The sequence below is a fragment of the Trachurus trachurus genome, assembly GCF_905171665.1.
Source record: "Trachurus trachurus genome assembly, chromosome: 21".
In the NCBI taxonomy this organism is placed as follows: Eukaryota; Metazoa; Chordata; class Actinopteri; order Carangiformes; family Carangidae; genus Trachurus; species Trachurus trachurus.
The window spans coordinates 2,096,817-2,240,995 of NC_139899.1; the positions used below are offsets into that span (position 1 = coordinate 2,096,817).

The 144,179-nt window shown below is 42.9% G+C and overlaps 8 protein-coding genes across 24 annotated transcripts in view; 2 read left to right on the forward strand and 6 right to left on the reverse strand.

Annotated features, from left to right (window-relative positions):
• Positions 1 to 4,017: 4,017 nt before the first annotated feature.
• On the reverse strand, positions 4,018 to 11,661 carry ftcdnl1 (formiminotransferase cyclodeaminase N-terminal like 1). Of its 4 annotated transcripts, none has more exons than XM_083997214.1 (6): positions 11,565 to 11,661; positions 9,577 to 9,701; positions 8,349 to 8,444; positions 7,720 to 7,875; positions 6,925 to 7,113; positions 4,018 to 4,489 (listed from the first exon to the last, which is right to left on the reverse strand). In XM_083997214.1, exons 1-6 carry the CDS (start codon positions 11,573 to 11,575, stop codon positions 4,053 to 4,055), a joined length of 1,014 nt encoding a protein of 337 aa, XP_083853340.1. In that variant the 5' UTR covers positions 11,576 to 11,661; the 3' UTR covers positions 4,018 to 4,052. The 4 variants fall into 4 exon arrangements, with proteins under 4 accessions (XP_083853340.1, XP_083853339.1, XP_083853341.1 ...); XM_083997213.1 differs by lacking the exon at positions 11,565 to 11,661 and adding an exon at positions 10,665 to 10,834; XM_083997215.1 differs by lacking the exon at positions 11,565 to 11,661 and adding an exon at positions 10,590 to 10,628.
• cUnh2orf69 (chromosome Un C2orf69 homolog) lies at positions 10,997 to 20,270 on the forward strand. The gene is made up of 3 exons (XM_083997217.1): positions 10,997 to 11,784; positions 15,874 to 16,112; positions 17,880 to 20,270. Exons 1-3 carry the CDS (start codon positions 11,560 to 11,562, stop codon positions 18,355 to 18,357), a joined length of 942 nt encoding a protein of 313 aa, XP_083853343.1. The 5' UTR covers positions 10,997 to 11,559; the 3' UTR covers positions 18,358 to 20,270.
• Positions 20,067 to 38,043, reverse strand: stk17b (serine/threonine kinase 17b (apoptosis-inducing)). Its single transcript, XM_083997212.1, has 7 exons — positions 37,480 to 38,043; positions 32,459 to 32,671; positions 30,943 to 31,081; positions 28,618 to 28,744; positions 28,068 to 28,116; positions 25,946 to 26,125; positions 20,067 to 23,566 (listed from the first exon to the last, which is right to left on the reverse strand). Exons 1-7 carry the CDS (start codon positions 37,599 to 37,601, stop codon positions 23,335 to 23,337), a joined length of 1,062 nt encoding a protein of 353 aa, XP_083853338.1. The 5' UTR covers positions 37,602 to 38,043; the 3' UTR covers positions 20,067 to 23,334.
• Positions 38,044 to 42,022: 3,979 nt separating this feature from the next.
• hecw2a (HECT, C2 and WW domain containing E3 ubiquitin protein ligase 2a) lies at positions 42,023 to 78,119 on the reverse strand (the record flags this gene model as incomplete). Its single annotated transcript, XM_083996617.1, has 29 exons — positions 42,023 to 42,134; positions 44,322 to 44,434; positions 44,744 to 44,829; positions 46,653 to 46,767; positions 48,217 to 48,363; positions 48,446 to 48,575; positions 52,398 to 52,496; positions 53,460 to 53,612; positions 54,566 to 54,679; positions 55,605 to 55,725; positions 57,246 to 57,328; positions 57,454 to 57,546; positions 57,821 to 57,917; positions 58,010 to 58,112; positions 59,671 to 59,805; positions 60,448 to 60,633; positions 61,946 to 62,070; positions 62,385 to 62,491; positions 64,003 to 64,153; positions 65,637 to 65,729; positions 65,869 to 66,196; positions 67,709 to 68,547; positions 68,637 to 68,737; positions 68,859 to 68,998; positions 69,671 to 69,840; positions 70,370 to 70,436; positions 72,105 to 72,199; positions 73,267 to 73,374; positions 77,741 to 78,119. 29 exons carry the CDS (start codon positions 78,117 to 78,119, stop codon positions 42,023 to 42,025), a joined length of 4,590 nt encoding a protein of 1,529 aa, XP_083852743.1.
• Positions 78,120 to 101,162: 23,043 nt separating this feature from the next.
• pgap1 (post-GPI attachment to proteins inositol deacylase 1) lies at positions 101,163 to 125,663 on the reverse strand. The gene is made up of 26 exons (XM_083996619.1): positions 125,519 to 125,663; positions 123,044 to 123,197; positions 118,741 to 118,916; positions 117,714 to 117,885; positions 116,816 to 116,976; positions 116,006 to 116,058; positions 115,832 to 115,898; positions 115,486 to 115,591; positions 115,221 to 115,279; positions 114,979 to 115,062; positions 114,178 to 114,227; positions 113,968 to 114,019; positions 113,810 to 113,887; positions 106,752 to 106,827; positions 106,587 to 106,660; positions 106,445 to 106,496; positions 106,288 to 106,354; positions 105,483 to 105,588; positions 105,333 to 105,371; positions 104,995 to 105,179; positions 104,620 to 104,850; positions 103,205 to 103,340; positions 102,994 to 103,044; positions 102,650 to 102,861; positions 101,465 to 101,569; positions 101,163 to 101,379 (listed from the first exon to the last, which is right to left on the reverse strand). The coding sequence occupies exons 1-26, from the start codon at positions 125,648 to 125,650 to the stop codon at positions 101,241 to 101,243; spliced, it is 2,817 nt and encodes a 938-aa protein (XP_083852745.1). The 5' UTR covers positions 125,651 to 125,663; the 3' UTR covers positions 101,163 to 101,240.
• A 1,143-nt stretch (positions 125,664 to 126,806) lies between these two features.
• On the reverse strand, positions 126,807 to 132,273 carry maip1 (matrix AAA peptidase interacting protein 1; the record flags this gene model as incomplete). The annotated part of the gene is made up of 5 exons (XM_083997483.1): positions 126,807 to 127,709; positions 129,007 to 129,157; positions 129,293 to 129,419; positions 131,783 to 131,854; positions 131,965 to 132,273. The coding sequence occupies 5 exons, from the start codon at positions 132,271 to 132,273 to the stop codon at positions 127,631 to 127,633; spliced, it is 738 nt and encodes a 245-aa protein (XP_083853609.1). The 3' UTR covers positions 126,807 to 127,630.
• A 235-nt stretch (positions 132,274 to 132,508) lies between these two features.
• On the forward strand, positions 132,509 to 136,545 carry tyw5 (tRNA-yW synthesizing protein 5). The gene is made up of 8 exons (XM_083996312.1): positions 132,509 to 132,642; positions 133,826 to 133,980; positions 134,060 to 134,129; positions 134,218 to 134,262; positions 134,372 to 134,509; positions 134,646 to 134,733; positions 135,477 to 135,593; positions 136,207 to 136,545. Exons 1-8 carry the CDS (start codon positions 132,562 to 132,564, stop codon positions 136,524 to 136,526), a joined length of 1,014 nt encoding a protein of 337 aa, XP_083852438.1. The 5' UTR covers positions 132,509 to 132,561; the 3' UTR covers positions 136,527 to 136,545.
• Positions 136,546 to 137,850: 1,305 nt separating this feature from the next.
• The window catches only part of lrrfip1a (leucine rich repeat (in FLII) interacting protein 1a), a 52,706-nt gene continuing 46,377 nt past the window's right edge, over positions 137,851 to 144,179 (reverse strand). For 12 of the 14 annotated variants that reach the window (XM_083996606.1, XM_083996605.1, XM_083996604.1 and 9 more), the window contains one exon: positions 141,165 to 144,179. This exon is cut by the window's right edge. In XM_083996606.1, the coding sequence (XP_083852732.1) occupies positions 142,225 to 144,179 (1,955 nt within the window). In that variant the 3' untranslated portion in view covers positions 141,165 to 142,224. Of the gene's footprint in view, positions 139,056 to 140,110; positions 140,216 to 140,302; positions 140,383 to 140,467; positions 140,589 to 141,047; positions 141,098 to 141,164 lie in introns of those variants that run through there. The other 2 variants (XM_083996608.1, XM_083996607.1) reach the window with 1 other exon arrangement.

The following is a 144,179-nucleotide window of genomic DNA, read 5'->3' on the forward strand; positions in this document are numbered from 1 at the left end:
AAATCTGCTTGGCCTCTTTTTTTTCTCCTTGTAAATGTTCCTATTTTTGATTCAAACATCGTGAATGAGATTAATGGCTGTGATTAACTGTCACACTGCATTCAATTGGTGGAAATCTCTGGTGTAGTAGAGTGAGGAAGGAACGGAGGTTTTTTTTTTTTTTCTATGCGTGATGCGATAAAATCACTGTCGTCTCACTAAATAGCCCCGCAGGACCGACGGCAAGGGCAAAAAACAAACGCCACGGGCGCAGAAATGAAGAAGTGTGTTTGTCTTTGCTCAGATTTAACGCCACCGCCTCTTTCTAGACAGAAAGGGACGCATTTCTCCACATTGTACGACGGGGAGCAGAGGGAAAAAGGGAAAGATGTGGGAGGCAGAGTGTGTGTGTAGGGAGAAAGGAGGGGGGGAGGGAGAAAGGGAAAGGGAAAGGGAGGGGAGAGAACAGAGAAAGCAGCAAGAAAGGCAGAAAGAAAGGAGTGGGAGAGGGAAAGAGAGAAAGAGAGAGAGAACAGAGAGCTTTGGAATATTTATAGAAGGCTGGAGACTGATGTAAAGAAATAAGCTCCTCTATTTCTGTGCTGTGACACACGGTCGCATCGCGGATGATACGCTGTCAGGCTAAGTCATATCAAAGGGATCCTATGGTGATGCTGCTGCTGCAAGGATGCACACAAACTGCAGCAGCAGCGTGCACAAGGATACGTCTTTATTTCAAGCAGATTACACACCAACACACACACACACGCTCACAAAGAAAAATAGATTTAGATTAGGCTTCAGTGGGAAAGTGTCTTCTAAATGGATGTTGCACCACTGAAGGATCCCAAAGAGCTCTTAATGAAGGAAATGATGGCCTTGTGACAATCACAAGAGCCATTAGACTGGAGTCACATAACCAATAAGGTTATTAGGGAGTGAGAGGAAGGAGATGGACATGGGGAAGGGGATTTTTTAGGGGAAAATATGAAATTCAGTGGATTTATTTATAGTCCTTTTTTTTGGCCGGGATGGGAAGTGTGTCTGTTCTCTCAAAAAAAAAAAATCCTTTCACTGTTTGCTGAGAAGAAATTAGTCGAGTCAAAATGGATTTGCAAGACATGCGATCTTTTACATTTAAAAACGTGAGCACAGACGAGTGTGTGTGTGTGTGTGTGGGAGTGTGGAGACCGGGATACCTCTGGGCTTATGCTGTGACCTAGATTAGGCCTTGATGCTCCCAAGCCTGGCAGGCTGAGTGTGTGCATGTGTGTGTGTGCATGTGTGTACCATCCATAGTGTAAACGCATGAGCATGTATGTGTGTGTAGATGCAGAAGAGAGGAGAGAGAAAGGATGTGTCTGTGTGTGAGAAATGGGAAGTCATGTATGTACGCATGAGATGCAGCTCCAGTGGAGCTTGCTGCGTTGCTTGTGTGACTAAGAGCCTCAGCTGGATGGCACACAAAGAGGTGAATGTTCACGCAGTGAGGGAGCTTATCTAAAGAAGTGTGCACACATTGATGAAAATTACACAGCTTCTGCCTCAAAGGGCAAAACTTACGTAACTTCAAACGCAGAGAAATGAGAAATCGCACAACATAACCAAAGTGGAGTAAATTCAGACACCGACAGTGGAAGATTTTCATGATTCACACGACTACGATTTGTCTGAAGCTTAACAGATTAGCGCTCACTTTGTATGCAGATTATTGGCCATGGAATTACTAATTTCCTTTACATATGACATGAAGTTAAACAACATCTTATGATGCATTTAATGGGGCCGACCCTATTTTTGTGCTGCATCAGTATAGTCCAAGTTATTCTTACCAAATTACTCAAATCCATACCTCACTCCATCAATGTGCTGCTATTTAATGCATTATATGAGCCTTATATAAGAAATGACTGGAATCATCTCGCCCCAGTTAATTCCTGACCTGTCCTCTGGCCAAATTTGCGTCCATGTTATTAAACGGTTAATCCTGTGCGTCATGTAGTTGCACTAAGTATAGGTTTTACAAGAAAATATTAGTTTTTATGTATGTTGGTGGTAAATGGCCATAAAAACGATGGATTGGCCGTGCGGGTTGGTAAGTTTCTCTGGGACATGTTCGGCCAAAACGCTGCCAAAGTGCTGGACGATTCTGTCCATGACTTGTGATAAAAATAGCTGTTTCACAGACACATATGGTTTCTCTCACACAGTGTCATGCGTGGTGAGGCCGACGGCGGAAAATGATGGGAAGATACTCATCAGCAGAAACTCATCAGTAAACACAAGTGTCCAATTTGCTCAAAACAGGAAATGACACACGCACTGAAACATTTTGAAATCCACTGTGGAGGAGGATGTGCTTGGGTGTGTGGTGTTGGTGTTGGTTTGGTAGAGGAAACATTTAGAAAGAAAAGAAATATGCTAATCTTTTTTCACACAAGTGACAGATTGGGAAAGTACTGAGCGGAGAATGTGGAAATGTTATATTATTTGATATATCTGACCTCTCTCAAGGAAAGAAAACAAGAAAAGGGATATTTATCTTTTTATGTATTTATTGACTTATAGGCTAAGTCAATTGCTCATTAAAAATGTCGGTAACACTTTACAATAAGGGTCCCTTAATTAACGTTAGTTAGTACATTATTAAGCATTAATTAACTGTTTACAGATATATTAACAATCATTACTATGTATTACTTAACATTAGGAAACACATTAATTAATGTAGCCTATTAGTAAGCAGTTAATTAATGTTTACTACTCAAAGTTAGTTCATAAATTATTAAGCATAATAATGTAATTGGTTATCATTATGTATGCATTACTCAGCATTAATTATACATTAGTTAATATATTAATGCTTAATAATGTGCTAACTAACGTTAATTAAGGGACCCTTATTGTAAAGTGTTACCAAAATGTCTTTATCATTACACATAATCAGTGAGTTTGCTGTTACAGCTGTATTAATTACATGAAATAAATTATAGGTTTTATGTCAAACTGAACAATTAGTACACATATTGATGTAAACAATTAAAAGAGCATTAGTAGGCTAACTATTAAATAGACCATTTGGCAACAGTTTTGGATTCATGCTTCAGTTGTGTGTATGGACTTGCAGTACAGTAAGAGTGACTTTGCTCTAGAGGTCGATGAGTTTTAAAAAAAAATTTCTCCAAAACCAAAAAATACAAGAGCACATCATAAAGCATGTGTGTTTGTCTGCTCTAATGTATGCTATTATGTTAGCATGCTTCACTAACTAGCCGCAGCACTATGCTAGCGTGGCTTTAAAGACCCCCTCCCATGAAAATCGTGTTTTTTGTGCTTTTCACATGTTCCTGTGGTATTTTTCTTGTGTTAGAGCACATATCAGCAGAAAAGGAAGTGCAAAATTGCATTTCTGAGTTTTTCTGCCTTCAAACTGCTGTGAACCAATGGCAGACGCAAACTGGCAGTTTCAGGGAGACTGGAGCTGACATGTCACAACCCCAGGGGAGGGCACTAGTGCTACAAGCTCCCGCCCCGCTCTGCATCTGGCTCAGAGGTGAAAGGCTTGGCAGCTCGGTGTAGCTGTCAAGGTATAACAGGTATAGCTCACCTGGTAGAGCAGCTTGCACCGTGAGCAAGGACTATATTCCAGTCTGGGATTGAATCCCAGTTTTACGCTAAACGCGCTAGTAGGTAATTGTACAATGTCCAGCTGTCAGCGAGGGGGTGGCTGGGCGGGGCAGCGCAGTCTCCGCCCACCCTCTAGAGGTGCATTGCTAATGAGCTGCTGGTTTTAAAATAACCAAAAAGGGTCGCGGGAGGGGGACTTTAAAAGCCACAGAGCATATCTTTAGTAGTTTGTGGGATTAAAGGTTAAATTTTAGTGTTATGGTAAAACATTTGTATCTATTCCTTCCTACTGTACATCACTATACGCTGCTGGTAACTGTTGTTGCCAACTGTGAATATGCAGCCGTTTGAGAGCATGACAGACAAATGGTCAGTTGTCATGATAATTAAAGTGACAATAAACAAAAAAAATTTGAGGTTTTTCTGGTTTAGGTGACGATTACTTTTCACATACGGATCCTGTTCCGCTCTTTCCAGAACTCTGCAATCCCTTGAGTAAGCGCCAACTCTGCTAAGCCCCTGCACTCGCGGGGAGTGAACCCCACTAACGCTGTGCCCTTTGTGCCAACCCCCTGCCTCCCCGCCAGCTCCGCAACCCTGGCTGTGATGAGGGAAGCCGGAGCGTGACAGTACGGCTGCCCTTCGATGCTGAAAGACGGCCAGGGTTCGGCCTCAGTCAGGTGACTGGGTGGGCTCCCCTTCACACTCTCCACATTACAGGCGATTTCCACAGCGCCCTCATGTGGCAAAGCCAGCACCTGCACCCCTGGTAGGCCCCCGGGGGTCGACTCTCTGATGGCCGTGGCGATGCTGCGCCCCATGGCCATGTCCTGCGTGTCGATGGTGACGTTGCAGTTCATGACGTATGGACTGGCCCCAACACCTGCAGCGCATTACAAAGTGCAAAGAAACTGTTCAACATCATGAGTCTTGATTTCCTTAGGGAGAAATGACACAATTTACATCTTTGTTGAACTCACTGTCCCTCACACTGTCTATTCTGCTTCTATTTTGGTAAATTATACTGCTCTGTATTTCCCAGAATTACTTTCATCAGATCCAGGAAATGAGCAATTTACTTTGGAGCTTTCACCTATTGTTCAAACACACGGGTGCAGAAAGCAACAACGCTGTAATTAGTGCTTGTAAAAGCGAGACGGTAAGACCTGCTCGGGTCAAGGATTTTCAGCCTTTCTTTAAAACACAATGTGTGATAGCTGTATTGCATTATTATTCATCCTAGAGTTGGTGGAGATATTGAAATATCTGCCATACAATATACTTCTCCCTGCAAACATGTCAAAAGAGGATTTTCCAATCTGTCTATGAAACACCATTGAAAAGGCATTAGAAATGCATTGGCAATGACTTGAAGGGGTTTTTGTAAGAATAACAAATTTTCCATGACCAAACAATAGTAATCCATGATAAATATAACACCAGCAGCTGTTTTGGAGGAGGTCTGTCTTCATACAGTCCTAACATGCCCCACGTACGATGAAAGATGTTTGGTTGCCGTCCATAATGGCCATGAAATGATCTCTCTCCCTAGAGTGCTAATGTGGCTACACTGTGAGAAATTGGAGAACAAACATTCAGCCAAAGCTAATTTTAGACTTAAAGGGATAGTTCAACATTTTGGCAAATTTGCCCATTGCCATGATCCCTATAGTTTTAGGAGTAGGTTCGTCACCTTTAATTGTCGGTGCAAGCTATTTTTAGAATGGCGGAGCAGAGCCGTGAGCTGCTCAGAGGTACACTGTATAGAGGCTGATGAGATTTCTAACCTCTAACCCTCATCAAACTCATCAAATACACAATCCAACAACGGGAACGCGCATCAGTGGTTTTGCATGAATTTACCTTGAAAACTCTATCTCGTAACGTTAGGTTATTATCTCATAGCGTGGTGAATGTGCAGGTTTTGGAGTTGTTGGATTGTGTATTTGATGAGTTTGATGAGGGAAACCAAAAAATCCCATGAGCCTCCATAGTGTAGCTCTGAGCAGCTCGCGGCTCTGCTCCGCCATTCTAAAAACAGCTTGCACTGACAATTAAAGGTAACGAACCTACTCATAAGACTATAGGGATTATGGCAATAGGCAAATTTGCCAAGATGTTGAACTATCCCTTTAAGCACGATGACTTAGCCAGAGTTATCTTTGGTGGTTATCTTTGCCCTGGTTGGTTCACTGCCAGTGTCTCATTCGACTTCCAGGAAGTCTGAACGCCGTCTCCGTGGCCACATATCTAATTGTCATGCTGATTCACTGGATCTTTGTTGTTTAAAGTTTAAATAGCCGTGTAGCATTCAACTTCCTGGACTAAAGCTCAAATGGACGGGTGGATGGATGGATGTTTGGAATTTCAACCACACAGACTTGATTGGGTTCATAACAATTTGTCTGGTGTTGCTACAGTATGATAGTGCTTTGCGCAACACAACAGAACAATGAGAACAGAAGACTCTGTTCTCCGTTTCTCATAATGATGTTGGGCAACAAAGGAAATTCACTGTCAGTGTGTAGAGGAGAATCAAAGGCTTGAAAAGACTTTTAAGTCTTTGAACATACACATAATGGGGTCGAATGGGAAAGTAGTCTCAGACGTTGCAACCCCACTGTACATGCAGGCGTAACTTAAATTAGCCTAACATAGAGGTCAGCAGTCTTCTACATGATAATGGAGCTACTGAACCAGACTCAAGAAACCTTTGTAGGTGTTTACAGTTAATTATCATTAGGTTGCAATAATGACATTTTCACCATATTCTAATTATTTGAGATAGTGAATTTGGGGTTTTCATTAAATGTAAGCCATGATCATTACAATTCAAAGAAATAGAGACAGGAAATATTTCAGTTGAATGAATCTATATGAGTTTCACTATTTGAATTGAACTAATGAAATAAATTAACTTTTCCATGATATACTAATTTATTGAGATGTCCCTGTGAATCATGTGAGTATTATATTAAAGAAGGTATAATCAAAGCTGCAGTGAATGAAATAGTTTAGATTTTGCCTTTGCTGGAGCCTCTTGGCCAGGTCATGTTTGTAAATGAGAATTTGTTCTCAAACATTTTACCTGAATAAATAAAGTTTAAATGAATAAATACAAATGAAAAAAAGAAAAAGAAAAGGTTTGAAATAAAGCATGGCAGGCCTTTGGCCAAACTGTAACAACAACAGCCAGATGAAGTCACCAGTATTGTATAATCCTGCCAGAAACGATGTAACCTTGCTCTCAGGCTCCAACCTTTACCTACAGCTGCACGCCTGGGATAACATTTCTGTGTCTCTGCAGCTCTGGCTCACCTGTGAGGCCGAAGCGTCTCTGAGGCTGAGGCCCCAGGTCGGCCCTGATCGCCTGCAAGTCTGGCATTTTCTTGAACCAGCCCATCTCCTTCCTCCTCTGTGCCAGGCCCCGCTGGCGGGGGGAGTCTGCCCAGCCAAACAGGAAGGCACTGGTGCCCTGGACCCTGTCTGTAAGTCCCTGAGCCACAGCTGGAGCCGGGGCAGGAACACAGACATGTCAGTTAACCAGCAAATGGAGCGCACGTCATCACATGAGCTTTGAGAAACACAAGAGCCATGAAAGCATGACAGACTAAACACACCTGAGGGGATACAATACAGACAGAGGGAGAAGAATACGCACAGGCGGGCCACTTATTACATGCATGCACATTGCACACATAAATACAGTGATTGTTAGTGAGGGTGTCAGTAATTACTTGGCAATCCCTCCACACGCATTATTAGCATGCTGAGTGTTCACTTCAGGCATGCAGGTCACATGCTGAGCTCATGCTCATTATTAGCAACACACATGGCTAATAACTCAGCTGGCAAACCATGAAACTAATCAACACAAAGATGTCACATGATCAGCCACCAGCAAATATACATTTATATCAGGCAGGTAAAAGTCAGTTTTTTCGCTGTTTCATATGAAAACAAGAAAATATACGTAGAGTCAAAACATCCTCCTCTCAGTCGTATGCAGGACAGAATACAAAAGAGACTGTTTCCTGGAAGCTAATGAGCAGATACACACTCCTACAGTAAGTGCACACAAACAGGGTTACACACACACAAATGGCATCTCACCCTGAGCCTCTTTAGCACAGTCCTCCACTCGCACTTCCTCCCCCAGGGGGTAGATGGGCACGAGGTCGACGGCACCCATACATGGATGGACCCCCGCGTGAGCCGACATGTCAATCAGCCCGCAGGCTTTCTCACAGGCCGACAGAACCGCCTCTCCTGTCGCACATCACAAGTTACATCAAACAATACTGTACTGCACGTCAAATATCCTGGCAGAGTGGAGGAAGACCTGGTGTGATGTGTGGGACAGGAAACATCATGTGAAGCAGGTGGTCTCTGTGTATGAAAATAAGCTGATCTATTTGATCTGTTCGTCTTGAGCTATAATTGACAGCTTTGTCTGCACTGACAGACGGTTGAGTTTTGCATTAATCAACGTTTTTTTCTATGATCTTTGACTGAAAATGTTCATCCTGAATTTTTTTTGTGTTTAAATCCCTGACAAAGCTTATTAAAGGATTTTTTTTGCTCTCAGCGGATTGGAACGCAGGGAACAGGGACTGAATCCCTACTGTAGCAGGCGCAGCATCGCTACAACAAGCAGATGACAAGTAGTGTGCTAAGATTAATGTAGAAATCATACACACCAATGAGGCTTCAACAAGAAAACATAAAGATTAAATACTTACTGATGGAGTCGATGCTGGCCACGATGGTGATGACGGAGCGGTTGTAGTCATGATCATTAAAGATGTTCAACACTGTGGTTCCCTCTCGTCTGACACCTTATGAATGACAAAAATACCTAATTTAGATTATTCTTTTTTATTATTATCTTATTTTTTATTCATTTTATTCAGATCATCTTTGTTCTTACTGTAATTATACTATCACTGTGTTCTATGGCAATGGTTCTCAAAGTGGGGTCCAGGGACCCCCAAGAAGTCCTTGAGAGGATTCAAGGGGGTCCCCAACTTTGAGAAATTATTTTTATTTATTCATTTTATAAATTTTGCCACATTTTCTAGATTTTTTTTAAAAGTTTTTTTTTAAAGAAATTCTACCACATTTTTCCAGACATATCTCTACAATATTTCCAAAAATGAATTCATCCATTGGCCCTAATTTGAACAAACATTGACTAAAAAAGTAACGTTATTCAGTCTCAGAACAAATACTTGTGTTCTGGTGTTTGCTTCAAAATGTTGTTCAATGGGGGTCCATGGTCTAATTTGTGTCAATTTAGGATTCCTTCATGTAAAAAAGTTTGAGAACCACTGTTCTATAGTATCCCATGACACATTCTTATGTCTTGGGCCCACTGTTGGTCTTGGAGCCGGCCCTAGGGTTTTGGTGGCCCTAAAAAAGATTTTGTTTGTGGCCCCCAAAACACTCCAAGTGCAAACACCCCCCAGTGATTGTGGCCCTAAACAACCGCATAGAGTATTTATGCCAGCGGCCGGCCCTGGAACTTGGTCTATAATTAACTGTTGTTGCAAACTGGAGAGCGTGACAGACAAATGGTCAGTTGTCATGATAATTAAAGAGACAATAAACAAAAATCTTTTGAGGTTTTTCTGGTTTACGCAGGCGACGATTACTTTTCACATAGGGATCCTGTGCTGCTCTTTCCAGAATTCTGCAATCCCCTAAGCGCCAACTCAGAGCCCCTGCATATAATCAAATTGGTTGATTATATGAATGAAAAATAATAGTATTATAGTCTACATTGTGTCACTGTGGTCAGAAAACCTCCAGGAACCACATCTGGTGTTATCGTAGAGGACGTGAGGAGAACTTGCTGAGGACTCATAAGGTAATGTGTGGAGGAAAATTAAATATAAAAAACAACAACAGTTCATCAATATTCAGACTCATTCAAAACCTAAAACAAATGCTAAATATTTAATAACTTGCCCTCAGTGCTGTATAAAGCTGCCTTCGCCACTGTCTCCACCAGATCTTTCCTGCGAGCCTCAGAGACGTTGAGGAGACAAGCCACCAGTCGTCTGCCCAGGGAGCTGGACGCCATGTTACTGCAACTGTAAAGACACTGAGTGACTTAAAGCTGGACAGACTTAAGAAGAAACAAATGCTGTAAAAAGAGAGACCATGTAATTTCTTCAATGACGTGGGCTGAAGTCATAAATACTAAAGCACATTTTCTCAGTTCAATACACTGAAAGGTCCATCCTCTATGTGACGTGGTCTGGCTTTATCAGTGGCTTATGGTGGCTCAGGTTGGCTGTGTGCTTCTGTCATTTTAGTATCATTAGCAAAGTTATTACCCTGACAATTTGGCATAGCTATCTGTTGTAGTTTTTTAGCTGCCATAGAGTTCATGGTTAAACTGTTTAATAACAACAGCCCATTCAAAATAAGTAGCCTATTTGCCATCTACAGATGCTCTGCAGAGCTGTCCTTAACACAGTGTAAGTTACTGCATAATTTAAATGCAAAACTAACAAGCAAACAAATAAAACATTCAGTGAGTGCACCCTAAATCTGCCAACAGTAACGTTAGTTCTTTAAATCTCCAGTGAACATACACTGGTGCAATATTAGGTTTGCTCTAGGTTACCTACAGCAACAAGGAGAGTCTCCCTATGACTCATCTGAAAGTTTAATCATTGAAGTGTTTAATAGTTGATGAGGTCTATGGGGTTTCTTCAACCAAGTGTTGTTGCTCCATATCAACGTCCCTACTGAAAACATGTTCAAAGTCCAACCTGGTGACCACTCACTCACTCACTCGGTCTGTGGCATGCAAGTCACAAACATGGCAAAGAACCTGACATATCTGTGCATAAAGTGTGCCATACTTGCGTTAAATTGACCTGGCATGTGCAGAGCAATGTTTTGTGGTGATTACTCTGCGTGCACACCAGAGCACTAACTTCAATACCTGTACTGCAAACTTATTCACGTACCAGATCCAACGTAGCCTACCACAAGAAGATTTTTTAGCATGTGTGGCTAGGTACCGGTTTTAGCAAGATAGTTACCTCCTGTTTTGCCCATCAAGAAACATCCGTCTTCTGCAAGACGTTCTTTTTTTTTTTTGCACTGCATAGTTATGTAAACCTTCTTTACTGAGCGTTGTTTTGTTTTGATGATTGAATTATTTTTAAATTTCTAATTCGATGTTTTTCCATAAATGCATAGGGCACTATATGAATATTGTATTTCATGAATGGTTGAGTTTTAGTGTGTGTGTTTTTTTTTGTTTTTTTTTGCATGTTTATGATGTATACATGATTCATACTGATCATTTTTCAAGTTGATTTATTTATCTATCGCCTATCTATCGTGGTTTTTCCCCCACACTCCTCGGTCCGTGTTCTTGGATAATGTTCGGTCGACCGACTCAACAAACACGGAAGTACTATGCAGCGTGTCATCTCTACTTCGGTGTCTTTGTAAAACAACGCACATGCGCACTAGTGCAAACGGTTTGGCTCCCCGACAGCTACGCAGCTACGTCACTCATTATCTACCGTCGACAGTTTGTTTGTGATGAACAGCGCCTCTTTGTGGCCGGACACGACCAAAACTGTCAGAATATAATAAATGCTGGACGCTTTTCGTTTAAAACAGCCTCGACGCGAGAAAGATAACAGCAGAGAGACGGTATGTAATGCTAAGTCGTCTATTCGGAGCCACATAACAAGTTTACCGGTGCTCGCCTTGACGGTAGCTGCGGATAACGTGATGCTGTGTTGCTAACAAACCCAGCAGCTCCGGTTTGTTGTGCAGGCAGTGCAGCTAGCTGACAGCAGCAGCAGCAGCAGCAGCAGCAGCATGGAGTGACTGCGCAGGGAGAGAAAACGCCAAATCATTTTCTTATTTTAGAGTCCATGCTATCCGCTCAAGCAGTTGCGGTGGGTTTCACACAAAGCAATGACCTCTGTAGCATCTACGGCTGAGTCCCGGGGGCTGCACGCGGCAGCCAGCAGCCGGGATGCGTGCAACGGGAACCCGCGGCAGAGGCTGCAGAGGCTGGCCGCGGTGCCCGGGTCCGCCCCGAACCGAGTCAACGACCTGCTGCTGCTGCGGCCGGATGCCAACAACCAGAAGGAGAGGAGCGCTAACAGGCATGTGGTGTTCTTCCACGGGGATATTCAGGTGAGTGGGGCGGAGGGTGGGAACCATAGACTGTAAAAAGAACATAATCAGGGAGGAATCAGGTGGGAACATAATCAGGGAGGGGATTATTCACGTTATCTATAGGGTCCACGAACCAGTTTAATCACTTTGTGGCAGTAGTACAGTCACAGTATTAGTGACTATTTCTGCACAGGTCTGGTGTTTTTGTAAACAGCACAACCTGTGGGATGATGATGATAGAAGATGAGGGCATTGAGTTCATGATGGCCTCCTCCTGCATCCCCAAACCTCCAGACAGCCAGTTTAAAACCTCTAGGTTGTAGAAATGTTAAGATCACACTAACTAAACTGCGACTGTATGTTCACACTAACAATAGCCCGATTAACAGAGACTGTGTGACTGTATTAACAATTTTCCTGAAGGTCAGGTTGGTTTGTTGCTGGTGGTCATAAAGTCACTGTATGCTTCTTTCACGTGCAGCCACATGACTCACTTAAATTACCCTCAAATGCCATAAGATATTTACAGGGTAACTGTAATGTATTCCTCAGATGTAAGAGGCTTTTATAGATTTAAACATCATGTGACACCTTATGGGTGTCACCAAAGGTTATCAGTGCGGTAAGGGACTTTTTCATTTTACTGCTTCATAAAAAAAATAGAACAGCTCAATGACCTGTGTGTGGGAAAGCACATAAAGCATAGGCTTACTTGCATTAGAATGATTGTTTCCCACATGAGTGTCAAGTGTAAATGCACATCACTGTAAACTGTCACTTTCTAACACAGATTTGGTAGGGTATCACACAATAGCTGCTGTCAGCTACATTGACATCAAGTCAGATTTATTAATATGAAGTCATAAGTGTCTAGAGTTCAGTAAGATAATCACAACATTCAACTAAAAGCAGCACCAAGTTCCACGTATTCTCCATCACAATGTGATGTGATAAAATTCAACATGTTCATCTGAGTGGGAGGGAGCTGACAGTAGCCAGACTACAACACCCAGAATTCCACTGTGTAAAAAGTTTATCGTATGTTATTACAAAATAATTGAGACAACAACAATGCAGGATAAACTTGTTCATCCAAATATCAGTGTACAGTAAATAGAGACCCACAAACACACACAGTGACGTTGATGTGAGTCAGCAGCTTTTTAGTCTGTAACATTTTTAATATACCAATATCACTAGAAAACAAAAAAAAAAAAGAGAGAGAGAGAGAGAACTTCCTAAATGCTAACAAGGGGCTACACCAGACCAGGTTTGGTGTTGGTACGTTCAATGTATTAACACCATTGACACCAACAGAATATTTAGCCAAGTATAGATATATCTGTAAACCAGCATTTCCTATTCATTTAACTGAGTAGAGCAAGACACAAGGATATATGTTGTTGTTTTTTTTTTTTAGTATTTTTTGGGCTTTATGCCTTTAATTAACAGGATAGTCGGAGAGTAAATGGGGGGAGAGAGAGGCGGATGACATGCAGCAAAGGGCCATCGGGGGATTTGGCTGCTGCGAGGACTAGAGCCTGGCCGGGACAGATGCTCAACCCAGTGAGCTGAACCAGTGGTCCTCAAAGTGGGGTCCGGGGACCCCCATGGGTCCTTGAAGAGGGTTCAAGGGGGTCCCCAACTTTTTCTAGAAATCTTACCACTTTTTTCTAGAATTTTAAAAGTTTTTTGAGAATTTTTTTTTACCACTTATACACTTTACCATTATTTTTTTTTCACTTTTCTTTTTTAATTTTACCACTTTACTGCTTCATTTCTTTTCTTACCAGTTTCTTCTAGAATTTTTTAAAAAACCTTTTTTTTTTTTGAGAAATGTTACCTCTTTTTTGAGAAATGTTTGAACGTTTTCTGAGAAATTTTACCAGTTTTTTTTCTTCAGAAATTTCTCTACAATATTCCCAAAGATTCACGCCATTGGCCCTGATTTGAACGTACATTGACTAAAAAAGTAACGTTCTTCTGTCTCAAAACAAAATAAATATTTGTGTATTTCTGGTGTTTCCTTCAAAATTTTGTCCAGTGGGGGTCTGTGGTGTAATTAGCCTGGTGTCAGTTTAGGGGTCCTTGATGTAAATGAGTTTGAGAACCACTGAGCTAAACGACACCACTTCTTTCACTTTTTATACCTACATCTGCTGATGCCTATCTGGATACATCATCAGTGATGTTCCTGGAACCAGCAGTGTTTCCGGTGTTCCAACATCGTACACCCTCCTCCAGGAGAACCCAGCTGGGCTGATCCCAGCCCAGCTTGTGTCCAGATGGCTAGCTACTGCAGACTCATTGGCTCTCCTCTTCTCAGCCACAGACATCTAGAGGCTCTTTCTGCTGCAGCTGACTCTCCTCACTCTTTTTTAGTGCATTTGCCAAGTGGGAGGGATATAGTCGAATAACTAGCCTAACTATAAATTCACAACACTTGTTCTTCGATATGACTATACCGTATATACAGACTTACATAAGGTTCGGATTGAGTCACAAGCATGAAATAGGTGCTGTTGGTGGTTGGTTGCTACATTTACAGGAGTCTGAAATGTTTTTCTGCTGCTACTCATAGTTTCCTATCAGATATTTGGCATAAATATGAAGATATTAGATTTTGACTGTTCTTTGGCTTTAAATGTCCCTGCTACAAAGAAACAAAGAAACGTGGGATTACGTTATGTCCTCTCCCTCTTTTCAACGAATGAACTGCACCACAGCCTTTGTCTTGACCATAAGACACTTGTGTAAAAACAACAAAACAAGTGTAAGGAAAGAACTGAGCTGATGAAAGAAGAGGAGAGTTGCTGAACAACAGTGCAGCTCAGATTTTTTTCTTTATTTTTTTTACATTTACAGCGGGTATCAAACCTGCAGCTGTCAGATTATGCGAAGCTGTCTCACAGACAGTTTCCTTTTGTAGTCAGTTGAGGAGACACTTACTAATCAAGTGACAAAAAATAGAGGAGGCAAAGAAGATAAATGTCACACGTTTGTTTTTCTTTACTAATTCTTCTCAAGAATTAAAAGACCTGCCCTCATTTATTATGAAGTGTCTGCGTCCTCATCTGCAATTCATTAGGCCACTTTCTTAGCAAGTGTTAATATTCCCACAGTGTGCTGCTATTTCCCAGGAAACGTTCGTATGCACAGGACGCTGTCACAGGGACGTATCCATATAAATAAAATGAATGAAGTCATTGTGTCCGGGACCACACACTGACAGTCTGACAGCAAAGTGAGAGGAAGCTGCTGATGGAACTAATTAAGTGGGCCAAAGATACACTGAAGTGTGTTTGACGTCTTTAGTCAGACTCACCATGGCTGTTACCAGCCGCTCCAACCAGTGTTCTCAGAGAAACACAACAATATATTCTGAAAACATCTCTGACTTTCAGGTTGTTCTAATGAAGCAATTTCAGACTAGGTTCGTGTTTTTGGTTTATATTTGACATATTGTTTACAGGCTCAGTAACATGGTCAAAACAAAGCTCAGTCCTCTACAGACACATGAGTTTATACTGCAACATGGTCTTCATCTTGTTTATCTGGGCTAACTATCTAGTAAAAAACTAAGACAAACTGGAAAATTATTAAGGACACAAGTGGTGTTTATCAATCTAGTTATGATATCAGTGTTATGTGATGCTCACAAGGCCACCAACATTGTGAGGGACCCCTCCCACCCCTTAAACAGCTTCTTCAGCTTCCTCCCATCAGGGAGAAGTGTGTTGAATGTGCAGGTCACAACTTGTCCACCAGAGCATTTTGGAGTTGTTGGATTGTGTATTTGATGAGTTTGACGAGAGAAACCAAGAAATCCCATGAGCCTCCGTAGCGTAGCTCTGAGCAACTCACGGCTCTGCTCCGCCGTTCTAAAAATAGCTTGCATTGACAATTAAAGGTAACGAACCTACTGCTAAAACTATAGGGATTATTGACTTTGTCTTCACGTCCTTTAATAACTTATCTGATTTTAATATTGTTATTGTTTCCCCTCATGTTTTGCACGTGCTGTGGTAGTGACAGTAAAAGCTCCTTGAACAGATCAGCTGTGTACTGCGGCTCTCAGCAGCCTCTGTCTGTGTGCTGTCTGTGCAGAACTTCCAGGAGGAGATGGCTCTGCAGCCCGAGGGAGCCCAGTGGCTGTCCTGGAGTCTGGAGCAGGTGGCCTTCACCCTGGGCCGACGTTTCCCCGAGCGACACATCTGGGTGATCAGAGCCTCGCGCATGTATCTACACAAGTTCAGCTGCTACCACAACTTTGTGGAGAGCAACATGTTCGGGGCACCAGAGCACTCACCTTACTCTCCTGACTACGGAGCCTTCCACCATCTCAGGTTGGTGTTCTATGTTGGGATGGAGGGAGGGAGGATGGATGGATGGAGGGACAATGGATGGATAGATGGAGGGAGGGAGGGAGGGAGGGAGGATGGATGGATGGATGGATAGATGGATGGAGGATGTGAGGTAGGCTTGGGCGATAGGTTAAAAATTTCCAATCGGCCACCGTACCCCTTTAAATCGGCGATTGACGATATATTCGGCAGTTATGACACGTGTGCGGAGCGCAGGTGTGTATGTATAAAGCGGATCAATCACAACCAGAGCACCGACGCGTCAGAGAGAAGCGAGGTGAGCGCAACGCACACCTTATTCTCCTGTGAGGAAGAAAAAAAAAAAAGCCCGTGGTCCAACCTGACCCGAGTTATTAAATGTTTACGTTTATTTAGAAGTTTAATTGGTGCTGATTAAACTTGTAAATGAATGCTGCTCTGGATCCAAACAACAGAACCATTTTATTATAATAGACTATATATTTTCCATCTTTGCTGAGCATAAGGTTTGTTCTAAATTAAATAAAAGCCTGTCCCATAGACGCGTGTCCGCTCGGCGCACACACACACACCCTCAAAAAAAAAAAAAAAAAAACTATTGGCAGAAGTCTGGGCCGTGAGAACCGGCGGCCTACCTTTCGTATGGATAATCAGCTTGATAATCTAACGGATTTGATCTGTCCCGGAAAATCCGTTGTTGTGATAGACACATGTGTTTTCATAACGCAACTCTGTCCGGAGCTTCGCTACTTTTATTTCCGTATCCTTCGTAACAGTAACAGTAACCCCCGGTACAAGGATTTCAAAATAAGGGCACACTGAATATCATAAAACATAACGCTCTTCTAAAAATAATTCAGACTCGTCGGAAATCAGTGTGAATAACATAGAACAACATACATATTACATAACTATAGCTGCCAGATCCAATTTACGCACGCTTTGAATTGTGCTCCATGTAAATTAGAGTTGAATTCTGTGGAGGCAGACCATTAATTTGGCGAAATAAAATGCAAAAAAAATCGCCCAGACAATCGCCAAAAATTAAATCAACCGTGACGGACTCAGCCGGTGGTCGATTGGCGATACATTCGTCCTATCGCCCAAGCCTAATGTGAGGATGGATAGATGGAGGGAGGGAGGATGGATGGATGGAGAGGGAGGAGGGATGGAGGGAGGATGGATGGAGGGATGGGGTGGAGGATAGATGGATGTAGGGAGGGAGGGTGGATGGATGGAAAGATGAATGGAGGGAGGGAGGGTGGATAGATGGATGGATGGAGGATGGATGCATAGATGGATGGAGGGAGGGAGGATGGATGGATAGGTGGAGGGAGGGAGGATGGATGGAGCGAGGGAGAGAGGATGGGAGGATGGATGGAGGGAGGGAGGATGGAGGGAGGGAGGGAGGATGGATGGATGGATAGGTGGAGGGAGGATGGATGGATGGAGAGAGGATGGGAGGATGGATGGAGGGAGGGAGGATGGATGGATGGATGGAGCGAGGGAGAGAGGATGGGAGGGAGGGAGGATGGATGGAGGGAGGGAGGGAGGGAGGGAGGGAGGGAGGGAGGGAGGATAGATGGTTGTAGGGAGGGAGGATGGATAGATGGATGGATGTAGGGAGGGAGGGAGGGAGGATGGGTGGAACCTCTCAGCACATCTTCATCATGTGTAACAGCAGTGCTATAAAGCAGCTGCTGTGTGTACCAGGTGTTGTATCAGGTGTGTGTTGTCAGTCCAGTGTGTGTGACCAGCGTGTCCCTGCAGGTCTCTGCTGAGCCACGGGATGCAGCGAGCCGACCTGCCCAACCCCCTGCAGCCACCAGGAGGCGGCGGCGGCGTCCCCTCTGGCTTCTCTCTGGCGCTGGTGGGCTTCAGCAAAGGCTGCGTGGTGCTGAACCAGATGGTGTACGAGCTGGGCGGGGCCCGCGCCGACCCGCTCACGGCCCCTTTCGTCAAGTGCGTGTCGGCCATGTACTGGCTGGACGGGGGACACCCGGGGGGCAGCGAGACCTGGGTGACGGACAAGCTGGTGCTGAAGGAGCTGGCGGCCAGCGGGGTGTCGGTCCACGCCCACGTCACCCCGTACGAGGTGTGCGACCCCATGCGGGCCTGGGTGGGCCGCGAACACGGACACTTCATCAAGACCCTGGAGGAGCTGGGGGCCTGTCCCAGCAAGAAGCTGCACTTCCAGGATGAGCCCCCCTCCATCGAGAACCACTTCAGGGTCATTCAGGAGTTCTGAGTTTGGCCCACACACACACACACACACACACACAGAAACCTGAGCTGATCACTGAGCGCTTTAGATGAGCCATTAGAGTGCAGGTTGTGTCTTATTTGCTGGTCTTACCTCAACTTTAGGTGATTTAAGGGCTCAGAGTTTAGAGTGTGTGACAGATGTGGGTGTGTTAGACTTTGTACTTTCTTTCTACGGCTAATTGCACTTAATTTGAGGTGGAATGATCATGGCGCCTTCCCCCTTTTCCCCTTTGGCCCAGAGTAGAATATGCAGGTATGAATCTTTATGGTTCAGTGTCTTCCTGCTCTAATATTTTACTCTTAAATGTAAGCTTTTCCATTTGATTTTGGCTCAGACTGTAAGTTGCTGCAGAGCCTGGCTTTGAATGATTCATGTTGTTTCTGATCAGTTTTGCTCATAAGGGAATTTCTGTAATTTAAGGTGTAAATGTTAGTGTAACATTGTGACTTATTTAAATAGTTTGGTTGAGGACGAGCAGCTTATTACATTCTAATACTAATGTTGAGCTATTTTAGACAGGTGAATGTCTGAACGTCTGAACCTGACTCTCAGGTTCAGGCTTCAGTTGGTCTCAGCGGTGATTCTTGATTGTACTTTTAACTGTGGCTGACTAATTAAGCCGAGTGCCAGGTCATTCCTCCAGCTTGACCCTGAGGTCGCTTTTCCACCACTAATTTGTTGTTTTACATGTCTGCTCTTAAGCTGCAGACAAAACCAAAAACTGGCGCTTTATTTTAGTAGCATTCCTTTTTTCCTTAACGTTAGCCAGTATGTTATGCTGCCATCATGACAAATATAACTGCTTTTCAAGGTGGAGACTAGTGAACTTTCAAATTCAATATTACAATAACAATCTTCTTTGACACATATTTACAGATTTATCAGCCGGTATAATAAGAAACTGTACACATCATGTTGTTTTCCAAATATTAACTGATGATATTAATTAGTTTTCTGCTTTAATCAATTAGATCTGTTCCTCACATCTGTTTATTTTGGAAATATACCAAATTACCTTAGTTATCTTAGTTGTAACTAGACAAGATGTAATGATGTTTACAATGTTAACTTTTTTGATAAAATGAGACGAGAAGATAATTTTTCTTAATTAATTTGTTTATTCGTTTTCTTGTTCTCATTGTTGTAAGGGTATGTTCTATCTTTATCTATGTTCTGTACTGTTTTTATCTGACTGCAGCAATGTGCATTGCAGAATGTCAAAATACACACACTTGCTTGTCTTGTTGGAGCTGTGTGGTGAAGTGAAGTGTAGTGGCTTGCTCAGGTTGGACAGCTGACTCCCAGTCAGCGCTGGCAGCATGCATATGAATCTGTGTCAGCTTTTTGCACTGCGCCGACGGCTGCAGCTCTGTTTTGCTGAATGTAACTTCAGACCATTCCATTCTGTTTACTACCTGCTGTTAAACCCCCCCCGCTGGAGTTCCAGCGGGGCGGATATGAACTTTAAAAAAACAATAACTATTTATCTAGCGTGCAAGAAACGTAACACAAGAGTGTTTGAAATCATCACATACATTAACACAGCATCACTTTGCTCTGTTGACGGTTAATGATGGAGGCTGTTACAGTAGCACAGGTGGTGGAGCAGAGTCTCAGCAGGTGGCAGCACTGTGGAGGAAGAGCAAAGTAAAACCGACTCTACTAAAGACACAGACAAACGCCCCATCAGATATTTTCTACTATTTTTATTGAGCTTTTTCAGTTTGCTTTGTGATGCCTACATATTAGCCTGCAGTTGATCAGCATACATACAATGTACAATACAGATTATGTCTCTCTCTTTTTTTTTTAAAGTCATTTCAGATGCAATCATAAGTCTCATACATTAAAAAAAATATATAAAATGCAAAATAAACAAACATCTCTTCAACATGTATTTGCTTGTGCTTGTGGCTGGTTTGACTGGAGTCTACAGTGACCTTCAGGCTCGCTGCAGCCGGGAGAAGAGAGAAAGGAGTGTTGGGTGACATCAGTGGCGCTCCGGTTCTAGAGGAGGAGGATGATGAGCCAACCTCCTGTTCACACAATGAGCGCTCACACACTCACTCACACACACACTGACTGAGGCCACCGAGTGACTAGCTGCTGAAAATAACACAGTACAATAGCTGTACAAAACACAACACCACAGCATAGGTCACGTTCAAGTGACAGGATAAACAATGCCAGCAAACACGAGACGCTTGGTCCAAAAAAGCGTTTCGTCATCCCCGCAAAGTGAGATCCCTGACATCACCGCTCAACTCGTCAAGTCTTGAATCTTGTTTTTAAAACAGGCTGCTGCTGCTGCTGCTGCTGCTGCGGCGGCAGGAAAAGGCTTGTTTCTGTTTCTGTACAGCTGAGCTCGGAAAAAAACTCAGGACTTCCTTTGTTAAGGCACCTCAGCCTGAACGGAGATTACTTTTTTTTTTAAGACAGTCGCCCGTTTGAAGAGGTATTAGAATCCAGAAGTTTTAACTCTTGAGATGAATTAAGCTTATTTTTCCTTATCCAGTAGTAAAATAGACAATAATCTAATAAGCTCCTGACAGCATCACGCCGACCGACGTACCTGTCGGCTTAACCTCAAATCTGCTAACTTCCGTGAGATGAGAATCTTTTATTTTATTTTTTTTACAGTGTGGTGCTCCAGTTTTTTTTCCAGGGATGACAGCATACAGATGAGAGCACGGCCGTGGCCGTAGACGCCCATCTCCCACACACAAAGGCCATTGTGGCAGCTGGCGACAACAACAAACAAACACAATGTGGTCTTATTCAGTTTGGCACCTCGCGACAAAAAGAGGAATGTTTCACTGGAGGTTAAGAGCTATCAGAGTTGCCAGCTTTTTAAGAGAGCCGAGTGTTTTTTTTTTCTGTTTTTTTCCCCCTTATTCAAGTCTTACTTGAACAAAAGATGGTAAATCCTGTGAGTCAATAGCGTTGCATTACATTACATGAACTCATTTGGCAATTACAAGTGAGCACCTCGTATTTCACATTGTACCGGCGGTTCTTGTCACGCCACGTTCCGTCTCTTTCTAAAAAAACCCTTTACCATCGTTTCCCACTTTTCTTTTTTTATCATCATTACCCAGAATGCCTTTCACGCCAACGTATCTTTAACAGCCAACTTCAGAATGTAAACCAACAGGTCCACATCTTGGGAAATAACCCACATTTCATTTGAATGCTTCACTCAAACACATCAAAGTGTGTCATCTTCCTCTTGACTAAAACCCTCTGACTCATCTGAACCATTTCACTTTATTTCATTTATTTTTTTCTCTTTACTTCCTGGTACCACCTTCTATAACGAATCCTCACTTCCATCCTTTTCAAACCTTTATCACTCATCCTCTTTTAAATAAACACCTTGATTACACAGGATCACCGGCCTCCCACCGTTAGACTACAGGACATGTGAGCACATTATTTGCATAAAAATATATAAAGTATAAGTTCAGCACATAAATAATAATAATAAGCCTATAAGAATAACATTAAGAATACAAAACAAAAGGGAGAAAGGGAGAGAGAGAGAGAGAGAGAGCAGCGTGTCCTGAGATGTTAAACAACAGGAGCAGGTTGACTCGGGGCCGGCGGGGGCCCAGGAGCAGCCCAGCAGCTTTTAATGCTGACACTGTGGGAACAGTGAGGTGAATGGCTTTGGTGAGGGACTCAGAGACACAATGAACCTCTCGAGGACACACAAAACTTTCAGAAATAGCTCCTGCTTATCAGCTCAAAACGTGTGCTCATGAAGTAAGCGCTACAGTCGGCCAACAAAGAGGAACGGGGGGGGATGGGGGTGAGGAAATCATTTGAGTAATAAGTGCGGGTGTGGCGTACGAAGCGCGGCGTGACTCATTAGCTCTCTGAGCCGTTACGGGTCGACATTCCTGTCTCACTGTGGAAGGATGAACAGGAATTCAATGAGTACCGTGATCTGTTGCTCACTTTAAACCCTCCTTTTATATATATATATACTGTACAATAACAATAACCCAAGTACAAGACTGTACACACAGAGCCTGTCAGGTCTGAGGACGGGGACCACGCTGTGGTTCCTCTTATTAAAAAGGAGCTTCATCTAAAAAAAAAAAACCCTGAGCTAAATTTAAACCCTCGATCTATAGCTGACATGGAGAAAATGAAAGTGTGACACCGTGGGACTCGAGGCGAAGTGTAAGGAATGTGATAGCGAGCGATCGTGTCCGTCTGCTGGTTGGTTTTTCAAGTACAAGTGCAGTCGTGTTGCAGGTAGGAAGAGACGGAGCTCGGGCAGAGAGCGGCAGGTCTCACTAAAAACGCTACAGTGGTGAGATGAAACATTCCCAGACACACAGCTGCAAAAAAAAAGACTGTTTTCCCATGATGCCGCTGTCCAGCTGTGCCCGGCTCTCATCCACATGCAAATAAGGACACAAACACACTTCCTCATTGCAGCGGCGCTTATCAAGACATCAGGTTTCTGCTGAAGCGCGGTGACAATGGACACTTCACTTCTCGTCTTAAGGCAGAGTGTGATGCGTGTGTAGGCTTCTTTTGACAGATAAGACATAAGATATTGCATAGAGTTCCCTAGAAACAGTCGGCTAGCCTTCATCAGCACAGGGACAGCTGCACACAGCCCCTGAAAACACCAAGGATTTCATACATCCAACGGAATTAAATACTTTAGGTTAAACACGCAGCATTAATTAGACATTTTTTCACACCTTTTTTTAAACAGAGATGGATCAGTGGTGGATCTCCAAACGTAGCTGGTTATCTTTGGTCTGACTGGTCGCTCTTCGCAGATTAGTGGAACAGAAACACAAGCTAAGTGCTCTGAGTGGTGGCAGCAGACAGCTGGTTTTGTGGAGGCTTTAGAAAAAAGACATTAAAAAGCTCAGAGGAAGAAGCGAAGAGCCGCGGCCTTCAGTTCCTCCCCAACCCCCCGTCCATTTTACACTCTCAAAAGTCACCGTCTCCGGGGGCGGAGGTCTCCTCGCCGAATCGAAACCTTTTGGCGTGAGAGTGCGGGGACTCGTGGATGTTCTCCTTGTCCTCGGGGTCTTCGGGCGGGGCCGCCCACTTGCTGCCGCAGCTCCTTTCGCGGCCGGTGCGTGCGGTGGTGGGGTCGGGGCTCAGACACAGCTGCCACAGCCAGGGATGGCTCATGCACTCTGCAGCACTGGGCCGGTCCCTGTGGTCACAACAGAGAACATTAGAAGAGGAGCTGGTGACTGTTTATGTTCATCAATAAATGGGTTTATGTAATTGACTGATAGATCCCAAGGTGATGTATGCATTGTATACTAAAAGATTCATATCAATTTTAATTTAAAAGATCCAACATTGATTCATAAAATCCATTGATCCATCTTTTAATGTCTGTTTAATGTCTTCTTGTCTGTTAGAGATCTGTGTGAATATGTATGTTTCCATTCACTTCTTAAAGGGATAGTTCAACATTTTGGCAAATTGGTCCATTGCCACAATCCCTATAGTCATAGCAGTAGGTTCGTTACCTTTATTTGTCAGTGCAAGCTATTTTTAGAACGGCGGAGCAGAGCCGCGAGCTGCTCAGAGCTACGCTACGGAGGCTAATGGGATTTCTTGGTTTCCCTCATCAAACTCATCAAATACACAATCCAACAACTCCAAAACGCTCTGGTGGACAAATTGTGACCTGCACATTCACCACGCTATGAGATAATAGTGTAACATTACAAAGACAGAGTTGTTTTTGAGGCAAACGCTAAGCCGGAACTACATTCCAGACACGGCTGCTGGGCGGAGTGATTTAGTGTATTTGCTTCATATTATACATCATTATTTCATAGTGTGGTGAATGTGCAGGTCTTACTCCTCCATAGAGCCTTTTGGCGCTGTTGGATTGTGCATTTGAAAAATGTTGAACTATCCCTTTAAATCTACACATAGATTGCCGTATTTGAATTACTGTATCACCCACGACTATACTGAAGAGTTGCACCGTTTACTTCTATAGTGTGTCATGTTAAATAGATGTGCAACTGCTTTAGGGTTTTTCATGTAAATATTAATATTTTCAATAATTCATCAGGTCAGAGAGTTTCATCTTTGTACAATCTGCAGTACAGCATTAGTTCTGTGAAAATCTCTTTCATAACCAAGCAAAATTGGTGTTAAAACAAATATCTCTAAATGAATCAATACTGAATCGAATCCTTGTGAATCTTGATCGAGTTGACTCCTGTGTGACACAGAAGAAAAGCTAATCCTAATGTCTGAGAGGCTGCAGCCAGACTGTGATGCTTTCCAGTGATTATATTAAAAAATCCAATATCGCTACAGTCTAGAAAAAAATGTTGTGATATACAATATTATCCCTGGAGGAGGGGGTGTAATATAATTATATTGTTATTATATGTGTGTTCTCAGCAGAATGGTGCTGCTACTCAACAGAAGTGAGGGTTGGAGTCTGCAGCAGAGTCTGAAAAACTCCAGTTATTGCTCAGTCTACCACTGACTAATTAAAGGGATAGTTCAACATTTTGGCAAATTGGCCCATTGCCATAATCCCTATAGTCATAGCAGTAGGTTTGTTACCTTTAATTGTCGGTGCAAGCTGTTTTTAGAACGGCGGAGCAGAGCCGCAAGCTGCTCAGAGCTACGCTATGGAGGTTAATCGGATTTCTTGGTTTCCCCCATCAAACTCATCAAATACACAATCCAACAACTCCAAAACGCTCTGGTGGACAAGTTGTGACCTGCACATTCACCACGCTATGAGATAATAACAGAACGTTATGAGACAGAGTTGTTTTTGAGGTAAATTCATGCAAAACCGCTGATGTGCGTTGCCTTCAGTGACAGTTGTTTGGCAAGCAGTCTCTGCATTTGCCTCGAAAACAACTCTGTCTTGTAACGTTCTGTTATTATCTCATAGCGTGGTGAATGTGCAGGTCACAACTTGTCCACCAGAGTGTTTTAGAGTTGTTGGATTGTGTATTTGAGGAGTTTGATGAGGGAAACCAAGAAATCCCATTAGCCTCCGTAGCGTAGCTCTGAGCAGCTCGCAGCTCTGCTCCGCCGTTCTAAAAATAGCTTGCACCAGCAATTAAAGGTAACGAACCTACTGCTATGACTATAGGGATTATGGCAATGGGCCAATTTGCCAACATTTTGAACTATCCTTTTAATAGATTAATTAACAAGTTATTTGAGAGGCAATTTTATCTAATCTCATCTCCCATCTCAAATAAAGCTCCTCACTGGTTGTTGTACAACTTCTAGAAAATCACAAGAATGACTGTTGTGCTGGTTCCCTGTTGTTCATCAGGAGAGAGTTTCCTCTTCCACACAGGGACACGAGAAAATCATTATCATCAACAGAGGTGATTACTTGCTAATGACTGAATTCTCAGTGTGTATTCATGTGTTATGATTTTTTTTAAAAAGACTAGTGCTTCATTTGCTCTGGGTGCTGCACATGCTGATGTGTGAGGATCCTTCACGCTCCAGTGCAACGTGTCTAAAATAAAACACTGCGTGTCGGTCGTCGCTCATCTGTGTGTTCACAGTCTCCGTGTCTACTCACTCTGGAGCTTTGACCAGCAGCTTGCGGATGAAGTCCACGGCCAGCTCCGACACCCTGGAGAAGGTGTCCCTGCTGTAGTCCACGTTGACCTGCGACACGTTCAGGTACGTCTCCTGCTTGTCGTCCCCGGCGAACGGAGACTCGCCCGTCACCAGCATGTAGGCTATTACGCCCACGCTCCTGAGGGACGGAAACACGCATGAAGGACAGAGTCAAAACACGGGGGCTGGAGCGGCTGTGGGCCGAGAGGCTCATGGAAATTTAAAACATCCAAATACACAAAAGGAGAAAATTGAAGCTTCTATTTTAATAACTTTAGCCACCAGGGAAGTGAGAAGCAGAAAGAAGAGAAGAAATATGAAGTGTTGCAGAGCCGCTGCGGTCGGTGGATTTACACTGCAGCTTAAAGGGACAGTTCAACATTTTGGCAAATTGGCCCATTTCCATAATCCCTATAGTCATCGTTACCTTTAATTGTCGGTGCAAGCTATTTTTAGAACAGCGGAGCAGAGCCGCGAGCTGCTCAGAGCTACGCTACGGAGGTTAAGGAATTTCTTGGTTTCCCTCATCAAACTCATCAAATACACAATCCAACAACTCCAAAACGCTCTGGTGGACGCGTCGCGCATCAGCGGTTTTGCATGAATTTACCTCTAAATCAACTCTGTCTCGTAATGTTCCATTATTCTCTCATAGTGTGGTGAATGTGCAGGTCACAACTTGTCTACCAGAGTGTTCTAGAGTTGTTGGATTGTGTATTCAGGGCTTAAAGTTAAAAAAAATCCTGAGCCTGAACTTTTTTCCAAGGAGCGGGGTGCAGTGGATCCGACGCATAGCCTACACATTATAGGCAATTTAGAAAACAACTTTTTGGCATTGTGCTTGGTGATGTACACAGGGTTCATACACATTTTAACCAACACATTTCCATGACTTTCCCATGACTTGGCAACAAGTTACCATGACATTACAAGACCTCTAAAACATCAATATATGCATGAAATGTATGAAAACTATGTGTAAAAAAAATAAATAAATAAAATAAAAAATGGAAATGTCAAAATAGATCTAATGACAATGGGCTTTATCCTTTTTCCACTACTTCCTGAGCTCAAGCCAGCTTCATTATTACATAGGCTACAGACAAACTGATAAATCCAGGTGTGTCTGACCTCACAACAATGGTCATTCCCCCCCAGAAAATTTTTTTAATGTGATTTTAACACATTGAAGCATTCTGGTGTACACTGAGAAGAACATGAAGGGAAAATTGGTTTCAGATTAAAAAAAAAAAAAAAAAGAAGCACATTGAGTATTGACTGAGGGTCCTATAGCTTTGTTGCCTTACAATTGTAATCTAGGGGTCTGGACCAGCCATTCAAGGGCCCGTTTCCTCTGTTATGGGGCGTGGGGGGCGGGGGGGGCACGTCCGTGCAGCGTTGCGCTGCGGACATGCACGGAGAAAAAAAAAAAAAACGAAATCGAATGCGCGCCGTTACGTCCGCTCGTACCACCAGGTTCGTTTGTGCCGACGTCAACAGCGGCAAGAGACCCGACGCTAACTGGCGTATCACTGCCTCCAGCGAGTGACTGAGTCACGTCACCAGGCTCATACAGTACGCGCAGGCAGGCCAGGGTTGTCTTGCATACGACTCATTTAGCTTTGTCTTTGTCCTCCGTCTTCTCCGGCCATGAACTTCTCTGTGTGCAGCCAAATATTGTGTGTGTGTGTGTGTGTGTGTGTGTGTTTTTTTTTTTTTTTCTGAAATTTTCAAACGCCGGAGATCCGGCACGGGGCCGGAATACTTTAAGCCCTGTGTATTTGATGAGTTTGATGAGGGAAACCAAGAAATTCTAGAGCAGTCTGCGGCTCTGCTCCGCCGTTCTAAAAATAGCCTGCACCGACAATTAAAGTTAACGAACCTACTCATAAAACTATAGGGATTAGGGCAATGGGCCAATTTGCCAAAATGTTGAACTATCCCTTTAAAAACAAGCTGCGTGAGCCTCTCACACTTTGTGGTGCAGCTGGACTGACGTTGCGTCTTAAGGAACAAATCGCCCACGATACACATTTCTCCTCCAATCGGTGAACAGCTGCTCATCACACACACTAACTCACCACAGGTCGGTGGCTGTCGTGATTGGTTCATAATTCAGGATCTCTGGAGCTGAAGGAAAGGAAAAAAAAAAAAAATCACATCATTAAAATTCCAGTAAAGTCTTTTTTGTCCAGGATCATTTCTGTTCCTGTCCTGTGTTGTTTGGCTTTTCATGATTCACCACTAGTAAAGTTACATATTTGTGTGGTGTCCTCACAAACTGGTTTCTGTTTCACAGTTCTAATGGAAAAACAAATGAAACTCTTGACGGTGCAGGCAGAGAAAAGAGTTCCTTGAGATTTATGTAACTGGATCAAAGCGAGTTTTTCTTGCATGACAGGACCACAGGAGCTGTAAGGAGGGAAAAACTAAAAACACACAACCCCTCTGCACCTGTACTGGAATTCATGCTAATTGAAGAAAATGATTTCTAAATAAGCCTGAACCACTTCATTTGTAAACTTAATGTGCTGAGACTCTATTATCTAAGACAGGTTTCTACTCTGGCGGTTTTCTCCGCCGTACATGTCTTTGAGCGATCAAAGCGTGTTTTTACAAACTTCACCTTACCCACATACTCAGGTGTGCCAAGAATTTCCCGCAGCTCCCCAACCGCACCCAGTCTACGTGCCAGGCCAAAGTCTACGATCTTTATGTCTCCTGGAGGAGTCAGGTTGGTTAGGAGGATATTCTGTGGCTGAGGGGAGAAAAAAAAACACACATAGAGGAAACACGGTGAACGTCGCTTGAAAAGCAGAAATGGTGCTGAGATAAGAAGTGCTTGGGAACAAACCTATTACTCAAATCAGAACTGTTTCTCAACTTCTCTTTGAATGTAACTCCGAGAGAGGGAGGGAGGGAGGGAGGGAGGGAGGGGTGTTGACCTTCCTGTCAGGGCTTCTAACAGCTTTATTTGTTCAAGAACTGAAAATATATGGACCGTGTGACACCGTATAAACACTGGTATTAAACGTTTGCATCGTTCTCTATGAGAGGTGGAGAACATACAGTACTCTCAGTGTATGTTTGTTTTGTAGAGTCGGGGTTGTCTGTATCTACATACGACTCCGTCCATACACAGCTCTGTATCACACACACTATGTGCATACTGAAAACACCTGAAAACATAAAACCTTTCACAACAACACTGGGTGTGCACATGCTGGTGTAAACAGGAAGTAGATGGTCTACGGCTGATGACTTGCAGAAAACGCTACAAACAAGGAACAGTTGTGGTGACAAGAGGCAGAATGAAGTGATGTGAGAGGAGGCTTCATGACCGCCTCGCACAACCTCACCACAAATAACACAAACTGTCCTTTTAAAAGGCACAACAACAGCTGTGACGAGGTCAGTCACACTTGTAATGCACTGTCCGTGTAGCTGTCGCCGCCTTTGGCCCAGGCTGACGGGAACCAATCGGGGAGCGGCCACGGGCGTCTACTGTACTGTACATCTGTGGCTGCAGTTTGGGGTACTTCCATGTTCGCACTAGTCGCGCCGAGCGCATCGGGCGTGTTGACACAGACGAGTACAGCGGCGTGCAGAGCGCTACGCTACAAGCACAGAGGCTGCACTTCAAACTGAAACAAAGCACACTCCTCAGCCTTTACAGTTACAGTACAACTCAGTGATGTCATGGAGCACAACATCACACAATGTGATACACTGAGGGAAGTATCTGACACGCAGGGTTTCCTAAACTCACTGTTACTGTACACAGGCTTAAAGGCTGGATTTAAATGTAGCATCTAAAAAGTGGTGTATGTGGTAAAAACTGGGATCCAGGATGTAGTAGTATGTATGTTTGCCGGTATGCACTTATATAGATATATGTATATACACAGGTGCATCTTAAAAGGTACATTGTGTAGGAATTCCTCCCATCTAGCGTTGCGGTTGTATATCACCAGCAACTCAATCATATTTTTCATGCTGCATTCACGTGAAATTGGGCAGACGGCAGACGGACGACAGCCGCTGCACGTAACGGCATAAACAAGCCTCTATGTAAACAAGTGGTCCGTCAGCACGAGGCAAAACAATACACGTGATGATATGTTGTCATGGTGATGTCATATTGTTTACCTGACCCACGTTTTACCGGCTTTCTCTGGACTTCTGTGACTAAAATGACATCTGGTTTGTTACCGACGGCCGTCTGCCCGACTGCAGGTGAATGCAGCATCAGTGTAAAGGGGCGTTCACACCAAACGCGTTAGACGCGAATTGAGCGGCAACTCTACTTTGAAAATCAATGTATCATGCACGTCTCAAGTGTCTGGAGCGACGCGAATAAAGTTGAAAATATCGAACTTTTCAGGCGGCATCGTGAACGTAAAAACATGGAGACACCACATGGCAGCAGCACCGAGCTTACCCGCTCCATGGAGATATGAATGATATGAACGGCTCATTCGGAGCTGAAAGGAACACTTCAGTTTGTTGATGGGGGGGATTACTGATTCATGAAAAACAGACTTTTGATAATCGGTTTTTCATGAATAGATAACAGGAGAAGTTACACAATGTCCCTTTAAAAAAAAAAAAAAAAACAGGGAGCCAGCAGCTCTTGAGGGAGTGCGAGGCCTCTGTATCTCAGTCTGGTGTCAGCGATGCAGTGTGTGCTGTTGAGCTCCCTCTCTTCGCCCCGGGCTAACGCGCCATTCCCACCTATAATCCTGGTTCTGGTCTTAACTGTGTCATGGAAATAGGAAACTGGGGTTTTGAGAGCAACGGAGCTAAAAAAAAAGAAGAAATAAACACAGCCGAGCACTTCAATGTGTAAACACGTAAAAATAGATTCTTGAGTCTCCGGCTACAGCCATGCATGTGATTCTCTCACTCTCTCTTGTGTGTGTGTGTGTGTGTGTGTGTGTGTGTGCATATATGAACCTTCAGGTCTAAGTGCACCAGGTTGCTCTGGTGGAGGTAGTGGACTCCCTCCAGCGTCTGCCTGATCAGACGGGTGATCTGGGCCTCTGGCAGCAGCTCATCCTGCACACAGTGGTCAAATATCTCTCCACCCGCCGCGCTGGGCAAAGAGAGAAAACACAAGCACATTGTAAGTACACTGACACAAACACACACACACACACACTAACACACAGGGCAGGTTCAAAAAAAGGTCACCGACACACCAGGCAATTTACTGACATCTGATGCCGTGCGGACGCGGTGGACTTTGGACGTAGAAATAGAAAGCGGAGGGCGGCTTCGGTGGTTCAAGTGGCCAAACCTAGAGCTGCAGGGAGATCAGTTTGATCCTGCATGTCCTGGCAACATGTTGATGAGCAACGGTGAAGGTAGTTAGGAGGTGGGAGTGCCGACCGACACAGAGAAAGGCAATCCCTAAAAACTGAGCCTGGATCAGATTTAATTACACTTCAAGTTATTCAAGTTTATAATTTGATATTTCTCTGCAAGCCTGCGTCTGCAGCGTCTTGGCTCTCAGGATTAAACTGAAATCGCAGCAGCAATTCACCTCAGGACGAACGCGGTGTTTACTTTACTTTGTAATCTATGTCTCACATCTACTTTCTGTTCTGATGACACAGAGATGCAAGATGAACGATATGTCAGACAAGGAAAAACATGATATAACACAAATGGCCCAGAGGTCAGGATGTGATGATGATGATGATGATGATGATGATGATGATGCTTTAGAGAGAATACGTCCAGCCACATCATCTGCAGGGTGTCACCTCAGGGTGTTCAGTGAATTCATACAACACACTGGGCCTTTGAGTCAGTGAACAAATATTAGGGAGAAAGAGCTGCTGGTTTTATATTTTAAAAAAGCAGATAATGTGGCAGCGCCGGCTGGATCAACAGGACTTTGCCTGTAAAAAAGGCATTTTACTGGACTGTGCTGCTTGTTTGTGGTTGTGTTAAAGGGATAGTTCAACATTTTGGCATTTGGCACGGAACGTAACGAGACTGAGTTGTTTTCGAGGTAAATACAGAGACTGCTTGCTGAAAAACTGCCCCAGATGGAAACACGCATCAGCGGTTTTGCGTGAATTTACCTCGAAAACAACTCCATCTCGTAACGTTGTGTTATTATCTCATAGTGTGGTGAATGTGCCGGTCACAACTTGTCCACCAGAGCGTTTTGGAGTTGTTGGATTGTGTACTTGATGAGTTTGATGAAGAAAACCAAGAAATCCCATTAGCATCCGTAGCGTAGCTCTGAGCAGCTCACAGCTCTGCTCTGCCGTTCGAAAAATAGCTTGCACCGACAATTAAAGGTAACGAACCTACTGCTATGACTATAGGGATTATGGCAATGGGCCAATTTGCCAAAATGCAGAACTATCCCTTTAACAGTGTTAGAGCGCTCAGACAAACTCATATTAAAACAGAAATAATTAGAAAGACACATTGATGGTTGTTGCCGTTTACTCACTATTCCAGCATTAAGCAGATGTCGTGATCCGTCTCGTAGGCGGCGTGCAGGTTGACCACTCGGGCGTTGTTCCGAGCCGCCTCCAGGACAGCCATCTCGTGGATGACCTCGGCCCGGCAGTCCCGGCCCCTCCTCCGTTTCCGTAGGAACTTAGCAGCAAACACTTTTCCTGAGACCTTCTCCACACAGCGCTTCACCACCGCAAACTTCCCCCTGAGAGACACAAAGTGGTGCCGCAAGGCAATATGTTAAAGCATTTTACATCATCTGCTGTTGTCTGGTTAGCACTGTTCATTTCTGTCCTTAAAGGGTTAGTTCAACATTTTGTAGTTGTTGGATTGTGTATTTGACGAGTTTTTAGGGACAGGGGATCTGTACCATTCACCTCAATTGTGTTCACTGAGCAGCTCACGTCGCTGCCCCGCTGATCTCAAAACAGCATGCACCGATGGTAGGTAATGAACCTACCACTATGACAATAGGGATTATGGCAATTGGCAAATTTGCCAAAATGTTGAACTATCCCTTTAATATTCTAACCTCCCTGACCATAAGGAAATGAACTCTGCATGGGGACAACGGTGCCATACAAAACTGGTACTTGATAACAGGCTTCTGCAGGTTATCTGATGCCAGCGTGCTGCTCTACAGCCTGGTGTTCACATTTCTAGGTCACAGGGTAATTGTTCATGATGATCAAGACTGAGAGGAGATATGTGTCCACTGCCTGTGCCTGCTGGGTTTCAGGATCATAGTTCATCATGATGATGAACCTGAGTAGGAATATAGCAGCTACACAGAAACACAGATTATTTTTACCCATGTTGCATGTCTTTTATTTTATCTATATGTATAATTTTATGTATGTGAGCTGTTTTGTCTTTTATTTCTTTTATGCTTTTTATACATTCATTATTCTGTGCAGCACTTAGGTCCACTGTGGATGCTACAAATAAAGTTGGATTGGATTGGACACAGTGTTCATGGCACATTTGAGTGCATGTTCTCTTACTGTAGGTTAGCATAGAAAACATGTGCCACAAAATGTTAAACTGGTGAGAAGCGGATCTACACTCCCCTTATTACAAAACTTTGGCCATCAGCTGGTACTTATGTAATTTCCCTACAAAGCCTTGCAATGAAAGAAGAAAAAAAACCTAATCCAAAAATAACTGCTTTACAAGCACCAAGAGCAGTGACTGTCAAGGTCGGAGACCCAGAAGGACTTTTCTGGAAGAATAGAACAATGGTGCTGATGATCTGACTCCTGCAGCACCACCTAGTCACATGTTCACCCACTTGGAACATTCAATATGAAAAAAAAAAAGGTGTCTGACGTGTTGAATGTTTGAAAGCTGATTAAAGTGTGGGGAGGAATCTGCTGTTACATGTTAATACCATGTGACTTGTTTCTAAGTTTCTGTTTTGGGCTCCTTATCACTTTAGAATCTTAAGCATTTGGTGACATCATGTGATTTCACTTTTCATTATTCTTGACTTTTTTGTTTTATATTTATTAAAGTAGTAAAATCCAATGATTGAAATCCTCCAATAAGAGAGCAGAGACAAAACCAATCCACAGAGGCCAGAATATTCTGATGCACAGTCTCTGACATGAGCCAAACTCCAAAAACTGCTGCTGGATCTTTTAAATCCCATAATGAAACTTACACCGCATTGCCAGAAAATGTTCAAAACCCGTCCAGCTTCACGTCTCCTGTTGATAACTTCTGCTTTCTGTAGAAGATTTACAGACTGCAGCCACGGCGCTGCCCAGACCGACTGAGCTGAGCTGTTTAGAACTGGGTTTAAAGTTTATTAAGTTTTAAAACGACCTCAAACTTCCTGATATCAGATTGACTTTTAGCATTACTTTACTGCTTTATTGTTGTAAATTTTTAATCTTCATATCTTGTTTTGTGCATGCGAGTGTAGAAAGGTGCTATATAAAGTGGAGTTGAGATAACGGATGACATCATCTGGGTTATTTCCTCTGGACAAAGCTCTTCCACAGCAACAGAAACCACTGTTTGTTTAGACTGAATCGGACTCCTGTTTACATGTAAACACGTCTTCATGTTGTAGAACTGGTTGTCGGCCTGTCCGCGTGAACCCACACTGATCTAACTCTCAACATCTGTCCAGGAACACATAGAAATAAGGTGACAGATAAACATGCTCCATAAATAATTAGAGATAACGTTTTATCTAACAGAGTCCACACGTAGAGGTCACAATTGATTATGATGTTGTTGTACCTCAGCTGTGAATCACATCCTTATCCTTCTATTAATTAACCCTTTGATGCACAACATGGGTCTAAATAAAGTGACCCGGGAAAATATTATTTCATCACATGGTATTCCAGGTATTCCTCAATCAACTTGTTTTTGTACATCCTTATTTTATTTTTAACTTTTTGAATACACACATTTTGTACCACTACCCCTCTAATGCACAACATGGGTCTAAAATGACCCGCATCCATTTTCAATGTGATTTCATGCTGAGTGAGTGTTTCTTTGCTGTAACTTTTGAAATCTATCTATTTATTACTTTAATATCTTGTATCTCATTTTTCTTGTCTTATTTTGTGAACCAAAATATTAGCTAGCTAACTGTTAACAACAACAGTAGAACATGTCAACTGCTACCTAGCTAGCTAGCTGTTGACATGTTCTACTGTAGTTAACTAATACAGCAGAATGTAGAAATGTCAACAGCTAGCTAGCTAGCTAACTGGTTCACCCTGAGACTTTTTGCTTGTTTGTTAATAAAATAAGAAAGTAAAAATGGAAACACTACCCTGTACTAATTAAAAACAAGATATTCAAATAATACTTGGAAGATTCAATCATAAAATAAACCGATTTTAAAAGATACAGCAAATAAACAGTCACACAGCGGGAATTCACATGGAAAATGAATGCGGTTCATTTGACCCATGTTGTGCATTAGAAGGGGCGTGCATATGTTGTGCATCAAAGGGTTAAGTGGCAGCAGAAGTGGATAGAGTACCAGTTTTTGTTTTTTTTCAGTGTACCAGAGTTGCCCTTATCACGTTCTTAAAAATATTCCACCCCAGAACTTCCCTTTTCACACACACACAGAAGTGGTCTGTGTCATTTCTTCTTTCTAAAGTCTGGTTTGCACATGTGCTCGTTTCCTTCCTTCGGGGTTTTGAAAGCAGTACGCGCTTGTATGACGCATTACTTCAAACACACCTCAGGGATCTTTGTCAATGTGATCATCGACCATCGGCGGTTGCCATGGGTCGCACACACGGTGCCAAACACGCGACAAAGGTCTACTGTACTGTAAGCACCGGCAGGGTCGGGTCCCTGGCACAGCATTGCCCTCACACACGTTTACACCGGCTCAAGCTTTACGGGGCTAGAATCCAAAATGCACAACGGCGGCGCAGTTAGGGAAATAGAGAAAACGATACACAATAAGACTCAAATACATTCACATAAAGGACACATGAGTCTTTTATAAACAAGGTGATTCCCTGGACTTCCTCTAAATGTTTCTGTTCTGTCCTGTGATGTCCTCTGGTTCTGCGGTGATGGTGTCATGTAGTTCAGCCACTCTCTATATTTGCTCTTGGTAAAGCAACAGAAACTGACCCTCATTTGTAAATATGTAACGACACATTGCATGCTAACGTTCAGTCCATGTCTGTACAGTCAATAACTGCACGTTTTAACACAGTCTCTGCTGTGGTTAATGAGCTATAAGCTGGTTGTTTTGTTTTTTTAATCATGACTTCTAGTAGCTTTTGTGACGTTTGTTACAAGCTGATAAGACGATATAAGACGCTTTAAAATGCTTGTTCTGTACAACCTAAACTTATTAAAACACACCTTTTATACCCAGTCTTTTGGGTGTCTAATTGTTATATCCTAGTCTGTTGTTCTTATTTAAACTTATTTGGCTCGTCTACTTTATCCCTTATTTTAACATATTATTTTTTAAAGTGTATTATTGAGACCATGTTGCCACCATGGTGATTTTACACTCTAAATAACCTCAACTGAACCAACAATTTCATGTATCTAATCTATTCATTATATTTATGCATTTTACATTCAGCACTTCAAAAAGAAGAGCCTGTCCTCACATTTGTAAGGAAGCAGGGAGCAGCTGCCTGTTTTGAATGACTCATACTTTATGATAGCACCGTTAGTATACTCTGTACTTTCATTAAGTTGCATGTCATAACAAAGTGAACATGGAGAGGCACGAGACACACACACACACACACACACGCACACGCACACACTCCTTGATGCACATCAGTTTTTCCTATGAGCTGTCAGGTTGGGTTCATGACAGTGTTGGTGAACATTCAGAAGAGACATGCTGGTGATGCACTGGTTCCTACACTGTACTGTTTACACCACAACTAATAAAAGTTCATATTAACATTACAAATGTGTATACTTATCTACACTATTCTCTACACTGCACTGTTTACACTACTGTATAACTAATAAAAGTTAATATTAACATTACAAATGTATATACTTATCTACACTATTTCCCACACTGCACTGTTAACACTATAACAAAAAAAAGTTCATAGATAGTAACAACTGACACTATTTTCTACACTGCACTGTTTACACTATAAAAGTTCATATTAACATTACAAATGTATACTTATCTACACTATTTCCTACACTGCACTATTTACACTATAACAAAAAAAAAGTTCATAGATAGTAACAACTGACACTATTTTCTACACTGCACTGTCTATAAAAATTCATATTAACATTACAAATGTATATCTACACTATTTCCTACACTGCACTGTTTACACTATAACAAAAAAAGTTCATAGTAACATATCTACTGACACTATTCTCTACACTGCACTGTTTACACTATAACTAAAAAAAGGTTCATATTGACATGTATGTGACAATGTATATCTACTGAGTGAACACAGTGATCTTCCAGCAGACAGATAGGAGACCCTCACCATCCCAGTGTGTCTCTTGAACAGCCCTCACCTGCCCAGCTCTCCGGTGATGTCATACACAGCCTCCATGGGCTCCGTGCTGATCGGGGTCTGGCTCTCCCCGAGCAGCCCCGCGGAGAGTCCGCTGCGACTGTCCAGCCGCCTCCGAGACATCTTCCTCTGCGGTCGGTATGACTCCTGCTGCCAGAGCCCGGCCCGGGCACCCAGGCGAACACCGAGTAAAAACAAAAAGAAAAGAAAAGAAAAGAAACGAGAGACCGACGGTAAAACTAAGCTAGGTGTCCTGCTAACAGCTGCCCGCCTCACATCAGTTACATGTCACGGTGAGCTCCGCCGGGCGACCGAGCTATTGTTTGGGTTAGTTTTACCGACTCCCGGTTAGCTCAACTGTCGCTAATTAAGTTAGCTCGACGGTCAATGTCGCGGATTCAAAAGTGTAGCCGGATCGATTTTTCCTCAACCGAGCCGACGAGGAGCGAGCCGGGGCTGTGAGTCAAGTCCTGTTGGTGTGTGGTCCGGTCTGCCGCAGCGGGGACACCGTTCAACAGCTCGGCAGCTAAGTTTATCCACAGTTTCCGATCATTTTCACATCCCTCTGTTTGACACTTTGTCGACACGTCACAGCTCGGCGCATGCGCAGCCGCGGCTCCGTTTGAAAACGCGTGGCCAGCGTTCATTTGAAATGAGAGAGGACGTCCTGTATGGAGCTGGAGGACAGTTGTTCCAGCTGTGTGCTCTGTTTGACCCGCAGCCGTCCACTCCCTCACTACAGAGGGTTGTTTCCAGTTCAGGAATGGCAACCATCAAAAGAAATATTTGTATAAAATAAATGAGAATTTACCTAGATTAAAGTTACATTAATGAGATGATAAAAAATTTGACTTTCAAAATGTCATAACTATGAGATCAAGTGGCCTATGTTTGTGAGCTGTGAGCTGACTCTAAGTCAAGATCTCTATTAGTCTTTTTTGAACATATAAATATCAGACAGATGATCATTTTGACTAAATATTAATTTATGGATCAAAATTAGGGGTTTATTAATCATATGTGAGGCATAATAAGAATCAAAACAATATCTTTAAAATATATTTTTTACCCATGTTATCATTAAGATTTTTATTTACTGTAGTTTGTTTTTCACTTTTATATGTATATTTTAATCATCTTTTATTTGGCTGTTCACTTTAGTACGAATATTTTCTCCTTATTTTGACGCATCTGAGTGGAACAATTTAGAACTGGTATTGGTTACTTGAAGATGAATCATTTACTTTTTTCCAAATTACATTAGTTTTTAGAAAGGCAATATCTATAATAGTTCCAATAAAACATAATGTTGTTAACGGATTAAATTAGTATAAAATGATAAATAAGGGTCTTGTGTCATTAATCAAAATTTGCCATTTGTTTTCTTTTATTACAATCATCGGGGTGAAATGGAGACACACATACAGGAGCTTTGCATAGAGTGGAAATCTGAAAAGTGGAGCCGGGTCCTGTCAGAAATGCACTAGGAAAGAAGAGAGGTGCGACTGTCTTCGTTTGGATGTGAAGCAAGTAATCAGTCTTATCAGTGTTCTGCAGCAGAAAAGCCTCATTGTGGAAAATATCAAACTGACCAAGTGATGTAAATCCTAACGTGAAGCGTTGCCCATGCCGGAAATCTGCCCTTCAAGCAAACATGAGGTGATGTTCTGTAAGGTGTTTTTTTTTTTTTTTTTTTTTTTGGCAGAAGCCAGGAGTGGAGATGTGTTTGTTAGACTGAAATAGAGAGCAGGCCTAATGGTTGACTTTGCAAGCCCCAAACCTTTGGTACATTCGGTGCAAAATATATATTTATACACACAACAGGACAGACATACATATACAGTTATATACAAAGAGACGAACAGGACCGCACACATGGTACACGTAACATGTGCTCTCACGTTTCACAAACTCAAAACAGCCCTATTGATTCATCACCAGGTCATGAGCGATGAAACATAACCATCGACCTATTACTAAGATAGGCGGACGCACACATGTGAAAGTAACAACATCTGGAAACATGCTGCCAAGATACTCGCTGTCACACTGTCATCCAGGAAAACAAACTGTTGCATTCACACATCGTCTGATCCCAGAGCTAACACTAAGTGACTGAAACACCGTCCCCCCCCCCAACCCCCTAACCCCAACACCACCACACCTTGTTCCCATGAGCTTCACGCTCACAGTATGACAGTGCCAGGTAAAGCATTAAGGCCGCATGCCTCGAGTTAAAGCGCCACGACCAAAAAGTGACACGACTTAACCGGCTCCCTCACCCCCCCTTTGTTTTCTGAATGGACAGCAATATCCTCATGCAAAAAAGCTAGTAAGGACAGTGTGTTTTTGCACTATTTCAGCATGCAATATCGAGCTATTACACAACGCCACCTAGGGGTTTCTGCCCTGGCACGGCTCACAGAGCTGACCGAGAAGATCCCGCATGCAGTATTGGGCTGGGAGGAGGAGGAGGAGGAGGGTGTAGGTTGGAAGAGGGGGAGGGGGGGGCCGGGCTGGGATACGGAAGTCTGCCTCCACATCTCATCGCATCACATGTGGGGCTCTTTACCACTATTCCAGTCCCTGTGGTCTAGCTCCAACAGGACTCTGTACAGTTAGGTGTAATCTTGCATGCACCCCATAGAAAATGAGTATGTTTGTGTGTCTGTGTGTATGTGTTTGTGTGTGAGAGACAGGAGGGAGGAGGGGGAGGGGGGTCCTCAGGCTTATGGGTGTGTGCACTTAAGAGTTAACAGAAATGTTTTTATCACATGCCAAAGGTTCTTAAGTACAATATCCATACAGCCCTAAAACTCAGTGCTTCTTCCTGACGACATCATTATCATCATCATCATCATCTTCATCATCATCATCATCATCACACCTGGTCAGGTCATTCAGTGTGAACAAAGCACCGCTTCCTTTGCTCTGGTAGTAGCGACAGCACACCTTACTGCCCCCTGGTGGTGATAATCTGCTGAGGGGGAATTTGAAACTGCAGCTCCTGCTGTTGTTGAGAGACACGTGGATCTGGTCACATATTTTTTTTTCACAAGGAAATAAAACAGCTTTCCTTATGAAATTTCACTTAAGGTCAGGAAAACCCAAGAGGCACTAAAAAATAAATAAATAAATAAATAAAAAATCCCGCCACTGCACCCTCCTTCGTCCCTCAAGCAACCCTGCGTCACATCTGATTTCCTTCCCCCTTCTTTCACCTCCGCCTCTTGTGATTCTTTCCTCTTTAAGGGGGGAGGGGGGTTTCTGAGCAGAGTTGCTTGAGGTTCATTCATACATTCAGTCACTGATTTGGTACATTCATCACTTTCATTGGGTGGGAGGCGATTCCATCAGTGAGGGGACTTTGCGTGTCATCCTTATGAACAGGTGTCATCTGTCTGTGTGAGAAAGTGCAATCTATTGCTCATGATTAATGTGTGGAGGGGTTTGAGAGAGAGACAGGAGCCCCGTGTTTGTGTCGGTAAACGTATACCTGTTCACTGGACTGGGGTCAGTGTGCACCTGTAAAAGAAAGAATACACCCGACGGCGCGAGGCTGATAATAATGCTGTAACATCGTATGCGTTGTGTTTGTCCAAAGTTGAAGGTGTTGCAGGCTGCATTCCTCTGGTGTGTCTGAACCTTTCACGCTCGTGTCAGAGCTCCGATGTCACATTATTGAAGGTAACAGTCCTGACTGGAACCCGCTGTCATTATTACAATGGTTCTATAACTATGTCACTGATGATTTCTGACTGGCTGTCCAACTTCTTCAGGAGTCAAAACTAGGAAAACATGTGTATTGTTTGTCTTAGATCAACTGCTTTGTGTTGTGTGTTTGTGTGTAAGTGTATGTGTGCACACCAGTGTATCTCCTGTTTCAGACAGGCAGGGAGGACTAGCCAGTATCCAGTTAAAAGTCTAAAATGTCATATACTGTATTTCCATGCTGATAAAAAAACCTCGGGGTGGGGGGGGGGAAACACTGGTTTGCACCTGTAATAAATAAAAAAAACATCATGTCCCATGTTTGTGTGTGTTTTGTGCAAAGGTGAAGAGTGTGTGTCTGTGTTTTACAGTTTATAAGACTGCAGCCCCAGTGCAGGATGGACACAGTTTAGAGGTCCAGGGAGGGAGAGGGGAGCGTTGTGGTGTTTGAGCAGCTGTCTCTGAGGTGCAGGTTGGAGGAGGAGGAGGACCAGGTGAGATGCTAGAAATCCAGTAACCAAGGCCATTAACTGAAGAGATAAAGCACACATGTGGCTCGATGAACAAAGAAAAAAAAAGACACTGTACTGTACAGCTTTACTGAACTATTCTCCAGTTCTCCGCCTTTCTGTCAGAAGGTGTCCTCCTGCGTGCTGAGTGTCAAAAAGCTAGTTGAAAAAACAACAACAACAAAAAAAACAGCAGAGTTCTCCAAGTGTGGGTAGTTGCCATTTGAGGATATAAGTTTTGTTTTCCATGCCCCTTTCCCGAAGCGGGAAAAGATGGATTTCCAGATGATTCTCCTGGAACCTTGGGCGTGAGCTGCTTTGAGGTTATTCCAAACCGAACGTGCTCGTTTCCTCGACGGCGGTGACCAGCTTCTCATAGAGCATGGAGAAGGAGGGGTAAGGTGGAAGGTCCAGACGGTTAAAGCAAGTGTGAGCCCTGTGGAGACACATGGACACACGTCAGGAGGTTATGTGAAAGGTGTCAGGATGACTCATCTGTGGAGCTCAGTCAACAGAAACAGAGCTGCACCCTAGAATCTGCCCAGCGTCATTAAAAGCTCCTGTATTTTTCCTACAGTATGTTGTATTTGAAGTCTTGATCCTGAAGAATTCATACTATACATATATATATATATATATATATATATATATATATATATATATATATATATATATATATATATATATATATATATATATACAGTTGTTTTAAGAGCCAAAAACCATCCACTGTTTAGTTTTACATCTCCTCTGTCAGGCTTCTCTCTGGCATCCTAGCAACAACAGGTCAGTAAACCAATCAGAAGAGAGTAGGCTCTCAGCCTTTCTTGTCATTCAATGGATGTTTTCTGAGTGAGTTAGTAAAAGTATAGCAGATTTCAGGTAAAACACTTAAATCCTGCAAGGTTAGATGATGGATCCAGTTGGATGGGGCATGGGATGTAGCTGAGGGTGGTGACTGCATAGTTGTGACATCATAAAGTTACAGGAAGTCTTGACAGCTTGTTTTAAGGCTGAGTTTCTGAATATGGTGTGCATTTCTCTGTGGACTGAAGCTTTGATATAGAACCTGGACCTGTTTTATAATCACACTACACATGGACATTTACCTTTATACTACAGAGAGAGATTTTATATTTATAGCATGCTAACCAGCTAGCCTCTGTGCTTGTCTCATCGCATACTGATGGTGAGTCTCTGTAGCCTCCAGTTTGTCATGAAGACACAGCACTGTGTCTAGTGAAAAGTGCAATAAGCTTTAAGTAACTGAGACTGGAATATCTTTGATTTAAAGTTGAACTCGGCAGGTCAAGCCGCTTTTCCTCTGTTTTGCTAACCCTCCACCTGGCCATGTGCATTTGTTTACAAGGAAGCCGGCGAGAAATCAATCAATAGAGCGGTACATAACGTTATAGTATATCATATATAATGTTATGACGTGTATAGTCTTATCTGTCATAAACAAGAGATTACAGGTTAAAGGGCACGTTTGTGTTGTGGTGCTGCAGAGACGAGCTGGGACACCAGGGTGGTGGCTCTGATCTTACAAGGTTGGTTTTCAGCCAAGATACGCTAGGCGGAAGCAAGGGGGCAGTTGTGGGTCTGAGAAGTGAAGCTCACTTCCGCGTTCAAAAAACTGCAATCCCCTCGGCTTCCTGTGGGGGCTGGTGTCAGAAGGGAGCATTCCCCATAGACCCCCATGTTAAAATCGCCGATTTTACATCCTCAATAAACATGTTAAAAGCCTGGTGTCAGAACGTTTTTTTTTCTCAATCGATAGTTTCTACCCCCGCACACACTCTGAGGGGGGTGAATTTTTTTTTAACTCTACCGTTTTACTGTTATTAGGTTAAAACTCTGGCCAATTAGGGCGCGAAAACGTTGAGTGACAGGTCCGAGCAACTCCGTGGACAGCTGCTTCGAGGCCAGTGGGCGGGTTCTCGGCCGGCCAATCCAACATGGCGCTGTTCAGGCCGCCATATTTGAGTCACAAAAACGACTCCCCAAAACCAATGGGTGACGTCACGGACGCTACGTCCATTCTTTTTACAGTCTATGGGCGGAAGGCAGAGAGCCTCCATTCTCCCTCGTAACAAATTACATGTCATTTATCATGTCATCACAATTACTACAAAGCTGTTTAATCAAAGTACAAATGTAGCATAGTAAAGGTAAAAATCCTGCATAGTTCCTCTTTAAGTCATCCCTAAAATATCAGTTGAGGTGGTACATGTTATATCACCATCACCACATTTTAAACCCAACTGAAAGTCAAAATATGTTTAAAATGGTGACTGAACCCACTGAATTAACACATCAACCTGATGTGGCAGCTCTGTGGGTGCTGAGGAGGTTTAGAGAACCATAATATTTCCATGCCACCTTCATATTCTAAATAACATAAAAAGAATAGAAATGAGATCAGATGGTGGCTTATTTTTATGAGGTCAGCTGTCTGAAATAGATACCAGGCTTATTATGAGCAATTTGTGGTTGACTGGCAGAGTTATATTTGGTCCCTTATACATTTTTTTTGATATGATGTGTTTTCTGTGTTTGTTAAGCTTGGCATTATTCATCCTGTTACTTATGTGATGGTTATCCTATGGGACAGGGATCCTACCTGGGTAAGGAAGTGATTTTCCCCCACTTCTCCACACAGAATCGGCGGGGTCCGTTACTGCCCCGCAGAGAGGCAAAGCCCTCATAGGGAATACTGGAGGTGCCTGTCACAAACTAGAGACAGAGAGGCAATGAGCTCACAAGAAGAATGGAAACAGCACCCTGATAAAATATCATCATTCATCACTAGGTATAAATGAGTCATCAATATGAATTTAAACAAGCAAATGTACAAGAGAATAGACATTTGCTAATTCTGAAATCTATACAAATATCAAACTTACATCATCTAAGCTAAGCTATACTTAGCACATTTCCCAGAAGCTAGTGCACTGTCATACAGTGTCTCTGCGGTGGCTGCAGTTCCCCCGGGCCGCCACACGGGGGCAGCCTGTGTGCATGTGGTCACCCACGTGCCCCTACCTGCAGCAGCCTCAGCCTCTGCTCGTTGTTGAATCTCTCCACAGCCGCCCAGAACCAGCGAATCACTATGTGGTTGTCATGGTAACCTGAAGGAAAGAGAGAGGGGTTGGGGGGGGGGGTTAGATGATGGTGCATGAGTCAGATGCATAACAAACATGATCTCCGTCCCCCTGTCTCCCACCTCCGACCCCCCACCACCACCTCTCCAGGTTGCTGTTGGAACGGGTGAACTGCTGTTTAATGTTTAATGGCCGGAGCTGTTTTGTCCGTCTCAGTCGATCCCTCTATTAAAAGAGCCTCACACTGAGTCGTGGCTGATTGTCAGTTTGAGTTCTCTTGAGTCCCTGCTGCTGGCGGCTTTTCAACTGTATTGGCCAGACCCTTAAAAGGCCCTTTAATGTGATCTCTTTTAAACGCTTTGGACACTAGTGCTTGCATCTGAATGCTGCGCACAACATGTATTACAGTAATTAAATAGCAGTAACTCCCTAAAGTTTCCAGTGCTCCTTGTACAGTCTATCACAGTGAAGCCTGATACGGGGATTTAACAGGAAATGGAATTATTTCTCAAAAGAACAGGTAAAGAACAGCGATAATATCAGGGATCATACTTTTCTACACATCAGAGACAACAATTTGACTGCAAGGACAAAGGATCAGTTATGCCAATGTTTCAAAATAAAGAAAGGCTAAATAACTAAATGACATACAAACACACATCCCTCATTTCTTGAATATAGAGTTTTGTTAATAATCCTAATAACAATTCCACAGTCAGTTGTCCTGTCTGTGCAGAGAGCAGCTGCACAGACCTCTTGAATCAGGCTGCCGGTTGCCAGGCTGTGGTAACAGATGGGTTGAAAGTGTAGATAAGGGGCCGAGCAAATTACAGGAGTTTCCCAGGAGAAACAAACAAATCACACCAGGAGTTGGCAGGTCGGCAGTCCAACAGCTGCATCCAGGGAGCCACGGCGGCTGGACTCAGCACCAGGCTGCTTATCTACGTTTGTCATAGAATTTCTCTTCCATCTTACGGGAGGTGAGGAAAACTGTTAACTGGTTAAGTTAAATGAGAGAGGAATACTTTAACAGCTCAGTGGTTACTTACTCACTGCCATTATTCTCTACAGCAACACAACTAAGCCCTCGCTGCTTACAAACACAGACACACTTGATGCATCATCATGTGAGCAACTGTGTTTATACATGTGTGCAAGGCCGGTCGGGACCAGATTGGACCTTGATCCCCCCACTCTCTGCCTCCCATTTCCTGTCTCTCTCTCAACTGTCCTGTCATTAAAAGAAAAAGCCCCAAAAAATATACTTAAAAATAAGGAGGACGCTGCCCCCAACCAAAGATTTTCTTGGTCGGCCAATAGTTGTCATTTATAGCGATGAGTCGACTAATCGAAAATCGGAATCAGGAAAAGTCGCTTTTGACAAAAAAAAACAAACAAACAAAAAGAAAACAGACAGCGAGTGAGTGTCACGTCTTCCTGTATCTGGCCCTTCAAATTAAAAGCCCTCTAGCCTGATTTAGACTTAATTTTGACAAGACACGGCTCCAAATGTTTGTTTGCCTTTTCCGGCTGCGACCAATCAACCAAAGAAATTTTGGTCTCGGTCGACTGTTTGGGGGCAGTCCAAGTGTATGGCGATTGAAAACTTGTCCCATCGTTGTGTGGGTATGACATGTGCATCAGTGTTTGTAGCTGGTTCAGGGGTCGAGTGTCACAGCACCATGGACAGCGCTGGTTTTGTGTGTGTAGTGGGTGTACAGTGTGTGTGTGTGTGTGTGTGTGTGTGTGTGTGTGTGTGTGTGTGTGTGTGTGTGTTTAATCTTGAGATCTTGAGACAGCCCCCCACCCCCCCACCCCACACACACACTTTCACCTCCAGCTCTACACACCTCCTCTGTACTCTGTGTTGTTCCTCCAGTCCGCCAGGTCGATCTCTGCAGTGCCTGCTATCACCAGCTCCAGCTCCCTGGCATCAAACACAGACACCAGCCGCACATCCACCACCTGATGCACACACACACACACACACACACACAGACACACACACACACACACACACACACACACACACAGACAGACAAACACATGGGTAAACATGCGGTACACTTATCACAGTCCTCCCACATACGTCGGGATGTTTGAGGCATTTCAGAGCTTTGAGACAACACAGTTACAGTCAGACAGATGGCGCAGAGGGATAAACATTGTTGGGGAAAAAAAGTTTCCATCAGTTTGTTGACGGTAAATTTGTGATTTTGATTTGTTTGGCAAACCAGAGCCTATAAACTAACACAGACACACATGTCGCCCACAAAGACCCAGTAATCTGTCATCCTGCCAGGCTGGGGATTTCATCTGGGGTGGAGTTTATACTAGTTATTAAAAACAAAGCACCAGTGACCAGATTATAATCCACTCTGGGTTTTACAGTATGTAAGACTGTGGACTGTGGACTATCAAGTGTCCAAATCCATTTTCTTACACTTATGAATTGTAAATTGCTTTACACACACACACAAGCTGAGCTGTCATTGTTCAGAGTTGGAACAGACCACCTGCCTTGACATTCACGTCCAAACTGAGCAGCACACAAGGTCTAAACACTCAGTCAGCTATGTAAATATCTATATACTGTAGATTCAATGGAATCACAACAGATTCTACGCAGCGGTCTAATGCCAGCTACTTTAATTCATCTATCCTGGTAACAGGTGAGCTGACGGACAAAAAGGGAACAACAGCATAAGAATATTGCTATATGACAAAAGTTGCGCCGCAAATGCATCCGTCATAATCACATCTAGTGCATGCACTGCAAGGCAACACAATGGCAGTCTTTCCAGGAGACACAAAGAAGCGGTGAAGCCGACAATGAGCAGCTCTTCCACCCCGGCTGGGTTCATGGCTTCCCTGATTCCCCTGTAAACACTCTTCTGTGTTTGCCTGTGTCGTGTGTGTTTGCAGTGCACGTGTTGTCAAATTGATGAAGATACTTTCTGAATTTGTTTGTGTCTTGGCGTTTGTGTGGTTTGTGTGTGGAGCTTGTTGAGCTCTCCAGGCCACCGTACCTCCGAGACACGATTCTGCTTTGTCATTTGCTCTTTTGGCTTGGTTGTAAGTGTTTTTATCCTTTTCTAGCTGAAATGGATTGTGACACTGGTCGCTTTGCTCAAAGCCTCATCATCCACCACTGAAAATACCAGATGTCAGGAGTGTGTGTGTGTGTGTGTGTGTGTGTGTGTGTGTGTGTGTGGATGCTCCTGGGTTTGTACTGGTCAAAAAGCCGGAGTTCTCAGGATCTGAGGCGGTGATGTAACCACACTGCGTCACTGTTATTGATCATCAGTGCTGCCACGGTAACGTTTGGAGCCATAAATCCTCACTCGCTTTCTACCGGAGAGAAGCTTGTGACCTCGGCCACGTCCCTAAACACACATAAAAACGGCGTCGTACCTCGTAAAAGCCTCGGACCAGGCTCTCCGTCTGCTGCGCCACTCCTCTTTCGATGCGCCACTTGACCATCCGCTCGATGTACTCCTTCTTGTTCTTCTCCGACACGGGGATACCAGCCCCGCCCGGCTTCAGCTCTCTCTCTGTGATCTGAGGAATGACATGATAAAGTGCTGTCAACCAATTTTCATGCATGCAAGATTAATTTTATTTAAATCGGTCGCTCCTCTACCTGTCCAAACACCTCCTCGTTGACAGTGAAGGTGAGGTCCAGCATGTCTTCGATGTCGTTATCCTTCATCCACTGAAGGCTCTGGTGGAACTCCTCGTCCAGGAACTCCAGGTCGCTCAGGTCGCATGGGCTGCATGAGCACAGGCAGAGGTCACACGGAGCTGACAGAGGGGTCAGGGAGCTATCGACAGGTTGTTCTACTCATAAACCATGGCTCATTGTAAGGAAGGAAGGTTGGAAGTCAATTAACTGATGTAGAACAGTGTAAGGCAGCTTTCCCCCACTGCTGATGCATGGCAAGAAATCACACTTAAATTGATTACTCATCAAGATAAAGATGCACCATGTTGGTTTTGAGGGAGGTCAGAGACACACTTATGATAAATAAATGTTGATTTGGTTAAAGGTACATTGTGTAGGAATGACTCCCATCTAGCGTTGCGGTTGTATATCGCAAGCAACTCAATCGTATTTTTCATGTTGCATTCACGTGAAATTGGGCAGACGGCAGACGGACAACAGCTGCTGCATGTAACGGCATAAACAAGCCTCTATGTAAACAAGTGGTCGTCAGCACGAGGCAAAACAATACACGTGACAATATGTTGTCATGGCGATGTGGTATTGTTTACCTGACCCACGTTTTACCGGCTTTCTCTGGACTTCTGTGACTAAAATGACATCTGGTTTGTTACCGACGGCCGTCTGCCCGACTGCAGGTGAATGCAGCATCAGTGTAACGCTCCATTCCTCCTCACTGCGTTACCGCGGTGACTTTTCACAGACGCCACCTCCACCTGAGCCGACAGCTCCGGTGTCTCCGCTGAGTTTCCGTGGTTTCCTACCGTCACGCTGCCACTGAACGTAAAATCATGGAGACACCACATGGCAGCAGCACCGAGCTTACCCGCTCCATGGAGATATGAATGATATGAACGGCTCATTCAGAGCTGAAAGGAACTCTTCAGTTGATTTTCGTGAATAGATAACAGGAGAAGTTACACAATGTCCCTTTAATGATGGACTCTGCACACTTTGTGTGTTATGTCCGGTTAACTCATTGAGTGCCAACCACGTAATTTCTCGTTTTTAGTTCCCATGCGTTGAGTGCCAAAAACAAGATTTTTCGTTTTTTGCTTTTTTTTTAAATTATGAAAATAGACACTTTAATACACATTATATGTAAATTTGGGGACTCTACGACGAGGAGAACTGAAATAGATGACGATCAAAGTCACATGACAGCTCATGATCTGGAAGTTTTTATCATAACTCGGCTTTTGCAAACGGAGTTCTGCATGCAGATGCGAGGCTGCAGCAGCTGGGAGCTGAACCAGGAAGCTCTCAGCCGACTGTCCCGCCCGGTCTTCACCTCGAGCAACACCGTGTCCTCCCCAAAGTCCCCCCGCGGTAAAATCTGATGGTCTCTGGGCCAAAGCAGACCGGCATCACCGACCCGTACCACAGACGGACCGCGACCACCGGCGGGACCGGTCTTCCGGAGCCGTTGTGGCCGACTGACCCTCACGTTCCGCGGCGAGAAGCTGTGACACGGCACGGTGCGTCTGTGTTATTGTTGTTTAGTGGCGCCCCCCCCGCCCCCGCTGGTGGTTTTGTTAATAGAACAACCATTGTTGTATATATTTATCTTATACGAGCCCTTTGATCCAGAAATGCGAGTGTCAGAAGAGCGACAGACACAAACAGCGCACCTTTCATTAAAGACGCTCTATCTCCTTTTCTAGAAAAAAAGGAGGGATTTTGGTGAAACCCAGCCATGTTTAGCTTGACTTTTCTCAGCAACGGAGGCACGTAGAAACAAACGGTTTGTGGTCATTTGAAGCATAAAGTTAAACCTTTCAATTGAGCTACAGTATGTGTTGGTGGCAATAATATAGAATACAGTATGGCTCTACATAAAAAGTCAAAAATGGTCTAAATTGCCGGTACACTTGACTAAAACTTTGGAAAAGAGCGCGGCACTCAATGAGTTAAGTTTGTTTCCTGTTTTATTTTGATAGTCTCCTCTCCCCTTGTGGTCCCACCATGTTTACTTCTTCCCTTTATTCTTTCCCCACCTCTACAGTATGATTACTCCCATAGATATATGTATTAGGGCTGGGACTTTAACGCGTTAATTACGATTAATTAATTACACGAAAATTAACGCGTTAAAAAATGTACGCATTTTAATCGCACTTATTTTTTTTTATTTTTTTTTTTCAAATTCTTTTTTTTTAATTTTTTTTCTCACGTGTGTCTACGTGCGGTGCGCCCGCACACGAGAGAGGCGGCAGTTTGAGAGGCTGACTGGCAGAGATGAGAGCTGGTGAAACGCTAGCATGATTATTTAAAACACCATCTCTGATCTCTGCCTGCACATAGATACACAGACACGGGCACACGCTAAATGCTGTTTACCAATTTTCAAACGGTTTGTTATGTTATCATCACGTGACTCACTTCACCACAAACGCACAATAACAAGAGCACAAAAGATCATTTCTGATCCATCACACCCAGCTAACTACCTATTCCAACTGTTACTACGCTATAGGTCCACCAAAACAACCCGGTTCAAAAAGAAATTCATTACCACTCTTGTCTGTGTTGAATGTCCTGTTATCTGTGTGGATACTGTACTGTAATATGTTTGTACCGAAAGCAAATTCTGACGACTTTGTTGTGCAGTCCTTAATAAATTAATCTGAATCTGAATCTTAATCTATGAACGTCAGAAATGCAGTTATGATACTGCATGCTTAAATTTACGAATAATTTTCATCATGTACTTTTCTATGAGAATAACTTTATAGTAACATTATGCAAATAGTTGAAGTAATAGCTAGCCTATTCCACGTCCCTTCCTTGTGAGTGTTTTCCTAGTGAAGTTTTTTGTGTTTGACCAATTTGCCCAGCGTTTCTGGATACTTCTGCCCTGTCTGATTGCCTTACTGTATACCGACCTCTGTTATAAACGACCTGAACTTTCCGCCCTGTGTGAGTCTGCTCAGTTGAGTCCTCACTGCCTGAACTCTTACTTTGACCAACAGTATTCACAACATTTCCTCAAATGTTCAAATTCCTTTAAAGAGGAACTATGCAACATTTTTGCCATTATTAAGTTTAAATTATTAATTTATTAAATTAAGCTTGGGAGTCACTGTGATGGTTATATGACTTGTTATGGAGAGAATGGAGGCTCTCTCTTCCCCCTAGCATCTATTGGCTGAAAACCAACCTTGCAAGATCAGTGCCTCCACCCTGGTGCCCCACTTTTTGTCCCGGTGGCACCGCAGCATGTAACCCATAATTTCTTGTTTATGACAGATACGACTACACATAAAAACATGTATATGATATATACACGATATTTAACATTATCCACCACTCCATGGATCGCTTTCTCGCTGGCTTTGTTGAAAACAAATGCACATGGCCGGGAGGAGGGTTAGCAGAACTTACATAGTTCCCCTTTAAATCAAAGATATTTCATTCTCAGTTATTTAAGCTTATTGCACTTTTCACTAGACACAGTGCTGTGTCTTCAGGACAAACTGGAGGCTACAGAGACTCATCATCAGTATGCGATGAGACAAGCACAGGGGCTAGCTGGTTAGCATGCTAACTTCAGTGGAAGAAAAGAGGTGATAACTAGATTTTGGTGAACAGCTCTTTATCTTAACATTAGCTGTATATGTGACAGGGGATCTTATAAATAGCTCCTTTCACAACCTGTATAATTACTACATAAACATCTGCCATGTAACCTCAACCTTTAATACAGACATTTGGCAGGATTTTAAATGGTTTGGACAAAGCCATTAATAAGGACGCTGCTCCTGCTGAGAGGAAAGTGAGCCAGCTGCTGGCTGAGAGAACCTGATATTCTCAGGTCTAACACTGATGATGTGGGAGAGCTAAGTGGATGAAGAGAGACCGGGGGACTCACATGCGAAGAAGCCCCTTGTAGAAGGGCCGGGTGAAGAAGGCATCCAGCAGGTACTGATGGACGAGGGCCAGCCCCAGGATCCGCCCGCTGAACCGAAACCTGGACCCAGCACAGGAAGCACAGATGAGTACAGACACCAGCACCACAGCTGGACTCACTGATACCTTCAAATCATTTCTGATGAGTGCTGCGTTGAGTACCAGATGTAGGTGTTTACTCTTTTTAACCCTTTGTAGGGCAAGTGACTGTTTTGATCACTTCCGCACGTTACAGTATATTTCCGCCCCGTGTTCCCCATCAGTAAGAGCAAAAAACATGTGGCCTTCACCAAGCCAATCAGCAAAGACCACCCTACGACACGGTATACGTCATCGTAGCCTTTGATCATATGCCCTATTTTGACATACGTATGCCCTATTCGGGTAACAAACCGTATAAGCGCATTTCCTTCACAAATAAGGCAATAAATATGTTTTAATGTTGCCTAAAGTTTTTAACACGTCTTGGATTTTTTTTTTTTTTTACTACAAAAGGGCAAGAAACCAAAAATGGTCACTTCGTTGACCTATATTTTCTACATGAAAAAGAAAAATTTTGTTATAATAAAGTCTTGTTATGTCCTAGAATAACAATGTAAGGTTGAAATTTTGAATTTCAAAGTATTTCAAGCTGTCTCATGTGGACATGTTTGTGTATTGTATTGAGCCCTAAATCAATCACGTGTTATCTTGCTCCTCCAGAATATGACATTATGAATATCCAGTCTGGCTGTCCCATTCATCAGTCTCATCATCCATCCATCCATCCTCTCATCCATCCAGTCACTGTCACTATGACACAATTGACTGGTGAGCCTCAGACAGCTGATCCAAATTTCTGCGCAGCACCCGGCAAATTGCTTCTATTTTGGGAGCGGCACACAACGGCAGTCGGAGCGGGCAGACTGAACTCTTTACAGTCAGCACAGCATCAAGTGTGGCTTCAACAAACAGAGGACGCGCAGACGGACGGTCTGACCGACTCTGTACAACACGGGACGTAGAAACCTAAGTGGGACCTCACCACTCGTGGTGGTTGTCTACGAACGCAGACATGGGGCTGATCTGGACGGTGTACGTGTCATTGGCTGAATATTCAAACAGGCCGTAGTACGGGTTGAACAGCTCTCTGGACACCAGGAAGAAGAACTCTCTGGAGGGCCCACTGTAGTCCAGTCTGCAAAACAAACAGCACAACACACATACAGTATATATGTATCAGTAGGAACAAATTAAACAGTTAGCTAACTGTGCAGTCACACCAACAGCTTAAAGGAACATTGTGGAGATGTGGTGGTTATTCCAGCAGAGACAATCATCAGCTCTTGTGCATTCGCAACAAGAGAGAGACACAAGATAATACAATTAGCTGACAGTAAAGGGTTTATTATCAGTCATTCTATACAAAAACAACACAAAGCACAGTGTAGATGCTGTCAATCATCTTTGTGAAGAGCTTATTGACATTAAAATGTTTTGTGTGTGTGATTTTTTTCCCCCACCCACTCCCCCCAGCTGCTCATTCATTCAAACACTGGAGGAAACTACTGGGATGGGATGTTATCAGTCATGAGTGTGATTACAAGTTGCGGAGCTTAAAGGGACAATGAGGAGTTTCTATTTGGTTATAAAAAAGTCTCACGTTAATGTGGATGAATCTACGTTACCACTTGTTAATAGGCCCATTTTCGAAAAATATATTGTTTTGTCTCTATGGTTATTTTGTTATAATTAGTGGTGGTGGAAATGCTGGTCGAGCCGACCAGCGTTTCTTTACTTTCGGTTTCGTGGCGAGTCATGAGAATAACGCCGCCGAATCACCATTTATGGTGGGAACTACGACGGTATGTGATCGTCTTTGAACCTCTGACTTTAATTCTTGATGAATGAAAACATGAGTCTGTCTTGCGCCGGTCAAAGAATTTCACGGTGCGCAGAGGCTCATAAATGTAGTGTGAAAACACTTTGCTTTTCCAAAACTCCTCGTTGTCCCTTTAAGATAAGAATGAGTGCTGAGTAAAGCTCACCTGGACTGGATACACTCAGCAAACACACACATTTCACACTGTCTTTTTCTCTCTCTCTCTCTCTCTCTCTCTCTCTCTCTCTCTCTCTGTCTCTCTCTCTCACCCGTCCTCGCCCACGAAGCTGACGTAGAGTTTACTCCTCTGAAGGTCTTTACGGGAATAACACATGATCTGGTTGAAGGCGTCCTCCAGAAGGTGGTCTCTCCGTATGATCAGCCTGGAGGCACACACACACACACACACACACACACACACACACACACACACGTAAACAATAGTGGCAATGTTGACATTTTACTTTGTATAAACTGACACAATGTCCGTGTGTTGTTGACCTAATAGAGTATCTTTAAGATGTTCTACTTAATACTTGAGCTGATGACAGGAAGTAGATGCAGCGTGGAGGAGCTGCTGCTCTGTTATGGATTAACAGTAAAACACTAGTTGTCAGATGAAGCATAAACAAGGCAGCTGGCAGGATTGGACATTCCTTCTTAATGTCAACAAATCCCATGAAAAAAACATGAAAAGTCAATACAGCGTGGTAGGTTCCCGACATGTGACATGAATCTCTAAAAAAAACAAGTCAAAAATATACTGTTTAATTTCTCTAAGGGTCGGTAATTTCCTAAAACAGCCGGGAGTCAAACAGGATTAGACGCCACGTTTGTTGGGGACTATTTTTAGCAGCGGATTTATCCACATTTGATGCACTAATGAGTGTTTACAGCGGCAGGGCTGTGTGTGTGTGTAGGACTGAATCAAAATAAACTACAGTGTGTTTTTCCATGGTGATGAAGCAACATCAGCCGTTACCCAGCGCTACAGCCTGCTTCCCTGATGTGCTCTTGATATTTTCTGGAAACAATGGAGCTCTGTGGCACAGAGGAATAAGATGTATGAGGCTTTGGTAAACACAAAATAACCGTCTGAGAGGGGAATTAGCACTCTGCCCTCCTGCCCCCCCAACCCACCACAGGAAACACTTCCTTCACTTCCTTCCTGTTTCCTTTTACTTGAAACTAACTGAGGAAACTTTAATGAAGCAGCCAATCCAATTATTGCAACTTTCTTCTATAAATCAGGGCTATAAAAAGGCACAGCCTGCAATAATCTCTTCAAATGACAACATTTACACATACTTGACTTTCCCTGGTCCTTGGCCGTAACCCTTGGTCTCCAGCTTTCGATAGAAGTTCCTCAGTTTAGCCTCAAAATCTCGCTTATAGGGGGCAGGAGCACGGGCGTTGGCTCGCTGAGTGCCTGTGGTAACAGTGAGCGAGAGACAAAGAGAGAGGAAGAAGAGAGAGAGAAGGATGCAGGAAAAGAGAGAAAGAGGCAGCAGGCACAACAGAGAAGTTAACAGACAGTAAAGATGGGTGAAGACATGCAGATACAGGCAGACCGAGATAAACTGAAATTTTAATGAGACATTAGATAAAGCCTGAATGCGTGAGGAGCCCTACACTGTACTGTATGCAGGTTAATCCTGGATTGTTATTTTCTATCAGACTGTTATTCTTTCATTCAGTACTTGGTTTTCCCGTTCAGAGATTTTTTCTCATTCACTGTAAATGTCTGTAAATATCTGTCTGTGGTTTGGTTTAACAGTTTGCTTCAATGAGGTGAGCTGAAGAAAATAAGTCGACATCAGTGTGTGTGTGTGTGTATTTGGATTTGAAATAGACAGGAACAAGTCCACTACAGTTCATTTCACTAATGGTTCATCTGGAGGGGCTGCAGGCTCCATAGGGGGGCTTGTTGGTAACTCACTTCCCTCCCACATTTCATAACTCTGACAATTAGTTTTCAGGTTCTGTTATTTTGATAATACAAGAGGTTATCATTTTAAACATAAATTTGTACAAACAACTCTACTCTAAAATTATAAGTTCATATGGAATGTGCAGGTAGTTGCTCTTTTCTTTTCTTTTCTTTTCTGTCGGTGTTATTTACAAGTAATTTGGCAGACCATCTAGTCTAATTTCAAAGGAATTGGTTCCGTTAAGGGGCATGGAAAATAAGTTTTCTTCATCCTGCTCCTTTCCAGTCATGGAATGTGTAAATTATAAACTCATTTTGTCAGTAATGTATGAATTGAAAATGTTCATGCTCGGAACAAATTAAAATGAAAAATGACAAAATAATACAGGTGCAGCTTTAGGCTACAGTTAGCTGCTATTGGTAAGTGAGATGGTGCTAGCTGGTTAGCATGCTAACCTCAGTGGAAGAAAGTGAAATAGACACTCTGCTCTTATCCTCTGGAGACAGATGTTAGTGAGATAAGGGATTAAGTAAACAGCTGGTCACGTTAAAGCTTATTTACAAGCACGCACAGCGACTCACCAGGTGACCAACAGATAGAGGGATCTGATCTATCTGTGATCATCCAGACACCCCGGAGCAAAAAGTAGTAGACTTGAAGTTCATTTTATTAAGTATTTTAAGTTTTCAAAAGTACATTGTCAAGTATACTGCCTCAGTTTTAGTATAAAATGAGTATACCTGTAGTACACTTTAATAAACTACTTTTTGCTAAGGGACCATGTATAAAAACATATGCATCATTACCCCTGTATTTAAATGATTCTGTGACTTTCCCATCTCCAGTGTGATTGCGTCACACTATGTTATATATGAGGGTTCTATTAAATTGCTTTTTTAAAATTTTGTCAGACAATGTAAAGGAAATCTCATGGTGAAGGACATGGAATTTCATAACAGGTAGGAACCTAATAAAGGCTTAATAAAGCTGCTGCAGACACAGTGAGACAGAGACTTACCAGGGGAGCTCTGAGGAGAGGAGATGCAGTAACCTGGGTGGAGTAACGGTGGCACGTATGACATCACCTCCTCCTCAAATAAGCTGCAGACGACAGTAGAGCATTAGCGCCGGTGATAAAAGAGGAATTAAGACTTGTACAGGGAGTGGTGGAGCCCACTTGTTATCACTTTGAACAACCACACACATAAACACAAACACATATGCACAGGACTCGCCTCAGCAGCATGACGAGGTCAGCGTCGCTAGAGAGACGAGCCAGGCCACTGACGCCTTCACTGCGAATGAACTGCACCTTCTCCCTGCACACACACACACACACACACACACACACACACACACACACACACACACACACACACACATACGTCAGGGGGTAAACTGGCACAATCCATCAGGATTAAAGGTTAACTGTGCGTTGAGGTTGACTGATGATGATGATAATGGAGGTGCTGGAGGTGAGCGAGGCTGGAGGCGAGGAGGGAGGAGGGGTGGGTGAGAAGGAAGCGATGACAAACAACAAGAAGAGCAGTGAGAGAGAAAGAGACAGAGAGAGAGAGACTTAAAGAAACATACTTGAGCGGGTGGTTCCTGGCTAACTCGGGCTGCCTTTCCTGCAGTATCTCAAGGATGTTAGGTTGCCGTAGAAACGCCACAATTTTGTCGTTGTAGGCTGAGGGAGTGAGATGAGAGAATTACTGCTCATGTTACTGAGCTACTGTTCCGTATTATGCACCTGTAACGCTGCGGCTCCGGCCAACTCACCCACGGGCACCACGTCGTGGTACTGACTCCGACTGGAGCCGCTGAAGGTGCTGGAGGGGCGGGGCATGACGGGCGGGTTCGTTTGGCGAGAGTCGTCCACGACCTGTGTCGGAAGCAAGCACTACAGTTCAGGTCGCATCCTAGTTCTGAGGCCGATCCACCTGCCAGTCATCACCCAAACCTGGCCACGCCTCTACCACCTCCACACCTGCTGCATGTATACCTGTTAGTTTTATATTCATGTTATAGCTCTTATCTCATCACTTCACAACCTGTAACATGGAGGCTGCCAAATGTTACATCACTTAAATAGAGTATCACTAAGACTACAGATGTAAACAAATGCACTTTCTCCTTCCTTCTTAAATGCGTTAAAGTGATAGTTCACCCAAAATTCAAATTTCACTCATTGTCTACTCACCCTCATGTCTACATTGTCTACTCACCCTCAAGAGCTGTGAGAATTCCTCCGTGCCTTCTCTGAGTTACGGGGGGGTCCGTGCAGCAGTATTTGTCCATATAATGGTGTAAAGACACACCAAAAAACATCCAACTACCTCCATAGTGCTCGTCTGTAATGTCCCTCTTGTATTGAAGCACCAACATGAGAAATTGTTCCGAAAAAAATTAAATAAGTCTATATTTTAAGCTTGTTTGTAGCGGAAGCTCCCAGTGTCTCAGTTCACTGCTCTTCCTGTGTCAGTGCAAATCCGGTGGAACAATTTCTCATGTTGGGGCTTCAATACAAGAGGGACATTACAGACGAGCAGTATGGAGGTATTTGGATGTTTTTTGGTGTCTTTTTGGACAAAGAAAGTTGGTATCCATTGACAACCATTATATGAACAAATACTGCTGCGCGGACCCCCCCGTAACTCAGAGAAGGAACAGAGGAAAATTCTCACAGCTCTTAGTCGACATGAGGGTGAGTAGATAATGAGTGAAATTTGAATTTTGGGTGAACTATCCCTTTAAAGTACAGACAGTGTGTTTGTCCAACAAGTGTTTGACAGGATTTAAGATGCATCATCCAATAGTTCACAGTGATACATCTGTGCTCTGATTCAGAATTTTATTTCTGTCAATAAGTACTTCCTTTTTTTTATTCTATTTATTTATTTTTCGTTTTCTTCAATGTAATGAAGGGCAATTAAGGAAGTGGGACAAGTGATCGATTGATTTATGATTTGTGGAAAAGAGGCGGGACTCAATTATCACAGCTTCTTCTCACTCCTTTTCGAATATATTTGATGATTATGCTTTTGTGTTTTTGTTCTTCAACTTGTTTATGTTATTTTTATGTGAAGGAACAAACTGAAAATGTGCCTTATTTTGTTTTACATGTTCGAAATAAATATAAAAAAAAAGAAGGAAGGACCAAGTCACAGGAAACTGGATCTGCTTTAAACTCTGTTATGTTTGACTGTAGTTGAGGCTTGAGCAAACACTTGTGGTGGTTGAGTGGTAAGAAAAGGAAGTAGGAAGAACAACTGAGTTACATTTGTACTGCTGACTTGAATTCCTGTTTGTGCCTACAATGCAGAAAGTCGCTAACATTTTATTTTTTTGCCTTCAAAGTGGCCTCTGTAAACATTGCAGTGTTGCGAGAGCCTTAAGTTGACTCCAGGTGACGAGTGGTGCAGTGACAGGCGGTCTCTCACCTCCCCGGCACTGTGGCTGCGCTGGCGGCTCAGATGCTGGCGGTGGGCCAGCAGCCCGGTGGAGCGAGAGCTCTGGAGGGGCAGCCGCGGGTCAATGAAGGTCGTGGAGCGACAGTTGTGATCCACAAAGAAAGGCTGGAGATGGAGATGCACATAGCAACGGTCACGCACAGATTAACTCCACAGTGTGGGTGTGCACAGAAACATAAATACAGATGCGGTAAAGCAGCACTGCAGAGCTGAGCGCAGGTTACAGTCATTGGATGTGCGTGGCCTTTAAAGGGATAGTTCAACATTTTGGCAAATTGGCCCATTGCCATAATCCCTATAGTGTTAGGAGTAGGTTCGTTACCTTTAATTGTCAGTGCAAGCTGTTTTTAGAATGGCGGAGCAGAGCCATGAGCTGAACGGAACGTTACGAGACATGAATTTTGAATAAATTTACCTCTAAAACAACTCTGTCTTGTAACATTACGTTATTATCTCATAGCGTGGTGAATGTGCAGGTCACAACTTGTCCACCAGAGCGTTTTGGAGTTGTTGGACTGTGTATTTGAGAGTTTGATGAGGGAAACCAAGAAATTCCATTAGCCTCCGTAGCGTAGCTCTGAGCAGCTCGCGGCTCTGCTCCGTCGTTCTAAAAATAGCTTGCATTGTCAATTAAAGGTGAACCTACTCCTAAAACTATAGGGATTATGGCAATGGGCCAATTTGCCAAAATGTTGAAGTATCCCTTTAAGGTAATCCCAGGACAGGGGGTCACAAACACTCACACACCTTCCCAGTATGGTCGTGCTTCATCTCCCAGCCTCGGGGAAGCTCCAGCTGCTTGTTGGAGAACATGTTGAGGAAGGTGACGAGGTCGCGGTTGTGCTGGTAGCGCTCGAAGTAATGAGCATCCCGGCGCACCTTACTGATCATGTGCTTCAGGCAGGTGTTGCTCGTAAACATGCGGTAGGCACTCTGGACAGAGAGGGACACAGCGGTGAGACAGGAGACAGACTGAAACAACAGCTCTAGAGTCAATATGGAAGGAAACATGGACACAAGGATATATATCAAGACAATAATTTCATGATTTCAGCTTCTAACTTTGAATATAAAGATCCTGTCTGTAAGGCCAATAGGACAATATTAGTCTTTATATTATAATAACAATCACCCTGTTTCCACCTGGCAGTGACCAGATTAGATAGTGCTTGACTACATGAGACGCACCCAAGACACATTGAGGATGGATTGTGATCCGATTGGCCAAACCAGGGACGCATTGTGACCACATTAACACAAGTGTAAACGATAGTGCATCCTGTATCCGCATACAACTACGGAAGCAGAAATAAAACAATAAAAATTCCACAATTTATTTTCTTTTTTCTTTTGTAATTTACCGCACAAATATGTGATCAGATCTCAATCGGATCTCAATGTGGACACTGGAGACGCATATTAATGCCAGGTGTAAACGCTATCTGGTCAAATTGTATCTACAGTAGATTGTATATGGATAAAATCTGGATATGAGACGCATGTGAATGCCAGGTGTAAACAGGGTGAATAATACGTCTCTGAGAGTGTAATATTATTTAAATGTAGCTTTTTCAGTCTTTCTATAATATGACACTTCATTTTAGTGCTGCTCTTATTGATCTCAGCAATAATTTGTAGATTGATGGTGAATACTGAAATACTGAAAAAAAATCAGTGAATCTTTCTCAAATTATTTAATTATTACTAGCTCATTGATGTATACGTTTTAAGGTAAATTCAGCTCATTAAGCTCTATTGGTGTTGAGATATTTTGTTTATCTGCATTCTCCAGCACTGCAGAAAGAAAGTGAGGAAATACAGTATGTTTTATGCTTTTTCATTTCGAAGCAGTGAGCTGGGACGGTGGTGTTGTTCTCTGCACAACAGCAAAACAGCCTCAAAGTATGCAAAGATGGAGGCAAACACTCTGTTTATGTGTGATTACTAACTCAAAAAGAATGATTGCATTGACTGACCATCAGTCAGGTCTGGCCCATTAACTGCAGCGGGTCACACACTCAGTGTAGCGCTGCTGCATTACAGTATTGGATTTACGCGCTACAGTGTGAACCCAGTGGCTCCTTCTGTTACTACGTCCGAGGTCAATAACTGCTACGAGTGCTCAAAAATTCAATCATCCACCTACAAGTGGTGTGTTTACTGTACATGCAGACAGCTATAGATCTATGTAAAGCGAGAGCACGGGGTCAGAGGTGACGGAGGAGATGAGGCGTGTTGAACTGACGGGGTTTGAATGCAGCACGGTGAAGAAGTCGGGGCTGCACAGGAACTTGGCGCTGGGCGACTGGAGCAGCAGGGAGAGGCGCGAGCGGCTGCTGCCGTGAGCCACCGCACCTTCTCTTCGGTATTCTGCAACACACACAAGTCGAACAAGGACACACTGATGAATGCAGCTTCCACGGTGCTTTGATACAGTATGATGTGACTTCAGCAACTACAGCTTGTGTAACATCTATAAAAACCATCTACTGCTGCTCTCAGACCTTTGTGTGTATAAAATAACGACTTATTCACAGTATTTCAAGACATCAAGTGTTTTTCAGAGGTGAATCATTCAACTGGAGAATTACTGTTTCTCAGAAGGGATGCACAGCTCCGAGGTACAGAACCTCTGTTTGTGTGTGTGTGTAAATTTGTTTGTAATGCGTCTTGTTGAGACTAACCAGCGATGGACTGAGGCATCAGATCACTTTCTGGTTCAGGTATCAGGTCAACCGAGGCCTCCTCCGACCGGTCACTGTTGGTGATTGTCCTCCTGATGCTCTGGTATCTGTGATGGAGAGTAAAGGGGAAGTTTAGGGTTTCATGAGCTCAGCAAAAACAACAAAAACTTTTTCCATTAACTATAGAATAGAATAGAATAATACAAGAAGCACTCTCCTATTCAAAGTCTTTGTGTACCTGTGTTGTCAGCAAAACCTCAAGATGAAGAGAAACAAAGCCAAACCCACAGGCGATGTCCCATTAAAGGAGTACACATGACAAACTGAGTCTCTGAGTGGACATGTTTGTGAGCACGCACGTTTTGTTTTTGCTTCTCTAGTCTGTTAAAGGTAGGTGGAGTTTTGTTTTCTGCAATCCCCTCGGCTGTCGCTGGGGGCTGGCTCCAGAAGGGAGCAACTCCAATCGAGCCCCATGTTAAAATAGCCGACTTTACAGCTTAAAAAAACATATTTACAGCCTGGTACATTTTATTTTTTTGGTCTCAATCGATAGTTTCTACCCCCGCACACACTCTGAGGGGGGTGAATTTTTTTTAAACTCTACAGTTTTACTATTATTAGGTTTAAAGTTCTGGCCAATTAGGGCGCAGAACCGTTGAGTGACAGGTCCGGCGACCGCTGTTACGAGGCCAGTGGGCGGGCTCTCGGCCGGCCAACGGCCGCACCGCTCCAAATATGGCAAGTAGAATCCAACATGGCGCAGCTCAAACCCCCGTAGTAGCGGCACAAAACAGACTCCCCAAAACCAATGGGTGACGTCACGGACGCTACGTCCATTCTTTTTACAGTCTATGGTAGCCTCCTGCCCCAGCGGTTGTCAGGGCCGCAAAGGAAAGGAAATACAGTCCGAGTGAAGCGCTGGAGTCGTGAGCCGGTACTCGACCATCACCAACACCGGGAGCCTCCGTGTTATGTAGTTATGCCGTTGTGGTGAGCTGGGAAGCGGGTGTTAGCGGTGAATGCTAACCGCTACCGCTAGCCGAAGTTAGCATCGAGCTAGCTCACTACAACAGCACTAATACTTGTTACCAGTCGAGGCTTTAGTTGTCAGTGACGGTTGGGAATCGGTCCGTGGCTCCAGCGCTTCACTCAGACTGTATTTATTTTTCTTTGTGGTTCTGACTGCTGCTGCTGAGAGAGAGAGATTCAGTAGCATCAGACAGCTAGTGCGTCTAGCTGCCCTGAGCCCTCCTACTCTGCTGCACGTAGCTTCACCTGAGCTCCGTCATTGGCTGGAGAGAAAACACCGACTCTCTCGCTCTCCACCCAGAAACGTCCCCGTCCGTGCACAACAAAACAAAGAAAAAGACCAAAATACAGGCAGGGGGAGGGGGCGCTGCAGACACAGTCACCACAGGACTAGAAGCCCATAGGTGATGATTAAGACAGATTTAATTTGTATAAGTCTAATGTTTATTTTTGGGCACAAAAATCCAGACCCAACCTTTAAAAGCCACCGCAGAAAAACTAAACCCCCCATTGAGTCAGTATATCTCTAATTTCACTATTGAGAACACCATGGTGGATATCACAGTTCATTTCTCTCTGCAAATCCTACCTGCGGTTGAGCTGCTCCATCTGCTGAATGGAGTTGGAGCGGGTCAGGCCCTGCGGGGCCGGAGGTCCGGTGGGACGCTGCCATGTGGTGGTTCTGTTCACGTGGTCCACGAAGAAGATCCTCCCGTGGCTGTCGATACGAGCCTCCCAGTCTGAGGAGCAATGAGCAGCGGATACAGAGAAGACGTTTAAAGCGTTGAGGGAACAACCCCAAGAGTCAATGACAACAATTAACACATCTCTCATCTCAGACATTTGAAACTCCACTTTATAGTCAGGTCTTCTGACCAAGAAATCTGTTACTGCACATTTTCTCCTAATTCTACAGAAACACATTCCGGAAATTAGCTTTAAAGGGGACAATATCACTTTTTGAAGGCTCTTTAACATATATTTGGGTGTTTGTCCTGCCTTCCGGCCCCCAAAATGTGAGAATTGACAAAATAATCTGTAATGTTCAGGCTCCCTAGGTTGAAATCCATGTGGTTTTATGAGCTGTTATGAGCCCTCAGTTGTCTTCCAGTGATGTAACTAGGATTCAAATTTGCATAGTACCACCACTACCTGGTACCAGTAGAAGGGGCGGGGCAAGCAGTGGTTCATTTGCATTTAAAGGGACAGGCACTGAAACCAGCTGTTTTGAGAGGATGAAAAGAGCTGTGATGTTTGATCCTTGGGGTTTTTTGACCAAAACATGTCACAGACATGTCTTTAAGACACCTGGGAACTATTTTAATTTGTGGGAAAGGGGCAGAATATGTCTCCTTTAAAGATCCAATCCAATGAAAATTCAAGTCTCATCTGCATGATGAAGACCTATCATGTCTGACTAAAATAAATAATAAATAATAAAAAAGTACAGTGAACCACTGACAGAAAAAATAAACGGTCGGAGATATTTTGGACATTACCACTGCACTGCAAGACCATTTATTTTTGTAAAGAAATCATCACAACAAGGGAAAAGTGTTTGTTTCTGTGGCGGAGAGCAGGCGCTCTGCGATCGGATAGTAATGTCTTTCCAGGACGTTTCAGTTTCAGAGTTCGGCTGTCTGAGGTGAGTGGCTACATGCATAAAACAAAAACACAAAGTTTATACTGTTTATACTGTACATTATATGAGTTCAGTGGTGTGTCATGAGGATTCCAGTCATGTACCATAGATATTTGATTTTTTGAGTGTGTGTTGTGGTTGAAAGAATTGCCCCCATAGGTTAGCGTTGTTGCTATCCCTAGCGCCGTCTCGCCATGGTGTAACTCTGGTTCGCCTGCATCAATTTTAGTCGTGTTTTTTGCTCCCCCCAACACTGGGTGACCATCAGGACAACGATTTAGGGGTCAAAAATGACCGGAATTCTCCTTTAAGACATAACAGTCCTGAGTCAGGAAGCCGACACACTCACTGACAGACAGCTGTAAATGTGTTTCGGATCATTTTGTTCACATCATGATAGTTGATAAACAGCTGTGCCATTCATTCTTCTTTCAGTGGGGTTGATCTGTGATCCAAGGCTTGTAGCTTTAGTTAGGGTCAGGTGGAACATGGACATGGACACACGTATACACAAAGACACGCTGCTACACACAGATGGCGGCATACAGAAATATGCTGCATGCAGACACACACACACTCACTGGGGGGCAGAGGCTCGTCCACACGTTGGTATCGGTGGATGTCGTGACGTACAGAGGGAAGCGAACGGACAGGATGGCCGTTGACATGGGAACCTGAGCACACAGAAGTACACAAACACAGAGGGAGTTTGGTTTTAATAAGTAGAAATGGTGCAAATACGTTTTACACAACACTGATGTTCAGTTATGAAAATGTTCTAGTAAGTTGCTTTAAATTAACTTTTTTTTTTACCTTCCTCTCCATCAGTTTCTGTGGTAACTTGCTCTGAATCGGCAGACCCCGCCCCCTCCTGTGGCTTTGTCCCCTCCCCTTCCGGCTCCTCAGCCACGCCCCCTGCAGCCTGCAGGCTGAGCCTCCTCACGCTGACCTGCTCTACCTCCTGTGACCCGCTGGCTGCCGGAGCTTCTCCTTCAGCCTCCGTGACTTCAGCTTGCGCACCCGCTTCAACTTCCGCCGTCGCTTGAGTTGTTGTTGTTGTTGTTGTTGTTGTTGTTGGCGGGGTGCTGGGAGCTGCAGGTCCCCCAGGATCTATGGCCGCCTCCGCTCCCTCCTGTGCCTCCTAAAAATAACCCACAAAATAAAAACAGTAAGCGAAAGCAATGGACAAAAGAGCCATTTTTACAGGTAGTGGTGATTCGCTGGAATGTGGAAAATTTCAGTGCTTCAAAATATTATAGGAAGTCAATCTAAATGGAAGCTCACAATTAATAATTAACAATAAAACATTAGTAATTAAACCAAAATGATCTCCAAAGGCATCTATTTCACATCCAACACTGAAAGGGGAATGATGGTTGTGGTGGTACAGTATTATGGTGCAGTGTCAAACTAAACCAGCTGGAGCTAGGACCCTGCAGAGCCTGCTACTCAGTACAATGTGTACACTGTGAAGAAACTGGTGTCACTGAGCCACAGCACAGCAGACTGAGGTAGGACACAACCATTACAGCTCAGCAGTCGATGTAAGGCATTAGCCTAGTGGAAGTTTTGCAGGTGATCACTTTATTTTGTTTTGTTTTACATTTCACACAATAAACCCCAGCTCAGTTGTATCACCCCTAATTACCTATAGGTAAATGTACAGGATGCAAACAGCAGCAATCCTAAGAAATAAGATGAGCTCAGCTGGGTTCAAATTAAGTTTGACACCGAGTTTAAATGCACAAATACCAATTTTTTGACAGCAATGATCATTAAAATGCATTTTACTGAAACATATATATCGTTAGATATCAGATCATTTTCTGCTTAGCTTTTTTGATCTGTTGCTTGTTCCAATCTTTCAAAGTAAATCAATGGGTTGTCTTCTTTTTTTTTCTTTAATTGTGCATGAGGACATACAGTACATTCATGGGAAAAGCACACCTGCCATGCAATTCACATCCTGTTAGTCCTGAAGGTTTCACCACTGACTGTTGGTGCCAGTATTGAGCGAATAAAAGTTGTGGTGCACCGACAAAGGAAAAGAAGAAGAGGAATGATAGCAAGCTAACATGTACACTATGTAGGCTATAGAATGCATCGTTTAAAAGACAAAAAAAACTGGATTTGCACAAACACCTAAAAATATCCAAACCTGAGAATATTGCTAATTCTTCACAATTTACTGCTTCCTAGGACTGGGCGATAAAATGATAATATATATCGCACAATAACTTTTCCTTGATATGAGACGTGGCTGACGGTTGTATAATGTCATAATTGTCATGTTACATTTTTCACAGAAAATAAATATTTAAATCACAAATAACTTTATGATATCTTCAAATTTCACTTGTGAGTATAAGGGAACATTTAAACTTGACAAAAATAGTAATTTGAGTTATATTGTGATATATATCGATATTGACTGATGTGAAAAAATGATCGTGATAGGATTTTTTCTCATATCGCCCCCCCCTACTACCCCTAAGGCATCACTATCTTCTGACACTTGAATTATACAGTTAATTGTAAAAGTAATGAATAGATCATTCAACAGTGTAGCTGCAGTCCCAATTAGGATATTTATGTGGTTTTGTACTAACACATTGAATCATGAGTCGTGACCACATCAGGATAATGAACTCACCACAGCAGTGGTCAGTGTGATTGGACAGCTCTCTGACGAGGAGACGACTGTCTGTGGGGCCGTTGCCATGGAGCAGGTGTCGATCTCTGATGAGGGTTCCTCACCAGCCGCCCTCCCCTCCTCGGCCACCTCTCCACCCTCTGGCAAAGTATTATGAGACACGGCCTCTGTGAACGGAGCCTCCTCCACCTCAGAGAAGACATCTGGCTCCAACACATCGTCCAAGTGGAGCCCCGTCTCCGCATCCAGCTCAGGGGGCAGGTCGTCTGCCGAAGCGCCCGCTCCCTCCGGCTCCTCCTCCAGCACCGAGTGCTCTAGCCGCTCGGGATCCGGCTGTAAATCAGGAAAAGGGTCTTCTTCATCGGGCCCGCCCATATCCAGAGCCACTCCATTCATCAGCAGCGGTGACAGCGGCACCGGACTGGCCCCGGACCTCTCCTCGTCCTCGTCTGAGTCTATGTGCAACATGGAGCTGAGCCTTGTGTTTGTGGGGAAGCTGGAGCGCAGTTTGGGTGAAGCTGCACCCAGCGGTCTTTCACCAGGACCCTTCGGCGCCTCGATGGCATCCAGACCCTCGCTGAGAGACCTCTGGAGCATTTCGTGGCCCAAGAAACTGTGAGGCTCCATGTATCTGGCCGCGGCTCCGATTAGAGGCAGGTCCTTTTCAGCGCAGGCGGCGGCCGCGCCCTCCCACAAGCCTTGAGAGCCAGAGGAGCCGGTAGGAGAGGGGCCTGCCGAGATCACCCCGGGGAGGTGATGCGGCAGGTCTTCGTCGTCAGAGGGAGTCCCTGGAGCTCCGTTCAAGGATGAAAGGCCGATGATAGAGTCAGGAGAAGCACCTGCAGTAGGCGGAACAAGGTGCACGTTGAATAACCAAAACAAACACATCTGTGGAGAAAACGCAAACACAACTTTACTGCAGGTTTACCATCAGGCCCCGTTGAGGTGAGCTCCACTTTGAACTGCAGTTGGCCGCTGACATGTTCGGTGGGCAGCCGCCGACACAGAGAGAAACTGACAGGCTGGACACTGGACGGTCAAACAGAGAGGGACATGTGAGTGAGTGTGTGTGTGTGTGACATTACACACTTCACATGAAACTTGACCATTTTACTGTACAGCTTCTCACATTCACATGTCTGTGACTTACCCAGGTATTTTTTCTATAAGGCGCTGCACAGGGATGGTCAGCTGACCAAGGAAGCGTTTGATGATTGGTCGGCTTTTTGCGAACTTGTCCTTTACCTCAATATACAGGATGTCTGTCATCAGTGCTACGAATGTGTATTTCTGCAGAGAGGTGAAATATGACACATGATCATGAGTTATCCATTGGACTGTCACATCTTAAAGGTTGAGTCTGGAGGTTTTTGCTCAAAAATAAATGCTAGACTTATACAAATTAAATTTGTCTTAATCATCACCTTCTAGTCCTGTGTGGTTTACGAGGCTACTTATTTCTAGCATAAAATATGATCATTTACTCACCCAGACAACTTTGGTGTCATTTGGAGTCGTTTTGACGAAATTAGCCCCAGTGGAGCGGCGTGTATATCCATGTAATGCGAGTACACGGGGCAGCGCAATGCAGCCTCTAAATAACACATTATCCGCCGCAAAACTCGTTCATTTCACCAATATTTTGTTATGATACACTAGTGCTATTCTCCTCCGAGCCCGTTGTGGCATGTTATCAACATCCGGGGTCTCTAGGTTGACCTACTAACCTCTGATCTGGATGATGTCATCTCCGACCGCTGCCCGGCTCATTCTGATAATAATCATTCTGCTTCGGCATTCAAAGTTGTCTGGGTGAGTAAATGATCGTATTTTATGCTAGAAATAAGGTCCAGGTTGTAAAAAACGGAAATTATCCTTTAACAAACTAAATAAACTATGTATATTGATAAATTGCTTGACAGAGTGTGTGTGATGCTGAAGTAAGTTTGGTGTAGAAAGCACCTCTCCGTGCCAGACAGGGTTGGTGGTGTTAGCGATGATGGCCGATCTTCGTTCCTGTCCATGGTGACTGAAGATGGGGAAGACGCTTCTCTTCCCCGGGTGAATGGACATCTTCAGGTACGGGTCCGGGTTAAAGAACATGCCCTTCTTCAGGCCCATGGCACGTAAATCTGCAACAGAAGATTCCAGACAGCAGCCTCATAAGCAGAGGGCCAAATACTATGTAGGAGAGGAGAGAGAGAGAGAGAGAGAGCCCAGTTCTCTCCTCCTCGCAGTCTGGTAGAAAAGTGTTTTTGGGTGAGTAGGTTGTAAAAAGGACTTTCTGTTCTTGTAAATTCATTACACTAAATCTGATTTTGCCCGAATTGAATAGCAAAGTGATAACATTCTTTGTCTTTCTTGTCTGTCTGGAAAACACCTCTTTAAATACCAAGAGCGCTGTGTTTCCTGAACAGCTTTGAGAGTTTACTCGGGCTTTTCCCTGAGGAAGCTGTTGGACAAAGATGGAGATAAGATTAAACCCAGAAGTCTGCTCTGTGTTTTTGAGGGCTTTGTTAAATTTACTTCAAGTCATCGACACAACTTCCAAGATTTGCTCTGATTTGTTACCGAGGTTGATTACAAGAGAGAAAATAAAAAATGTGCTTTGTAATGTCAAAATGTCTCCCAACAAAGAAACAACGGAGCTTCTCCACTCACCCGTCAAAGTAAAGCTGATCAGTTTCCGAGGATGTTCAACACCCACCTGCTCTGCCAGCCCCTCCACCTGAGACAGAGGAGACAATGTCACACTCTACACACCGCGGGGACCAAAACACAAAGGACAAATTTGTATTCAAGGGACGACACACCAACACACACCTGTGCTTGTCCTACTGAATTCACATACATCTACATACTAATACAGAGTAAGCAGCAGGGAGGAGGCAGCGCTCGCTGTTGATGCAGCTGAGAGTTACAGAGTTTCTACGGACAACAAAGTGTCAAGGGTTGATTCTGTATTGTGCAAGCGTTTGGTCATCGATCACCTGGATTGGTTTACATGTGACGCCTGTCCCAATATGAGGTTTCTTTATGTAAAAGCACACGAGGACATCACAGAAGTAAACAATACTTCCATTTTCCATCAGGTTTCCATTCAAACAGACAGTGACACAGGTTTTATATTCGTTTCACTTCAGATATCCTAACTCCGTTAATATGAGAGAGCAGTGTTAACGTGCGTTTTTATCACGTATCTCTGTTTACTCTAGCTTCCTGGGTAGACCTTACTAGTCGACTGTCGAGCTCGGGACTGTTTCCATATCAACAAAGACAAAAAACGTGAGGAAAACATGGATTTTGGAGGGAAAAAAATGATTTTGGATGGGAAAAAAGCACTAGTAAGGTCTGCCCCGGAAGCTAGGGTAAACAGAGGTACATGATAAAAACACGTTAACACTGCTCTCTGATATTAACAGAGTTATGCACAGTCAGTGTTGTGTGGTAAGGAACTGGTGGATGTTGCAAAGCATTTGTAGTGATATTTTGAGCATTATATAGAGGCCAAAGTCGCAGTTAGAAGAACTGCCCCCATTACTTTACTGTTTAGCTGCAGTGTAGCACAGCTAGCAGGAGGAGAGCTAGCTCCTGGCTGCAAATATTTCTCTCAGATTTTTTCCTATGGTCACACTCAGAGACCCACAGTAGAGCTGTAGAGCGTTACTTAGAAAATGACCGGAATTCTCCTTTAAAATCTGTTGAGTGAGTTTTTGAATAAACCAAGAATAAGGCTTCTATCAAATGTAGGAATCAAAGATTTTTAAAAAAGTATTTCTCTTCTGTAGGTGACGCTCACCTCTACGATATCAAGAAATAGTCATTTTTTCCCATAATGCTCCAATGAGTGGGCAGCTCTAAGCACAGATCTGAATTTGATGTGGTCTCATTCAGAGGTGGTCTGGGTCAGTCTCAACACAAATGTGTCCTGGGCCGTAATGAAGGAGCGCCTACTAACCTGACATCCTCTGCCACAGTCTAATTCATCCTGCCACAGCTTCATAATGAAGCAAACATAGATTACATTGATTTATTGTGTGGTGGTTCACCACAATATCAACCCTGACCGCCTCATATTGAATTTCTATTTTTTTTTGTACTATTTGAAAACCTTATTTCACTGCAGCGGTCTGCACAGCTCATTGATTTGGACAGACCCTACATGCCCCCTTCATGCTCTCTTTCTCTCCTCTCTAACACACACACAGACCCATACTCAGTCTAAAAACAACAATGCCTTTGGTCTGATGTCTGTTTTTGTTTTTATATAACCCGGGGATATGATCCAAAGTGATCGCAGGTGTGAACTGACACGTATTTTTTTAGAGCTGCCCACGTGTGATCGGATCACCAGAGACATGTCATATCAACGGCAGGTGTGAACGGGGCCACGCACCAGGACTGCTGGATTCTTCACGGTGATGCAGGGGGTTGTGGCTCGCAGGGCTCCGCTCACTCCATGGTAGTACTTAAAACAGATCTTGGTCTCAGCTGCAGAGGAAGCAGTGAAGAATTATGGGACACGGAAACAAACACTCTAGCGGTCGTTGCCGTGGAACAATGTGCATTGATCTTTGAAGCTCTATCGCATAGTGAGATTAATTCTGAAGGTATGACTAATATGCTGCTATTATTATGAAACCATGAGCACGAGAATGGCTGCATATAGAAAACCTTATGTAAAACTTTAAATCAGGGGTGTCAAACTCGTTTTATTTCAGGGGCCACATAGAGCGCCATTTGATTTCAAGTGGGCACGACCAGTGAAATAATAGTATAATAACCTACTGTATGAATAACAAGAACTCTAAATATTTCCTTTGATTTAGTGCAAATAAACCCTCCTTTTACAAAACATGTTGTGAACAAACTGTAATATAACTGTAATAAAATATTTGCAATTTGAACAATATTATGCCTCTTCTGGCTTTTATATAATTTTCACTCTTGGCAAATTCATCCTGTGGGCCGAACTGGACCCTCTGGCGGCCCAGTTTTGGCCCGTGGGCCGTATGTTTGACATCCCTTCTTTGAAACCTTTTTTGTAAAATTCAGTGATGGGACTAGCTGTGTTATAAAATAGCAACGTTATAAAATAACAGCGCTACTTTTTTCAGTAACGAACCATCCAAAAAGTTACTGTTTCCCCTGCTATAACGTCGGTACTGTTACTGACAATAAAATGCGCCGTTACTTGACTCAAGAAGTCCCGTCACTAAATAATACTCTCGTTAAAGTGAAGCTACGTTATATACACATTTTTTTTCAGTCCATCAACTAGTCAGAAAAAAGCTGTTTATCTGGAACTAACCAACTAAATAAACGGGGGGTTAGGGGGACGAGTCCAAGTAATTTGACATATTTGAGTGTTTAATAAAAAAGTAATGTAATAGTTACTTTTTCTGGTAATTGGTTACTTTTATATTGTAGTAATTCAGTTACTAACTCAGTTAATGTTTGGGGAAAGCTATAACTTTTTAAAAGTAATGTGCTCAACACTGGTAATATTAATTATTAATATAAGATTTATGTATTTGTATGATTAATGATGAACTTACGCTCCATAAAGTAGGGCCCGGCCTCCAGCCTCCAGACAATCTGGCCTTTCTGAGTGCCATTCACCCCTCTGTTCTTACAGTCCCACACATTGGACGGACTGGTTTCATCTGGAAAAGAGCAGAACCACGGCTTAGACATGAGTTTGTGTTAACAGTGGGGTTAGACAAATCACGCTCTGGCTGTTTTGACATTTCAAACCAAAGAATGTTAAATCAAGACGGCAGATGACGCCGACTGAAGCTCGAAAGAAAGAACCAAAGAACTGCAACTGCGCCGCATCTGTTCCACCTTTAAGTTTAGTCTGCAGTGTCTTTCTTTAATCAGTGAAATCCATTCCCAAAATAACCTCCCCGCAACCTCTAAGCAGAAGGACAAACACCAAACTTCCTCTGAGTTAAAAACAGGGAGGGGGAATTCCGCTGTACGTAGCACTTTAGCCCACAGATTAATGAAGCACCAAACTCAGCTGACTGGTGGAGAGTTTCAGGAGAGGACTGCGTACTGTGTGTGTGTGTGTGTGTGTGTGTGTGTGTGTGTGTGTGTGTGTGTGTGTGTGTGTGTGTGTGTGTGTGTGTTTGAAAGTGGTGGAGGAAGGGGGAGGGCAGGTTGCTTATCATTGAGTGTCTGCTTAGTCGAGGAAAGTGGTAGCCCCTCTGGGGTATAAGACCCTGGAGCAGATAATGAAGTCCTGGCAGCCTTATGATCGATATGAAGTGACCTGACGCCTCTCTCCCGGCACCAGCAGTTTACACCATCTCTCTCTCTCTCTCTCTCCCATCCACACAGGAAACTAATCCAGACAGGTTAAGTCCTGGAGGTCATCGGAAATGTGAATAATCAGTTGGTAAATAAGTTAAAACATAAATATATTCTTTTATAAAATAACTGCACAGAAGCTCTGCTGTCTGCTGTCTGTACTGTGGGTCTGTCTGAACTCTGACTGAAGTCAAAGGCCATTACTAACACTATATACTGAACAACTCCCTGAACATCAATGTATTATATCAGCAATGATCTGCTGTAAAGAGGCAACTTTCACATCATAATGAAAAGGCAAACTAATAGCCTCTGCAGTGATGTCTTCATATTTCAGTTTATCAGGCAGGATCAACAGCAGTCCTTCTTCACTAAAACATTACATAGGAAAAAGCATGACACTATTTTATTTTTTCTTATATATCTGTACTGTATTTTGAATGTGAGTTTTAGAGATTTTGCAGGTCAGGCATTTATAATTAGCAAAAAAAAAAAAACCTGCCCAAACTGAGGGACTAAATACCAAAATAGAGGTTACCCAGTGCTACAAAAATAAACACACAATTCTGTGTTTCCCATAATACCATCAATAACATTATTCTGCTCCACCCTCCCTTTCTGCTGAAGGTTCTGCTGTGTCTTTTCTTAAGACAGGACTTCCTTTACATCATCAGGGATATTGCTCACAAAAGTGACCTTTATTGGTAAAATAGGTGGAGACTTGCCAGATTATTTATAATAATAATAATAAATAGCCTTAGACCACCACAGGATGAACGTCATGAGCAAGTCTAGGGACCTGGTGGCTGGTTCAGACATGTTTGTAATAACAGCAGGACTCCTGGGGTGTTACTGGGGGGGGCAACAGAGACAAAGCTGAAGAACCAGAAAGAGAGAATGTGAGCACATGTAAGGAAAAAACAAATAACAATGTGCGATGCACTGCCACACAGGTAGTTTTTCTTGCATGTTAACAAATAATTTAGTATTAATTAATAAAATAAACAAATACAATTTTCTAAAGATCCTAAATATTCAAGGAACAAGGCTGGAAAATCAAGCTAACGCCAAAGTGCTACTAAATACAGCAATGGTCTTGAAAATGGTCTTGCAACAGTTTGGTCTCGGTCTTGGACTTGGCCTTGACCCCCTCAACGTCTTGGTCTCGGGTTAGCTTAACTTTACAGCAGACATAAACATTTACGTACAGGCTGGTACAAAAAACAGTTTTGGTCTCTAAAGCTAATTTCTTCCTTCATAACTGTGCAGGAGATGTTCACACTTAAAGGGATAGTTCAACATTTTGGCAAATTGGCCCATTGCCATAATCCCTATAGTTTTAGGAGTAGGTTTGTTACCTTTAATTGTCGGTGCAAGCTATTTTTAGAAAGGCGGAGCAGAGCCGCCGTTTCGAGGCAAATGCAGAGACGGCTTGCCAAAAAACTGCCCCTGACGGGAACGTGCATCAGCTGTTTTGCATGAATTTACCTCGAAAACAACTCTGTCTCGTAACGTTCTGTTATTATCTCATAGTGTGGTGAATGTGCAGGTAACAACTTGTCCACCAGAGCGTTTTGGAGTTGTTGGATTGTGTATTTGATGAGTTTGATGACGGAAACCAAGAAATCCCATTAGCCTCTGTAGCGTAGCTCTGAGCAGCTCGCGGCTCTGCTCCGCGTCGTTCTAAAAAAAACTTGCACCGACAATTCAAGGTAACGAACCGAGTTATAAAACTATAGGGATTATGGCAATGGGCCAATTTACCAAACTGCTGATCCCTTTAAATAAGATTTAAAAGTTCTGGGCCTCTTTGAGTTACAGGTATATGCCATTGTGCCTAATTTCTGTTATAAACCTAAGTACTGGCTCCACACATGCCCATTCTTGGATTAGCTGGGAGTTTGTCGGAGTCATACAGTGCAAAAGATGGCAACAGTGAAGCAGCTTCACAAAGCTCTTCAGAAACCTTAGTGAGGATACATTCATCTTTACACTCTATGGGTAAGGGTTAAGTTGTAACAACATCGTAGTCTGCATAGTAGATACTTATTTGTCTTAATTTTTCTTTTAAAAACACACTGTAAAAAAAACGTGGAATTAAAGAAGCTAATGCAGAAGCAGCTGGGCCGAAGGTGACGTCGGGACTTCCGCTCGTCAATCTGCAGCCAAATCTGCATAGAAGTCAGTGATTTTTAAAAACAGCACTGCTCCTGTATTACTTTTCACCAGCATGGACAGAACTGCCAGTCGCTGTGTGACTGATAGCCTTCTTCAGCACACAGGTCAATGTGTTGCCACCCTGTCAAATTCCTGTCTCTAAGCAGGATTAGCATACATTATTGGAGACCACCCCGCTGGCCACCGCCACATGCACTGGTTTGTGATGGTGTGTGTGTTATCGTACACCGAGGCGGAGCCGTTACGTGTCGACTCAGCTCCCAGCCCCCCTATGTGAAGTCTCAATGGCTCCAGTTTCAGTATTGACTCGGAGATGGAAGCTCCTGCGCAAGACTCTACCTGGCTATTCTCAGCTTCCAATAATAAAACACCGGGATGGGCTGATGAGCTCTGAGGACAGGTAGGGTCAAGTCAGCTCTAGTCCTGAGTGAGTATAGCTACTGGACAACTTGAAAGTCACTCCCTGACCTCGAATATTAGATTAACAAACTGATCTCAAGTCAGTGTCCACAGCCTTTCAGCCATTTATCCACATAACCTTTGTTCAGATGTCATGGAGATGATCTATTACCATACCACACACAAGTGTAGTCCTGGAGACTACAGGCCATGGAGGTGGTTTTGAGTAATTTAACAAAACAATAAACAGGACATACAGTAAACTGGAAGGCCCTGTATCTCCACTTAAAGGGACAGTTCAACATTTTGGCAAATTTACCTATTGCCATAATCCCTATAGTCATAGTAGTAGGTACTAGGTCCAATACCTTCAATTAGGTGCATGTTGTTTTGAGATCAGCGGGGCAGAGACACGAGCTGCTCAGCGAACACAGTAGAGATACATGGCGCAGGTCCCTCAAAACTCATCAAATACATAATCCAACAACTCTAAAACACTTGCGACCTGCACATTCACCACGCTATGAAATAATCATGTATAATTATGTAACATTGTGACACATGAAGCAAATACTTGGAACTTCTTGTGCTTTTGAAATCACTCCGCCCAGCAGCCACGTCTGTTGTGTTACATTATTATTTCATAGCCTGGTGACTGTGCAGGTCACAACTTGTCCACTACACCAGAGCGTTTTGGAGTTGTTGGATTGTGTATTTGATGAGTTTGATGAGGGACAGAGGACCTGTACCATTCACCTACATTGTGTTAGCTGAGCAGCTCACGTCTCTGCCCCTCAGATCTCAAACAACATGCACCGATATTTACAGGTAATGAACCTACTGCTATCACTATAGGGATTATGGCAATAGGCAAATTTGCCAAAATGTTGAACTATCCTTTTAAGTTACATACTCATTATTTGGCTTACTCATTCATTTATACATGATTCTTCAGTTGTGTGTCTCCATCAGCACAGCTGTATCAGTGCTGCATCATTTCAAAGGTTCTTCACTTGGCTTGAACTCATCCTCCAGGACCTGACACTTGACATGGACTCTGACTTGAGATTTGACCTTGACCTGCCCCAGTAGAATTAAAGCAACCACAACATATGAAAAAAAAGGAAGAAATCATCTAACCGATGTGGTAGAGGCCGATCCAGTCAGTGGCATCCACCTCCTCCTTGATGTCCCAGGATATGACGAGGTTCTGACCGCGGTTCAGTGTGTACTCCAGAGTGGACGCCGTCAGCGAGGATCGGCTCTGGGAGGTCACCAGGTCGGTGTCGCTGTTAGCCCGCGGAAGCCCGATGGGACCGCTGACCACGGAGACGGTGTCCACGGCCGCCCCGCCCCTCTCTGCCAGGGTCCGCAGGTTTTCCGGGCTCAGGGTGTGCCGCAGGTGGGGGCTGCGCCTCCGCGGAGCCGACAAGTGTTCGCGGCCCCCCACGGCCAGGTTGGGTGGATTGTGGGAACGGGTCCTGGGCGGGAGGACCGCCGTGGCGAGGGAAGGGCGCATGATGCGTGTCTGGCGAGGAGACGGCCACGAGATACAAAAAAAAGCAGTTGATTGGACGCAGGCGGAGATGAGGAGGAGCTTCTCAGTGACGAGGCTGCTCGTCCACGTGATGACACATTTGTCCTCGTTGCCTCAACTTAACTCCTCATGTGTTGGTTTGAAGGGGTTGTCATTACAGGAAATACACGGGACCCTTCAATACTGAGGCCCCCGGGTTCCCCCATCGTAACACAGCTGTCAAGGTCAAAGATATCCAACGACATGCCGCTCTTACTCCGTGATACCAAGCCAGGACTGGAACCTGAAGATGGGGAAAGAGGGAGAGACAGACAAACCTGTGAGATAAAGGTACATTGTGTAGAAATTACTCCCATATAGCGTTGCAGTTGCAACTCAATCGTATTTTTCATGCTGCATTCACGTGAAATTGGGCAGACGGCAGACGGACGACAGCCGCTGCACGTAACGGCATAAACAAGCCTCTATGTAAACAAGTGGTCCGTCAGCACGAGGCAAAACAATACACGTGACAATATGTTGTCATGGCGATGTCGTATTGTTTACCTGACCCACGTTTTACCGGCTTTCTCTGGACTTCTGTGACTAAAATGACATCTGGTTTGTTACCGACGGACGTCTGCCCGACTGCACGTGAATGCAGCATCAGTGTAACGCTCCATTCCTCCTCACTGCGTTACCGTGGTGACTTTTCACAGACGCCACCTCGACCTGAGCCGACAGCTCCGGTGAACGGATAATTCAGAGCTGAAAGGAACACTTCAGCTTGTTGATGGGGGGGATTACTGATTCATGAAAAACAGACTTTTGAACGAAATAATCGATTTTCATGAATAGATAACAGGAGAAGTTACACAATGTCCCTTTAAGTGTTTGCACACAACAAGAGCAGTGATTACATACCATGAGGTGCAATCAACAGATGAGTGAATAGGCATTAGTCACCAGGGGGGTTGTTCGCTTTGGAATAATCTGTCACCAACACAAATAACCACACACAACCATGTCTTCTCAGACAACCTTTCTAATAAAAGAGGAAACAAATGTGGGAAAGGTCTCAGCTGTGCATAATTCAGTTTATCAGGGTTTCGGCGTTTAAATAGTTTATTGTTTATTGTAGTTAAACGATGACATGCTTAATTAATTAATTAATTAATTAATTAATTAATTAATTAAAGCCTATATGTCCTTGCAGGTATGAACAGATCTTTCCCCCTTTGAAGATAAATGTGTGAAACATCTCATCAGAGATCTCTTATCTCCATGAGATAAGAAAAAAAGAAATGTTTGAATCGTCTTAATAACCCTCACACACACACACTCACACACAGAGTCAGACACGTTTCTGGTTTCTGTCAGTACAGGCTGCCTCAGTAAAAACAGAGAAGAGCGACAGGCAGCTGCATCTGCCTCCCAGGAAGCTCTTCAATCAACAAATACCAGTTTGGGAACTGTCTGGGGAGTGCTGTCACAGCCTCATCCAGAGCCATCTTGTTTTTAAAGGAAGGACGACATGTGACTTCAGAATCTAGCCAAAGGCGGCTGGTTTTAGACAGGCTGAGAAGATGTTTTTTTTTTGGGTTTAGTAATATTCAGCTAATATGTGCCTGGTGCAGTCACTGGAAAACTATGTGGGCTGTAGTCTGAGCTAAGCCCTGATATCTTTGGCATTTTAAGTATGTATACGTCTCAAAAGCTGAGCTGTTCACTGATGCTTTGAAACCACTGCCTCCGCTGCCTGCAGGCCTCAGCGTGTGTGTCCTGCACTGTATTTAATGAAAAAGTTTGGATCATAAAGTCGTTAGTTTTTAAATAAGCAAAACTGAAAACCCTTTTCACAGCCATCACACTTCTTCAAATGACTTTGCTGTCACTGACAGCTCCTGACAGAGACAATATGACTCTCATCTGCTTGGCTCTGTCCAAAGGTAGATCAAAGTTTGATTTCCACGTTTGTGTATCTCTGTTCTTCTGCACAAAAAAAAGAATAATGAAATGACTGTGGATTGGTGCATGAATATTTTCTCAACCCAGCTTTTCAAGATGTTACCTTTAAATCTACAGCTAGGGATGTCCCGATCCGATATTGACATCGGATTTATGTCCGATATCAGCCAAAAAAACGAATATCGGATTATATCGGACTGCATCTAAAATCTCCGATATAAACGCTCCGATAAAAGCAGTCCATTATTCCGCTCCAGCACTTCTGTCCCATATGAACAGGTGACTCTGGTTCACACTCCAACACAGTAGGTGGCGGTAATGCACCTTAATGTTGGTGCGCCGCTGCAGCATGCAGAGATCACATGATCACAACAACAACAGCGTGTGTGCGACACACACACACAGAGACACGGGTGCATGGACAGGTTGCGCTTGCCCGCTAATAAACGGTAAATGCGCTATATTGTTCTAAAGGTCGGTGGTCAGATTCTTCTGGAGGAAGACCAGCTGGTCCACATGTTGTGCCGTGTTACGGTGCGTTCACACCGGGCGCGAGTAACAGTGCTAAAGCCAGAGTTAAATTAACGATGCTAATTTCTGTTAGCCTGTCTATGGCGTTTTACATTATACGTTAGCATTAAGCTAGCGGGCTTTATGCTTAGTTGTGACACTGGCTGTGTGTTTTGAACGTTGTTTCAAACTATGTGGGTATGATTAAACATCTTTGATGCTTAAATATTGCTGCTTAATATATTGCTTTACTCCTCTTTTTATTTTATGTATGCCATTTTTACTGTAGGGCAGGCTACTCTTCAATTTGGAGTGACAAATAAAACCTTGAAGCAAGAAGATTTTGCCTTTTGTTTGACATTGATGTACATACAGTAATTCAATAACAGTTGTAAATAAGGTTAATTTTTTAATATTTTACAGTTCAAAAGTAAACTCACTACTGTCTGTCCCATAGAGGAACATGACAGCAGCAGCCTGTCAGTCAGCAACAGGAGGACTCTCCTTTGTATTAGAATTTGAAAAATATAAATCGTTTTTTTTCACCACCCCTAATATCGGATCAATATCGGTATCGGGCCGATGTTGAAGGCTGCAATATCGGTATCGTATCGGAAGTGAAAAAGTGGTATCGGGACATCCCTATCTACAGCATTAAAAGCATAGTGAATTAGCTATTGATAGCAATACCAATACCACTATTAAAGGGGAACTATGCAAGTCCTGTCGCTTTTCCATTGTTTTGCTAACCCTCCTCTTGACCATGTGCTTTTGTTTACAATGAAGCCAGCGAGAAACCAATAAATAGAGCGGTCATTAGGTTATAAATCATATACATGTTACTAAGTGTATAATTGTGTAGTCTTATCTCTCATAAATAAGAGATTATGGACGACGTGATTGCCAAAAGTTTAAGTCTTTGCCTGTGTCAGGTGATATTTGGTTTGTTTTCTCATTAATGTATTGATACATTAGTAGCGGTTGTAGTATTGAATTAGTCTTAAATTTGATTTGCCCCACTATATCTTATACATGAAACTGTTAAGTTTAACTATGGAGTTGTGTATCATCAAAAGCCAGTACAGTATTCTAAGCAGTGTCTGAAGCACTTCTGATGCTACCACTTTAGTAAGAGTATTTAAGATAACCACATTAAGATAGAATGTCAATTGTTTTGTTGAGTATGCACTGAATTATTTTAGCCAATCAGAAAAGAGGAGGGTTCATGGGTCCAGGTGGGCAGGGCTTGGGGCATGGCTAAGACCGGCAGCTGCTTTGTTGTGACATCACAAAGTGACAGGAAGTCCTGACGGCTGGTTTTAAGGCTCAGTTTCTGAATACAGGCTGTGTGCATTTCTCTGTGGACTGAGGCTTTGATACTTTCACAGTATTAATATAGAACCTAGAGCTGCTTTATAATCACACTACACATGGACGTCTACCTTTAGACTGTATGGGACCTTTACAACTTAATTTTAGCTTATCTGGGGTAAGGTGTTCCCACATACATACAGCCTATATGAAAGTTACGTAATTGTTGCAGGACATCCAAACTCTTTAACCACTTAAATCTCCAATATTCAAAACAAAAACGTTTGATTTAAGTGTTAACATTCTACTTTCCATTATGGTTGGTATTCTTAATGTTAGCTTGGTACATATCATTTCAAGGTTCATATTGCATTCACACAGATTTTTATCACTCTGTCACATTCTGTAATATGTGTGAAAAATGGACTAATATACTGTTTATGTGTCTCTCAAGCATCTGGATCAATTCAGATTTGCATTTTGAACTGACTGATCAGAAATTATGAACCGGCCCCTGTGCTGATGTATGTGCATCAGCTGTGTTTCTGCACAACTCAAGCCTGATATTGAAATAAGATCTGCTGCATCTGACATGAGGAAAGCCTGGAACGTCCCTGACTCGACAAGATTACCAGAGCGCGGCCCCATCTCACACACACACACGCACACACACCACATACAGGGATTTATGACAGAATAAAACCTTCATCACAGATGCAGGAATACGTAAATCCTGCTCACGTGTGCACATGGCCTCATGGACGGTCATATAGCACCAGCAGAGATGGACCTTTTCTAGATACTGAGTCTTACTCGGTCGGAGAAGAAACAAAAATAAGTGTATATGTAACTGCTGAGATGTTATGTAAGTGTTCCTGTGGTTCAAGTCCCCCCACCCCCCTCCTCCTAATGTTTGCCAGGCATTGTCTAACCCTGCTGTGGAGTGGGAGATGCCGTGGCTGCACCAGTCCCACTCAAAACAGAGTCTGTCTACCAGCTACAAAACAGCACACAGAGAAACCTCATGGGGGGAGGGATGAAAAAATCTGAACGTATTCCACTGCTGTTTCCTCTAAAAGATTCCCGTTTCCCATTATAATCCCAATTCAACTGCTCTGCACAGCTCTGACCTGATGCTGGATTAGTGATTGATTCCCAGGAAACGGACGCAGATAAACAAGGTGTTATTTGAGGACCTGCAAAACTAAAAACCTGTTTCTAATTCTAACCGTTCTCTAGGATGACGTTAAACCTGACACCTGTCTTGCAAAGACCGTCATTTGAGTACTGTTCTGTTATCAGGCACCAAATACTTTGTACTCTGCACCACTGTGCAGTGAATACTAAAAAGAAACACATCTGCGGCAGAGGATCTGATGGGGCATGGCAGGATTTGCTGGATTGTTGTTTTCTTCCACCTCATCAGAAGGTGTTTCTTCAGAGCTCCGTGTCAGAGAGAGATTTCAAAGTGTTTTGAGGTTTACAGCGATGCCATTCGTGTGTGATGAGAGGTCTGTACTGGTGAATGCAGTCTTGTCCTGTCCAGTGTCAAGGAAGGAAGGACGAAGGGAAAGAAGGAAGGAAGGAAGGAAGGAAGGAAGGAAGGAAGGAAGGAAGGAAGGACAAAGGGAAAGATGGGAGGAAAGAAGGAATGAAAAAAATGAAGGAAAGATAGATGGAAGGAGGGAACAGATTGGGTCAAAAAGGAAGGTGAAAAGGATTGTGGAATGAAGGAAGGGAAAAGGAAAGAAAGAAAGATGGAGGGAGGGAGGGAACAGATTGGCTCAAGGAAGGAAGGAAGGAAGCTGAAAGTGATTGTGGAAAGAAAGAAGGAAGGAAGAAAGGATGGAAAGAGCGACGGATGGAGGAAGGGAACAGATTGGGTCAATTTGACTGAGAAGGACAACAGGAGGGTTAAACACCTCATGCCAACAAGATCTATTGAATTCTTACAATCACAGTGGACTGCACAGCTCTCCACATCATGTGTTGTTAGTACTGTACTACATTGTTTTCATAAAAGACATGCATGTGCTTTTGTTTGAGTGTGTTTTGCAGCTGAAACAATTAGTTATTTCAAATTGATGACAAAATAATCAACCATATTGATAATCCATGCCTCAAATTAAACTTCATATTAAAGGAGACATATTATGCCCCCTTTCCACAAATTTAAATAGTCCCTAGGTGTATTAAACCGATGTCTGTGACTGATTTCAACCTAGGGAGCCTATACATTTAATATTATTTAGTCAATTCTCACATTTTTGGAGCCGGAAGGCAAGACAAACATCCAAAGAGCCTTCAAGAAGTGATATTTCCATAATATATCCCCTTCAAGCCTGACAGAGCCCTGCTGATGTCCAGAAACTGTATTAAAAAAACATAACTGAGCCACACTGCTGCACCAGGTGACATGTCCCTTCTTGTTGCCCCAGTGCCCCACAGAGATGTGTATCACACAGTAATATTAAACCCCGGCTTTAAGGCTTTACAATCTGAGAGGAAAATTGGAATTTGAGTCGTTTAAGAGCTCCCATATTTTCATCTCAAGTGTTGATCCATAAGAGGATATATTTGTGGTTTAGTTGGAAAAAACAGTAGAGTTTTAATCTCCTCTAAGGCTTTTCTCTGGAGCTCTAGTAACAGTCAGCCAATCAGAGTAGAGAAAGCTCTGAGCCTCTCTTCTGATTGGCTGACTGTTTTCTATATGATCCAATAAAAGATTCATGTAAAATGTGAGGCAAACCAAAATCTACAAGTGTTGGATGGTGGGTCCGGCATGGTGACTGATCTGTTGTGACATCACAAAGTTACAGAAGTCCTGACGGCTGGTTTAAAGGCTCAGTCTCATATAATGAATACAGACTGTGTGCATTTCTCTGTGGACTGCGGCTTTGATACTTTCACAGTATTAATATAGAACCTCAGCTAGATTTATAATGCAATAAAGACATGGACATATACCTTTATACAGAATGGGATATCTAATAAACATAAATTCCAAACATTTGCTGATTCTTACTTTTCACAGCTAATATCTTGTGATCTGTTTGACAAAAACAGGCTATTTGCGTGCTCGCTGGGCTCTGAGGCGTTAAGACATTTAAAGATTAAACAATTAATGATGCAAAAATAATTCAGAAATGAATCAAGGATAAAAATCATCACTGGCTTCAGCCCGTCTGTTGTGGCTGACTGGACATGTGTTGTGAGCTACAGTATATGTGGTGATGTCAGTGAAGGGATTCCTTCACTCGCTTTCTCTGTTTTCCCTTTCTCTCTGCCTGTGTGTGTGTGGGTGTGTGTGTCCATGTGTTGGTGTCAGCAGAGGGACCCCTCTGTGCCCCTGTGGAGGTGACTGCAGCACTTTACAGCCTGACAGAACGGGCACCTTGGGGAGCTGGCACACACACACTGTGGCACCGAGGTCTTATTGTGCCTCACTGACACATAAAGTTAAGAACTAAACAAGTCAAGCAGCATGAAGAGGCTTCACCACGCTAAAACAAGCGAACCACTGCTCAACAAAGCCACAAACAAACACCCTTATCCATGTCTACAAAAACTGTTTTTCTGCCTCACTAAACCTCCTCCTTGCTGAGCTCCAGATGGACCTGAAGCTGGAGGAAGACTACAACTCGCTGCAGCGAGGCCTCGGCGGAGGATGCAGCTTTGTGAGTCATTCTGAGGGAACACAGGCTACGGCCTCAGTGCTAACGCTTCCCGCTTCCCTGAGAAAGAGCGACTCTGTCCCGCACACTGTACTTTCTTTGAACACATGGGCCTGAGTGTGCATGTGGGGTGAGTCACTCCTCAGGAGGTAACCCTCCATCACAGGCCTCGGCCGGATGGAAAATGGCATTTCCGCCAGAAGACTGATTGATGTGGCCCTCTTCAAGCTTACAACACTGACCTTTCTATAAACAGGGATGTGGGTTGTACATCGATTTATGAATGGCATGAAAAAAAAAAAAAAACTGTCCACTATGCAAAGGGATACTGGAGCATCTGCTCCAAGCATCTGAGCGGCTGAACACTTTTCCTTTCCCCTCAACCCATATTTAAGAATCTGTTCTATTTAGAGCAATGACTTTCGGGTCAGTCATTACAAATTCAGACGGTGCAGCCGCTGCACACTGTTCAAACCCACATCGCTATGTTTGAAATTCAAGTGGGAACCCCAAAGTTTCCAAAAATACTTAATATGTCATGCTGGATTTTGAGGGATGTGCATATCAAATGATACAATAAAATCAGCGAGGATACTACTATTTGATAGAAAGGTACAAAGCCATTAAATACACAATGATATACTGTGTATAAGTAAGTGGAGCGACAAACTTAAAGGCACTTGAGGGGAAACAAAAGTTGGATACTGATGTTAAGTGTTTTTTTTTTCATGATGGATGGTTGATGACCTACACATAAAGCAGTGAGCCACTGCAGAGTGACACAACCTCCATGTCCACCTCCCATTTTAACTCTTGACTCATTAGCTAATTCAATTTCTTAAAAAGGCCTCCCAGGCTAAACCTTGTAACGTGGCCATCTCAAAGATTTTCAGTCAAATGAGGGTCTTTAAAGGCACTAACTGTGGCCTGATGAGGTAAAACAGTGGTCAATGAGGCTGCGTCCCACTGATGAAATATTCAGAACTCCTTGCATTTTACAGTTTTACTAACTGGGTGTCTGGTATGACTCAGCTGCAAACTCACAAGGAGTTCTGCCAGAGCTTCTGTGTGAGGGAACACACAACTATTAGCACCGCAAGTAGACCTGTCAGAAAATATTGAATGATTACCTGATCGTGATCATTTGAGCTGACCGTGATCATTTTGCATAATCGTTAAAATCGCCTCCTTTTATCTGCATAAAAACAGCTGGATGAAACTAACATATTTCCTCATTGTTTTCCACCGTTGGAGGTGGGAGTGGTCCATTTTAATGACATCATCACGTTGTGCCCGCTTCTTCTTCTATGGTTTAATCATGATACATGAGTTCAAACTGTTCATCTCGAGGAGCTTAATTTCGGTGCAAACTATTTCTAGAACGGCGGAGCAGAGCCGCGAGCTGCTCAGAGCTACGCTACGGAGGCTAATGGGATTTCTTGGTTTCCCTCATCAAACTCAAATACACAATCCAACAACTCCAAAATGCTCTGGTGGACAAGTTGTGACCTGCACATTCACCACACTATGAGATAATAACAGAACGTTACAAGACGGCATTGTTTTCGAGGTAAATTCATGCAAAACCGCTGATTCGAGTTCCCGTCGGGAGCAGTTTTTCGGCAAGCAGTCTCTGCATTTGCCTTTAAAACAGCAAACAATGGGTCAATTTACCAAAATGTTGAACTATCCCTTTAAGGTTAAAAAAAATCTTGCATTGTTCCCCCTTAGTTGAACAATGACTTAAAATACAATTAAAACTGCAATATGACCAGGTGCAACATCCAATTTCTTTTTTGTCACAAACTGTAACAGAAAAATTGTGGTGCTCCCGCCACACCCTGGTCTATAAATCATATTCATTCATTCATTCTTCTTCCTCATTACAATCGCAAAGGAGATGACCTATCTCAGCTGACGTGGGGCGAGAGCAGGGGCTCACCCTGGACAGGTCGCCAATCTATCACAGGGCTAACATATACACAGACAACCATACACACCTATGGGCAATTAACCTAACCTGCATGGAAGCCAGAGTAGCCTGAGAGAACCCACATGTGCACGGGGAGAACATGCAAACTCCACAGAACGTTCAAACCCACAACCCTCTTGCTGTGAGGCGACAGTGCTAACCATTGCACCATCATATTCTCTACATGTAAAGGAGCAAGCTTGTCTGGTACCCAAACCAAAAAAAAAAAATCATCATTTTAATATCCCAACTGAAATTATGAGTCATATCAAAATTGCAATATCTGACAAAGTAATCAATGTATGATTTCATTTGATTATTATTCAGCTCCTCTGTTATTCTTTGTAAAAACATTTCTGATTTCTTAAAGCCCCAGTATGTAATTTATTTGGCTTTCTATTAGCAAAAATCAAATATTGCTTTCATAAATACGTATTTCACCCAAGTCGAATCACACCCGCATACAAATGAAAGCTTTCTGGTACCTTAGAATGAGTCGTTACAAATACATAAGTGGGCGACACACCGAACCGAGGCGGCCATGTTGCATCACCATTTTTTACGTTGAGTGGCAGCGTTACCGTAGGTAACCACGGAAACTCAGCGGAGCTGTCGGCTCGGGGAGAAAGTTTTCCAGGTAGCGCCTGTTAAAGTAACATTGCGGAGTTTTTCGGCCTTAAAATAATGTTTCCAGACTCACTGCAATGGTAGAAAAATGGTTAATAGGATGAATGGTGCTGCCGCCGCAGCCTGAGCCGGGTCGCGTCGGCTGAAACTGCACTATGTAACTTCCCTGCACGGGTACGAAACACCGCCCCCCCTCCCCTCTGCGTCGAGGGAGAGACGTGGTGGGTAAAAGCGAAACTTACGGTTCCCCTCCGGTCGTTGTCGCCGTTGTTGCCGCCGCCCCCTCCCCCGACCACCCGCCACACAGTCATTGTGGAGCAGGGGACTAGTCTGTGCTACCCCTAGTGGAAACCCTGCTTTACATTGTTTTAACATTAATAAAAAAAATTAAAAAAAAAAATTAAAAATCATCATTCTGAAGGTGTGGCGGCTTTTATTTTGCCGTGGCGGTGCGCCACGATCAATTACATGTAGCGGAAACCCTGCAAACATGTGGAAATACTGTCGTTTATTATGGGAATAAACGCTGGATGCGCTCGCTGATAAGTTTGGTTTTCGTTTCCCTCCCCAGACGATAGCGCTTTTCAACCAGATGGTGGAAGCACTGAGCTGAAACTCCGCAATGTTGCTTTAAAACTGTCACCACTGTGTAGTGTGAGGAAGGACGGAGGCACTGATGTTGCATTCAGGTGCAGTCAGGCAGACGGCTGTCGGCAAACCAACCGGATGTAATTTTACTCGACCAGAGAAAGACGGTAAAACGTGGGTCAGGTAAACAATACGACATCACCATGACAACATATTGTCACGCCTGTATTGTTTTGCCTCGTGCTGGCGGACCACTTGTTTACATAGATGCTTGTTTATCCTGTTACATGCAGTGTCTGTTGTCTGTCTGACGTCTGCCCGATTTCACGTGAATGCAACATCAAGAATACGTTCCAATATCCAACCGCACCGCTAGATGGGGGGAATTCCTAGTACCTTTAAGGTTGCATAATAAAGGAATGAATTTCATTTAAAGTGCTTCAGTGTGACATTGTCAATATAACACCCTCTGCATCCACAGTAAAACAATAGTTTTTCAACAGTTTACTCTCAAATGCTCAGTGTTTCACCAAACGTAGTTGACACTGAATGTCACATAGTCTGTTTACACAGGACCGCAAATCTAACTGATGCGAGGTTTCAGTGCCCAGTGCAACAGATGCCTTATAGCTGGTGATTAATTAAAGTATCGGTTTAGTATGCAACCCACGTTATGTGTGCTGCAGTTTTACCCAAAGATCAAATATGGAATAAGATTTGAAGTTTGAAGATCTTTCGTACATACTGTACAGATTCCTGAGCGACAGAGGCAGAAACCTGGATGTGTCAGAGTGAATCAATTACTGTGGGAATGCAGCCGCAGGAAGGATCAAAACGTTTCATCTTGACTGTACAGTCACATGAAGGAAAGGCCCTTCTTCACAGAGGACACATCACGGTTCGAGAAGCACATACGTAAAGACTGAACCGGCTGAATGGCGCTCAGCTGCTTCAGTTACAGGGTCCTGGTGTTGGACACGCTGGCTCACTGTCAAACTGTCATGGCTTCCCAGGGACACTTGAACAGAACAGAGCTATCGTTAATGTTATTGGTAAGGCCTCCTCCTGCTATGACAAGTCAAAATGTCTGCTTTGAAAAGAGGCTTTTTTTGTTTAGAGGCCTTGCAACTGGCTGCTTAGACCTCCACTTTGGTGAATGTGTGCTATAATATTGTGTTCTCATGGGAATTATAACAAGGTGAGTTGTCGTGCTCTGGCAGATGTAACAAAACTAACAAAGCAGTGAAGGAGATATCAGTCACACCAACACACAGAGCAGACGCTGACTGGTCTTCACCATTCACCACGTGACTCCTCACACTGTTTTAACCCTACACTCATCACTTTACATGGACGGTGGCATAGTCTGTTGGTGACAGAATAAAGAATAGTTCCTGTTGTCTTTATTATAAGGTGTGCAGCACTTAGGTGCATGTGTCATAGAGGATGTTTAAGGCCAATTCTTGTTTGCTTGTTTATATTTCATCCTATATTAACTGTGGTGCTGTCAAATAGGATTACTACATCTTCTCAACCACTTTGGGGTGTAGCAAGTAGTTACAGGCTCCCTTTGGCTGTCATTTTGGATTCTGTCTCGACCTCTACTCCCTCATCCACAACTCAGAAGTTTTTCAGTATTTACTCATCTGCCTGCACAGCATGAAAACCAATTATTCACAGGTTACCCCTTGTCTAACTCCATCAGGTGTGGAAATGTGTTTTTGTGATGATCCGCAGTAAGTAAAGCAGAACCTTCGCCTACATCTGTTTGTTTGACAACAGATTCACTTCATTTGAGAAACCTGTGCATGCTTGCAGTTTTTGCTTCCCTTTAAAGCAGATCACAGCAGGGAGAAAGGAAAAAAAAGCTGCAAGCAATTTATGCACTGTAAGATCTCAAGAGGAGGATTTGGTAAAGGCACTGCAGGACCATATGGCTGGATTACAGTGATGAAGAGAAGAAGAAGAAGAAAAAAAAGCCTTTGTAAACACGACCACTTTCAGGACTGCTGGGCTTCTCAGAGAGACGTGAAGGTAACCCCCGCTTATAGCGGAGCCACGTCAGCAGAAATCACGTTACATAACAGTTTGTCTCCAAGTTTAATCATTTCAAATCAATCCGTGCGCTGCCGAGGCCGCGCGCGGCCGCTTGGCGCACATGACTGAGCAGGAGGCCATGCAGGGACCGCACTGGCGGAATGTGCAGGTGTCATCGCTCGCTATTGGATTACTGTGGGAATTCCCTACGTCATTTTCCCCCTTTTTCATGCACCTCTTTCACAAGACGCATACATGAATCAGAAAATCGATAAAAATGTCCCCTCAGCGCAAACTCCAGCGATAAGCAGCACGAGACACGAGTCGGCCGACGCTGCAGTAGTTTAATGACACATTCCGCTGTTTTGAGCATCATCATCATCACCACCAACATCATCATCATCATCATTATCACCACGAGCGCTGGAAGCCATGAACACCTACACGGGCTCACGTCTTCCTGGCGGCGCCGCGGAGCAGAGCAGCTTACCTTTGGCGCAGAGGTGCGGGTTGGACGGAGGAGGACGGAGGAGGACGGAGTGGAGCCTGGTGGAGAACCTGCCGGGGATGACAGCGCTGCTGCCGCCGACACCTGCTCGCTGCTTTCTGCGCGGGGATATCACGCTTTAGGTCGTTATCCCTGCAGTCCAAATGAGGCGAGACGGGCGGGGTGCCGCGCTAGGGCCCCCCCTCGCTCCCTCCCTCCCCCTCCCCTCCCTGTCAGATCCCGAGCCAGGGCAGCTTTGGTCTCGGAGTCACGTATCGAGACGGCATCCCTCTCTGAAAAGCTGCGGCGCTGCAGAGACACCACGGCCCTCCTCGGCAGCAGCGGTCCAGAGGTGTGCGCATCAACTCCGACACCAGCAGCACCTCCTCCTCCTCCTCCTCCTCCTCCTCCTCCCTGCACCTTGTCCGCTGCTGAGCTGCTGCTGCCGCTCTGGGCTTCAGGCGTGCAGCTCATACATGCATCGCATCCTTATCCTCCACCACCACCACCACAACCGCCCCCCCCACCCCTCACCTCTGCATCGCAATGCGCTGCAGTCAGTGCCGACGTCCTCCCACCAAGTCCCGGCAGATGCACAAGATCTTCCTGGGGCAGAGCATGCAACCGCTGTCAGTCTGAAGGAAAGAGGGAGAGAGGAAGGGAGGCAGAGGGAGAGAGAGAGAGAGAGAGAGAGAGAGAGAGAGAGAGAGAGAGAGAGAAAAAAAAACGTAGCTTACCGGAGGATGGCGTAATGTTTGGCTATTTGCAGTGGAGTGAGTCTCCTTGCTGTCGTGGGGGGGAGTGGTGGAGGGGGCGCGGAGGGATTTAGGCTATCCAGAGGATTGTAGATCCTGTAGATGTGCTTTTCTGTTGATAACATATATAGGCTACACACTGCATATTAATGTGGGAGAATGCCAGAGTGGGCGGTGACTCCAGACTCGTCCCGCAGAGAAATGGAGAAACTGCACTGAATGTGATCAACCTGTAGAACAGTCACAGTCACACTGCACACGGCCGAGCAGTGCATTTATGTAAGGGCTGGGCAACTCTGAGATAGGCTATTTAAGTACATTTGTTTATGCAACTTACTCTAATTTTGGCAGAGTTTCAATCAGTGCATTACATTAATATGACCTGGCTACAATAACTGCTCTGTAACATTTTATAAACAAAACATAGGCTATGTTGAGTCTCATTATTATTATTATTATTATTATTTTTTTTTATTTTTTTTACATATCCCTCAACTTTAGGCTACTTCAGGGAAAAGACTAGGCCTACATATTTAAATAATAATAATAATAATATTAAAAAGTTGCTTTTGCATTGATAGAATAATGTAATACTTCAAAAAATGTCCGTTCTGCACAGTGACTGATACTGACGCTGACGAGGAGTGATTAATGCAGGAATAATAATGTATTGAGTAGGCTACTAGGTCTATTTTTACAGTGTAACTAATATTTGTAGCCTATTTCTATTCAAAGGAATCTTAATACCCTAATTCCGTCAAACCAGACACCACGTGATTCCCCCTCTCACCTGTGTGACGCGAGCTACCTGAGTAAACACTGAAAAGCAGCCACGAGGAAACAGCACCAACACACTCACTCACTCAGCAGTAGGAATAACTTCACACCTCGTACTGTCGCAGGCTCCGGGCTCAGTCAGGCGTCGGCCGGCCGCAGGGACGTGGAGCCCCCTGGTGGTCAGTCAGCAGAGGTGCAGCAGCAGCAGCAGCACTGCAAGATGCAGCCAAAGCACCAGTAGTGGTGCCTAGTTATTAACATCATTAAGTCTCAGTCAAACAACATAGATATACAGACTGAAAGGCCGATAACACGGTGGACTAGGGCTTATGGTGACATATTGGCATCATGTTCAGTATCAGGATAACAACACCCTGTTAGCTAACATTACAGTGAGCAGGAGAAGCACTGACCGCCAGGGAACAGAAACAACAGACCCTGGCTAACTGTTAGCTAGCAAACAACTGTCTGGCATTGCACCACAAGTTGTTGTTTTGTTTTTGTTTTAAACTACTTGTTAAACACACACCACATTTCCTATCCCCACATTTGTTTGAGTTGTTACCTGAGATGCCCTCTCCTCCACTGCTGCTCTGCTTCACCACTTGTTGGTTAGTTTTAACGTTAGCTCGCGCTCACCACAGTCCCGCGTAAAACTGCTAGCCACCTAGCTCAAGCTAACTTCTGAGCTAAGGGTACCGATTCATTGTGGCAGAAGTAGCAGCCTGTTTCAATTACCTGTTAATTAACGTCATATGGTGTTAAAATGAAAAGCAAACATAAGTTATGAGATACAAATAACCAAAAACTGAAAGCTACGGCACTAAAATTCTGTAAATCTCATTATTGTTTGTTTTTCCCATGGATGTATTATATTAATTATTATTTCCCCTTTCTTTCTCTATGCAAATGAGAATGACGGAGGCATCCTGGGTTATTTAGGGGCAGTGCCCGGCATTTTTAAATTGCACCAGAGAACTTCTAATAGACTGGCTCTGATTGCACTCAGTGGCTTTTTGTGTTTTGATGGAGCGTAGACTAATCAATTTACAACAACCCTCTGGCTCTGGTCTATAGCCTACAATATTGTTTCATCTGATTGGCCAGGCAAACTTTAGAAAAAAATACACTTTATTTGATATAACCATCTTTGGGAAGGCCTTGCAATTATATTGTTGTCCTGACCTTCAATAACTGGGGCATTTTCTCAAAGTGTTTTTGGTGAGGCTCACCAGTTCAGACGACTTCATATCTCACCACACAGTCTTCAGTGCTTTAAAAAAAAAAAAAGCATTCTATTTTGGTTTTATCTGTTCTATTAGAGGAGGATAACTCTGTCATTATGTGTACACCTCTGTTCTAGATTATGTGAAAGCGTTGGTGCTCAACTGACATTTTCCTCACACTCATGAATTCTGTTGAGCCTCTAGAGACAGAGCAATTTATAGCCTTCCCATTCATGTTAGTTCAATGACCTCGTGTTATTACCACTGAAAGCCACCTACCTTCAACAGACCACAGGTCTACCAAGCCACACTACGTGTAAACACCAGTGTAGGCATGCATATCTTACATTCACTTCATATTCATACCCATGACACATTTAAAATAAAGGGAAAACAAACAATTACAGTTATTTTCTTGGTTTTATTGCAACAACAATGGTGCCAAAAATTGCACAGATTGCCCATTTACAATGACATCAGATAAAAATGTGAGAAATACAAAAACACCAAATCAATCGATTTTGACACGATGCATAAACCTGAGGATTAAATAGTCTTCCACGATAGAGCCTCGCCAGAAAACATGAATTAAAGGAACCATCCCTTAGCAGTGAAAAGGCCTGTGTTTTCATTTCTTGCACCTCATTACCTAGAACAGTAAATGTCAGAGGACTAACTAGTTCTGCACAACGAGGAACAGCTAGCCAGAGGTTACATGTTTTGAAGTCACTCTAGGCAGAAGCAGAATAAAGGAAATGGATGAGGTTACCAGACTTGAAAGCACTTACAGACTGCAGAGACATTTAGTGTGATGCTTACTATCTTATTACCAGATAAACACTGTGATGTATTTGTCATGGCTTGGTAAGAAAAAATACTGCTGTCTCTGTTCAAATTATTAACACTTCCTGCATTCAGGTTATGATGAGGTTTTTAATAATGACCTGGAATTTGACTACATTTCCACATAAATACCCCAACATCAGAGCTTGATTCTGACTTCCTAAGTCAGCTCTGGAATAAATTCCCTATTGTAACTGTTCAAAAGCTTTTTTTTCTTTCTTTTTTTTCAGCGAGTTCAACTAAGAGCCAATTCTTTTGATTTCATGGTAGATGGTTCCAAAAAAGCAGTTGGAGGTTTTGGCAACGGTACAGCATTCGCTAAGTGGACACTTACAGTGATCAATCCAAGTGAGAGGATCACATGATGCAATTCTCCAAGTGTGCTTTAACTTAAATTCTTAGTAGCTGGGACACAACAAAAAAGAAAAATAAGCCCACAAAACAAAGGGAGAAGTCGCACTGTGATCAACGATGCATTCAGACAGAAATCTGTCAGCAGGACATTTGATGGTTTAACGGAATCCTACAGTTTGTGCTGCAAACGTAAATGAGAAATAGTTATAGAGAAAAAGACGTGTCACCTACTCTAGGTGCAGTATTGTGACAAGACAGTAATATCATCCTTTAAATAAACAAAAAATATGAATTTTACCTGACACTTCACTGCCCAAGTCACTTCTGACACAGTAAGACAGAGACAGACACTCCAGACTAAATATTCCTCTCATGAAATTGTAGAGTTGTGAGATATATCATTAGGTTGTCAGTTGTAATTATGGCTGACGTGAGATTTCTGTGAGCACTATTATAATAATGCTGCCATGATTTTACCAACTTATACTTGTTTTGGATAAATTACATGTTTGTTCAACTTAATCTTTTTGTCTCCCAGAGACATTTTACTAGAGATTAATGACAATAATGTCAAATTAGAGAAACAAGGTATTTGCTTATAAAGTTTATTCCTTAGTCTGAATTCAGACCATGTTAAATGTGCATGTATCACAGCTGCACTATGAGAGACCAACAGGACCAGAGTTTGTTGAACTGGTTTTAAAATGGCAGTATTGAAGCTCAAGTGTTAATGAATGGACAACTGGATTCCCTGCATTATTTCAGTCCAACTTTAAAGCTTTCAACCCACACAAGGAATCTATATGACAAAAAAAACATGTTTTATTTTCTAATTTTCTAACTTTAGAATTTGTGATTTTCCATTTAAGACCAAAGACACAAAACTCATTTGAAATGACTAATACCCCAAAACATGAATTTGTTTTAAATTGTAACTAATTCAAGTTTTTAAAGTTTGGCGGGAAAACCCTTCCAATTGTCTGAACGTCGTCTGAACCACTGGAACGACATCATCACAGTGAACACCGATATAAATAACGATGACATTTATATAAAACGTAACTAATCTCTTCTAACTTGTTCTACAAAGTTGTGTATGCCACAAATTCCACAAAAGGCAGACGATGATGTGCATGTCGAAGCACTAAGACTGCACCAAACTGACAAGTGCACAGAAAAACACACTTACACCACTGGTATTGTATAAAGTCACACACACACAGAGAGACATTCAGAGCAGGTACATTCACATTGGGAACAACTGCGGTGTCTTTATAGAGCGTGTTGACATATGACTGTGTACTGGCCTGACGGGGCGAGCTCCACTGGTCCCTAATGAAATGTAGTGTCTAGTAATTCTACATCCACACAGATCTAAAAGCCTACTACTGCGCTGAGGAGTTGGTTGAAGTACATTAACATTCACAACAGGCCTCGGGATCATTTGGCCTGTTACACTGCTGCTGAGGACTGAATGTGTTTAGACTGACGGGCAGGTATGAAACAGATGCAGATGAGAGGAGAAAGGCACAGCAGCTACTTCACTGGCATGGAGGAGAGGGGGAGAGGGGGGTGAAGAAACAGCAGGAAGATGCCACACACAGCAAGAACAGTAAGACACAGTTTGAACACAGAGGTATAAAACAAAATAATACAAAATAAAAGCTCAACTCTTACATGAGACACTGAAACCTGATGTTTCAGTTTTTCTGCAAACAGTTGGCAGAGGAAAAAACAACTTATCTAAATGAGATGTCAGAACATCCATCCTTTAACTATACTGCACATCTATGACATCAGATCACCAGTCATCCATTTCAGCCAAAACCATCTTATATATGAGATTCATGAAACTGATTCATTACATGTTATTGTGAGAGCAACAGTCAGTCAGCTTAGAGAGTCATTGGCAAAGAAAAAGAAAAAATGAACTCAAAGCAAATAAATAATGTTGGGCCTAGAAGCCATACATAAAACAGTCTCCATCACATCAGTGTGGTCACAGTTCCACTGCATTTAAACTCCAAAGGTTCACAATATCAAACATTATGTCTTTCTTCTTTTAACACCTTATATTAAAAGTCCTGCTGTGTCAATAAAGCCCAGGAAAAGACCAAACCAATGATGCATTGATCCCTTAGTTGAGTGTGTGTGTGTCAAAGCCTGATGTGTCTCCTCTGCATTAGAGTTCATAACTCATCAGTGAGCCACATCGTCTTGTTTACTTCAGTCATTCCCACATACACAGTCTTTCTGTGGTAAATACTCACTAGAGCAACGACTGTGGAGTAATCTGCATCTGAAAATAGTCCCTTGAAAATGGTGCAGATTTGTCTAAGTACTATGCTGCGACAGGAATCATATCGGAGGGGTGGTGTGAGTGCTATGTGTGTGTATATAGTATATATTATATATATATATATATATAAAGCAGAAAGTATTGAGAGATGGATTTGATACAGTACATTTTAGTCTTTCCATGGGTTTTGTTGACAGGAAGACAAATCTGGAACATCTCCAGCCTCCTTCTTAAAAGTTTAAGACCTGGAACTCAAAGAAATCTATGTGTTGTATACTTTCATATTTAAAAAACAAAACAAAAACAAAAAACATTCAAATGGTCACAAGATTTTTTTTTCTTTTTAAACTTTAAGACTTGCCGTACGCTGTCATGTGTAGCTGACTTCAGACCAGCAGCTTTGTAACCAGTTTGTTGTTGTTTTTTTTTTATTAAGTTGATATAAAAAATACAAAAAGGTGGTGGATTCCTTGGACATCAATATTCACCTCTACACCTGCTAATCATGCCTTAATAAACTGCAACCATGACAACAATTCCCTTACTGAGCCCGATACTATAGCAGCACAACACAAAGCAAAAAGTCCATTTATGTTATGAGGTTTAACATTTTCCAGGAAAAGCCAGAGGCTCGACTCAAACTGTGCAGGTGAACCAGCGTCCACACCGAGCAGTCTCCTGTCTGCCTCAACATCAACATACACCATCTACTGCACTGTAGCTAGAATATACCAACAACAACCACAAGTAACACTGTGTCCGTTCCATTAAACCCAATAAATCAGTGTTTGTGATTAGTCTCATCCTTGTATGCTAATCTGTCCGTTTATCCTAATTATCTCGGCTCATTAGCTCTCAGTGTGACACGGAGTATCTGCATCAAACGTTACACTACAGCCTTGTAGTATTCACCTCCCTCTCATCTCATGGACGCATTTGACACGTGGAATATTTTTGAAATGTATAAGACGTATATACACTTAAATGTGAAAATAAAAACTTATATTTTGTGCTGACCTCAGACCAAACTATAGAAATCAGTTTGCACTTTGACCCAGATCAATCTAAAGCTCTCAGCGTCGTATGTACACAGTGTCTCGCCATCACTACATCTCATGATATATAGACATGGGTTGACACTGTGATTATAAAGTAGAGGTCTTCCAGAGGACGCAGTCATGTATTACACAGCCTCATATGAGGTGTATTAGATTATGGGCTATAAAGCTCAGCTCCTGCCAGCTGCTTGTTTTTGTGCGACAGGTGTCGATCCTTGCTGGCTGTTGACTGGACACCAATGAGCTGCACCCACTTAGCTTGTGACTGTGTGTTAAGATGTTTCTATCAGCTCGACCCTGCTTGAATCAGCCGCTGGCGAGGAGATCACAGATGTACAGGAGTGATCGGATCAGCTAATATTTATTGATTATTGATACTGAAGCAGTGGTGGAGCAGGTAACCTTTTGTAACAAACTATTGCTGCGCTGCCGCAGCACCACTGAAGACAGATTGTTTAGCAAAGCTTGATGTTAAGTGCGATGTACACATCAAACAGCTTTTCACTCTGTCAGTGCTGCCGAGTTCCTTTTTTCACATTTCAAACATTCTTTTCATTTATCAATAATTTTGTTCCTACTTTGCTGTTTTCTCAACCAAAGTCAGTGAAACTAAACACGTCCTGCTCTTTCTCATCAAAAACCTAATAGGAAAAAGAAAGGATCAGTACTGGGAGGCTTTTAATTTGAAATCCATGCAGGATTGAGGGGAGAGTACGATATGACGGTGTAATTGTACTGTGTAAATGTCCATTATGTTGACTATAGAGAGAACATGTGAAGACAGTGGGCGGACATGGACTAGTTTTGACTAGTCAGTAGAGACATGAGGCTTTTACACACAACACTGATGTGATCATTGAGCTCTCTGCTTTTTTCTTTTCAAACAGGAAATGAGTCACTACTACAGTATTTCTGCCTATGGGATGCCTCTTTTTTAAAGAGGCTCCAAGCCTTTTAACAGTCACTATTGTCTACAGTGAATAAACAAAACTGTGAGTCATTATAATAACCTACAGCTAAGAAAAGACGCAGTTAGGTAAAACACTAGTTGCAGCTCTCAGGAGTTATTACTTTATTATTACACAGCCCTCTTCAGGCCTGCTATTGAAATGTGTCTTTCAGTGTGGTCGGGACAGATCGGCGTTCATACTGGGCCACATGATGACCTCAATAGATCGCTGTCCACTTGTGAATGGATGTTAATGTCAGGTCCGAACAGGGCCACAACTTCCTTATTATTAGGGCCACGGGGCAATCGCACTGAGCACTGGCCCCTACAGCTATGAAATAGATTTGCCCTCAGCAGAACAAGTCGGGACTTATTATTAGGGCTGACCCGATTATCATATTTTGATAATCGAAGCTTCGCGGACATAAATCGTGCGCGATCGTGGCAGAGATAATGAAAGTAATGGCAAACAAACACTGCATATCTCCAAAATCAGGCAGGTTTCCTGGATGCCAAGTAGCCTACTCATTGTAATGTAACAATTGCCGATGAAAACCGGTGTCAAAAAGGAAAAAAAAAAAATCGATCACGGACTTCATGATCGATATTCCATGGCAACGCTTGGAGCTTGAAGCTTCGAAGCTTCGTTTTTTTATTATTATTTTTATTATTATTATTATCATTATTAACTTCCTATTCAGTCGTCAGTCTGTCTGGGTGGGACCCCGCCCACCTTCTAACTCAGTCTACATGGAGTGGACTGTATCTTGCAGGTTGTGACAGTCACCTGCCGGAGAGGTCAGAGCCACACTCACACAGTCACACACACACACACAAGTTGATAACAATACCAGCAACACTGTTGCTGCTTGTAATCACCACTGCATACTTCAGTCTGACCATTCTTATTCAAATGTGGAGTGGACCATAATCTTCCTCTGAATAATGGGAGACATGTTGGAGCCTGCACATGTTTTTCAGCCTTCTTCAGTACATTTTGCTGCCATCGTCACTGTTGTGCATCAAAAAATGAAAAAATAAAAAATAAAAAGATAAATGGAGAATGTAAACATAATTACTTTGGATTTTGTTCTTATGGAATGAATGTATGGCACTGCCACTGATTTTGTGGTGGTGCTACGACAGTTACGCATCGACTGTAAGTCACTGCTAAGCGGTAGGCAGTGTGAGAGTTCACAGCATAGTGACCACAGTGAGTAATGGCACTATAGGACACCAGAAAGAACAAAAAGAGGAAATAAAAATATTTTAACTGTAACACCCTGTTGAGATCTGTTGAGAATCTCTCCAGTATCAGTGGCTTCACTGGTTGCGGAGTTCTTGCTCCTTGAAGGCAGAGCTATAGATATACAGAGTAAGGCAAACTTGGTTTCAGGTCAATCCAACAGAGCCATATTTGCACCAAATGCTCCAAGACCTTTACATCCTCTCATTCAAAAAAAAAGAAAAAAAGAAAAAACAAACAGTGTAATTGCCATGGAGCTTTTAGTGCCAACATTGAGCAGGCAGTTCCCCAGGCTATGTATGTCTATGGCTCTGCTCCATGGCAGTTTGATACATCGAGTCTTTTTGGGACAATTCAGTCTGAACCAGCCGCAGTGAGTCAGGCTGTAACTTAGAGAAAGGCTTGTTATGGTAGAGATGAAGACTGAAAGCAGCCAGATACCGTCAGAGCAGGCAACACAGGGCCAGAGGGACGAGTGTCACCAGCAGGAAGTAGGTGACCCTGTAGAGGTGGAGCGGAGAGAAGGTCACCATGGTGATGGCCAAGGGCAGCGGGAGGCAGGAGGTCAGAGGCAGGAGTTTGCTGAAAGGAATCCAGGCAAAGTTAATATTCGGCGGTTGCATGATAATCATGATACGTGTGGGCGTTGGTGACGGTGTGATCGTACCTGTTGCAGAGTTTTAAAGTGTTGCAGTTAATAAGCAGCATGTAGGCGATGATTACAGGCACAATGTGTGGCCAGCAGGGGTCGGGATCCAGCTGGGTGGAGTATCTGTAATGGATCACAGAGCCACATCACCTCTGTACTGAACATGAATTTTTCTTTCTACTTTACTTTTTTTTTTTTTTTTACAAGAATTTGCCATTCTTTGATAACACATTAGTCTAAGGTTTCATTCTATACCAAATATAAGACACAAATAACCATTAATTAAACTAGAAATGAATGTAATCATTTGTAACCTTTTACTATGTAATCATAACTTTGCTGTGGCTGTTAAGTGGCAGCATCACTTCTACCTGAAAGATGAAATACAATAATAAAATTGAGCTTTAAATTTCTTGATATATTGTATATTGTGATATTTTCATGTGCCAATATCTGATGTGTATTGTGTTGACATTTTGTGCTATAGTATATGACATAATCTTAGGATGCTCTAGGGCAGGGGTTCCCAACCTTATTTGGCTGGTAGCCCCATTCTGACATCATAAATTTCTGGTGACCCTGTCAATCAAGATGCGCCAGCTCAGATATTTTTATATGCTGCATTTAATTTGAACTTTTTATATTCGAGAAAGTGAAAGTAATGTATAGAATACAGTTGTTTAAGATGGTGTGTTGTGTTTTTAATCATTATTTTAAAAAGAATAATAATTAGTTAAAAATAACAATTTTATCAGTAATTTTTTTTATCAATTACTAGACATTTCAGGCGACCCCATTTGAATTCCAGGTGACCCCACATGGGGTCCCGACCCCAATGTTGAAAAACACTGCTCTAGGGTTTTAGATTAGAATTAGGTAGAAAAAGGACATTGAGGAGTCTCACTTTACAAAAATGTATCTTTTTGGCAATCATGCATTATATCTGTATTTTAAATGATCTGTAAATAAACTGAACTGAACTGAACCGATATTTCTGCTTGAGATATTACATGTTCAACATTCAGGGGCAGAGGTCAAGTTCAGTTCAGGTTTGGGCATGTCTGCTGTAACTGAAGACTCAACAGCTGCATTTACAGATGAAATGTGAGGAGAGGGTTTAGTGTGTTGCTCTGAGGCACTTCATCAGGGCAGGTTCTGTTACTGCCCCTCACATAGTGCGTTCACGTCATGTCGATACTGCACCTCAGGTTGCCGATCCAGTGGATGAGCGAGGGCGCGCCGAGCATGACGGGCAGCGTGAAGAGCGCCGACAGGCAGAGGTGGAGCTGCAGGTCATCCCTCACCTCCTGCAGAGCACACTCAGACAGCAGGGGGGCGCCATTGCATTCTTTAGACCTGTCGACGCACTCGGGTTCGACGGCGCCGTTCTGAGCCTCTTTATGCTTCCATGGTGCCTGGAAAGATTGTGGGAGAATTGAAAGACTTTGATAAGAATAAAAGTGTTGTGTGGATGTATTCTGTAAAAGGTTCTGAAGCACATCATAGATCATAAAGTTCAAATACAGTTCAGATTAAATATTTCATACCAGATTCAGCATGTGACTTAAAGACCTTTCTGTCATCTGTAGCCTCAGTACCTGAGTGTGCAATGTAAGAAAGACCACAACACATAATGAAGAGAAACAGGTTAACTGTGTAAGAGAGGTAAATTTATGTGAGCTTCACATGTTGAGTATCTTGCTTAAATTGAATGAAATATTGATGCAACAATTTCACATTTCACGGTTTGAGACTCACCCTATACAAATGGAGCAGAAATGCAACAAAGATTGACAGCGCACCGCAGCACGTCCCGCCTATAACAGTCAGACCGAGGATGATGAGGAGCTGGGTCCGCAGCTGCAGGGTGCCGCAATCTCTGGAGACAGACGGTCTGTGGGTGATGGAAGGAGAACATTCAGGATTAACAGTGTTACAGCACCACACAATCACATACTGACTGACACACATACAAATCACATTGATTTACTGCTGGTCCTTTTCTTTTAAAGGTTATAGCTACAACCTATTCATCAAAACGATACATTTAAAAAAAATAATACATCCACAGAACGTCTAGAGGGGTGCAGAATAAAAGTATTAATTTTACAATTTTTTTAATAGTATAGAAATAATTGTTTTATAAATTTTGACGGGTCCAAAATATATAAATATTTACATCTGGTTACAACGTCGACAAGAAATCTCTGCGGCAACAGCATTAGTACGCTGATGTCACGTGAGGGAGCCAGATTGTAATGGCTCTGTGGAGAAATGGCATCGTGCTAATGCTAATGCTAACTAACGGTCAGCCGGTACTGTAACGTTTCCGGTGCAGGCGTGATGCTGTGGGTTTGTCAGGTTCATCTGCAGGTGAGTTAGTGTGAAATAATTCAGATGTGTTTCCAGTCCGCTGTCAACACCAGAGCTGCTGCTCGTTAAATATGGTTAGCATTAGCTTAGCTTTAGCTACTAGCCGCTCCCTATAGGCGTACCTGGCAACCAGTACAAGTGAAGGTTGGAGCGAGAGCGAGTGCGACACCTACTGGCCGGAAGGAATTAAACTTGTAGCTAACACCTTTAAAGGAATAGTAGCATTTTAAAGTGGGGTTGTATGATCTACAAATATATAATATAATATAATTTTTTCCAGACCCTCAAAGTGCAGGAAAAACACAGTTTTTATTTGGAGCTAACCAACTGCTGATCGGCGGGCGCTAACCCTGGGCGGAGGGATACGTGAGTTGGTTAGGTCCAAATAAAAACTGTGTTTTTCCTGAACTTTGAAGGGCTGGAAAAATTTATATTATAGCGAACCATGGAACTGTGTATTTTTTCACGTAAAACCTATTTTAGGCCGCGAAAATAGGCCGTTTCTTTGGGTCCATTCACAACAATGTATGTGGTAAATCTCTGGGCAGGGCTATGGGCTGGCGTTGCTAACGGGAGGAGTGCAGAGAGTCTTCTACTGCAATTAAAGTACTTAGGGGCTTTTTGTAGATCATACAACCCCCCTTTAAAAAAAATGCTACTATCCCTTTAAGTTTTAATGTTTTAAAAAATAGTTTATTTTTCATTTGGTGTACTTTCAACTACTACTACTACTACTACTACTACTACTACTACTACTATACTTTTATTCTATAGCACAGACTTTAAATGACCAAACCCACCTGTGCAGCGGGGCCAGTATTAATGAGATCAGTCGTATCAGCAGACAGAGCAGGGTGCTCCCCCAGTACGCCACAGCTGCCCCAAAAATGTAGAGCAGAGGGGACAGAAGGTGTGGCCATTCTTCCACTGGCAGCACGCCCTCATGAAACGATGCATCGGGGAAAGATGGGGGGAGGGCGTCCATAGGGGGGAGGCACAGAAAGGACCAGACCTCCTGAAACCAACTGCAGCTGAGGGGGGAAGAAGAACAGGAGGATTAGCAGGAAAACACAGACAGGAATATTCAGGTCTTATCATATATCATCCAGTCAGGAGGTTGGGATACGACTGAGAGCGTTCATACTAAATTTCAACTCTATATTTCCAATCCCTACCTGAGTAGGATGTGCAGAATGTAGAGTGGCAGGTTGACTTTGTGAGGCTGCAGGCCTCTGCCCACCACCTGGCTCATGGCTGCAGCTCGCCTGGACTTCAGGATGGAGGACAGCTGCCCCCCACAGGCCAGGAGGAGGGTTACAGCCGTGTACACCGGCACCATAGGACCACAGAACCTCAGGATCTGACAGGCGAGAGAGAACAGGTCAGACTTCATCAGAAAGAATCACTGTTCATCAAGAACTTGAATTCAAGTATAGATTTAAAGACACAGCAGTTTAAAACGCCTCAATGCTTGTGGTATGTTAACCTTACAAACACAGGAAAGTTGTTGTACCTGTCCCAGCACTCTGGGTAATGAAGTCCTTATTGACACCTGAAAAGACAGTAAACTTAATCAATTGTACATATTAATGATGAAAACAATGTTTTACTTGACTTGACTATCATCAGGTTGCGTGCACAAGGCAGCATCCAGGATCAGTACCTTATACTGGCAGTTGGGGGCAGTGTGGAGCTGCAGGAGGACACCAGAGCTGTTGTCTGGTCGACTGGTGTGGAGCATCCCTGAGATCTCAGTAACGGAGGGAACACTGGCAAACAGAACACATCAAGTCAAAATAAAAATAGTGAAGACGTCATGTAAACAGGAAACAGCCTTGAGCTGGTGCAGTCAGACTTAGGCTAGATGTCTGAATCTGTTCCACAAAGCAGTGTAGTTCTTGACTATCGTAAGACAGACTGCGGTGCAATGAATTCTGGGTAAATTATGCTGTTTTTATATGTGTAATTTCATGTTTATGTAAGATGTTGTGTCTTTATCTCTGGTACTTTTATTTATTATCCTGTACAGCACTTTGGTCCACTGTGGATGTTTTAAAGTGCTCAACAAATATGAAGTTGGATTGGATTTGGAGTTGGATTTGACCCAAGCAGAAAGTGTTTGTCATTTGGAGGAGTAAATACCTTGAAGTTGGGAAAAACATTGAAGACTGAGATGATAAAAAGAAAATTCTCTAAACAAAAAATCCACTTTCTGCTCCTCTACAACAATCCTGGCAGAACTACAAATTAGAAGCCATTTGAGCCATTTCCTGTTTTTTGTTGTAGGTTGCTATTTGTCAGCACAGGTGTGATTGATCGTCACCATGGTAACAGTGCCTGAGTTAGCCTGGGGTCAACATTTTTGGCTAACAATGAGTCAGTGTTTTTTCCCTTGAAGCAGTCTGATGTATGAGCCACGCCACAGAGCATCTGACATCTGAAACCAGCTGCTGACATGTAACACTCACCTGGCTGTGGTTAAAGAGTCTTCTCGAAACCACGGCACCATTATTCTGTACACGTTGGATAACCTCTCTGCAGACACAGGTGCAAGGATTGTGTCACATTTCTGCACATTTCTTCTATGTGCACATATGATTGCTGGTGTAATAAGAACAAACTCACCTTTATGGACTTTACACTGGCTGGCAATATTAATTCTGAAAGCCTGATAAACCTATAGACACAGAGTTGGTCAGATGTAGTGGCACAGTGTGATTGGAATGATAGAGTAGCAAGGTAAACTCAGTAAAGCAGCGACAGCTACCTGGTGAAAGTGCTGCAGCTCGATGGTGTGGAGAAGTCCAGAGGAGTTGACTGTAACGTCGCTGACACTCAAACCTGAAAAACCAACAGTTATTCACTTACTGACAAGTCTTTATTCACTCTGGTTTGATGTTTGAGGGTCAGGATCAACAGTAAGACGACTCACCGAAGGACAGGACGTGTGGAACTGGGACAGACAGGGTCTGAGATTGTTGTCTCTGCCACTCACACTCCACCATGAACTGTGGAACAGACAAAAGTTGTGATGTCATGTCAAGACCTGATGGCATTTCTGAGACTAGAGAAGGTCAAATTCACTCTTCGTGGATCGACTGAAAAATTCTATAAACACTGGCAACCTCTCATATCACAGCTTGAAAATATGAAAGGTATTCTATTAGATTAAAACATGAGAGGTTATTCCTATTGAACAGTTTTACTTTTGTCCCTGAGGACGTCTTATTTTTATTTTCATTTTATTTTATTTTATTTTTTTCCACCGCTTTATGTACGTACATGGATGATTTGTAACTCCGACCTTCCGACGCTCGTGTATATATGTGTATATGTGTAATGCTGATACAGATATATGGACAAATGATTTAGGTTTTTTTTCTTTTTCTTTTTCTTTTCTCATTTCATTTTATTATTATTATTATTTTTTTTATTCATTTATTTTTTTCTCTTTGCTGTTTTGATTTACCATGTATAAACGTATTTATTTAATCTTTTCTTTTCTTTTCTCTGCTGATATGAATTTGCCGGTAACTTACTTGTCTGTAAGGGTATTATTGGGTGGGGGTGGGGATGGGTGGTGGGAGGTAAGGGGGAGAAAATCCACTTTTAAACTATTGACTTGTAAAATAAATCTTTGTGACTCAAAGTGGAATAAAAAAAAAAGTTTGTATAAATTTGTATAAATTATTCAAAGACAAAAACATCACTCCTTGGCTCTTTTGATCTTGTCCACCACATGAGCATCATCTGACGCGCGCACGCACGCACGCACACACACACACACACACACACACACACACACACATAGGCGATTTATGCATATACCTCCGCACTTTTAGTCTCACTGCACTGCTCTAATTGCACCTAACTGCTTGTTTGTTTGTTTTTCTCGCATACTGTTCCATTGCTGGTTTTATGTTACATGTCCTTTTTTGTCTTGTATCTGTTTTGTGTTTTCTGTGATGCATACACACACACACACACACACACACACACACACACACACACACACACACACACACACACACACACACACACACACACACACACACACACACACACACACACACACACACACTCCTATCAGTCAGTAATCCATTCCTTATTCTAATTTACTCAACATGTCATCACTAAAAATTGTTTCCTGGAACATCCGCGGTGTTGGCTCACAGACAAAAAAAATTAAAATTCTTGATCACTTGGACAGATTACAGGCGGATATTTGTTTGCTCCAAGAAACACACCTCTCACATTCAAATCCTGACAAATTGAAATCTTCAAAATTCACTCATTCTTTCTCAGCCCATTATAACTCAAAACAAAGAGGTGTGTGCATTTTAATAAATAACAACTATTCATTTATCCACAACACAACCATAGCTGACCCTGAAGGACGTTTCATTATCATTAACATATCAATTAACAACAGCCCAATTACAATTGGTAATATTTACGGTCCAAACACAGATGATTCATCAGTTTTTCACAATTTTTTCTCCTCTATATCAAACATCTCAAATTGCCCTATTATAATAGGAGGAGATTTCAACACAGTTATTGACCCTTCACTTGATAGATCCAATACCAACAATAAACGCATCTGGCAATCCACCGAAACTTTAAAACAGTTCATGAGTGATTTTGGTCTTGGCGATAGTTGGCGACTACTACACCCCAATACCAGAGAATACACATTTTACTCACCTGTCCATCACTCATATTCACGCATTGATTTTTTCCTGACCAGCAACTCAATTGTATCAAACATCTCAGATTCCAAAATACATCCCATAATCATCAGCGACCACGCCCCAGTATCATTCATATGGAAACTCACCATCCATGGTAGGCATTCTCCTAGATGGCGCTTTAACACATCCCTCCTCAAAGATGCAGAATTTGACAGATTTCTCAGGAGAGAGTGGGCATCCTTTATGGAAATAAATGACACACCTAACACTTCACCAGCACTTCTCTGGGAAACAAGTAAGGCAGTTTTAAGGGGCAAAATCATTTCATTCTCATCTCACAAAACAAAGAAAGAGAAGGAACAAGAATCCACACTAGAACAAAAAATTAAACAACTAGATTCACTAATGGCAAATAACCCATCAGAAGAAACCCAGAATGAACTAAGGAAATATAAATTCCAACTTAATGAAATAATTAACAAAAGAACCCAGTTCCTAATTCACAGACTCCGGCAAGAGAATTTTCATCATAACAATAAATCTGGCAAATATTTGGCAAGTCAAATCAAACGAAATAAAGAGAAAGCAACAATTTCTACCCTTAAGAATTCAGCAGGGAAGCCTACAAATTCCCCACAAGAAATTAATCAAATATTTAGACACTTTTACTCCCAACTGTACTCATCAGACAAAAACCCAGATAGGCATGATGTTAATTCTTTTTTTAATAATATTGAACTTCCACAGATTAATGCAGAACAAAATGAATTACTGGACGCACCAATTACAGAAGAGGAACTCCTGACAGCCCTCACCCTTATGCCTAACAACAAAGCACCAGGTCCTGACGGCTTCCCTGCTGAGTTCTATAAACATTTCTGGTCAATCATAGCCCCTCTTTTCATAAGAACAATAACTGAGATAAAGAAACAATCAAGATTTCCTACACATATGAACACAGCTGTAATTACATTGCTCCCAAAACCCAACAAAGACCCAACCATCCCAGCAAATTACCGTCCGATCTCTTTAATCAATGTGGACATAAAAATTATCAGTAAAACTCTCTCCCATAGGTTAGAAAAAGTCATCCCCCACATAATTCATCCTGATCAGACTGGTTTTATTAAAGGTAGACTGGCATCCAATAACACACGTAGACTTTTTAACCTAATCCACTATTCCTCACTACAAGATAACGACACCATCATACTCACCTTAGATGCAGAAAAAGCTTTTGACAGAGTTAACTGGTTCTTTCTGTTCTCCACTCTACAAAAATTCGGCTTCCAGAAATCATTCATTGATTGGATTCAGATTTTATACTCTACACCTACAGCTACTGTCACCACTAATGGAATTACATCTCAAAGCTTCACACTGCACAGGGGGACCAGACAAGGATGCCCACTCTCTCCTCTCTTATTCACCATCTTCATCGAACCCTTAGCTGCTGCAATTCGTCAGAACACCCTCATCAGAGGTATTCAAACTCCCCAGACCCAACATAAAATAAGTTTATATGCCGATGATATTTTACTGTTCCTACAAAACCCTCTTTCATCCCTGCAAGAAACAATTAAATTAATAGAATCATTCTCCAAGATCTCAGACTATGCAATAAACTGGAATAAATCCTCCATTCTCCCACTGCATAACACTAAATGGAATGCGGCAGCCCACACACCACCCATCCCCCTATGCACAGGTCACCTTACATACCTAGGCATCAATATTTCCTCCAGGCCGTCAGAGCTAGTTGGTCTCAACTTCATCCCTCTACTTAAAACAATTGACAGTGACCTCCAGCGTTGGATGAATCTCCCAATATCCATCACAGGCAGAATAGCACTAATAAAAATGACAGTACTACCTAAACTAAATTATCTATTCTCAATGATTCCTACCCACCCTACTCTTACCTGGTTCAAATCTCTAGATTCATTAATAACAAAATTTTACTGGAAAAACAAACCACCAAGGATCAAACTGACTACTCTACAAAAACCAAAGTTACAAGGAGGCTTAAACGCACCCACTTTCTCAAATTACTCCTTAGCTAATCAACTGCAGTATATATACAAATGGACACACCCCAATCACTCAGACTCCACATGGCTAGACATTGAACAATCAATATGTAAAGACATTCAAATCTCAGACACCCCATTTCTTAGTTTATCAATAAAAAAACATCCATGCTTCAAAGCATTAACAATAGCATCTGCTCTGACGGCCTGGTGGAAATTCCACAAACTCACAGATTCCACTTTGGCACCTTCAAATTTCACCCCCATCTGGAATAACCCTGACTTTAAAAGTAACAAAAAAACTCTCAACTTTCACTCATGGGCTGACAAGGGCATTACACATCTCAAACACTTATTTCACACTAACACCCTGGTTTCCTTCCCCCATTTGGTCCAGGAGCACGGCATCGGGAGCAATCAGTACCTGCAATATCTACAGCTTAAATCATCCATTCAGTCAACTATTAACATTAAAACCGCTAATCTCTCTCTCCCCTCTGCAACTGCAAGCCTGATTAACATCCTATCCCCAAAAAAATTACTCTCTAAAATATACAACATACTACTGCACTCTGATGATTCAATATCTATCCCAGCAATCAAATGGGAACAAGACCTCTCTATTGCTCTCGATGCCGACTCCTGGTCCCAAATCTGCAAAAACATGCACTCTATGACAAGAAACTCCAACCTCCAACTCATCCAGTACAAAATACTTCACAGAACTCACTACACGGGGCAAAAACTGTTTAAAATGGGCTTCACATCCGAATCATGCACACACTGCACACAAAATAAAGCGGACACATACATTCACGCTACCTGGCACTGCACTCCTATCAATCACTTTTGGAAAGAGGTCACAGATACACTATCCCTTGTCATGGGTTGCCGCATTCCATTATCCCCTGCATTGTGCCTTCTAGGAGATGTTTCATCACTGAACCTCAATAAACCGTACAATAAACTTCTCCTCATAGCGCTAACTATCGCCAAGAAAACTATCCTCATGAACTGGAAATCAAGGAGCACAATTCATCTGGCAATCTGGAAAAATTTACTAACAGACTACTTCTCTCTGGAAACCCCTTCACCCACAATAAATACAACAGAACCCCAGTCCTTCAGGTCCGCTTTCATCGATTTTCTGTTTGATTAACCCTGACCATCTAATTTATAAATTTTCTATTCTTTATTTATTTACTTATTATTATTATTATTTTTTTTTTCTTTCTGTGTGTATGTATGTATGTGTATATGTATGTATATATATATATGTATGTATGTGTGTATATATATATGTATATATATATATATTATTATTATTATTTTTTTAATTTAATTTAATTTTTTATTTTTAGACCCAGTACCATGTCCTCCCTCTCCTTTTTCTTGTCTGCCGGCCAACCACCAGCGCAAATTCTAACATCTCGCATCATACAACACTGGCTCTCTCACACACACACACACACACACACACACACACACACACACACACACACACACACACACACACACACACACACACACACACACACACACACACACACACACACACACACACACACACACACACACACACACACACACACACACACACACACACACACACACACACACACACACACACACACACACGTCTTGTGTCTTATGTCTTGTGTCTCACTTGTTTTGTTTTCTGTGGTTCGACGACGCCGCTGCTGCTTGTGTGTCTGTCGGGTCACCAAGTACACATCTGATTGTTTGTTTTTTGCTATGTATTAGCTATGCACCGGTATAAAGAGAAGAAGGGAAAAAGAAAAAGAGGGGAGAAGGGGAGGGAGGGGGAGGGAGGGGGCGGGAAGAGGGACAAGGGGTGGAAATATCCAAAAGACAAATGACAGATAACTCATACCCTTTTGTATTCAGTTCTCAGTTTTTTGTTATTCCTTTCTTTTGTTATTCTTTACTATTATCGTTGATTATTGTTAGGGGTATTATAATTACTAATTAGTATTATTTTTATTTTTTATTGTCACACACAAGATCTGCGGGGGTTCCCTGGTGGGCCGGGCAGGTCGACGGACCCGTGGTCCCCACGTCCCCCCCGTCCCCTCGTGGCCTCCCCGTTCCGCCGGCTCTCTGCAGTGCCCGTCGCCGTGTGGCCCATCTCCCTATTTCTTAATGCATGACACACCAGATGAAAACAAATACAAACTAAACACTCTACATGGCCTACCCGGTCCCTTTTTAATGCACCACAAACACCCTGTTTTTAATGCACCACACTAACAAAAACAAAGGAAAGGGAGAGGTGGGCTGGGGGCGACCCAGGGTGGCTGGGTGTGGCGGGGCGGGGGGTTGACTGGGGGCGGTGGCGGCGGGGGTCCAGGATCCGGTGCCTGGCCGATCAACGGGACCCGATGCATCTTGTCAATGTGACAAAAATGACCCCAGTTTATTATTTACTTATCCATGCATTTACTTGTTCAATCGTTTTTGGGTTTTCGCTCCTTATTTTTCAACTTTATTCATTTATTAATTTTTTTTTTTTTTTTTTTTTTTTTTTCCCTCTTCCTCTCATTCGCACCGCTTCTTTAATTCATTTTATTAATCAATCAAATTACCTGTCTATTCTTATTTATTCACTCACGTCCAATTCCACTTAAGCATCGTCTGCCCCCTCTTCCCTTGTTTCATTCTTTCATTCTTTCATCCTTGATCCCGACTGTCCCCTTTTCTTCCTTCTCACCTCCAGAATTAATGCTGTCATCAGTACGGTTATGTTTGCTATATGTTTGCTGTCATAGCTGTTATACCCTTTGTATCGTTTTTGTTGTTGAGACCTAGGTCACCGTCGTGATTCTTTAATTTCTTTCCTTTTCTTTGCACTATTACCATCACCACACTACACTGCACTCGAACTACACACGCACACCTTCTGTATCCATTGCTGTATGTCCGTTATGTTGTTTGTCTTGTGTTTCACAATAAAAAAAAAAAAAGAAAAAAAAAAAAAAAAAAAAAAAAAAAAAAATAAATAAATAAATAAATTTGTATAAATTAAGAGTATGACGCATTTCTGTTTCTGCTTTTTTCTGGCCACATCTGCAGGGCTGATGATCCTGTACTTCTCCTCTAGTGCCAACATGAGCTCTTTGTTGAGAGCAAGCCTGTAAACTCATAACCTGTTTCCTCCCTTACAGCAGCCCAGTGACACAGAGACACAGAGCAGGATCATATATATTATCCACTCAGAGACGAGGGATTTGTTTTGTCTCAGGTACCTGTCGTCCGTTCAGGTTGGAAGCCGAGACGACCAGGTGAGTGACTGAAGACAAGTCGCTGAGACTCAGAGTCAGGACCTGAGGAGGATCACAGACAGTTAGCAGCAGCTGGCAGCAGCTGGTAGCGGATTGGACAGTGTCTCTACAGGATCAGTCACCTTGTATGGAGGCAGCAGCTCAGTCCCCATCGACAGATCCACAGTCTGCACACTGGAAAAGTCAAAGAGCACAAATGAAGCACAACAGACATACACAATACACACGTCTTCCAACATAACCACAAGATATGTTCCTGGTGGCAGCAGCGAAATGAAAACATTACAGGTTTGAGTGACATGTGGAGAGATTCTCTATCATCATATTGTTACCATGAGGAACCGTTCCTTTGCACGCAGCCATACACCCAGCTGGTCATCTCCTGTTGGACGACAACACCACGTCAGAAACACTGTTGTCTTCAGTCATTTGTTTCAACTTTTCATGCAAACACACAAGAGCAGAAATGTTTAGCTGATACACACACACACACACACACACACACACACACACACACACACTGTATGTTCAACTTGACCAACTTATTTTTGTTTTGTGCGTTCTGTGTGATCTGACATTGTCTGACCAACTAGATGGTGCTTTTTTTTCAATTCAATTGTCATTGACCCACTAAATGTTCTGGTTCAATGACAGTCCTCTTCTCTCTCCCTCTCCTCTCCACCATGAGACCAAGACAACACTTTGATCAAATTGATCAAGTTATTGAGACATTGAGATCTTTGTTGTTGCTATAGCCACCACTGTTGTTAACTTTTGTTTGCGATAAATAAATGACCATTGCATCCTTCTACTTAAAAGGCTTTCATGATAGAATATCACTGTAGCATGAACTTTTTATATTGATATTCTTGTCAAATATCCCTAACTTTGTGTGAGTAGTAGGCTATAAGGTGCATGTGAGGACACAGAGTCATCAAGTTAGCCACAGGTTGTACACACATGCTGAGGATCATTAAAGCAAACAGGAAGCACCTGACCACAGTCTGAAGTGCAACAGCAAAGACTCGGAGTACATCAAAAGGTCACAAGGTTCAGAAGGCTGTGAAATGCAGCATTACTAAAAGTAAAACTCCAAACCAAAGCAATGAGCACACAGCAGCGGTGAGACTCACCAGGTTGCTGTTGCGGCAGTAGAAGTGGCTGTAGGCTTTCCTCCGACTCGACAGAGCAAACAGGAAATATTTGGCCTGTCCTTCCTGTGGACAGACAGCAACAACTGAGCACAACCGCTACATTTTATTCTGTTGGTATTAACTAGTCTAACCACAAAACATTTACTACTTTACTGCATTCATTTGTATTTTGTAGAGCTTGCTTCAGTAAAGTTCATCTGTTAGTTGAGTATGTTTGATACCTTGGGTGTGCTGTAAGCCAGACGCAGTGTGTTCACCTCACTCCACGCTTCAGGAAAATCTACAAATACACAAACAAAAGGAAAGAAGAGCATGTAATAAAATGTTAGTAATGTCACTCAGTCAAACTACAATTCCTTTTGCTTCTTAATGAAAACTCAACATGACAATCTGAGACAAGAGAGACATGAGCAGGAAACTGACTAAATCAATAGATAGAATGTATGTGTTAATTGCAGCCTCTTGCTGGTGGAGTGTGTCTCTGACCTAAGATGGAGATGGAGGTGTCTTGGGTGTCTCCCAACATCCTGACAGGATGTCTGATGAAGTGATGGTTTAGCACGACCATTTTCTTCTCCGGGTTTTCTGCAAACTAATATGAACACACTCATGAGCTCGGAAACACACGACACGTGCTGGCAGCGGATGCTCGTCAGTGACCATGGGTTTTCATTATTTAGTGGATGCACCACCACCACAAGCCTCTGAGAAAATAACGTCTGGGTTCTATCATCACATCCCTCTTTATTTCTTTTTTCATTTCCCACAGATAGATTCATTCAAAAAAACATAACAAAAAAAAACCCATCTATAAACATGTGATTGTGCTGACCTGTCTGGTGTCTGGATCCAGGAGGTCGAAGAAGGCCCTCACGGTCGCAAGAACAAGCTCTTTGCACCTTTGGACACAAACACACACACACATTATAATATAATAACCTGAATAATATCTAAACATGTTTCATGATGGATTCATGGTCTGCACTAAACATGTCAGAGCTTTTACCAGACGATGGAGAGGTGGTCAGTGGAAACCCACGTCCTGGGAACTGCAGTCGCCTTGGTGAAGATGAGAAGACATGCAAACAACCAATCAGTATTTTAATTCACTGAATAGACTCCCATGAATATTTAATATTGTCTGTCATTGCATCCAACAACGGTAAAAGTGTTTATACATGACTTTTCTAATCTGAACAAACAATCAATCTGCTTTACACATTCACACACTGATGATACATTGGGGGCTATTTGGGTTAAAGGGATAGTTCAAGGCCCATTGCCATAATCCCTATAGTTTTAGAAGTAGGTTTGTTACCTTTAATTGTTGGTGCAAGCTATTTTTAGAACGGCGGAGCAGAGCCGCAAGCTGCTCAGAGCTACGCTACGGAGGCTAATGGGATTTCTTGGTTTCCCTCATCAAATACACAATCCAACAACTCCAAAACGCTCTGGTGGACAAGTTGTGACCTGCACATTCACCATGCTATGAGATAATAACGGAACATTACGAGACAGAGTTGTTTTAGAGGTAAATTAATGCAAAACTGCTGATGCGCGTTCCCAACGGGGGCAGTTTTTCAGCAAGCAGTCTCTGCATTTGCCTCGAAAACAACTCTGTCTCATAAAGAAACTGAAAGAGATGGGCATCCAACCGTAGCACATACCAGTTACCAGATGGGGGTGGAAATGTGTACATGAGGAAGAGAATCTTAAAATAGTGCCTTCAGTCAAGTTGCTGATCAAGTTTTTCAGTTGTAAAAAAAATGAATTCCTGCGGTGGAGAGAGATCCATATCATAGTAGTATCATCTTACCACCAGTGACAGCTTGTTGGGGTCTCCTGGAGGAGAGGGCAGCGACGTTAAACCCGAGCGGACCTGGTAGTCACGGTAACCGCCCCCAACCGACAGGACTGTGATGTTTCTGAGTTTTTTGGCCTGGCTCACCCACTTCTGTCTCACTGCAGAGTAGAAATCTACACAACAGGGACGAACAGAAGAAACATCATTTTATTTTACTGTCATATTAAACATCTGTCTTCATCAGCCTTTCTAGATATCCATATATAAATGAATAATCACATATTATAAATAAGACAGACCATATCTGAGCCTCAGTTGAGGTTCCCTAGGTCAGTGGTTTCCAGCCTGTTTTCCTTGAAGCCCCCCCTGCTTTTTTCAAAGACGAGCCAGCCAATAAGCACAAATATAAATTTGATAACCTCACAACCTCAGAAATCCCTGGCGTGGACCCCAGGTTGGGAACCAATGCCCTAGTTAATAATGAAAGCAGTTATGTTTTTTTATCCTAAGGTAAATGTTGAATGCTGGTTATCAAAGCAGCTGGAGAACATAGGTGCCGATCTGCTGTGGTCTTTTTCGGGATGGCGATTCGATTTAAATTGCGATTCTACGATATTGCAGATTCTCTCGATTTTTAGTCTGCATTTTTAACATTTATCTGCACACAAATACTGTAGAAGCCTATAAATTAACATACTCCATTATAAAGTGAACTTAAACCCTTTTCAAAACCTGTACTCTCTATATGTAAAAAAGGCTAACAAATGCACATTGCACAATATTTCAAAAAATAAAAAAATAAAAAAAATCGTCAAAAAGGATATTGCGATATTTATGTGAATCGATTTTTTCTCCCACCCCTAATGAAGACATAATCAGTGTCCCTTTGAAGACTCAGAGCTGCTCTCACCCAGCAGGTAGGGGTCCAGGGACAGCACGGGAGCCAGGTGAGGAGAGGCCTGGGTGATGATGAGGCTGACCAGGTTGGTGTTGAAGCGGGGCAGGGTGAAGAGCGCCCGCGCCACCACCCCTCCCATGGAGTGACCCACCAGCACCACGCTCTGAGGGGGGGTCTTCAGATGCTGGCAGCAGAGAGAGAGAGAGACAGTCAGTTTAACCCTGTGATAGAGGACACAGGTTGTCCAGATTTCATGTCATACTCAGCACCACGTTGTCCCTGATGGCTGCTCCATCAGTGTATGAGTGTGTGTATAGGAGGGGTCTAGACTAGAAAAGTGCTGTATAACCATCTATAACAGTGATTCAGCATTCTGCGTTCATCACAAACTACTGAAGGACTCAGTATTTTCCTCCTGTTTGTCAGGTTGTGTCTTTGATCTTGTCCTTTGCGTTGGACATTAGTTGTCATGACTTTGCAGACTGCTCCTTTGGATCCTTCATTAATCATGACTTTGTAGATTTATTTTGATCGATGCTGATGTAGAACATCCTAAAATAATCAAATGATGCTTTTTTAAAGCTCATCCTCCTGCTCTGGTTGCAGATACTTTTTCCTCTCAGCATTTCTCCCAATATAAACCAGTCTGTAGCAGTGTGTGCAGCTGAACACGCTCCAGGCTAAACCCCATGTAATATACCAACACTCCCCTGTAGGTCGACAGATGTAATCATTTAAATTGGCAACTGGAATATAATATATTACACTTAATGTCCACTGTGTGTTTTGTGGTAATGTTGTAATGCTGGCATTTAGAGATGTTAGTTTATTCTGGTGGTGCCTTGTAAACTTCTTCATTACTGCTTGTCATGCAGGTCAGAGGGATTAACTAAATGCCTGTGATGTAAATGTAGAAGGTGATGAGATGTGTTGTGTGACATGTATCCCAGCCCCACGGTGAAATATTACTCCACCAGCAATATCTGTGATGTGGTGTAAGTAAGGCTGTCTGACCAGCAGCTGATATTTGAGGCCTGACCTTGTACAGCCTCAGGATGGCCTTGATGCTCTCGTGCAAGAAGTGGGTCTGCCGGAGCAGACTGCCGCCGTACAGGGCCACCAGCTCCTCGTTGAAGTCCACGGTGAAGATGTTGAAGTGGAGACCTCCCTCCATGTTTTCAGCCTTCCTCAGGGCCACAGAGCCGAGGGAGCGAGCTGCATGGAGAGAAGAAGACGTGTGATAGCAACAAATTATAAGAACTTAAAGGAGACATATTATGCCTCCTTTTCCACAAATTAAAATAGTTCCCAGGTGTCTTAAAGACATGTCTGTGACATGCTTTGGTCAAAATCCCCCAAGGATCAAACATCACAGCTCTTTTCATACTCTCTAAACAGCCCTATTCAGAATGGCTGCTTTCAGTGTCTGTCCCTTTAAATGCAAATGAACCACTACACTGCTTGCCCCGCCCCTTCTACCGGTCCCAGGTAGGGGTGGTACTATGCAAATTCGAAAAACTGGTTATATCATTGTTAAACAATTGAGGGAACAGCTCGTAAAACCACATGGATTTCAACCTATAGAGAGCCTGAACATTACAGATTATTTAGTCAATTATCACATTTTGGAGGCCAGAAGACAAGACAAACACCCAGATAGATGTTAAAGAGCCTTCAAGAAGTGATATTTCCATAATATGAACTATGCAAGTCCGCTCGCTTTTCCACTGTTTTGGTTACACTCCTTTCGCCCATGTGCATTTGTTTACAACGAAGCCAGCGAAAAATCAATAAATGGAGCGGTGAATAATGTTATATAACATATACAATGTTATGGCGTGTATGTTTGTGTAGTCTTAACTGTCATGAACAAAAGATTACGGGTTACGGAGTGTGTTTGTGTTGCGGTGCAGCAGAGACGAGAGCTGGGACACCGGGGCTACACTGATGTTGCCAGGTTGGTTTTCAGCCGTGAGACGCCAGGTGAAGACAGAGAGCCTCCGTTCTCACTCGTAACAAGTCACAAGTCATGTAGTTAACTATCACAACTAGTCCGGAGCTTTTTCATTAAGGCAAAAATGTAGCATAGCCACGGGAGAAATCCTGCTTAGTTCCTCTTTAACAGACTGACATGCTGCTGTAATGATCAATGCACAGCTCTTAGGCACCAATTCTTTTTAAAAACACTTTCAATTATTGATTAGGGCCATGGAGTCCAGGCCAGGGCTTCTTCAGATCATGGGGGCAGCTGTTCCTGACCTAAAAAGAAATCTCTCATTTCCCCGTTTAGGAAGCTCATTAAATTTACACAGCTTCACCATTTTCCTGTAAAGACGGAGCCCTGAGGTCTCCAAGCAGCACTCACATGTGAGCTGTGATCTGATCCTGGTGCTTCATCACACTGCTGTTTAACTTATGAAGCCCATCAACCAGCAGCTGTTGTCAAACACACACCATCTTGAACAGTGTGGACACTGAGACAAAACAAGCATCAAACAGTGACGCGCTGAATGTGGTCGTCTTCACATGGCGGTGTTCTGTTAGCAACAACAGGAGCAGGCGTCATCCCACAGAGAGACCACAGGCAGAGAAAATATTATTTGGTAAAAATAAATCAAGCTGTTTTTTTTTTTTTTTAGATAAATCCTATAAAAAACAGTCTGTTAGTCTTTGCAATCTAAGTCATAAATACATAGTTAATCTAAATAGTTCTTGTAAATATACAGTTTATGAAAGACTCAGTCATTTCCTAGAACAGCTGGGCAAGGTAGTTTTTAATCCAACTTTACGTAATCAGTTGAAAAGAGCGCATTTGCTGGGGACTATTTTTAGCCTTGGATTAATCCACATTTAGTGCTTAGTGAGTGTTTACAGGGGCATAGGGCTGACTAAAAATAAACTACATGTACACTGTGTGTGTGATAATGAAGGAGTCTATCACCCAGTGTGACAGTGGAGGTCACTGATGTGTTTTAAAATAGTGCTAGGAAACAATGGAGCTCTGTGTCACAGAGAAATAAGACAAAGCAGGCTGTGGATGCACTGGTAGAGTAGAGTGTGTGCTGGTCTGAGACCTGTGGGCTCAGATTATGAAAATATTTGACAACATCAGCAGATCAGCATTAGTTGAAAAAAAAACAGCGTAGGGATGTCATGATTACTTGTTTTCACAATTAATCGTGATATTGAACGCCACAATTAATTAATCGTAAAGATTCCTAAATACCGTTGTCCAAAAAAGATGATGTTGGAACCATATGGGCAGATGTGCGCCAAAATAAAGGTACATAACACTGAATTGGTAGGAATTTAAATGTTAGCTTGTCATTTGTAATAAAAAAATAAATAAAACAAAACAAAAAACAATTCAAATAAATGTAAACATTTGGTATAAATAACAATTTATGACCTGAATATTTCAAATACTTCCCCTGGGGGAATTAATAATTGGTCATATATTAAATCACATAATAAATAATTGAAATCATTTGTGTAAACAATGAGTAATGTAATTATATTTTGACTATATTTGATTTTACACATTCATAGTGTTGTGAAAGTAATAAATGCATAATAATTGTTTTATTTTACCTTTATTTTACCAGGCAAATTGCTTGAGATAAAAAAATCTCTTTTACAAGCATGGCCTGGCAATGCTTTACCGTGATTATTTCTCTGACAATAATTGTACCAAGAAAATGTATAATTGTGACATCCTCAGCGTGAACACAATCTGATGATGGAATGCCAGCAGAGGCGAGGCTCCTGTGAACAGCTGTGCACTGATACAACGCAGAAAACTGACTCAAACTTCACACACTGCGTTTGGGATGCTCAAGTTACATGTATACACTTTGACCTCGTCTTGACACTGGGATCTGATTGGATGATGACAGCAGAGACCAGTTGGCAGATGGTTTCTCTGATGGTCGACAGCACCGTCTCCTCAACGACCCAGCTGGGGTTACAACACACAACTTTCTGCTTTGTAAATGTATAAACATGTTCACAAAGGTATTTTGTGCAACCTCTTCACTGATCTCATCTACTCAGGTTTCATTCAGTCTCTCTTCTTTTCTTCACTTTTCTGCACAGGCTTGAATTTATCATGCAGATTTATTTTCAAAGTTCAAAGTCAGCTCTATCTTCACTGCCATTATGTAAATTAGAAGGACAGAATTGACACGCTCTCTCTCACAGATTTGGAAATGTTAAAGCCCCAGTATGTAGGAAGTACAGTACCTCCATCTAGCGGTGCAGTTGCATATCTGAACGTATTTTTGATGTTGCATTCACGTGAAATTGGGCAGACGTCAGACAGACAACAGACGCTGCATGCAACAGGATAAACAAGGCGGAAAAAAAAATGGCGATGCAACATGGCCGCCTCGGTTCTGTGCGTCGCCCACTTATGCATTTGTAACTTGTAACAACTCATTCAAAGGTAGGAGAAAGCTTTTATTTGTATGCGGGTGTGATTCGACTTCAGTGAAATACGTATTTATGAAAGCAATATTTGATTTTTGCTAATAAAAAGCCAAATAAATTACATACTGGGGCTTTAATTTTAAACAACAAACTTTAGAATTATTTATGAACTTCACATTAAAAGGGGACACATTATGGAAATATCCATTTTTGAAGGCTCTTTAACATATATTCTGGCCCCCAAAATGTGAGAATTGACAAAAAAATCTGTAATGTTCAGACTCCCTAGGTTGAAATCCATGTGGTTTTACGAGCTGTTCCCTCAATTGTCTTCCAGTGATGTAACTAGGATTTTAATTTGCATAATCCCACCCCTACCTGGTACCAGTAGAAGGGGCGGGGCAAGCAGTTGTTCATTTGTATTTAAAGGGACAGGCACTGAAAGCAGCCGTTCTGAACAGGGCTGTTTTGAGAGGATGAAAAGAGCTGTGATGTTTGATCATTGGGGTATTTTGACCAAAGCATGTCACAGACATGTCTTTAAGACACCTGGGAACTATTTTAATTTGTGGAAAAGGGGGCATAATATGTCTCCTTTAAAACCCCAAAATGTTATTGACACTAAATGCATCTTTAAACATCACACCACAAAAATCTTACAAAAACAAAAAGAACAGAACACTTTAAACGGCTGCAAAAGCTGAGATTTAACTAATATTTAGAAATGAATGACAAATTCCAGCATCACATACAGAAAAACAGAGTCCAGCTGTAGAAACCTGCTAGTTATTACAGCCACTGTCTTAAAAGACAGAAACCTTGTGTGCAAAACAGTGAGCTAGAGTACACACCCTCTGGCTGTGGCTGCTTCAGTGTGTGTCTTCAGACAAACACCACCGTCTCTGTGTGCGTACCTTGTTTGTGGCTGCCGGCGTTCCCAGGCAGGAAGAGCACGGGGGCGCCGGTGAGTTTGAGCGCTCTGGTCTCCTGGGCGTACAGACCCTCTCCGTACAGGTAGAGCCCGTATGCCGGGTACAGTCTGGAAACACGACGAGGCAGAGCCACGCGCTGTCAACACAACACACACACACACACACATATGAGGAGATGATGATACCCATATTTACATTCACATACACAGCTCACCGTCATGTGAGAGGTCAGACTAAAAACATGAGCTCTGTGGGGTCAGATCATATGAACCCTGGCATTTCCTGGTCTGTCTCTACCTGCACAGGTAGTGACCTGACCTTTTTATATGCTGTACTTCTAGACGTGTGTGGCTCAGCAAGATTAATTAGAACTGAAAAGATTTTTCATCTGACTACATTAAGTGATCTTAGAAGTCAGGAATAAGATAGCAATTGAGGTGTTCTAGTAATTGCTTAAAACAAACAATCAAATACCGTAATCAAAATGGCAATAGTGGTGGTACAGTAGGCTATTTGTTCTTTTTGGCATTTTTTTGGTAACACTTTATAATAAGTACACACTATTGAAGGTATAATATGTACCCCATCTAGCGGTGCGGTTGGATATTGGAACCATCGGAACGTATTCTTGATGTTGCATTCACGTGAAATGGGGCAGACGTCAGACAGACAACAGACGCTGCATGCAACAGGATAAACAAGCGTCTATGTAAACAAGTGGTCCGCCAGCACGAGGCAAAACAATACAGGCCTGACAATATGTTGTCATGGTGATGTCGTATTGTTTACCTGACCCACGTTTTACCGGCTTTCTCTCGTGGAGTAAAATGACATCCGGTTGGTTTGCTGAAGGCATCGCCCACTTATGTATTTGTAACGACTTGTAACAACTCATTCTAAGGTACGAGAAAGTTTTCATTTGTATGCGGGTGTGATTCCACTTGAGTGAAATACGTATTTATGAAAGCAATATTTGATTTTTGTTAAAGCCAAATAAGTTACACACTGGGGCTTTAAGTAGCCTATTAGTTAAGCATTAATAAATACTGAATTATTCATTTATAACACAAGAATAGTCATTAGTATGTAGTTTATAAACACAGTTAGTGCTGTATCAATGATGAGTAAAACATTTTTAACTGTGTTTATAAACTACATACTAATGAGTATTCATGTGTTGATGATTAATTCAGTATTTAATTGTGTACTTATTATAAAGTGTTACAAGTGTTACCTGTATTTTTGTAGTTTGTTATTAATAACTCATTCTACTGGTCAGTTCAGCTGAAACTATCCCTGTAATGCAGATGAGAAAATGACAGCACTTAAATATCATTTTTACTGTCTGTCTCCCCCTCTGTAGTTTTTTCCCTTTGCTGTCCATGATATCTAATATTGCTTTGTAATGTCTGTGCTCCTGTGCCCTCTGGCCCGTTTTCCTCCTGTACACTAATGCTTTCTCAAGGGACCATGTCCATTAACCACAAAAACAACAAGGCTGAGGACTATTTTTAGATATATAGGATGGATCCTTCTTTCCCTCCCTCCCCCTCCTCGTACCAGAACAAAAACAGCACTCGCTCCTGCTTGAAGTAAAGATGATCTGTCCATATGATGCCTCGCCTCCAGCTGTGCTCCACAGATGAGCCCATTAGTGAGCAGCGCTCAGAGAGAAAAGGAGGGCGAGCCCGCACACGTCATTACGAAACATGGAAGAAATACGAGTTACGTCCCATCCTCGGACTGACGGCTGATCTGCCGGTGACCCGCTGAGAGGATTCAGGGATCAGGGTTTGATTTATGGTTTTATAATCTGGCTAATTTGGGTCAATCTACTTTCACACACAGGTAGATACAGTAACAGCACGCCGAGGGGAGGCACCGTTAGCCCGCGCTCCGTCCGCCAGCCAGGTGATATCAGCATTATCAATTAAAGAAAACGATTAAACAACACCTGGCGGGTAATTTATGTTGCCAGTTATGGTTGAAAGTACGTATTTCGCTTCTACCGGAACTCCGGTGCTCGGTGAGCTAACGTGTGGTTGTCTCTCCTCACGTTACTGAGCCTGGGTTTTTTTTTCTTGCTTCCTTCCTTTTGATTAGATTTGATCTGTTTAAGTGTCATACATATTTTCTGTGCCCAGCCCATATGGGCTTATCAACACAAAGCATAGCTACCATTCAAGAATGGCTAGCGTGTCATCGTAAAAGAAAAGAAAGAAGAACAAAATACAGACAAGCTTCCAAGGTTTACAAAAAAATACAGTAATTTATGGTTATGTGGGATATAATATTTTTTGTCTCAGTGTCCAGGCTCAGGGCATCTCCTCCTTAAAACACAACACATCATGCTCAGACATCCAAACCGAGTCTGGACTCTTCATGTGGGCTTTCTCGACTCGAACAAGCCCTGTCTCTGCTGGTCATACAAACAGAACCATGGGGTCTACTACTCACCCGGTACTCTGGGTATTCATACATATAGGTCATACTGCATCTGTTCTCCTCGAAGCCAGTCAGCAGCTCCCGCAGGCCGACCGCCAAAAGCCCCAGGGCCGACACGTAAAAGGCCACAGCGGCGAGTTTCATGGTTCACCTCGGACTCCGGCTCCTCGGTATCACAGGTGTCCAGCAGCCTGCATGGTGCAGCTCAGCTCCGGCTGCGGTGTGGCGGTGAGCGTCCTACCGGCCGAGACACCACACAGGTTGTCAGTCGGCTGGAAACCCACAACAGGAACTACATACTACAACCCCGCGGTGATTGGCAGCTCGCTCGGCCAATAGGAGGAGAGAAGTGAGAAACCGGACCAATAGGAGATCAAAGAAGGAGTGACGTGCCCTACTGCGTATTGGAAAATATTTTTTTGGACTAATGACTGTCATTAGTTTCATACAATGGGTCTTATTGTTTATGCAAACATCTGCATTTATGTCAGAGAAGTTTTTTTTCTTTCCTGTTTTTGAAACATATATAAAAGCCCAACTTAAAAGGCATTCACAGTATAGTATATACAGTATGATGCTTGCATTTGATATTATACCATATATTTACACCCACAAGTCACATGTATAATATTTATTCACTTAAAAAATAATTTCTGTGGTTGTCAAACTGTATTTTTTTTAATACATGTGTTTATTCTGATGAACTATTGACCTACAGACAACCTGTTGGTAAAAAAAAAAAAAGGCACCACACTAAAGATCTTGAAGTCAATGTCTCTTCATTCAAGTCGTGCACAGAATCTCTCACAACCGTCATGAGAGAGGAGCTCCCCAAACAGACAAAGTCATCTGTATAAGATACGTCATACTGTTTTTCTAACATTGCCTCTCAAAGCCGTTTGCATTCCTCTACTATTGTCAAAGTCGCTTTGCTAATTAAAACTTTCCTGCAAGACAGGACATATAACATATGATTAAATGATTAGTCAGTATTTAACCATCACTACCGTCATGCTTATTAATATGTATAATGTTCCTTACAGCTCAGGTGTAATATAAGAGGATGACTAACTAAGGTTGGAAGCCACAAGGACAATATAATTGCGTAACATTAGCGTGAGAACACTGTTTGTCTACAATGTTAAACACTGAGGTCACATTTTATGACACATTTATTCTAAAGATCAGCTCATTCCACAGGTTTTTGCTTTGACTCTCTGGCTAACACAGACATAATAAATAGTGTGGAAAATACACCAAGACATTTATGAAACATTTCTCAAGTCTCATGTCACTTTAATAAAATAATCAGCCTGCTGCAGCTCCATGGAGCTGCCTTAACCATTACAAACAACTTAGTACTGCATGTACGTACACCTTAGTCACATGACTGCAACAGGTCAGATATTCTGTGTGGGGAAAATAATGAAGATACATTTCTTTCGTGTGGAAAAACAAAATCAGGCACATTGAAACATATTAAAATCATACAAAGGTACACATAGGAACCAGTCAGTGTTCATGGAATATGCTTTTCTCTCAGGGAGAGTTCACATTCTGTTTATGATGTCAAGATAAGTCTTTGCTTGTTTTCACCTTTGAAGATATTATGCATTTAAAACTGAAAGTGTGTGCAGCAGCAGAAAACATCTCATTGTTGATTTTCAAGTCACATCAACAACGTTGTGTCAGATAGTGTCAGTAAATAATCCTCAGTGTTTGCTTGCAGCATCAGACTGGAGGTGTTTACTGCACCTTTATGTCTCCAGCAATGAACTCCACCCAGCTGGTGTTGTGTAATAGCTGAAATAATTCAAAAACAATATTTCATAAATGCACAAAATCTTCCAAAGCATGTTTACAGACATAGTTGTGTTCTAATTATGGGTTTGTGGGATGATAGACACGAGGAACAGACAGAAACACTGACAAGCTGCAGATGTTCTGGAGAGCAGCAGTTTGTCCTGGTGCTTTCCAATGACTTCCTCCTCAGCAGCACTTGTTTTCTTTTCCATCTGTGGATCTTCTTCATAACGTTGTTCGTCCTCAATTTACAAAACTTAATACTAAAAGAGAATTTCATGTCTTTGACTAGTTCCACTGGCGGCGGAGACAACAACCAGCTCAATCCAACAGCTTGGAGTGCTCTATCCTCGTAATGGTCCAGTCTGGTGCCACACCTTTAGTAAACTCCCTCTGGAATCTGTCAGGGAACAAAGATCACAGGGTGTGATTTTCTGGGTCAGAGTTTTCTCCTTTAGGCAAGGCAAGGCAAGGCATCTTTATTTATAGCGCATTTCATACCAAGGCAACTCAATGTGCTTTACATAAAGACAAAACATAAAAAAAGAAGCATAAGACAGAATAAAAACAAACAAAACACTAAAAAGCAAGAGCAAATAAAAGTAAAATAAAAGAAAATAGATAAAGTTTTAAGTTCTCAGCTATAAGCACATGAAAAGAGAAATGTTTTTAACCTGGATTTAAAAGTGCTCACAGGGGCTGATTTCAGTTCTGCTGGTAGTTTGTTCCAGTTGTGTGCAGCATAACAGCTAAATGCTGCTTCACCATGTCTGGTTTGAACTCTGTGCTCTACTATCTGACCTGAGTCAGTAGATCTCAGAGCTCTACTGGGTTTATACTCTACTAACATGTTCATGTTAGTAATTCATGTATTCTGGACCTAAACCATTCAGTGATTTGTAGACCAGTAGCAGAACTTTAAAATCTATTCTGTAGCTGACTGGGAGCCAGTGTAAGGTCTTAAGAACCGGGGTGATGTGATCTGATCTCTTTGTTCTGGTTAAAACTCGAGCTGCAGCGTTCTGAATGAGCTGCAGCTGTTTGATACTTTTTTTGGGGGAGTCCAGTCAGAAGACCGTTACAGTAGTCTAGTCTACTGGACATAAAAGCATGAACCAGCTTCTCCTGATCAGTTTGGGACATAAAACCCTTAATTCTGGATATGTTCTTCAGTTGATAAAAGGCTGATTTGGTGACTGATTTGATATGGCTGTTGAAGGTCCGATCTGAGTCTATCAGCACACCGAGGTTTCAGACTTGGTCTTTAGTTTCTAAAGACAGTGACTCAAGGTGTTTACTGACAGCAACCCTCTTCCCTTTGTTTCCAAAAACAATGACCTCAGTTTTTTCTTGATTTAACTGAAGGAAATTTTGGCTCATCCAATGTTTGACCTGTTCTAAACAGTGACATAATGACTCTATTTGACTGCAGTCATCTGGAGACAGTGCAAGATATATCTGTGTGTCATCTGCATAACTATGATAGTTGACATTAGAGTTCTGTAGAATTTGACCCAGAGGCAGCATATGCAGGTTAAACAGAAGGGGTCCAAGGACTGACCCCTGAGGAACTCCACATGTCATAGCCACTCGATCGGATTGATAACTACCAATGGTCACAAAATAACTCTGTTCCTCTAAGTAGGACCTGAACCATTTTTAGTATTTTACACTGAACACAAGACAGAGATACTGACTCGTAATTTGCAGTGAGCAGTCTCTTTGTTTCTGCCTCTCCCTCTCCACCGATGGCCACCTGGAAGATGCGAGTTCCCTCCATGCTGTCGTCAGGAAGTCGTGCGCTGGTCAGGTACCAGAAACGCATCAGAATGCTGACAAACTTTCTCCCTGGTGAAACAGGAATGACAGTGATTAATGCTGAAATGGTAACGGCAGTAAAAGGAAAAATAAAATAACATCATCTTCTACATTTTGTGCTGCCAAATGAAAAAAAAAGATCTATAAAAACTCTTTGTTGCTGACCTTTGTCGTCATAGTAGATCCCCACGTCTCCGGGTGTTATGTACATGATCTCCTCTGGATCTGCAGACAGAGCTTTCTGGGAGTTCAGTGGCAGCAGGTTGCACTTTTCCTCCAGTTTCTCAATCAACTGAAAAGATGTGAACATGAGATATTTTACATCTCTACAAGTGTGCAGATCAATAATGCAGGTTTCAATTATTTTGTCTTTTTCACCGATTTCTTTGTTATGAGTAACTATCTATGCCTACTTTATATATGCATTATGAATACTGCGACCTCACTTTTTACTTTTAATATTGCTATTGTTATTTTGACTGACTGAATTTTTCCTTGGGCTGCATTTTTCTCTGGAGCCTTAAAGTTTGGCGAGAAGTGTGCATGAATGGGTGTAAAGGGTGTGAGCCAGGACAAGCCAGTGATTGGTGGGCTGGGCAGCATTGACTCTTTCAGCTGATTGGCTCCTGCCAGATGTACTCCAGATATGAGGAGCCAAGAGAAGCAGCTGAGCTGTGAGGAGAGAGAACGGCATCGACCTCCTGTCTAGGTGGTAATAATGAATGAAACAGTGAGTGAAATAAAAGAGCTATGATGAAATAATAATTCATTTATGACTGGAATATGAAATAATGAATGAAATAATTAATAATAAAGTGAATACTAAATGAAATAGAGAATGAAACAATGAAAATAAATGATGGTTGTAAGAGAGCAATGATGCTCTGTGGGAAATAGATGACAATCAGCCCCCCATTGTTGATGTGATGGATGTGAATAACCCTCTGCTATGAAAACGGCCGACTGTAAAGCACTGAATGAAGAGGGCATCTGAACACACTGACATCAATTTCATGAAATTTCAAACATTTCATGACAACATAACAAGTGCCTGTAGTCTCTAACACACGGGGCCATACAACCCTGATGGCATCAAGGTCAAACTCCTGCATCAATCTTACTAATTCAATTTAGTTTAATTCATTATTTATGGTAAATAATATTCTTCATGGTATTTGTTCTTTCATTCATTTATACTATCTATAATTGAACCACTATTCTCATCTCATCTTATTCTTGTTAATGCATCAGTAATGTATTCATCCATTATGTTCAACTATCAGATTTAACCATTGATCTATTATGTTTAGCAAACTACTTGTTTATCCATCACTTTAAGCCAGGGCTCCAGACTGCCCCTAAAATTTGAGACAATCCAAGTAAATTTTTCATCCACTTGCACATGCACAACCAGTATATTTATCATCTTCTTTTTTTTAACACTGGTGAAATGTGGAAGGGGCGTCTCAATGTATCTGGAACCTGTCATTACAGGTGGTTGACAAATGTGTGTGAGGATCATGAATCACTAAAAACATATGCACACTTGCAAAGGCAGACAGGTGCGTAGGAGAAGAGCAGCGCGGTCAGGTTACATAACGTTGTGCTTTCATTAAAACTACAATGCAAGTTAAGACAGTGTGCAGGAGCTTCCTTTGATTAATTGAGGATCATGAATGAAAAGGAAATGTGAATATTTGCTTTGCAAGCCGATTTACGGTGTGAGCCCCTAAATGTTAGGTTGGGGGGGCACTGTGCTCCTCAACAAATGTAGCCTAAGTCTGGCTGGAGCCCTGCTTTGAAGTCCCCCCCCCCCGTCCCCCCCCCCCCCGCTACCCTTTTTGGTTATTTTAAAACCAGCAGCTCATTAGCAATGCACCTCTGGAGGGTGGGCGGAGACTGCGCTGCCCCGCCCAGCCACCCCCCCCCCGCTCGCTGACAGCTGGACATTGTACAATTACCGATTCAGCACGTTTAGCATAAAACTGCACACTGGGATTCGATCCCAGACTGGAGCATAGTCCTTGCTCACGGTGCAAGCTGCTCTACCAGGTGAGCTATACCTGTTATACTGTCAAGCCTTTCACCTCTGAGCCAGATGCAGAGCGGGGCGGGAGCTTGTAGCACTAGTGCCCTCCCCTGGAGTTGTGACACGTCAGCTCCAGTCTCCCTGAAACTGCCAGTTTGCGTCTGCCATTGGTTCACAGCAATTTGAAGGCAGAAAAACTCAGAAATGCAATTTTGCACTTCCTTTTCTGCTGATATGTGCTCTAACACAAGAAAAATACCACAGGAACATGTGAAAAACACGATTTTCATGGGAGGGGGCCTTTAAGCCGACTGTTTTTCTCACTTGCACTGTGACTGTCTATACAAAATAGAATCAGCCCTTCGTTGGGCAGCTAACATAACATCAATGCAATAGTATACACACATTATAAGTATTATTAGTAACACTGTGCTGTTCCTTGTGACAGGCCAGGTCTCTGCTCTGACACTGATGTAAACACTGAGTGAGGAGGAAAGAGCTGCAACATGAAGCTGCTCCACACTGTCACTGTGGCTTATGTGTTGTCTCTGTGAGCTGTAGGATCCTTCACACTGGACACAACACTGTATCATCAAAGTTTGGACCAGCCCGGTTCCCATACTCACGTCTTTAGCCACCAGCCCCTCCAGAGCTTCAAACTGACACTGTGACAGCAGCCTGGACACATGGGAGAAGGCCTGCAACACGGACACAGCGTCCATCAACAACACAACAACACAACAACAGTGGAGCTACAGTACATGATGACCCGCGGATGAACACCTGACACCTGTCCGCTGTGACGCACCTGCTTCGCTCCCTCCGTGAACTCCTCGATGTTGAACTCTTTATCGAAGTAGGCCCTGATGAGAAAGTAGTAGATCCGGGTGCGGAACCAGATGAACGGGTTGGGGATCCCGACCACCACCACCTTCTGGTTCTGTCTCCCTCCGCCGCGGTCGGAGCTGTAGGTCCGGACCGCAGCAGCAGCAGCAGCAGCAGGCCGGGGCCGGGCTGCAGCCGACCGGCTCAGGAGGATCCGTTCATTCACTAACACACGGCTCAGGCTCAGTGTTGACGGAAACCTGCAACAACCTCTCAACATGGGCAGCGCCATCTTTTAATTCCTTCCGGAAGTCTTCTTATCCGTGTACTTGTATCTTCCGAAGAGGAACAAAAAGCATATTTTAACAGTACGAACAGTAATGCAACCAAATTATACCAATATGATACCAATTAATAATATTAATGATACAATCCCTTTATATCATTTAATCAGTGAACCACATCGTTTTAATCGCTCGATTTAGACCTGTGAGTTTTTGTGTCCAGGGGGAACAGTAAGGATGTAACACCCGGAGAGTTGAGCTGCTCACCGAGGAGCTGGTGAAGTCAACAGAGACAGATGGAGCTGCAGGAGAAGACAGGTGTCCCCGTGTACACAGAGGTGGACAGGGACGTGTTCCTGAGACACATCTGTCCACAGGTAAAACCAGAGACTCACGCTAGACCTCTTTCTCTTCCTCTTCTTCTTCTGGCTGAGCAGACAGTGCTGTGCAGTGCATGTTTTATTGTTTAGTTATGTTTTATAGACTGTTCAAAATCAGTAACTTTATGATATTGATAAGTTATCGATAGTCATATTAAACAATCACCATGGACCTGGTTTATCATGCTCTGTGCCGTTCCCCATGGTCCTTCATTTGTTGAAGTAAAGACATAATGTAATAATGTTTAAATCATCAACCAAACCAAAGTGCTGTCAATCCAAACGTCCTACAGTCACAGCCTGAACAGTGTTTTCCTCTCAAGTCCTCCCCCCTCTTCTCTAACATTGCACTCACAGACCAGGACTATGGAGAAACATTTGTGTCTTTATTATTCAATCAAAAAAAAAAAAAGGTATCTTAAACAAAAAATATATTTTCAATCAAAACAAACTTCATTTCAATCAAAAAAAGTGTTTGAATGCAAAAAATATATATAATTTAGTTATTATTTAGGCCTAATTGAAAATAGATTGATTGATTTTTTTTTTGATTGAATAGGACCAGATAACCCTGATCCCATCAGGTATTTCAGGTGTACCATGGGACTATAAAAACCCTCAGAGAGTCCAGGTTCCCCATTAACACCGTTATTTTCATCTATCCACTAATATTCTTTCAGTAAAATCCAACTGTTTATGCTTATCAAATAAAGAAGCCATCTATTAGCCATTTATGTTTAAAGACTGATCATGATTTATGATGATTTCATGTATAAGCTATCATCCATTTTACTGTGACATGTTACAACTGTTAATCTTCTAAGTATTTATCCATTATGTTTATCATTTAATCATTAATCTATTGTTTTAACCATCTACATTACTTGTAGGAAGCTGTTTTTAAATGGTTTTCACACAATTTATGCCTGACTCCTTATATAGAGGCCATATTATTTAAATAGCGCTGTAATTAATGACTTATTTAGTTAGAAGTTGTTTTCTAATTTAGTTGAGCTACTCCACAATCTCTCAATGAATTCCACACCTCTGCAGAAAGCCCGCAGGATCACTGATCAGTTATATTCTCAGAAGCCTCCTCAGCATGAAGAATAAACTAAACTTCATGTAAAACTCGCCTCAGGTACAATTTACAGTGAAAACAGTGAGTGTGATTTTGCAGCACAGGCCGGCCGTGCTGAGAGGCGTGGGTCTGGGGCCGTGTGTGGACAAGTGGACAGTAGAGTATCTGGCACAGAGAGGAAGAGACAAGGAGGTGAAGATCCACGTCTCCACAGTCACTCAGATGGACTTCCTGCGCAAAAACTTTGTGTACAAGTGAGTTTTATCACAGACACACAAATCAATACTCTCTCTGTGTGTGAGGATTTCTCAGCTGCTCTTTATCTCCACACAGGACTCTGCCGTTCAATGAATTTGTGAAAAGGGCATCTGAGAAAAAACACTCTGACTTTTTCCTGTGTGAGGTAAGAATTATGAAATAAGAGTGTGGTATATAGTTTTATTACAGCAGGTTATATTATTATAGTGACATGCTGACTCCTCTGATTTTAGGATGAGAGCTATTATCTCCGTTCACTGGGAGAGGACGTCCGAAAGGTATTTACACTTCATCTTTTGAATTCTGTGAAGCTGGAACAGTTTGTCCTGCTACAGCTAAAATAAAAAATGCTTTCTCTCTCCATCTCTCTGTCTGTCTCTCTACCAGGAACCTGCTGATCTGAGCAAACAGTTCCCAGACTTAGCCGAGGACTTTAATATCCCACACTTCTTTGAACCTGATCAGTTTTTCTCCAGTGTCTTCCGCATCAGCTCCTGTGGTCTGCAGCTGTGGACGCACTATGACGTGAGTGTGTTAATGGAGCTGCAGTAGGAGCTAAGGTCCCATGTTACATGTGAGCCCGTCTAAAGGAGTGAGACAGCAGTTATTTTGAAATGTGGGAGGTACACTGAGCTGGTGTTTGGGGGTGTACTCCCTTCAGGTGATGGACAACCTGCTGGCTCAGGTGACGGGGAGGAAGAGAGTGGTCCTCTGGAATCCCCAGGATGCATTGCACCTCTACCTGTCTGGTAAGATGCCACTGTCTACCTGTTTGAGTTTATTTTTTTAAGGTACATTTTGTAGGAATTCCTCCCATCTAGCGTTGCGGTTGTATATCGCAAGCAACTCAATCATATTTTTAATGCTGCATTCACATGAAATTGGGCAGACGGCAGACAGACGACAGTCGCTGCACATAGCGGCATAAACAAGCCTCTATGTAAACAAGTGGTCCGTCAGCACGAGGCAAAACAATACACGTGACAATATGTTGTCATGGTGATGTGGTATTGTTTACCTGACCCACGTTTTACCGGCTTTCTCTGGACTTCTGTGACTAAAATGACATCTGGTTTGTTACCGACGGCCGTCTGCCCGACTGCAGGTGAATGCAGCATCAGTGTAACGCTCCATTCCCCCTCACTGCGTTACCATGGTGACTTTTCACAGACGCCACCTCGACCTGAGCCGACAGCTCCGGTGTCTCCGCTGAGTTTCCGTGGTTTCCTACCGGCAAGCTTACCCGCTCCATGTAGATATGAATGATATGAACGGCAAATTCAGAGCTTACCAGAACACTTCAGTTTGTTGATGGGGGGATTACTGATTAATGAAAAACATACTTAACATAACGAAATAATCGATTTTCGTGAATAGATAACAGGAGAAGTTACACAATGTCCCTTTAAGCTATAACGTTTTTGTCATCTGACTGGATGCATATATATTTGTTAACATGTTTTTAAGATTAACTTTTCATGTAACCCATAAGGTGATAAATCGGAGGTTCTGGACATCGATGCTCCAGATCTGAAACAGTTTCCTGACTTTGTGAAGGCGAAGCGGTACGAGTGTGTGCTGGAGCCTGGAGATCTGCTGTTCATCCCTGGTAAGGAGAGTTACCATAGTAACCATCCACCTCACTAAATCTAACTACAGAAACTCCAGCACCTCTCCTTGTCAGACTGTAAGATATTGTAGCTAACTGAGCTCTGTTAAAGGTCCCATAGTATAAATGTAAATGTCCACATCTTTTTGTTTATGATGTTCTATATTAACACTGTGACAGTATCAAAGACTCAGTCCACAGAGAAATGTACACAACCCATATTCAGAAACTGACCCTTAAACCGGCTGTCAGGACTTCCTGTAACTTTGTGATGTCACAACAAAGCAGTCACTGCTCTCAGCCATGACACCTTTTCTTTTGAATTCTGTGAAGCTGGAACAGTTTGTCCTGCTATAGCTAAAATAAAAAATGTTTTCTGAATTGCTCAGAAAATGCCAGCCAATCAGAAGCAGAGGAGAGGCTCAGAGCCTCCTGTCTTCTCATTGGCTGACACTGAGCTCAAGAGATAAGATGTAAAACTACACCGATCTTGATTTTGGTTCATAAAACCACAAATCTATCTTCTGATAAAACCTTTTAAGTTAACAGTAAAACACATTTCTAAAGCGTTCCACTTCTGAAAAATGCTTCACACCAAACACTGTGATTTCAGCCCTGTGGTTCCACAACACCACTGCGCTGCAGTTTGGCGTGGGCGTCAACGTGTTCTGGCGTCACCTACCTGCTGACAGCTACGACAAAAAGGACCCGTATGGTAACAAAGACCCTGTGGCTGCGACCCGAGCCCTGCAGGCGCTGGAGAGAGCTCTGCACGTCCTGGACGAGCTCCCTGCGGATTATCGGGACTTTTACGGACGCCGCATGATTCAGCGAATCCAGAAACGGACGTACTGTGACAAAGACTCGGCCACAAACACACAGGAGGACTCAGAAAATACATTACCCAGCAGGCAATTCACCAAACCTGGATGAGTCTGTAGAGGAACAAATAAAATATGTTAACTGTGTGTTGTTTTGCACTATTCATTCAACTTTAAACTCATTTTAGCACTTTAATTAGTTCATATTATGTTGGTCACATAAAGCACCTCATTACTATCAAATAGTTTTCTGAAGTATTCTTTTGGATGTTATATATATTTATTAATATAATAATATATCATGATAAATTAAAATGCTATTTTCATTTTGAGAAATCACAGCAAGGAGTCTCAGTACAGGTCCATCAAACTAGAACATGTACTATATCTCTCCAATTTACATTATACTTTATTCCCATGATATTTGACGTGACTTTGATGAGGTTTTTCTGCATTGTCAATAAAGAAGTCATGTGATTTTATGTGGAATATCATAATGCACATCACAATGAATCGTCCCTCTTTTTTAAAAGTGCGACATTTACTTAAAACGTTGGCTGGTTGATTTTATAATAACCAAATTTCACCAAAAATGTCTTCATATTGAGTCTCCCAACAAGAGAACCCCCCTAATTATAACACCCTAATAATAACACCTAAATAACCAACTAATAATAACACCCTAAACAGGTCAGAGGAGCAGCCGCAGTAAAAGGCTCATCTCCCTGACCTGCAGAACTGAAAGATTTAAGAGGTCATTTGTTCCTGCTGCAATTGTTTTATATAACACTTGTTAAAATGTTTTTTGTGTTCATCTTTTTTGTGTCATTGTTGTGTGAGCTACTGGACTAACTTGAATTTCCCTGCTAGGGATGAATAAAGTATTCTCTATTCTATTCTATTCTAATTAGAAACGGCATCTTTAAAGATCCAGAGCCTTGTTTAGTCTGGAGATCAAATGTTGGACTTTATGGTAATTTATATTTTCATTGTTGCACAGTTTCATCCATTAAAACTAAGTCTTGCATTTTAGTGAGGGGAGTCCCTTGTGAGATCACAGACTGATTGTTTATGGTTTCTTCTCATAATGAAACATCAATCCACTCTCTGGCTTCAGATGAGCACAGGTGTCATCTCCTCAAAACTCCACATTTTATGCCACATGTAGACGGTTTTAGAGAACTCTAAACATCTACAGCCTCGTGACGTCTCCATCTGCTGATAAAGACTGTGTAGTGTGGTCAAAACTGTTGGAGGAAGGCAGTGGGTGGACACTGACATTAATCCCATCAGACTGCCCTGCTCAGCTCCACATCGACCCTGCCGAAGGCAACGCAGCTGAAAACATCTGGAGAGTAAAACATGGTGCAATAAGTCTCATGTCCACACATTTAGGAGTCCAGGCCTGAGGTGCCTGTGTGCAGATACCACGTGGTTTGACATTTTATTGCACAAAGATTACAGTTCTTTATGTTTCCTGACAAACGCGTTAAAGCTTTGTAAACAGTGAAGCAGCATCTCCCCAGTGTGTTCGATAGAGCTTCGAGTCCTTATCGCATCTCTCAAGTCTCAGCAGTAAAATGTGTGCGCGAGGGGGGCCGTCGCTGACCGACTCCATGAACCAGGAAGAAGCACAGAGATGTTGGTGAGTATCAGACGGGCGGCTACACACTGTGGATCAAACTGTTCAACGTCCGCTGAGCCTGCTGGCTTAGATGCAGCATCTACGGCTGAAAGCTGGTGACTGTGATGGTTACGCTGAGCTGGAAAAAAAACTGAGCGGGGCCCTTTTTGTCTCCCTCAGTTTCAACACAAGCAAACTGGACTCGCACCCCGACATTTACATTTTTAAAAATAGTTTGGCTTCGGATGCAAAGATCAGAAAAAGGAAAATACACTTCATTTTTTGCTCTTTCATTCACAACACACACACACGCACACAATGCACTCGTGCCCTCTGAAGGTCAAAGTCTTGGGCTGTGGACGCTGATACTGTTTGCTGAATCTCTCTTGTCCTCCGTGTGAGCAAGGCAGGTGGATATCTTGATGTCTGGATGAGGCAGCAGGACGAGGGACAGTGCAACATTTCGTCCCTCGCTACACTGGACAACAGAGGAGTCCCTAACCCTGGTGGCCCCCTCGGGTCCCCCCCGGGGCTCTCCGTGTGGCCCTTTCCTCACCAGAGCAGTGCAGGGGTCCAAACAAAAAAAAAGTCATGAGGTACGCCGACTCCTCTCCCCTGCTTCATGTACGTCCTGGGTGTGTGCACAAACGCTATGAAGAATCTGATCAGACAGAAAATAAACAAAGAAATGGCACATTGCTTTGTGGACTTCTCTATTCGTTGGATATAATAACTAACTCTTTGATTTTTTTTTCTTTTTTCCTTTTTCTTAACATCGCTATCAGGCAGGCGAGAGAGAAACCCAGAGTGCAGGATGCCTCTTTCCATGTGGTCAGCCAGGTTTGGCCTCGGAGAGAGGTGGGGGAGGGGGGGAGGGGGGAGGGGAGGTCTGAGGTGTGGGTGCCGTTGCTATGGAGTCGGTGCCATGCCGCGAGTAGACTTCATCTTCTCCAGTCTTTTCGATAGGTGGCTGTTGTTTGACTCAAGTTCGTCCACCTTGTCCAGTGCTGACCGCAGCTGTTGGATGAAGAGGGAAATTATTGAAGGTCGTGCACATCCAATTAAAAAGGTGCTGGCCTCAAAAATAAATGTAGACAAAGAAAAAAGAAAAGAGGAGATACACATTTATCCATCTGTACTGTGGGTTTGGTTGTCCTATCCAAGGATATAGCAAATTAAATTAAAATGTTTAACTTTAACTTCATAACATGATTAAATGTAAAAAAAAAAAAAAAAAGTTAAATCTAAAATTTAAAGTTAAAAAACAGTAACCTTGTATGTAACTATCTAAGATAGCCATCCTAAATACTAAGAGGAGCCTAGATTTTTATGACGGCCAGTAGGCCTGATTTGTCTTGATCTAGTTTAAATTATGGAGTTCTTTGTATTTTTTTTTACGTATATACACTGCAAAAACTCAAAATCTTACCAAGAATATTTATCTTATTTCTAGTCAAAATGTCATTTCTAGTCAAAACAAATCTTATTATACTTAAAATAAGACTCATCACTTTTAAAAGTAGCTTGTTTTTAGACACGTTTTGCTTCTTTCAAGCATATTTTCACTTGGAAAAATCTGATAGTGGGGCAGGTTTTTCTTTCTTATTACAAGCACAAAAAACTTGCTTTCACTGGCAGATTTTTCTACTTATTTCAAGTGAAAATTATCTAAAAACAAGTTATTTTTTAGGTGATGAGTCTTATTTTAAGTGAAAAGAGTTTAGTTTTGACTAGAAATTAGACATTTTGACAAGAAATAAGACAAATATTCTTGGAAGGATTTTGAGTTTTTGCAGTGTATATATACAGTATATATACCACAGGGTTTTTACCGGTGATATATATTCCCCTGATCATGTGACTCATCATGTGACCCTCCGGTCCTGTATGTATGAGTTAGTCTAAAGAACAGCAGTACGCTCGAAACGTTGCTGATATTGTTGGATGTGCTAAATAAAAGCTATAAAGGGAGCTTAAGTGTGCGGTCTCCTATTTCTTTTTTCATTTCAAAAAGAGCCTGTATGATAAAGAAGCTGTTACTCTGTGCAAGTGTAAGACACCGAATACTCCACCTCTCTCTGCAGTTTCCGTTTGTCTGCCTTCAGCTCATCCTCCACCTTCTCCGAGTTCTCTGATGAAGACTTGTATCGCGTCACCTGACCTTCCAGTCTGGTCACCTGGAAACCGACAGACAGACACCTCTTAGCTGTGATCGTTGTCAAGTTTTCAAACACACAGTTCATGATTCTTACAGCTCGGCTTACGTTTTGTTCCAAAGCAGTGACTTCTTGTTCGGCCTTCACCAGTTTGAACTTCAAGTCACTTATTTGTCTGCTGGCGTCTCCTGGAAGGATTCAAACAGGAACAAGTGTTGAGTCGTAGGACATGCTGCCTCAGAGCTGCTGTGTACACGCTGCATGTGTACTTACTCTGTAGTTCTATTATGTTGGGATCGTTGCCATTTTCAACAATCTCCCCATCTGGACTTGGGTTGTTGTCGGTGCCGTTCTTCTGCGTCTTCTGCTCCAGCTGGGCTTTTAGTTTCTTCACCTGTTGTAATGCAGCACAGGATGAATAACACACTCAGCTACAATGTCTGCATGTTATGGTGTTGGCCTCCTCATTATCTTTGCTCTGACACTGTGGTTCTCACTCTAACAAGCTCAGAAATGTAATTTAAAGCAGCACTACTCAGCTTTAGTCTTATTTTTTGTTAAATCAACTACAAAGAACTTTCACTTTGTGTTGATTTTGGCGACCCCTGTGGACAAAACCACCAATGGCCTCGTTTGCTGTTGTAGGTCATACAGAGACATCAGAAGAAAACAAGAGACTTCTGCATATCCAGCTAAAAGTTCTTTGTAGTTGCTTTAAACTAGTGTCTATGTTCATTGTTGTGGTGAAACATGACAACACCACTGAGCTCTCCTCTAACTCACCACATGGACCGATATCAATCTGGCTTTTCAACATTATCAGCCTAGACACATTCCTAGATCTCTGACTCACCTGCTCTATCATTTTTTCACGCTCATCCACCAGTTTCCTCAGGCGAATCTCTGAAATAAAAATAAAAAAGCACATTTGAGAAAACAGCGATTCAAATGCTCATCTCAAACCTTTGTCACATATTAATTCAAATGTCATGCATCATAATACATCAATACAACAATCCCAACTGCAAGAAGAAATAATAAATTGACATACCAGGAGTGTGAGGAGCCAAGGGGATGGTATGGGGGGAGGGGCTGGGTCAGGGTGGGAGGTTGATGCATGCAACAGAGCAGGAATCCACGGAGGGAAATGATGGAGTATGAGGGGTGATTATAGCATGCACAGGCTGTGGAGCTGGGAGAACTACATCCAGGCTACATGAGCAAACAACATGTCCACATGGACATCTGAGTAGAAACAGGCTCAATTAAACAAACAGTCCTGACGTTTCTCACCAGGAGCTCAACTGCTGTTTTTCATCGTGTCACACAAGTGAATTCCGCAGAAAAATGGATTTACATCAAGATGTCAAACTGGTAACAACAGGGTATTTATTGGCATTTCACTGTTCAGGCACCACATTCATTGTTTCCATTAAGTGCAACAATATGCATTTATCATACATGTTTTTTGGAAATGGCTTTACAGTCTCAGTAACCCCAGTCAACAGGCACATGTTTGATTTTTTTCTTCAACATTGTGGCTGGAACATGTAAAAACAAGTGTACTAGTATTCATGACAGTGAGCAATTACTATATCATCTGTGTGTGAAACTGTGAAACATATGAATGAGTTCCTTGAGAGTTGCATGAAGCAGAACAGGTGGTGTGTGACACTGTTGCAGAGCCACAGCAGGGCAATATCCTCCACAAAACACTAGAAGCAGCTCGACAAATGTGCATCAACTCAACAGACGTTGTTGTTATACAGTATAAGGTGCAGTGTTGTTATCTCACACTTTGTAGCCTCATCTATACATTTATCATTTTCTTTGACCCCCATGAAGACTGATGTTTGGACTTTGGACTGTTCATTTGAATCTTATAAAAAAAACATACATACTTACATCAATGTCCAACAGGGAAATAATCAAAGTGCTGTGAGGTTTTACAGATATTTATTCCACCAATTTATTAGCAGCTAAGCAAAGACTAGTGAAGGAATATCAAATAAATCTAAACTGTCTCTGAGCTAAGACATCTTACACTCCTCTTTGCCCTTGCCTTTGCCTTTCTTGCCGTTCTTCTTTGCGTCTTTGCCCGCCTGCGGTGGCTCTTTGTTACCAGCCACTTGCTCTGTGCTCTTTGGTATAACCAAATCATCGCTCTGCAGCTCGTGCTTAACGGCGTCTAATCCTTCTTCTACTGGTAACAAAGTTTCCTGGTTCATGTTCTCTGCCGCAACACTGAGCTCCTCGACACTCGGAGCCTTTGTCCCGTCTGCTGCTGCTGCTGCTTCCTCCTGAGTCACAGAGTTCTGCTTGTCTTGAGGGACACCGTCCGACTCTTCACCTAGTGCATCTACCTGGTCACCACCGTTGTTGCTGCTCTCCACCGGCCTGTTCTGTGTGTTGTCCTCTGTCTGGTCCTCTGTCTCGCTGTTGCTCTGACACGGCTGGGAACTGGCGTCGTCGCTTTCGCACGGGCTGATTTCAACTGCCTCCTCGGCTTCTACCTGATCTGGAGTTCTGGGGAGATCTGTTGCTACCGCTGCTTCGACATCCATGTCATCGAAATCAAACGACTGCCCTTCATCATCTTCATCTGCATCTTCATCGTCCTCTTTATCGCTGCCCTGCTGGTTGGGTTGAGGCGAGTCCTCCTCGGGTTTGTCGTCACTGGATTCAGGAGGTTGCTGCTCAGTCGTCTCACTTTGCTGATCGTTGTCGCTGAGCTTCTGTTCAGGATCCTCGGCAGCAGCTGCATCTTCAGGGCTGAGGTCCTGTTCACCAGAGGAACCGCTCCCTGTGGCGTCTTGTGGAGAGTCTGCTGTATTTACACCATCAGTTGTATTTGTATTTAGAGCATCAGTTGTATTGATCGCAGCTGTTTCCAAAGATCTCTCAGCATTTGAGTCATCAGTCTGTTCCGTTTGGCTGACTACATCATCTACAGGTTGGACCTCAGCTTCAGTCTTCAACAGACTCTGCTCAGTGACTAATACATCGGTGTTATCCGTCATGGACACACTAGTACAACTATTACTCGTCTCCTCATGTGAGGAGCTGTCTGGTTCAGATTCCTTCAACTCTGTGCTCTCCTCCTCCTGTTGAGCTCCATCTTGTTCTACCTCTGACTCACCAGCGTCATGACTGAGAGGAACGGCAGAGTGAGCGACGCATTCTTGTTCAGTCTCTGTTTCCAGTTCCTTTTCATCTTTAACCGTCTCAGTTTCCACCTCAGCACCCGTGTCGTTAGCTTGGGACACTTCTGACGACGGCTCTGAGACGGACGAGCTGAGACGGTCGGTGAGGTCGTCGGCGTGCGGCAGTGACGCTGGTGTCATGTCCTCCCTCTCGGAGCTTTTGTCCATGGACTCGGGTGCATCAGCGGCAACGTCATCACTGTTTGGAAGCTCAGTGTTTGGTTCAAGGTTGTTTTCTGGTTTAACTGGTTCTGGTTCTGGTTCAACTGAGCATTCTGGTTTCATCTCGTCAACAGAACCAACTTCATGCTCTACGCAATCGACCATGTCTGACTCTTTATGGATGTCCTCATCATTGGTTGCAACGGTTTTACTTTCATCATTATCTACATCGTTGGTACACTCTTTGACAGACCCGTTGTTGGTGCTGTCAACAAGCTCAGAGCAGCCGACACTGTCCTCTGGAGGACTCGTTTCCAAGGTCTGTTCATTGTCCTTTGCAGGTTCTGTTGCTGGATCGATGACGGTCTCAACATGAGCAGAGGTTTCAGTCGGTGCCGCTGCCTCTACTGGTTCTACTGGTTCTGTTTCTGAACTCTGTTCTTTGTTCTGTTCATCTGTAACATGATCCACGGTTATTTCATTGGGAGTTTCAGTTTCCTCGGGTGCTGCTTCTTTTATTTCTTCTACTGTCTCCATCTCTGGAGTTTGCTCCTTGTCTTGCTCCTTTGTAACATGATCCGTTCTCTGTTCTTTGACAGCGTCTTTGTGAGAAGTGGCTT

Bases quoted from the DNA above. Each gene is read 5' to 3' on its own strand.
- ftcdnl1 (XM_083997213.1), bottom strand. From the start codon at position 10,690: ATGTTTCTTGATGGGCAAAACAGGAG. The intron at 8,445-9,576 runs GCAAGTTATTAA...GTCATTCATAAG, and splicing joins AGCTTTATACAGCACTGAGG to GTGTCAGACGAGAGGGAACC. The intron at 4,490-6,924 runs GTGAGCCAGAGC...AATGCGCTGCAG, and splicing joins GAGACGCTTCGGCCTCACAG to GTGTTGGGGCCAGTCCATAC.
- cUnh2orf69 (XM_083997217.1), top strand. From the start codon at position 11,560: ATGACCTCTGTAGCATCTACGGCTGAGTCCCGGGGGCTGCACGCGGCA. The intron at 11,785-15,873 runs GTGAGTGGGGCG...CTGTCTGTGCAG, and splicing joins TCTTCCACGGGGATATTCAG to AACTTCCAGGAGGAGATGGC. The intron at 16,113-17,879 runs GTTGGTGTTCTA...GTGTCCCTGCAG, and splicing joins GGAGCCTTCCACCATCTCAG to GTCTCTGCTGAGCCACGGGA.
- stk17b (XM_083997212.1), bottom strand. From the start codon at position 37,601: ATGTCTCGGAGGCGGCTGGACAGTCGCAGCGGACTCTCCGCGGGGCTG. The intron at 26,126-28,067 runs GTGAGTTAGTGT...TCCGTCCCTCAG, and splicing joins ACGACAGCCACCGACCTGTG to GAGCGTGGGCGTAATAGCCT. The intron at 23,567-25,945 runs GTGAGTAGACAC...TTGTGACCACAG, and splicing joins CTGCTGGTCAAAGCTCCAGA to GGACCGGCCCAGTGCTGCAG.
- pgap1 (XM_083996619.1), bottom strand. From the start codon at position 125,650: ATGAAACTCGCCGCTGTGGCCTTTTACGTGTCGGCCCTGGGGCTTTTG. The intron at 115,280-115,485 runs GTCAGAGACACA...GTGTATTTGTAG, and splicing joins CACCTCCATCTCCATCTTAG to ATTTTCCTGAAGCGTGGAGT. The intron at 106,497-106,586 runs GTAGCTGTCGCT...CTGTGTCTATAG, and splicing joins AGCTGCAGCACTTTCACCAG to GTTTATCAGGCTTTCAGAAT.
- tyw5 (XM_083996312.1), top strand. From the start codon at position 132,562: ATGGAGCTGCAGGAGAAGACAGGTGTCCCCGTGTACACAGAGGTGGAC. The intron at 133,981-134,059 runs GTGAGTTTTATC...ATCTCCACACAG, and splicing joins CGCAAAAACTTTGTGTACAA to GACTCTGCCGTTCAATGAAT. The intron at 134,734-135,476 runs GTAAGATGCCAC...GTAACCCATAAG, and splicing joins ATTGCACCTCTACCTGTCTG to GTGATAAATCGGAGGTTCTG.